The 144,179-nt window shown below is 37.1% G+C and overlaps 3 protein-coding genes across 5 annotated transcripts; all 3 read right to left on the bottom strand.

Annotated features, from left to right (window-relative positions):
• Positions 1-41,264: 41,264 nt before the first annotated feature.
• On the bottom strand, positions 41,265-42,714 carry LOC132797466 (uncharacterized). Its single transcript, XM_060809235.1, has one exon. The coding sequence runs from the start codon at positions 42,536-42,538 to the stop codon at positions 41,411-41,413; it is 1,128 nt and encodes a 375-aa protein (XP_060665218.1). The 5' UTR covers positions 42,539-42,714; the 3' UTR covers positions 41,265-41,410.
• A 5,038-nt stretch (positions 42,715-47,752) lies between these two features.
• Positions 47,753-52,018, bottom strand: LOC132798364 (uncharacterized). 2 transcript variants are annotated; one of them, XM_060810184.1, is made up of 7 exons: positions 50,555-52,017; positions 49,431-49,879; positions 49,035-49,366; positions 48,467-48,983; positions 48,142-48,414; positions 47,939-48,088; positions 47,753-47,888 (listed from the first exon to the last, which is right to left on the bottom strand). In XM_060810184.1, the coding sequence occupies exons 1-7, from the start codon at positions 51,972-51,974 to the stop codon at positions 47,787-47,789; spliced, it is 3,243 nt and encodes a 1,080-aa protein (XP_060666167.1). In that variant the 5' UTR covers positions 51,975-52,017; the 3' UTR covers positions 47,753-47,786. The 2 variants fall into 2 exon arrangements, with proteins under 2 accessions (XP_060666167.1, XP_060666168.1); XM_060810185.1 differs by lacking the exons at positions 47,753-47,888; positions 47,939-48,088 and having other exon boundaries at positions 48,195-48,414; positions 48,471-48,983; positions 50,555-52,018.
• A 24,864-nt stretch (positions 52,019-76,882) lies between these two features.
• LOC132794279 (uncharacterized) lies at positions 76,883-128,976 on the bottom strand. 2 transcript variants are annotated; one of them, XM_060804601.1, is made up of 4 exons: positions 127,749-128,976; positions 117,491-117,552; positions 96,969-96,993; positions 76,883-81,201 (listed from the first exon to the last, which is right to left on the bottom strand). In XM_060804601.1, the coding sequence occupies exon 4, from the start codon at positions 80,410-80,412 to the stop codon at positions 77,539-77,541; it is 2,874 nt and encodes a 957-aa protein (XP_060660584.1). In that variant the 5' UTR covers positions 80,413-81,201; positions 96,969-96,993; positions 117,491-117,552; positions 127,749-128,976; the 3' UTR covers positions 76,883-77,538. The 2 variants fall into 2 exon arrangements, with proteins under 2 accessions (XP_060660584.1, XP_060660595.1); XM_060804612.1 differs by lacking the exon at positions 96,969-96,993.
• Positions 128,977-144,179: the final 15,203 nt, after the last annotated feature.

Here is a 144,179-nt window from a genome sequence, read left to right as displayed (position 1 = left end):
TCACGCCAAATTGGCAATTATGCATCGACAGATGCCAACGTCAGCAAATGTCTGAATCAAGAAAAAAATGAGAAACCAAAAATAAGGGAGTATGGCCAAGCATATTTGATAAATTATCAAACTTTTAATAATGCTAAGCACTCGGGTTCGTTGAAACTTTTTAATTTGTCCCTCTGACCGAATAGCAAAGAGCAACACAAAAATGTTGCCAAGCATGAAATTGCCAGACTACGAGGACTCACTGACCAGCTAAAGTAAGGAATACGGAAACTGATATTACAAATCAGATATGCGGCGGGCAGTGAGAGAAGGACGAGCAACTGTCAGCAGATTGCTGATTTCTTCGTCGGTGACTTATTTGCTGACATAATATACTGAAAATAGACCTAACAAAATGCCAGCCAGCGAGTGCTTCCCCAGTCGAATTAAGTCGCATTTAATGAGGAGCACACATACACACACACACACATACACACAAGAGGTGACTTTGCATTAGGCCGGCAAAAAAAGGAAAAGGAAAATGGCTGAGAAAACGACCTTCAAGCTTGGCTTGAGTAAGCGCGACAACAGACACTCTATCTACTTCTCTCTCTGCCTCTCTTACACTTTCTCTATCTGTGACATGCGAGAACTGCAAAATGTTATAAATTATTTCCAGGCTATTGGGTAAATTGAAGGTGCCTTTTAGCACTTTTGCTCTTTGTTTTAGCATATAGATTGGATTCCAGCCAACACAGTTCTACTGCAATGTCATTAAAATCGAACGTTCTGTGCGCTCTGAGTGCATTTTGCTGCTGGTATAAATCAAAATGTTAACTGCTTCACACAGTCTTGTCTCTGCTGCATTTTACAAAAGAAACGGAGGCGAGGCAACAAAATTGTTGCAATTACGGTCTATAAATTGCAAGAGCATCTCGACACATACACACACACATGGACAGTTGTGTGTGTTTTATAAGGAGGACACGGAGGACACGCCCAGATAGTAACCGCAGGTGCTATGCATCATTAACTTTGACTCGCAGTTGTTGGTGTTGTTGCTGGTGGTGGCTGAGACAAAGTAAACATTTCAGCACCTTGGCTAACCACACAACTAACACATAAACCTATGGTCGATGGGCACACCACAATAACCACGTGTGCAGCTGGTCAATCTGCTGCTGTTTGGCTGCTTGGCTGCTAAATAAATAATTATGATTGTCTTCTACTGGCCACTTGACCGGAAATTAATGACCGCATCTCGCAGCTCTCGCACATCTTCAAAATCCGCCTTGACAATTAATATCAAACATGCTCGTTGAATAGTTTCGGTGGTTCTCGCTTCTTCGCTTTGTGTGTTGTGCACACACTTGAGTGCGCTGTTGTCTTTGAGTTATTTATGGGCCACATGAATAAATGGGTTTACTTTCACCCTCGTTCCATGCAATAATAAGCAAGACATTCGGAATTAACTTAAATAGAATTCTGCTTAATTGTGGCATTCATTTCATGCTTATTTTTAGACTTCGGTCATTCATTTGCGTATGAAATTGGACACATTAAAACTGATATTCTTATGTTAAATTAAACAATTTATTGTTTCTATGTTTTATACATTTTAAGTAGTCAATTCAAAGTCAAAACAAACAACTATTGCCAAGCCTAACTAATTCAAAAACCAAACGAATGTTGGGTCATTTATTTGGCTAACGAAATACACGAAAGGTTCTGTTCTGTTCTGTTTTGTTGTAGTGTCAACCATTTCTCAGAATGTCATAGTCTTACTGCCGCTCATAAATAATAAATGTAAAATGAGACAAGGACTGGTAGGGAGGTAGGGCAACCCTTGACACTCGCTCACATCAAGTTCATCAATTCTAATCAAGTTGGCCAAAAGAAAATCTCCGCTGAAAATTAGCCACACTAAACAGCTAAGTTGGGGGTGCGAGGTATTTGTTTGCCTCATTCCCCAGGAGACGAGAGAGAAAGCCAAGGCCAAAGCTCACAATTACAATGTCATTCCAAGACACACATACGCATGGCTACATTTGTAACTCCTTTTGGGACACACACGCAAACCAAATTTATCCTGGGCACGCATGGCCAAGAAGTGGCAAAGCTTGGGACCTAGTCTAGGTTGGTCGCACCCAAGGAGCCTAACACGCATATGTATAATTCATAATGAATCCTTTCTATTAGTCAAACGTAAAATGAAATGGTTTTTACGTATTAGTAACGCATATTGGCTGTAAAGCCACAGGCAAAACCTACACACAAACACACACACACACAAGCCCACACATTCTGAGCCCAAGCTGAAGAAACTCTTAAGCTCAGCGTCAAACTTTTGTGGCATTGTTGTGTGCCCTTGGAGAATTATGCTGACAAGCCAACGAACAGTAGCAACAACAGCAATAAGGACAACTGAGATGGAACTACACACAAACTGAGTTGAGATGCTAGTTGTGTTCCAAGGATCAGCAACAGTAGCAAGTAGAAAAGCTGGAAATCAAAGATATGCAAATTGAAACAGATACTTTTTGTTGTGTGCTGCTGCTGTGTGTTACGTATTTTATATTGGAGCAGCAGGCGCTATTACGACATTTCCCAGACGTGGCCACATTGCTGCAGACCAACGAAACCAACAACAACATCAACAACAGACCAACAGCTTCTGCAAAATACTTGGCAAATACAATAAAAAATATGGCATTTTTTTTTGCTTGTGCTGTGCTTCTTCTTTTGATTCTCTAAATAACATAAATGCTTTGGGGAAATGATTTATGTGCGGCAAAAACTTTGGCTTTTTACGATTGCAAATAGTTAAAGTACTTCCGATGCCGACCATCCCTTCTCATCCCTTTTCCCTGTCTGGTTTCGGTTGGGCCTTTAAAATGTTTGATGCCGTGGCTTAAGAAATTATGTTCTGGCTCAGGGTGACCCATAAATTCACACGCATGAGAAATGTCATTGAATGAGCTGCCTCCAACTCCAGCGGAGAAAGAGCAAACTAGGGAGAAAGAGAAGCGTGCAGATTCTGTGCTATATTGTTATGGACGCAGCTGCCATTTCGAAATTGCCACGCATGACTTGGCTTATATTTGGCATCGCCTTTTCCCGCTACCTCTCGCCCGCCCCACCCACTCTTGCTGCCCATCAACACTTTTGCAGTGCTGGCAGTGTTAGCCCCGCCATTGCTACCATTTGACCCAGTCTCCCGTTATTTTTGGGTTAATTATACCAAGAAACCCATTAAGACTCGCTACCCCAACAGCCCAGCAGCCAGCAGGCTGGCATTGACTTTATTCTGCTCTTTCTCATTGCTCTGATGTTAGAGTACCTTAAATGCGATGTAGAGAAAGAAATTTTACTACGAGATTATTAATAATATAACAGAATAATATAAATTTGAATTGTGTAAGGTTAGTGAAGTAAGATAGATTAACTTTGAATGGAAATATAACTGTAATAATATAAGAAAACAATATTAATTTAAATTTAATAAGAGTAACAAATTTTTATAATATAAAATTAGAGTTTGAATTGAAATAAAGGTGTTATATTATAGAATTCAAATATGAATCGAAGTCTTTTTTGAAAGTTGTATTATATAAATAAGAATTTTAATCTATATTTTCACATTCAAAATTTCATAGCATACTTTTAAGGGCCGTTTAAATATGTTATGAAATAAAGTCAGTTTACAATACTGATATTTAAGAATTCAATTTTACACGCTTATATTACAATAATACAAAAAGTAAAGAGTGTAATTTGTTATTTCATAATTTAATTTATCTTCCTCTTTTGCGAATACATAATGCAAAGAGTATCTACTATTTGCCTATCGGATTTGTGCTGTTAATCAGTTTGCTTTCGTTTTTGGTCTTTTTCTACCTTCCTTTTACGCATGTGTGCATTTTCAGCTTTCTATTTTTTTGTTTGTTTGAATTCTATAAACATTTTGTGGTTGCTTTTTGTTTACTTTTTCTTATATTTTTGCCTGAACTTGCAGTTTGCTTCTTGCTGTTTTGTTGCCCGCTTTCTTAAGCTTTTTGTACACGTTTTTGTTGCTGCTCAAAAAATATTTGCCTCTCTTTTTGCTGTTTCTTTTGTTGCCGTTTGACATTTGGAAGTTTTGCATTGCAGTCAGAACTCTAACTCATACTCACCTGACTTGCAATTGCCACTGCTGAACTTTTACGCATACAATATAAGAAGTGTGTGCATATATTTTGTGCTACATTTTTGGTAGCAAGACAACATTTGCTTAGCGAAATTAATGTCAGAGTTGGTTGCGACCCGGCAATATGGAGAATCTTGCTTTAGGGGAAGACGAAACGCACATTAATAAACATAAATTAGAACTCTGCTCAAAATTAGTAATTCAATTACGCTAAACAGCTACTTATGATTGCCATGACTTTGACTTTGAGCAGAGTTGGAATGGTATTAACAGTGGTAGCAGCAAATAGCAAACAGCAACACAGAAGTCAGCTACAAATAGCAGCTCAATTGGCCAATCAGGCATATCAGAGGCCACAGACGTTGGCTCAAGGCGCATGCATAATTCGCACTGCCAATGAACGTCAGCTGGTCATAATGACGCCAATGAACTGACCGCCATAACTAGATTGCCCCCAAATACACCTCGATCGTCACTCCCCCTTCTTTCTCTCTCTACTTCATCACAGAAACAGCAACTATGTGGGGGCAGCATCAGCGTGTTAGCAGCTTCAATTGAGCACCGCCAGCTGCTTCCACGTTAATATTGCATAATCCAAGGCGAGGCTAAGTCAATGCCGGGCAGGGAAGGGCGAAGCGTGAGTGTGGGCGTGGGCGGCGCACATAATTAAGCCCGTAAACGTTGAAAATACGCAATTCTGATTAGCCTCAAAGTGCAGCAGCGCGTTATGGCTACACTGGCCAACCCTTTAGTATCCACATCTCCATCATCATCATTGTGTGTGGGAACAGCTCAGTTGAACATGGCTACGTGTTAAGCAGTAACAAAATGATGCAGTACACTAGCGAACAAAATAAAATCATTGATAAGGAATGGAAAGATAGAAAATTTAATGAGAAAATAGCTAAGAGAATAGCGAAAAGAGAAACAAGTAAGAAAGCTACAGTCGAGTGTACTCGACTGTGAGATACCCGCTACCCATTTTAATTAAAAGCAATATATTTTGCGTTAATATTTTCAAAATATACCAAATATACTGCAAAATACTAAAAATATACCAAATGGTATATGTGGAATATCGGTGTAGTGCCGCATTCAAAATATACCATAGACGGCACAATATACCAGATTGTCAGCCGTTATTTGGCGTTTTTGCCCATACAAAAGTATTTCTTTAATAACTTCCAAATAGTTATTATTGTACATAATAAAATTCACAACTCTAGCTTTAAAATTACGCTTGTTATTGGATTTTTTTGATTTGCGGGGGCGGAAGGGGGCGTGGCAAAAATTTGAATCAAACTTGATCTGCGTGCAAACATAACAAATGCTGTCGACAAAAAAGTATACCTCTATCTCTTATAGTCTCTGAGATCTAGGTGTTCATACGGACAGACGGACAGACGGATCGTCTCGGCTGTTGACGCTGATCAAGAATATATATACTTTATAGGGTCGGAGATGCCTCCTTCTACCTGTTACATACATTTCCTGTCGGCACAAAGTTATAATACCCTTCTACCCTATGGGTAGCGGGTATAAAAATAACAAGTAAGAAAGCTACTGGCGAGTGAGATACAGTGAGTGAGTGATACCGCAAAAATACTAAAATATACCAAATATATATTTGATATATTGATATAGTACATTTAAAATAATAATACCTTTCCAGCCGAACGGTAGATTTAATATTGATGTTAAATTAGAGTTTTCTAATGCAACATAAATTATTGATTATACTAGTACTTGTTGTTTATTAGAATATAGTTTGTACAACATAAAGTTAAAGTCACATTATTTAATACCAAACAAAATTGTAGACTTTCTAAAGGTCGAGTTATTAACAAAAATTATTTTGGAAATATTTTACGAGTGAATAAGTGAGGAGGTGAAATATTAAAAATTGCTTATAAAATTAGTTAAGAATAGGTGGGGCATAGAAAATAATTCAAGTATAATATATAAATGTATGAAGCATTTTCAGCACTTTAAATTGACTTTGTTTGAGATAAGACTAAGTATACGCATACATAATTTACTACATTTAACTTTGTTCAATTTTTTCTTTACACTCAGTGTCTGTATTTTATTCTCTTTCTCCTTATCTCTTTTATTCCTTTACAATTACACTAGAATTGCTTTGTACGCAGTTTTGCTTATTAGTGTAAGCAGATTGTCAGCCAATGAAGATAACTGTGAGTGTTGTGTTAATGAAGCGAACAATCAGAAAATCCGAGCAATACTCAAAGCAGTTGCAATTAAAAAATCATCAGCTGGAACAAAGACAAGCCGGGGAAAGTTGTAAAAGTTGCATGAAGAAGCAGCAACGCAGCAGCACAGCAACAGCAGACACAGTCAAAGTTGGTTGTCAACTGATGGCAGACATCCGCAATGACAGTGGCAAAAAGGCAGAAGCAGTCGTAGTCGCAGTCGCAGCAGTAGACTGTGGTGATGGTGGTCTTCGTGTTGGTTGCACAACTCCAAATGGAGAGCGAGCGAGAGAGAGAGAGAGAGATACGGAGGAGCAGCATTGCCAAAAAAGGAATTGCAAGTAACAAACGGAAGCCACAAAACGGACCGCAATTGACGTACAGTTGCCACCGCAGCCAAAAAGAGAAAATCCTGTTGTCTGTTTCGCCTGAAGGCGAGGCGAAGCGAGTTGAGGCGACCTCCAAGCAAAGTCATATGCACAAACAAAAGCAAAATCAGAAGCTAAACAAAACAATGTCCCAGCGACAAGGACAACAATTTTGCATAGTTATGCGAATGTCGGGGTGCCAAAATGAGCGCTGGCAAAAGGATGTGCGGCCATTTTGTTTTATATACCACAGACCAAAAAGCAAGCAAAGGCGCTCACTGCTTTCGCTTCTGTTGTTGTTCTTGTTGTTGTTGTTGTTGATGTTGCTGCCGTAGCTGCTGGTGTTTGTTTGTTTGTTGTTGTAGTTTTCATAATAACAATAAAAACTTTGCTTTTTTTGTTTTTTTACAATTTGCGGAAAACTTGAAATGATTGTTATGCAATTGTTGGTAACGCAATTTTGTCATCGTTTTTCTTAACACAACCACAACGACAGCGACAGCCAGCAGCAGCAGCCAGTGTCCTTTTCACTTGTGTCCTCCCACTCATCTCCTCCCACATTGAGTGTTATTGTGATTGTGTGTGATTGTATGTGTGCATGTTTACACTATAAATTCGCATTAAGTAGCACGAAAGTTTTATTGACTTCGTGTTCAGTGCGCTTGATTTTCATGCCATAGAGAGCTGGCAGCAGGCAGCAGCCAAACAACGAACAGCAAAACAGATAAACAAACAGCAAACTTTAATTGCAAAAATTTGTGGTAAAATTAATGAATGTACCAACATACAAAGTGAAGAGAGTGTGAAGAAGGGACGGAAGGGAGCGTGTCTCTAACAATCTATCGCCTTGCATGTCTGCTCATAGAATCTGTGCTGTGTGTGTTTGTGTTTGCTGCTGTTGACACTGCTGACCAAAAGTCAAATTGCCAAAGTGTTTGCTTGCTGCCAGCAGCTGCAATTGAAGCTCAAGCTCCGATTGCCCAGCGGAAGGGTGCAACCAATTGATGACCCCAAGTGTGGGGCGTTCAGCTCTCTAAATGACTTGTTAAATGTGTTTGATTTTCGGCAACGATGCTCTGTGTTGCCCTTACATGGAGTACATTCACTTTACAAATCATAGCAAATATAACAATACAAAAATTGAGTATGCTGTTTGTTGTAATTAGGAAACCTTTGATAATAAAAGTTTCTAATGAGAAAGCATTAAGTATGTAAAACTTCAAAATAAATAAATAATAAACAGTAAGTATGGTATTTTTCTTACAGTATACCAATTTAATATACTGAATATACAAAAATATAACGAAAATTATATACCAAGTAAAATCTGTTATATTAGAAATATAGCATAGAGTGAAAAATATACAAGATTTTTAGCCGACGAATATACAAAAGACAAAATACTAAATTGTTACGTATATAATATTTGGCATATCGATATATATACGAAATATTCCATAGAAAAAGGATATACATATATACTTTCTGTGGTCTGAGTTTTGTTATACCCTTTTGTATATAGTCATATGTATACAATAAAAGTTATACGCTTAAGTGAAATTTATCGTGCATTTTTTTTTAAATTATTTTACCTAATTTAGATATTTAATATAATTTAAAGTACACCACTGTATATTATTCACATATTTAATAGGAAACTAGTTTGCGAGTACTCGTACTTCTTCAAACTCGACAGTAATTTCTTCATTTAATTAACTTCTTCAAAACCTTTGAGAACTTGTTAAAGATTATTCAAATGCAAATGAAATTTCTCATTTGAAGTGTTTAATTAAAACAACAGTCAAGCATGTCGAATGCAATTTCGGACAGTATGAATTGAATAAGAACTGAACTCATTGATTATTAAGTTGGTACTCAGCAAGTAAATATACGTATGATTTATAAATGGCAGAAGAATAACGCAATAATTAAGGTAAATTCCATGTAATTATTTTTAAGTCTCAATCAATTTAACTTATTTACCAACATCAATTTGTTTTTGCTCTCCCTGTAGTTTAATACTGTAATTACTGAAGCCATTTGCAAATACACGAACGAGATTTTTGATCTGCCTTCGGCAATATATAAAATTGAATCCTTTGTGTGGTGTTGTGTGCACATGGAAAAGATGCAATTTTGTTGCAAATACTCATTTATAAAATGTGCCTTGTAACAATTTTCGCTGTTTGCTTTGCAGCTTGAAATTTCAATTAATTATTTGTTAGCAGAAGTCGTAGTTGTTATTGTCACTGGTTGTTTTCAATGGAATTAATTTTGCTAGTGCCAGGTGCACCTGTTTTCTCTGCAGCTGATGAACTAAAAACTTAACATTTTGTTAGACTTTGGGAGGTATGGTAAATGCGAAAAATTCACAATATTGTCAACTTTGCTGTGCTTCAATTAAACTTGTAAACAAAAGTCGCGGCAAGCGCCAACAACAAGATGCCATATGCAACATCATCAACATGTGAGTGCTCACGACTTGTGGCGCCCAAAATTTAACTAGATCCGTTTTTAATTAAACTCAACAACAAAAATACAGGCATTCAAATGTCGCGCCAGCTTGACACACACGCACCTTTCTCCATTTTGGGGGGAAAACTAAACAGCAGCCAGACCAAGATCCCAGACGAAAATCTTAGCTGCAGCTGAGAGCTGTCTCAAACTTGTTTGCACCTACTGATATGGCAACCACTTGCTTTCATTCTCCGCACACACACACACACACTTCCATCCATCCCTTGACGCTGCCCTTTCATGTGGCATTCATGTCGTGTAGCTGCCTGTTATCCTGCCAGGCGGCTGTCTGCCAAGGTTCAGCGTTGCGTTTGGGATTATGCCAAAATGCAATTTGCATTTGCAAAGACGCTCTCGAGTCGAGTCTAGAGCCCAAGACAGCTCAAGCGACATGCGCGTATTAATTTTAAATTGACTGTGAAATTACAATGCAGAAATTTTGTCGCTCCACCCACGCCTGCTTTAGTTATTATAATGAGTGCATTTGACCTTTGCTGATTTATATGAAATTAATTATGTTCTTTCTCGCTTGTTATCGTTGAGTGATAGCCAATTGAGTTGCGTGCCATTAAGTTATTCAACAATTTAATAACCATTATTGTAATTAAATCTACTTGGCTAATATTCACTGCCTCTCCAAAGGCCACTTTGAAGAAAAGTTTCAATTCAAAGTCAGCGTAGCTTTAAAGAGTGGAAAGTTGTCGCCAGGAGTCGGAGCCAGGCATCACAGCACGCTCGCCACATTTCGCATTCATACAAAGACATTTAAAGCAATTACACCCCGGGGTATTATTCAACTGCAACTTGCTGACAGACACATATTTCGCTTCAGCTTCAGCTTGAGCTTCGGCTTTGAATACGGAAAAGTGAGTCAAACTCCAGTTGCAGGCAGTCAAGTAGATTCAACAGTCAGCAGTCAGGAGTCAGAGAGAAAGAGACTGCTGAGACTCTGAGTCAGCAGAAAGCATGGGGCATGCCACAGAAGCACCAAAGTAGAAATAACTTGCGGCAGAGCACAAAGACAATAACATTTAAATGATTTTAATGGCAGCTGTTCGATTTTATTGACTAGCTCTGCTGCCGCTGCTTCTGTTTCTGCTCTTCATGCTTCTCCTCCTTCTGCTTCTGTCACACTCCAGACACATTCCTGGTGTCCTTGTTCTGGGTCCCGGCCATTGTGTGAAAATGTTATTTGCTAACTGAGAGTCATCAGTGGTGAGGCACGAAGGCAGGACAAGCCAGAAAGGCAGCTCATCTAGCAGCTCTGTGACTGCTGAAGGTGGTCTCATAATAATAAAAAATTATTGTTACTAGCGGCTAAATGTATGTCATTGGGTTATTCTTATTACTGTTGTTGCTGCCACACCCAGCGGCAATTGAAATGCGCAGCGAAGCGAAACTTGCTCAAGTGAATGCAATGAAAATATCTCTCTAAAGGAAAAAAGCACAAATGCTTGTGGCACACAGCCATAATCAAGATTTCGCTGTGCCACTGTGCAGCTGAAGCTGTCGCCAAACGGCGAGATAGAGAAATAGAGAGAGGGAGAAAGAGATAGAGAAAGAGGGAGACAGCGACTGATGTAGTGTAAGAGAGAGATGCTTGAATTCAAGGCTTCATAAGTATCGAATTTTCATTGATAAAAATATAAATGTAATCGTTTTCGTGCAGAGAAAAACTGGAAATCATTTGAAGAAGTTGGCGCAAGTTAAATGTTACATAAAAGCAGAAGGTATAAAACTTGACGCATTCAATTGTCTGTGAAATATTGAAGAGGTTGCAATACAGATTTTTTCTTACTGAAATTTATTGTCATCTGCAATCGTAATTTATTCGTTTATATGTTTAATCCTATCTGCACGCAATCAGCAATCAACTGCAATTTGGGTGTTGACTTTTTCAAGACACACACACATAAAGAAGTGGATGCTGTCTCTTGTTTACATTCCAGACGACATTCGCAATAATAATCAAACATATTTGATTTAAATGTATTTTTCCCATAAATATATAAATACACGTCACCATCACCACCGAACAAAAAACCAAGCCAATTTTTTACTTCATAAAAATCACAGATATAAAATCTGCGAAAAATTATTTGTGATATATGTGGGTTGGTGTACAAACGAAAAACGCAAAAAAAAATTGTTGAGTTTACCTGCGGGGTCATCGCTCGCCATTAGGTTGTTTGCCCGAGGCAAATAGCGTGGGGAAAACCTAACAAACGACATGCCATAAAAACCACAACCCAACGATGAATTAACTCAGAGTCTGGTTGCAGCAGGCAGGCAGGCGCACATGTTTGTTTAATAAATTCAGATTTGCGTAAGGCATAAAAATTGAAAAACCATAGAGCACAAAAATATATGATAGCAAAGCCATTTATAAATTGCACTAAAAGAAAATTTATCCTCTACTTTCAGTATGTGCTAAAAATGCTGAGATTCAAATCGGTGGATTACTGAAAATTTAATCACAGCTAAGCAACAACCATATCAAAGGGGTAAGTAAGGATTTTCACAAGATTATTATTTTAATTTTTTGCGTTATTCAAGTTGATTGCACAAAAACTTGTGAGTTTCACACATTTTATTAACACGAAAGCCAAGCAAAAATTAACAAAAACAAGAAAAATATAAAGTACTGCTGCATGTTTTTTTAATGACAGCGAAACCTGGCGCAAAACAATTCGCATAAATAATTCACCAAGTTTTGAGTTTTGAGTTCGAGGAAGGGAATCGTGGGCGGGGCGGGGCGGTACGGGTCGGTTGTGTGATGAAGAAACGTTGCAACTTTAGGACAAAGCACAAAGCGAGGCAACTGCGACATGCACATGTTCAAATGGGCTTAAGGCTAAAACACAAGCAAGATAATCCAACACATGAGCCGGAGCCTTGCTTGTTAATTAAGAATGTGAAACAAAGTCATAAAGGAGACAACAGCAGTGGCAGCAACTGTTGGAGCGGCAGCTTCAGGTACAAGCAACATAAAAGGAAACGTGCACAATAAGAGACACATGCATAAATACTTAAATATACAGACACGGTTGTGTCTGTGTGTGTGTGTTTGTGTGAGCTGAGGTTTGTGGAGAGTCTGTTTGGTTTATTAAAATAAGTATGTGCTTACAAATGGGGAACAGCAGCAGAAGCAAAAGCAAAAGCAGAAGTAAAATCATATTCTTATTCATTTGCGACGTCTGCTTAAAGGCTCAATATCTCTCATGAATTTCGTATATTTTTGTTGGTACCACGTGGCGGGTACGCGATGTCTTTGACATGGCATTGACTCGGCAACTGTCCCATTTTAATGAGCAAATTCGATTTCATTGTCACGCAGCTACGCAAAGGGGAGACGGCGACCGCATTCGCAAAAATTACGCATACGCCGCGTGTGCGCGCCGCACCAACCAAACGTGTCTGGGAATCCGCTTTTTGCAGGGCAACTCTTCTCATAGCATGAACAGCACTCACTATATATATGTACGTATATATCCATAAACAGGCGAGCCCATCACAGTCTCGCAGGCGCGATTCTGCCAGAATTTATTAATATATGCGTGACGCGTTGCGTTGTGTGACCAGTGGACCACGGACTCTCTGACACGCTGCCACAAAAGTTGCCTGCTGTAATTATTTATTTGTGCTGACAGAAATAGTACTTCCATGCAAAATTGAATAGAATTCACATTCGCCATTGACAAGCAACATTCATGCTTCCCACTTTAATGCAGGCGAGAATCCAACTAAACTGTTTTATATTGAGAGAGGTTGTGTCGCAAGTTTGTTATACTATTCTTTTCTTATACATAAGTTAGCTATTTATGTTGATACAAGAATGTATGAAAAGCAGAAAACTAATCAGCATATCTGGGTCGAGATGTTAATCTCGTTTAAGCGCTAAACTAAAGTGCAAGCAAGTTTCTGCAAAAGGCTGACAAAGGACTTGTAAAACATTCCATACACTTTGTGTGTATGTGTGTGTGAAAGTTGTCTGTTGTTGTCTGCAGTCGCTAACATACACACAGGCAAACAACAACAACAACATGCATATGCAAATTTAATTTTTTTTCAATGCAGCACATACGAGTATTTGCATGCTTCTCTCTCCCTCGCTCTCTCTCTCTCTCTCACCCACTGCGAATAGAAGGCGTGGGTGCCCCTCCCCTTTGTACCCCCCCTTTGCCAACCAAGCCAGCTGACTGTAAACAGCTTCTTTATCTAACCCGTTTTGCTCGCCGACTCGGCTGCAATTTTCAGTTTTAAGTAGAGCGGAAAATTAAAAACAAATTTTGCCGCACGTTTCAAGCATTTTCACATTGTGTGTGTTTGTGTGCGTGTGTTCAATACAATTCTTTTCTTATTCTACGTATATTTTCATACCTGTAAATTGGATTTTGTATTTCTTGGTTCTTTATTTTTTAAGATGCATTCCATGCTTGTATGCAAAAATGGCACGAGAATAAATAAAAGTGTGTGAAAGCTTATAAATGTTTGACGAAGCTTCAACACGTTAGTTGATGGTGCCAGCTGCTGTTGTTTATTATAATCTAAACATGAAATAAACTCTTCTCGTTTTATACCCGCTATTCATAGTGTAGAAGGGTATTATAACTTTGTGGTTGCGATCAGATAAAAATTGTAGATGTTATTAAAGAATTACTTGTAGTAAGGGCAAAAACGACATTGCGGGTGTAAGTTAATTTTGCATACAATCTGGCATATTTGGCAAAATTATACCAAATTCCATTTAATATATTTTTAATATTTGTGTGGTATATTGATTTGGTATATTTTAAACCTAATACCTATGTATTGCATGTATTATTAATCTATAATACTAAAAATAACCTTTGGTATATTTTTAATATTTTGCGGACTATTAATTCTGAACATTTTATAACCAATACCGCACTGTTATATGATATATTTTGGTATATTTTGCACTCGGTGGTATATTTTAATTGCAGTGCCAACAATATACCTAAAATATTTGGTAGATCTTTAAATTAATACCCCAATATTTTGTTCCTATTCAAAATGAGTAGCGGGTATCGCACAGTCGAGCACACTCGACTGTTGGTTTCTCACTTGATTCTTTATTCAACAATATTAAATTAAAGTTTTATCTGCAATCTATTCAATATTGTATTTTTGGAGTACATGCATTAGAAGTAATTGAACTATATTGTAATTTGGCACAATTTTCTTCTAGGCCTATAAGAAAATGGCAGCTCTTTTGTGTGTGTGTGTGAGTGTCGTATAATGAAAGTTTACTCGTCGAGCAGTTAGCAAATTGTCTATTGGTTCGCCGCTCGTTCGTGTTCAATGACAGCTCAAAGGCAATAGCATGTGTCCGTCTGAGAGCCTGGCCCAGATGCACATTTTGGCCGAGCGTGCAACCAATTTTGTGTGCTTGCTGCTGCTGATGCTGCTGCTGCTGTGCGCTGTGCCTGCTGATATCGAATTTTTATTTGGCTTCTCTTCGGTCAGGCCAATACACCTTAATTACAAGCAATTATGCGCTCAAAAGCATAAATGATGGGCGGAGTCTGCCTCCTCATCCGCCTTCACTCTGCTTCTGTGCTAACTGCTGCCAAAACTGTTATGACTTTGAGCATGAGCTGACCAAATTGCAGCACATTTGGCCTGGCAGTTTAGTTTGTGCCAATCAGGGTTTCGTTTCGTTTAGGCCTTTTGCTGCTGCCACGCTTTTCGACTATGCGAAAAACTTTTACGGCCTGACTCTGCACTTTTTCCGATGTGTGTGTGTGTGTGCGATGAACTTTTATTTTATTTGCACAAGACTCTCGTAATTAAGTTAAGCAAGTGCAGATTTGCCAATGTCGTCAGGGATTGCTTTGGGTACGTAATTGTGCCTGCAGCAGCGTTAAGTGGAATACCAAGTTTGAACTTGAGTTTGAGTCGCTTGGAGACTGCGACTGCTTAGAGACTGTGACTGTGACTGCGACTGTGACTCTTGAGGCTTGAAGGCAATACAAGTGGAATGGCTGGCACTCAAATAGTCGTTGTCTGTAATTTCTGTAAGCTGATTTACGCAAAATTGCCAAGCAAAGCGGATAAGTTGTCTACAAAAGTTTTTGTCGTGCAAAAAGCAATATGCAAATAGAGCGATTTTGACGGCTGTCTCACTGAATGACTGACTGGAGACTCGACTGTGATGCGATGCGATGCGACTAAGCTGCAATCAATATTCAAATCCACTTAGCATTCGAATTTGACGTAATCAAATTTGAGATTTTTGACTTCAAGTTTTTCGGCCAGCATCAATCTGTTTAAGCAGCCATTTTGCAGCCTTTCTCCTTGACTTGTACTATTTTCTATTTCTGTTTATTCTAATCTAGCAGTTTTAATTTGCAGCATCAGTCAATGTCCATTTGAGGGGTGGGCAACGTTTTAGATTCGTTCCGTTTCCCGTTCTCATCCACTTGAAATGAAATGCAAATCCTCTTCACAAAAGTCGAGGCTGGCCAGCAAAACGCACACCTAAAAGGTTAGTTCGTTCTTTACTCTCTTTCCTTCTTCATTATTATGCCAGGATATAACCTTTGTCTCGAATTAATTAAAATGGATTTACATGAGCTCAAAATGTCGCAAGCACCACAGCATCTCTAACAAAGGCACCTTTACACCGCAGCCTCAACCTCAGAGAGAGAGAAAGAGGTCTTCACTCCCCTCTTTTGAGAGTTCTCCCACTCCAAAGCTGCTATTCTCCACTTCGTTTGACACTTGGTCCTGGGTCCAGGATCTGGCTGGCACTATTTTGCATGCATAACTCCTGGACAGCTTTGCCTCACTGACAGATTGACTGACTGACTGACTGACTGCGAGACTGCCAGACTGTCAACGTCAACCCGCACCGCAGATAAATATTTATATTTCGCTTTTTAATCTTTTGTAATTTAAGTCGCGTCATACTCTATCCCATTCAGCTTCCTTTCTCTATCTAACTTAGACTGCAGTACTGTCGTTTTTTCTCTTTCTGGTACGCCCTCAATCCCTGGCATTCGTTCTATTCTGTCTGTTGTTTTGTGCGCTCAACTTTTGCTATTTGCTGTTTTCGCTATTTGGCTATGCTTTCTGTGTTGACTTTTCAATTTGAAAGTTGAAAGCACTTAGGGTTATTAGAATGAGAAGCATGGAGTTTTACTTCAAGTGGCTTTTCCGCCAAGTGCAAGTAAAATGCTGGATTTTCTATGATATTTGACTGGATTTGATAATTTACACTCATTTCGTTTCAAATAGAACGGTTCAATCTTTCCGTATTTTCATGCAGCAATTTGAAAGTGAAATTTATATATTTGTTTTTTTAATAATTAACAAATCGCTTAAGTTGAAAATACTTTTAAGCAAACTTTTTTATAATTTTTCTTACCTGTTTATTAATATTAAATAAGCTAACAATTTCAAAAACTGCTCAAAAGCAAACGTTTATGAGGCGGGCAAACAATTTAAAATACATGTACGTTGTGTGCATGTAAAGTGACTGTCAAAGATGTCAAAATCATCAATTTGCATGAGAACTGACAATGGAGAGCCGGCTGACTACTTTTGGGACCACTTCAAAGGCTGAACAATAACAGGGCACATTACCCACATCAAACCAACCGCCACAGCCACCGACGTCGCCACGTCATGCCACGCTGGCCATGGCCATTTTGTGCCTTTGCTCAAGCAGAATTAATTTCAATTTACATTTAAATGCAGTCCGCCTGTCGACTGCCGACTGTCGCTTGTCCAACTGGCGACAGGCGAGGAACGAACATTCTTCTGTCCTGACCTGACCTTCTTTGCTGCGCCTCAAGTCGCCGTTTGGTGCAGCATTTTCTCCTTCATTTTTTATGCCTTCAACTTTACGTTTTTTAATACCATAATTGGCTTACTGATGAAGGTTAGCGGGCGAGCGAACAGGAAAAAATACATACAAGTCAAGCAAAAAAGCAAAAAAAACAAGTAAGAAAGCTACAGTCGAGTGCACTCGACTGTGAGATACCCGCTACCCATTTTGAATAAAAGAAATATATTTTGCGATAATTTTCTCAAAATATACCGAATATACTGCAAAAATACTAAAAATATGCCAAATAGTATATTTGGTATATTCATATAGTACCGCATTCAAAATATACCATAGACGGCACAATATACCAGATTGTCATCTAAAGCAACAACCCTAGTAAGTAGACGTGTTTGCCCATACAAAAGTATTTCTTTAATAACTTCCACAATTTTCATCTGATCGCAACCAAATTTTCAGGAATCATAACTACTATAGTTATTATTATATATACCAAAATTCGCTACTCTAACTTTAAAATTACGCTTGTTATTCGATTTTCGGGGGCGGAAGTGGGCGTGGCAAAAATTTGAAACAAACTTGATCTGCGTGCAAACATAACAAATGCTGTCGAAAAAAAATTATAGCTCTATCTCTTATAGTCTCTGAGATCTAGGTGTTCATACGGACGGACGGACAGACACACAGACACACAGACACACAGACGGACAGACGGACAGACGGACATGGCTAGATCGTCTCGGCTGTTAACGCTGATCAAGAATATATATACTTTATAGGGTCGGAGATGCCTCCTTCTACCTGTTACATACATTTCCTGCCGGCACAAAGTTATAATACCCTTCTACCCTATGGGTAGCGGGTATAAAAAAAAAAAAAAAAAAAAATACACCGTGAAGCAGGACACAAATTATTCAAGAAATATTTTTGACAGCACTCTCGCGTTTCTTGGCACTTGAAAGGACAACCTTGAAATGAATTTGCGCCATTGCAAAAAAAAAGAAACTAAGAATAAAACAGAAAAATACAAAAAGGTTCGCGCAATATTAAAGATTTATTAGCTAAGTGCACTTTGCCAACTGTAAGCTGAACTACTGTGTGCATTGAGCCGCCAACTCTTAGCCAACTCTTATATAGTATAAATTACAGTCAACATTCAGATAAATATAAATACACAGAGCATCATATTTCAGCTCGACGAACTTATCGCAAATACTTTCAATTAAATGTGAGAAATGTGTACGTGGATGGCGACATGGCGTATGCTTGATATATTTATTTAATGTCACCATTTGCCTGCTTTGCATTTATCGTCAGTCGGTTCAACGGCAGCGTCTTGTGCTTAAAATAACGATGATGATGATGATGGGGGATGGGAATAGGGTTGGCTTTGGCCTAATGTGCTTTTGCATAGCATTGCATTGCGAGAATTGCCATCAAACTATTTCCATTTTGTCATCAAGTTCATTTGCCATTCCAGCTCCCTTTCATCGCAAGCGCCTTGCTGCTGTATGCTACATCAATTTTATTGACTTTTCCCATCGTTCCACTCGATTGAATGCACAATTTCATTAGCAGGCGTGCCACATGCAGCTGTCTGTATATCTGCCAGAGACGAACCCAAGACCCCAAAATTTCAGATCACCAAATATTGTAGCTGAAGCCATGACTGACTGACTGACTGACTGCATTGCATTGTATTGCATAGCATTGTTCTGGCATTGAATTGCTTGGTAATCCACTGTCAACGACTGGCAACTGTGTTGAGAGAACTGAGTTAAATTCAATTCAGTTGTCCAATCGATAGTCAAGTCAAAACCATAGATAATCTTATTACCTAGCCTTCCGGCCTGACACCAACAGCAGCAACAACAACACAGCGGAGCTAAACTTTTAATTTAATAAAGCAAAGTACGAGGAACAAAGGCAATTGTTGAGAGTACAACATCTTAATGAACTCGATAGGAAGAGCGCGAGCAACGTCATGATTATGACTCGACTCTTGGCCCCGAAAAAAACTTTTAATTAGTAAGTGTGGTAGGCTGAAGCAAAGTTTTTCAATTATTGCCACCTGGAACTGGGGCTAGAGCTTTTCGCTATTGTAGCCTTACCCCCTTTAACTTTTGTGCCCTAATGACCACAAATAATACACACAAGTACGCTGAACATTTAGAGGCAATTTGATTTTAAATCAACTGCCAATACCAAAAGGCCAAAAGCAGCAGGCAGGCATCAGGCTAATGATTCGCTTGGGGCCAAGACGAAAAGCCCTTTAAGACCATAGGTTAATTAGCCGAGGCGAGGCACGGATGCAAATAATGTTGGAATATCTCGTGACTGCTTCAGCGGAATTTACCACAGTCAGAGGTGATCTGCATAATAGACTACAAGGCTTGACTTCAATGCTCCCAGAGCTTTATAAATAATTATATGTATGTACTTGCCTTCGTATCCCTTTCCTCTAAGGGTCGGGACGGGCCAAAACAAATGTATCTCTGGCTGCATGACAAATGCCGTCTAGACGCCAGCAGCGAGCGAAGCTTAGCTAAGCCCAGGACTTGGCTCCAGCTCCAGCTCCAGCTCCAGCTCTTCATTTCTATTTGATAACTGCAGTCTGCAGGCGGTTAGACTGTTATCCAGAGACTTCTACTCTCTATCCTGCCCCTTCTATTTGGCCACTGCCGCTGACATTCGATTTCGCCGTTTGGCAACTAAATCCGTTTCAGTTTTTGACTGCCACCAGCGAATAGCGAGCATTGACAATGACAATACCATGGCACCCTGCTAGGTGGCCATTTTTTATGGTCCCGTCCTTTAACTTTTCTCCCTTTTTTGTCTCTTCTACTCGCTGTGTGATACCAAAACCGATGGAGACCTGTCTATGTATAAATGGTTGACTGGTTAACTGCTCGTGGCATGAATTCCGTTTGCCAAATATCATCAAAGTTGTATTTATACTGTGAATTGTGCAAACTTTTGCTTTATCCATTTATGTTCTCTTAAACTATTCAGTTGGCAATCTAAAGAAATAAAGAAAAGTTGGGCCTTAATTATGTTTATAACTAAAGAACCATATTTAGATAAATTCTTAAAGTTCAAGCACTATTATTATTGTATTATTTAGTTTTATTTATTTCTGTAGACGTTATTTAAGAACTTCTTTTGCATGGCAAATATCGTCTATTGCTATTGAGCTGTTTTGTCTGATATTCTGGTATATCTTAATCTCGTTGGTATATTTCGAATGCAGTACTGCATCGATATACCAAATATGGCCTGATGATATATTATTCGGTATATTTTAAGAATAATACGAGCACTCGACACTTTAGCATTTATACTTCCTTGTTATCAAAATGATGGCCTAAATTTAAGAAATTTTGCATGCATATTGAATTACTTCTCATGTATAGCATATAATATAAATTCACCATAAATTTATATAGATAAACTCTTATTCTTGTAGCAAATTTTGTTTGAATTTAGAACCACTTAATATGTGTACAAAATACTATAAATACACAAATTTAACTTAAAATATACTGCATCAATTTCCCAGCAAAATATTCTTTATTAATTATGCTCTGCATTACTCAGAATTTTTGTTAAAGTTAAAAATGGAATGTGCAGCATGATTACTTGTGATGATTGTGTGAAATTTACATAACGCACACAAATAATTACTTGAAAATAATTTAGCTGTGTGTCTGCGACACACACGCCCACAATCTGATTCGTTTGCATTTGGTCGTGCTACTTTCTCGTATATTATTAACTTTTCTTGATGTTGTTGCAGAAGCAGCAGCTCTTTGTGCTCTCGGTGCACACACAAGTGCATATTTATATATGATGGGCACAGCAGCTTGCCACATAATGAGCTACCATGACAACACCAAAAGCCATCAGAAGCAACGGCAACTGCAAGAGCAAGTGCTGAGCACAGTTGAAGCAAAAGCAAGAGCAGAACGTCTACTTTGCAAATTACTTTCACGCTTTCACATCTCCATATCCACATGCAACACGCCATCAGCCGGAAGAAGCGCCTCGAGGTTGATATGTGAGTTGAGGAGAGAGAAGTTGTTGGGAAACCTCAGCTCGTTGGGCGTTCAATATGACACACACACACACATATGTATGTATGTAGAGAGCGAGGAAAACTGTCGCATGCGGGACTACTAAGCACTTGTGACATGTCGTGTCGCATGCATATGCAACATTTGTTTTCGCTGCGCCGACATAATTTGCGCCAAAGTGCTCTGGCAAGTGCTGTGCAGTAGCAAGAGAAGAGGAAAGAGCAGAAGCGAAGCAAAAAAAAGGCGAAATAATAACGGAATTCCTTTAATTTTCACGCCATGCCACTAGCAAACCAGGTAGCCAACATCTCGTCACAGTTTCACAGTTCCACAGCCAAAAGTAACAGCAACAGCAACAGCAAAGGCAACGAGAACAGCAGTAACTGGCGAGACATTGACGACAGTAGCCCAGAGGCAAAAAACTGGAGGTAAGCTCAAGTCCCAGACCGGCAACTTGAACGGTTAAGTACTGCGCACTCCCACAGCAGTCAAGTCAACTGAAAACGTGACAGGATATCCTGCTGCTGCTGTTGCTACTACTGTTCGTTCTTCGTCCTTCTGCTGGCTTCTTCTACTTCAACTACTACGTTGGGTGGGTGGATGATGATTACTCCTCCTTCCAGGCCCCTCAAGCTACCGCCATCATTGCCGACACCATGCAAAATGATAAAGCAAATGAGAACGTGCCACTTAATGTGCGTCACATTATAATTTGGCAGTTGAGTGAGTGGCTCCAGCAGCAGCACCAGCATCAATATTTCATTTCATTTACTTATTTGCGATTCAAATGAGATCTAATACACACAAACTATATAGTAGTACAACAAATCTCTTTAATACACTCAATTAAGTTTATCGTTTATTTATAGCCGTGCTTTCACTTCTGCTGCTGCTTCTCAGCAAGAAAATATATAAAATCAAGTTAAAACTCATTAAAAGAGCTGCCAGAAAATGACACAATCCTTTTCTGCAGACAAAGTTTTTTGTTATTTTTCTTCATTTTTTATAAAAAATATTTGTCTGCATTTTGTGTGCAATTTATAAGTCAACATTTGCATAAAAGTTGTGACAAGCTAAAATGCAAAATAATTTACGTGAAATGACAGTGACATATTTTTGTTGTTGGGCCAGTTCTCCGCTGACAACTTTCCAAAAGTTGTCAACATATATTTTTTTTGTTGAGTTTACTATCGCAAATTGGGCGTCGAGAAGAGATATAAAATATTTTCGAAAATAAATTATGATAACAAAAATAGAGTAATAATAAGCATAATAAATATGAAAGCTAAATGTTATGCTGTTCTATTTGGTTTTGCGGTGGGAGAAACTGTCAGAGAATGGAATTTATGTGCAACTGTGGTAACCGCCTGCAATCCTTGTGGTTCACAGCAACAACACCAAAACATCAGGCCTAAAAAAGCCGGTGTGAAAACAGTAAACGTTGCTCAACTGTGAGATACTTTATAGTTAGACGTTTGTGCTACATAAATGGTGCAATTGATGCAAAAACTCATTGAAAAGTGTGCGAATTGCAATACTTAAAAATAATCAAAATGCTTAGATAGAACTTTTAATGTACTTATTCTATGATTAAAAATAGTTAATTTTTAATATGTTTTATTTAGTTTGTTACAAAATGCTTTATAAAATGTTTACACTCATTCACATAAATTTACACTAAGCATCTCCTAACACTAACAATTTTCAAGCTGTGGCATCGTCTGTATTGACTTAAATTGTTATTCAAATATTTGCATAAATAAAATGCATTTTCTTTTAAATTTGTATTTAAATTCATTTCATTTGCCTTGAACATAACATTTATTTTTTCTTGCTCATAAAAACGCATGATAAATCAATTTATCTTTATGCAAATAGTAAATTGTTCCCATTGATATTTATCGTCATTTATAAATATTTTTACCTGATTTACCTTGCCTGCAGTTGTAGTGTACAATTTATTTATTTGTGTTTCTTAATTAGAAATGCAAATTGTGAAATTTGTACATTTAATTGCTTGCTAAAATAAATATATCACATGAATGAGAATTTCAATTTTGAAAAAATTACTTTAAAATATATATTTTAGTCTGCATTTCACACATCCAGTAGGCAAACGAATTGAAATAAACAATATTCAATTGCTAAACTGATTATAAACTGCGGTTTTGCCATTCATTAAAAAAGTATTATTCAAGCCCTGCCCATGACTAACTGTTGTTATCGATTGGAACTGTGTGATGAGCTAACGTTTACAGGCATACAATAATTATGTTAATATTTCGCTGGGCTGCAATTCAGAAAATTGAAGGCCCTTGGAGCATGAATTGAATTTGAAAACGAAAACAATTATAATTATTAATATAATTTGTGTTGTGTTTATTTAAGCATAAATTATGCGAACGCTGAATTATGTTTGAAAGCAGAAACAACTCGCTCATCCACAAAGTCAGCCCCCGCAGCAAACAAATATACTAGCATATCAATTAAATCAAATATTGCAGTTTCAGTAACCAAATTGAATGTAATTCGAAATGGAATGGGAATTGTATTTATTTTTTTATATATCATATATTTTGCTGGCTATAGTTGATCTTTGATATTTATCGTATAGTTTTGGCCTATTCTGAAGTATGGTTAAAATTTATGTTACATTTTTTGGCTAAAGCACCCGAAATGCCCTTGACACACAATATTTATTGCACATGGCGTATACGTAATATCGAATTTTATCTTAGTAGTAGAGTCGAGTGAGTAGCCATTGGCCGTGTCCTTTTTTGCAGTTATTGTTTGTGTATGTGAGTGTGTGTGCGAGTGTGTTTGTTGTCCATTTGTTTTCATTTACAAGTATTTCACTTTGAAATTTATTTGCCCTACACATTTTTATGGCTTGCCCTGACTTTGTCGTGTGTCGTGTGTGTATATGTGTGTGTCGCCCGATATTCGGGTCCTTTAAATTATGTATATGCGGCAGCCAAAATTAAAATTTATCTGCCATTTGTGTGTGAGTTGTTTTATAGTTGAAGCCATAAAATAAAATCAAATAAAAAAATGAACCAAAAAGAAAATCCAAGTAAAAATAGAAATAAAATCCAGCATATGTTTTGCTTTGCATTTTACAATGTGAGAGACGAGCATCAAGCATTCGATTTTGGAGTCGCTACGTGATTTCCGTTATCTAGCAAGCAATGACAAGTGACGGCATACTTCCGCTTCCGCTTCCGGCTGCGCTGTGGTACCGTTCCCATTTTAATTGGCAATTCTCTTGAGCTCAACGATGGCTCAAAGAGTTAATAAAATGAATACCGATTTCATTGTTTCCGCTATGCGAAACGAGCGAACTTACCTTTTTCTTCTTAAAAACAAAAAAAAAAGTTTCACTTGCCCGCGCGCGCTTTTAATTTCATTCCAAGCTTTCTATTTTTGCATTGTTTTTTTTTTTTTGGGGGCAACAGTTTGGCGTGCAATAAAAACATCAATGGCATGGCAGCAGCTGCAGAACGACGACGAACGACGTCGACTGTGAGGCGGTGCGTGAGCTGGCATTTTTAAACGTAGTCTTAAGGCGCAGAGCCATTATGGCAAAGCAAACCCAGGCAGCGGCAGCGGCTGCCAGTTTGCCAGTTGTTTTTGGGATATTTTCCTGAACTGTCGTTCGCTTTTAGTAAAATGGCAATGTCGTCGTCGTCGGCGTCGGCGTCGACAAAAACCTTTTCCCAGCCGCTGTAGCTACTCTTAAATCCTTTCGCTTAAGCTTCCTTTTGCATTCGTACTCGTTTGTGTCTTCCCTTCCCCCCGCCCGCTCTATGTAGCTACTACTGTATGTATGTGTATTTTTGTGTGTCTGCCACTGTGTATATTTTATTGTGCAATTGTATTTGGTGCTCATGAGAAATTGTATGCGTTGCAAAGACGCTTAAAACTTTTGCCTCACTTTATTTCTTCATGATAAGAGCTTTGCCGCTGCTCTGCTCTCTTACTGCACTTGAGCCTCAAGTTGCTTTTGCATTGTTTGTTGTCTGTTGAATGCTGGCTTAAAACTTACTTGTATTTTCGATTTGAATTTTAATGCATTTTACAGCTTTATTTTTATATATCACAAAGTACGATTTTGCGAAAGTGTTTTAAACGCTTTTCCAACAGCATTAAAGTGCAAGCTCAAAGTCAATTGAAACAATTGCATTTTGTATTGCAAGCAATAGTCGGAAAAAGTAGCGCAATAAATTCATAATGCATTAAAGTACAATCGAAATCAACTTTGATATAATTGGTTGTTATTAGCAAAAAAAATGAGATTATGTAAAAGCACATGTAATGTTTTTTTAAAAACTATTTTGTATATTCTTGAAAGTCTTGCATTTATGTTTAAAATCCTCTTTGTTTTCATTAGGTTTCTAGAGTGCTGTTTGAATTATATTTTTAACTCTGTTTTCTTTTAATTTGAGTTATTCAAAATTCCTCAAAATAAATTGAAGAATTTAGTGGTAAGTAATATTTAAATTTGTGCTAGTTACCATACATTCATATTATATTAAATAGATAGTCAAGTTGTTGTAATTCTTAGAGGCAACTTTGAGGCATTTCGCAGATTGTGTATTGTGTCCCAAAAATGTCAAGTTCAAAGCACAGCTTCAAATTCACCCAAAATGAAATTCAAGTTGTCAACGAAGTGGGCTTCACATTGTACTTATTCCTGTTTCCATTTAAATGTCAAATTTAATAAGCAGACAGCGAAATTTGAAACTTAGTCCCCGTTGCCAGGCAAAACAAGGGATAGAGAGAGAGAGACAGAGAGAGTAAGAGAGTTCTCTCTGGACAGTAAGTGAGTTAATTACCTTGTTGCAAATTGAGTGATATAAATGCTGGCTCGATGTGCCGCAAATTAGTTGCGATTTCGTGGGGAATGTGCATTTGTAGCTGGCAATTTTAGCGCCTCGCCGCTGCCTGTGTAGGAAACAATAAATAAAACGTCTGGACTGACATTTTGCATGAACTGACAGTGTTTCCGTTGTTAACTTGTAACAGCAGTAGCAAGAGCAGCAGCAACAGCAACAGCAACATCATTATAAAACGCTGTTGACATTTGCCAAACCGTAAAAATGTCCAACATTTGCCTGTGAGAAATACAGCAACAACAGCAAAAAGAAAGCTATTTACAGGGATTGCCGTTGTTGTGGTTTTCTGCTGCTGCTGCTTTCGTTTCGTTTGGCTTGTCGTTGTAGTTGTCGTTGTCGTTGCTGCTTTGCACTTCCGTTTCCGCTTTTGCTGCCAGCCACATGGCAATGGCAACTACAACAACAGCCAAAGCAAAAGCAATGGCAGCGGCGTCGCGTCGTCTAGTGTCTGTCCGTCAGCGACAGCAGGTCTAGTCAGTGTGCCTTTTGTGCTTTTACCAACATTAAATCAATATTTCATACCCATATCATTCGCAGACTTAATCTCACGCTACTACCACTACCATTAGCCCACTTCAATCCACGACACACACACACACACAAAAGTCAGCTGGCAAATATTAACTAAGCAAAAGTCAAAAGCAGACAAACCCATTCAGCAGTTGCAACTTGCCACACGCATACAGAAGTGGCAACCTCTCGTTGCACCAACGATTGCACTCGCGAACTCTTCTTTGCGAACTTTTACTTTGGCGTTCTCAACTCTTGTACACACACAAAACTCCACTCATTAACAGCTGTTGTCTTTAGTTTCTGACTCCCTACGAAGGATTCTATTTACTTTTTAGAAAGTTAATTATATCTGAGAATGTTGCGCTAACCCTTCTGATTTTTGCAGCTTTCTTTTCACTGACTTTGCACGCAGCAATTGGTTTTTACTATTTATTTTGCAATTAGTTTGCTGCCCGCTTGAGTTTGCTTTAGCCAAAAATTATTAATTTTATTCTACGAAAGCAAACTTCAAATAGTTTGCTATATATGGAAATGTGAATGAACTGCCAAACTTACTTTGTATTCGCATTGCAAATTAGTTTTCAAGCGAGTGTGAAAACTTTTGAAATAAACTAGACTTTTGAATGGCAACGGGAAAAGCTGCAGCTTAAGCTAGCATAAGTAACTCAAAATTAATGATCCAACTGTGAGATGTACAAACAACTTTGGCGCGTAACAAATGTACTGTAAAAATTGCTTAAACATGTAATTAATTGTGCTCACATATTTCATTTGTTTTTGCTGCTAACTCATATTAGTAAATAACTATTTTGTTTATGAGTCAAGGTCAAAGTTCAACGACTTTCTCTTTACGTAATTGTATTTACCATTTATGTGCCTCGAGGTCAAACTCGTTTATTTACCCAAGACAGATGCATGTAATTCTGTTATTTTAATAATTTCATTTCAATTATCCAATTAACATTTAAGCATAATGCAATTATTATTTTTCAACTCTCATAGTTTAGTTCTTTTTCCCAATTATACAAAAAATATTATATATGCACATTACGTATACGTCCGTCGCACATTTTGTTGGTCATTATTATTTCCATTTCATTACACTTCTCACGTTTCATTGTTTGCTGCACATAATAAGTAGTAGAAGTGGAAATTTTTAATTAACAAAGTAAGCAGCAAAAGAAAAGCATGCAACCAACCCGTGCCAAAGTCTTCGATAAAGTAGCCGGGCCAAGAAATATGCATATAGACTACATTATACTATGCATACTTAAAGTGTACGAGCATGGTCGAAACTTTTGCAACGACCCTCAGTCTCCCCCTTTTGGTTATTGTAAACTTTTTGCTACAAACTTTTGTTTATGTTTAAAGCTCATTAAGCGCATTTGCACGCTGCAATGAGCCGATTAAAAACTGGGTCCGGCATTAAGCAACATTATGTGAATTAATCGGCAAATGCATTTTCATTGAATTAATATTGGATTTAGTTGGCAAACTATTGGGGCTTCAATTTCATATTTTTTTGTACTAAATGCAACAATGTTGTTGACTGCTTTGCAAAGCAGTGACAGAAGTCTGCGGGGGAGAAATGATTAAGTCATAAGTCACGACAAGCTGAATTGTTAACATGATATAATTCAGAGAATTTCACTCAAATTGAAAACAAACATATTAAGATTGTACTCCTACGTCGAATCAACATTTTCCTAGAAATTTCTAATACTTTTAATGAAGAATATATTTAACAGATTTCTGAGAACGTTAAAGCTGCCTTCTTACGCAATTTTTTTTTGGCATAATGAAAAACATTTCCTCTTGAAAAAGTGCACAGCTGCGCCTATGTGTAATTCACAATTATTGGAGCAGAGTTAAACAATAGCATACAAATGATTAATTTAATCAAGGCATAGCAGGGCTTGCGCTTCAACGCTTTTGCTGGATTAAAACATCAGACTTATTGTTCGATAATAAATACCATAAATAATTATTGAATGGAAATTGCAAAAGCAAATATTACACATATATATTTACGTATATAGTGGGTATAGGTCAGAGCGACAAAGTTTACCTTTTACAACAGATTAATTTATGCAATTGAATTGTAACATACGAGTGTAAAGGAAACAATATCAAATACGCAAGTTGACTTTGTGTTGTTTTTTAACACATATGTACATGCAAAAATTAATTGCTTAACCGCAACAAAGTTAAAGTAAAGTTTTCCATCATTGTTCAATATTAATAATATTGTGAGAGTTTTGTAAAATATTAAAATTGTGTAAATATTGCAAGTATAACATTTAAATTGAATATTTGTATTGCATTGTACTGCTTCGAACAATAGATCTTTTTCACTTTATTGTTAAACTTGGCTTATTATACGCCAATATTGTCAATTCAGTCTGAGCCTGATATTATTCTATTTTACAATTGGCATTGTTATGCTACTGCACATTTTACATTGCACAATTGTCGTCGGCAAATTTAAATTGAGTAAATGGCAAATTGCACACAAAGGTAAATAAGTGTGCAGAGTGTAATACAAAAGCAGCTCACGTGTCTGCTGTTATTTGCAAATGCTTTTCCTTTTTGCTGCAAGCAACACACCATCTTCAAGTGACAGTGTAAACCAGATCTTTCTCAACCAAGTGTTGGAGTAATACTCCCACTGCTGCCAGACTGCCTCCATTGTCGCTGTGCGTCACATAGTACATCTTGTGCTTATATTCAGTGTATTATTTCGTTGCTTTTCTCTCTCTCGCAACGAGCATCGAGCAAACGTGTGAGAGCATAAATGAAAGGATATCTGATATATGTAACAGCAGCCGTTGCAAACTCATTCAAGTGGCATTATAATAAACTAAGTTAAGGCGACAATTCCCACGTACCTTATTGCTTGTTTGTTTGCATACGTTGTCGTGGAAAATCGAAGCAGTTGCAGTTGCAGTCGCAGTTTGTTTGCCAGTTGCAGCTGTAGTTTTGCAAATACTACTCACCCAACAAAGTACACATTGCCAAGTCTCTCTGTCGAGTACAAGCAGCATATTCCCACTTAGTGTTTAATGGCCATGCATCGTGCATATCCATAAAAAGAAGTTTCTCTATTTACCATCTTCAAGCGAAGCAATTATTAAAGTATGACGCATGCAACAACCTACATAAGCCGCTTAGGTGGGGTCTTAACTATGTTAATCTACCATTTAATTTGCGCTTAAAGTCCTGCATTTTTTCACATATTTTTTTTGCTTTTGCAAATTGTGTCAAGTCTCTGCGTCGTCTTTGGCTTCGGTTTCACTTTACCGTGCAGCTAATTAACCAAGCAGCTGCAACTTATAAGTACTTAGTTGTCGTCTTGGTATGGTCATAATGACAGTTTTTTAATACCCACAAAGCAAAAGGCTTGTAAAGTTGTTGAGGCAAGTATTCAATAAAGAAAAAGAATTTCAAATTCAATGGGCTTAAAATCGTTTGCAGTACGTTAATTAATTGCTGAAGAAAAGCATTTGGCAAAATGCACACATTTGCCACAAAAATGCTTGACTAATTGGCCATTGTCTCTCTGAGAAAAATCCTGGTATTTTATAGCGTCTGAGTGGAAGCGATTAAAATGCATTAATCATACGTCACGAGGTACGAGACGGATTGAATCAGTCTCTCCCGCGACTTGTTTGCTGTTTCAGCTCGTCGTTTTTCTTTGTCTTTACATTATCCTAATTATGATGTGTTTACTTCGACGCTGTTCAGATTGGCACGTGTACATCAAACGCTATACACATGCGCGACCATTTTCGAAGTGGTGCAGCTAATGAGGATACTGCCAAAATGATTGATCGGGTTCATGTGGCGTGGCTTTCAGCACAAATCACCTAATGGCTAGCGATACAAGGATTAAGGCGCCTACATCAAAAGCTCCCGAAAAAGTTGAGCTATATTCGTGCTATGATGAATGGGGTTGAATGACTGCCGAGTATCTCTTAACAACTTATTACTTATAAAGAGTATTTTTCGCTTAAAGTAGAGACAAGATTTCAATAAATTTCTGTTTTAAGTACAAATTAAAAACTGCTATAATTCCAAATTAGAAATTGTTAATCTCGTTTGTGAAAGCAAAGTTCGAGAAAGCTGAGATTTGATTGAATTATGACGACGAGGCAACCAGAAGCACAACAATTGCAATTATGTACAACAAAAGGCAATGATGTGATTATGCAATTATGATGAGGCAACAGAGAGACAGCAGGCTATTTACATATTTGCTGAGGAGAACCAAGAGAACACATGAAACACATGAATGTGCTGCTGATGTCGCTGCTGTTGTTGTTGCTGGATTCGATATTGGAGACTGGCAAATTTCGTATGCAAGGCACATCATTACATTGTCCACTCACACAAAGGCTGACAAAGAGTATAGTCGACTGCTAACTGACTGCAGGACAACACCATCGAGAGAGTGTCTGACTGAATGACAGACTTCGGCCGACTGACCGACTGACAGCCAATAAATGTCACTTTATCAACGCTGAAGATAGCATCCACTCAGTATTAATCCCACCCAAAGTCCACCCTCACATGATTTTCCATTCACATCAGCGCCACTTCCCAGAAGGCTCTGAGAACCTGTCTCTGTCTCTACGTCTGTGTCTGTGTCTCTAAAGTGCCAGTTTATAAAGTCGAACTGCCTTGTCACAAATAATTGACAACGATGAGCTGATGAAATTGAAACAGACAGTTGGATAGTAGATACTGGGTTACACATACACACATGAATACATACACTCATACATATGCACAGCAGATAGCACTTGGTAGTTGTTAACTGCGAACACTTGAGCCAAGGCAGGTGGCAGCATATATGTATATTTAAAGTGAAAGTGCGAATGCGAATATTCGATTATACGACTATTGACAGCATCTTTAATGGGCTGGGAATTTTGTAATAAGATGTTTTCTGAAAAGTACTCGCAGTTCCCTTCAATATATTCGGCATATTATTGATGATATGTGCCACACAAAGAGCCAACTGAAAATGATTTACCGACATGGGAATAAAACCATTTAGTACATATTGACGTTGCGCCTATATTGAGCAAGTAAGAAAACTCGAGTGGGCTCGACTGTGAGGTACCCGAAACTTATTTTCAATAAATGCAAAATAGTTCTGCATTATTCTTTAAATACTGCTTAATCAATATACCAAAATAATACTAAAATATTCACAAGTCATTGTTTGCTATATTGACATTCATTAAATATACCGAAAAATACTAAACGTGTACATTGGCGCTTGCTTAGCATATTAATATTCTTTAAATGTACCCAATCAATACCCCAAAAAATACTGAAACATACGAAAGACTATATTGGTATTCCTTAAAAATACCGGCAAAATACTAAAGACGGCAAAGTTATTGTTTGGTATATTTTTATACGTTGATAATATACCGCAGAATACAAAACATACCACAGTGTCAAGCGATCTACTAAGATCCTAAAGTCGGACATGGCTATATCGTCCGCTGTTGTTATTGATCAGGAATATATATTTCCAGTAGGCACAAATATATAATACCCTTTTACCGTATGGGTACCCGGTATAAAAAGCAATATTACAAATTATTAGCTGGTTCCTCGTTCCCGTTGTCGAGTCGTTGTGTCGAGTGCAAAGTCTAGACACTTGACATGTCAACTGGTGCTCGACTTGGTCAAATGAGTCCATTAAACGGCCATCAGTTGGACGTTGATAGTTGAAATGGGATTTTAAGCGAGTTTGCTTTTAAAAATAAAAGAAAAATTGAAAACGCGTGATGTATGTATAAGAATTGCGAGTGCGTTTCGGTAATCAATGAAAATAAATAAAACAAAAAACGAGCATGTCGGCAATTCATTTGGCATGCAACATTTCCATGACACGTGAAAGCGTTAAAGTATCGACATGAAACATGGATGTAAAGCTGTAAGATGGATGGGAATGTGGGTGTGTGTGTGTGGTACGTGGTATTGACTGCAGCGTGGAGCGTGGGAGAAAGCCAAATATTAGCTCTGCAGCTGGCAGCGTTTTCAATTAATTTCACCGAATGCATCTTCAATCGTGCATTAAAATGAAAATGTAATCAAGGCAGCGACAAGCGGGCGAGCAAGCAAGCTGCTAGCCACAAGAAACGATACGAAAACCACGTTGCGTATACGTAACATTTTGACCAAGAAATATGCAATTAAATTCTTACTTGCTTGCTTACGCGAGCAAAGGCGATGACAGCAAGCGCAACAGAAACATCAACAAGATGTCGAGCAGACGAACGAACGACGAGGATGAAGTTGAAGTTGACCCGGTTGAGCATTTTTTCATTATTGTAAAATGTGAACCACAAGCGATGCAAGGATATGCTCAACTTTGTATATATATATTTGCCAGTCAAGTCCGAGGAAAGTGTGCCATGCGAATGAAAATGAATGAATGAAATATTCACTTACGACAACAGTCCAGTTCAGTTCAGTTCAGCGTTGTTTCTTATCTGACTTGGTTGCCCGATTTCTGCCTCTCTGCATTTATATGTATTATTTAAATGTATTTAAACGACCGACAATTTGGGCAGCATATCATCGTTGAGCATTGTGTCAGTGGCAGCCAACAGTTGCATGCACATTTATTGTCTTGCTTGCCACCAACTCTCTTACCACCTCCCCCTTCCCCTCTCCCTCCTCTTAATGTGCCTTTAGTGGATCGTTTCCCCATGCTGCCCCTAACAAAAGAGAGCGACCAACAAAACCCATTTGTTTGTGCGTATTTGGCTTTGGCTGCTTGCGCTGAGATAAAAGTAAATATGTGGCGTTGGTTTTTGGGTGAAAGTTGATGCAGTTCTTTTCTGCTCAGTCCCCTCTTTCCTTTGTATATATTAATTTTTTAATGGCTCAAGCGCATTCTTGCATAATTTTCATTTATTCTTTGGCGTTTATATTGAATTTTATCATGAACACTAAAACCAGTATTCCAGTATTAAATTATTTAAATTCCTTTGTTTAGTTTGAGCAGCTAAATAAATAAAAGGTTCGCATATGCTGACCATCAATCACTTTGCACTTTTATTTCTGTCTATTAGGTTATAATACAAAAGTATCCATCAAAGCCAATGTGCCATGCTCGGATCGATTGGCAAAAATAACAAAAAAACATAGCAAAATAAAATGTCATTTCTATTTTTGTTGAGTTCATTCTAAATGTCAATAAATTGCGCTTCAGTTTTGAACAGGTTTCAGCGTATCGAATAACGAATACTCTATGACTGTTGCAATTCATAATTCAACAATGTGTTGTTAAGAGATTACTTTGCGAGCAGAGTGTGTGGCAAAAACAAATGCCAAATGTATTATTCTGGCTTTTAAGTTTGCTACTTCCCATCATTCTCGCATCATTCATTTGCACTTCAGTGCACACAGCTAGCTTTTAGAGTTATTCATTTCGAGAAATATTTTAACACACATTTTAATGAATGGGGAGTAATGCTTTCTCGATTTGTCGAGCGTTACAATAGTGCAATATTCCTGGAGCACTGACCCCATTTTTCCATCGGCTGGGGGATGGCGAAAGTTTGCAGTTGCACGGCTGATTTGCAACGACGCCTTCTGCCACACACCAATTGCTTGCATTTGCGTTAACACTTACTTCATTTAGCAGCGTGCCACAGAGCAGAAGTTGCACAAAGCGCCCTGCACATGAGTTGCAAGTGCAATTGCCGCTGGCTGCAGGTTAAGGACCTTCTTTTGAACTTTAAAATATTTACTTACTTATGTGGTCATGTGGGTGACAGCGCCACGAGCCGCAGTCATATTTGCAACAGCAGACGCGCTCTGAATACCCTATAAACTAATATGAGAATGCAGGGTATTTGCAACTTAGAAATTAGAAATACATAATTTGTAATTCTTGCTAGCTTTTTGCTTCCTGGCTTTCATTGAGTTGCGGAAATACAAAGGATATATATAGGAAATATATACATATAGGGTATCATTTAGTCTGGCTCATCCCTTACGCAACACAATGTATATTTATTTTGCTGCCCTCTTTGTCTCTGCTGTTGTCGCAGCAGTGCTTGTGTTTATGTTTGCTTTGTGGGTTTAACATAGTCTCCAAGCCCATGCGCTGCTTTTAATCTTAAGCGCATTTCATTTACCACAATGGCCATTAAAATTGTCTAGGCTGGCAGCAAACACACACACACACTTGCACTCACACATACACACTCATATTCATTTACTAACTCACACACTTACTTGCGCATTGCACACTGCATATTGCTCTCGTCTCTGGCCAAGTCTTTTTCTGTGTGTCACTTGCCCATTGCCAACTTTATTATTTCGTTGCCAGTTTTTTTTGCGCCTGTATTTTCCTGTGCAGTTTTTACCTTAGCTCACTCGACTTATGGATGGCTTATGCGCTTGCAAACCAATTAAAATGGCCAAGCGAGACAGAGAAAGAGTTGCAATAGCAAGGCATTGGCTACAAATTACTTTTAACGGATTATGTTCGAGCTTGACAATCAGATGCGATTTCATATTCTGTTGTTTATTAAAAAATAAGACTAACTTGCTACGCAGATATATCTTATCTTGTAATTCTTTTATTTAGTCTTTAAGGCAATTATGAATTGATTGATAAATAGATAGCTAGAAAAGCACTTACCGACATGATTGATGAACTGATTGATAGATGCGTTAAGTAAAAACAACTGCCGTATTGATTGATAAACTAATTAATTGTAACAAGTACCATGTTAAGTGTTTGATGCACTGATTAACCAAGTTAAGTATCAGCAGAATGGACAGTAAAATAGCACCCCTTAAATTCAAAGCAAGGAATGTATATTTTGCGGCAGCTTCTATTGTTCATCGCTTAGCTTATAGTTTATGTTGGAGAAGGATTCAGGCATCCAATATTTTGATACTGGTATTATTGTGTTTCGATTGAAACTGCGTGAGCTGCTGTCGCTCAACACTTTGGATGGGGATTAAAGCGTCTAAACGCTTGACAAGGATCTGTACGATGATGTGGCGCCTTCTTCTCTTCCTGTTGTTGTGGTTATGTTGGTCGATTTCCTTGCTTGCGAAGTTCTCGCTCAGTTTTGGCCAGCTGCTGCCATTGACTTTGTCAATACACTCTCAGCAAATCATGCAGCGTCTCTTGATTGCAATCAATAGAAGTCCAAGGCGCGTGCAATGCCATCGGAAATGATTTGCAATAAATAACGCAGCATTATTGACACATTGGAAACGAACATTTTTTAATTGTTCATCTTTAAACTGCAATATTTATTTAAGTTTATATAAACTATTCATAATAGAATGCAACAAGAAATTGAATTCTTTTAATAGTAAGTAAGTACACAGAGCCTGTTATGCTTTTGAATGGCAAGAGCAAAATTTATTGCTTAGTATTTTTATGTTCTATAGAAAGTAAAGTAGATAAATCGCAGTATTTCACTGACTGAACTCTCCAGTGCTTGAGAAAACAAAAAACGACAGCCACAGACAGGCAGCTGGCTGCAGTAGTAAGGAAGCAAAAGGAAGCAGCCAGTTGAGTGAATTGTGCCTTGGGAGAGGGCAACAGAGACTGAGACGGAGACTGAGACTGAGAGAAAGGGAAAGAGAAACTGCTTGACCGTATCTCAAGGGTTCAAAAAGGCTCTTAACCCGCTGCTTGAGGCTGTGGCTAAAATTGCAGCTAAAGCTAAACAAATACATGCAGCAGCAAAGTGACATGAAAATAAATTAAAAATGTGTGAAGCTTAGCCCGGCGCACACACACACGCACACACACACTCACACACACGTAGACACACAGACATATTAAGAAACGTGACTTGCCAGCCTCGAGTCGTAAGTACATTTGGACAACAGAGAGAGCGAGAGAGAGAGTGAGACGAGTACTCTTTCGTGTGTCTATCTTCATATTTAGCATGTTATGAAAAATGTATACACAAACGGCTCGCCAGGGTCTCGACTCTGCCAACGCCTTTGTCTGCTCAGTCACGTCTCAACAGAGACAGAGAGAAAGAGGATGAGGCGCAAGCGAATCTTCTATCAGGCATCATCAGCCAAAGCAGCCAAGGCAGCCATCCAGCTAGGCTAACGTTTAATGACAAAAGTTATGACGACAAATGACTCAGTTGACTTTCACTATGAAATCAGAGCTTTGCCTCGCCTCACAATGGGACTATGAATCATTTCTCATTTCTCTTTCTACCCATTCCCATTCACATTTTATATATTTTTGCCATTTCGCTGATTTTGTAGCGTTAAGCCAAACGCTCATTTATCATTATGCAAATTGTTAATTAATTTTATATAATTGCATATAATGTGGTTCGCTTTTATGCGTAACATTTCGCCTAAGCTATGTGAAATTGTTTATGTAAATTAAATTTTTGTTAATCAACTGGTATTTCATGTAGTATCGTATCTTAATTTTTGTATTTATTTTGTTTAATTAAATATATGTTAATATATGCAAATTGTTTTGGCTGATGCAAACTTTCGAATGTTATCATAAACAATATATGTTTAAAACTGCTAATTTTGTTGTACAATTTATAATAAACCAGAGCTGTGCCGTAATATTTACAATATATGAACAATTTGGGTAATTTTGCATTGTTGAAATTTTGCACATTTGCAATTTGCAATTCATTTTTATCTAATTGATTAATTTAATTAAATAAGCTTCAGCTGCATATGCTAGATTGAAAATTGTAGGCTGAAGATTAAATCAAATTATTGCATTTAAATTAAATTAGGCTTCGAATTTATGGCATGATATATTCGCCTCAGATTATGGCTTAATAACCAAATCAGCTCTTCCAAAGCCAAAGCAAATAAACTGTGCTTAGAGTGTTCAGTTTAGTTTGGTTTTGCGTCATAAATTAAGATAATATTACGCCACTTGCCGCTAAACAAACGCCTGTCAATATTTGTGAATACTGTCTGCCATGCCTTACGATTGATGTCCTTTGGCTCCTCTCTGCTTGCAAATCATATTTTGTATATCTGGTCAATAATAAATTGACCTCAAACTCAAAATTAAACTAATAATAATTACAAAAGTAAATCAACAGACATAACTCGACAACATCGCTTCAGGGCTGTGTTTATTCGTTTTACATGTGCGTGTGTGGTGACTCTTGTCTCAAATTTATGATTTCATTTATAGGCAATAAAGGCACATACATACTAACACACACTCGCACACGCATTGTGGAAGTATTATTTACTGTCACACAAGCCGTAGGCGAAAATGTGCCCGAAAATGGGCCCAACGGCCTAGCGTTAATTCAATTTTATTACGCATACGCAGCGTGTGCCGTGCGCACAAGGACATGCAGTAAGTAAATTTCAAGTGCACATTCAGCCTTAACTTGAGTGCCTTCTCTCTCTCTCTCTGTGTGTGTGTGTGTGTGTGTGTGTGTGTGTGTGTGTCTGTAAATCTGCATTGCGGCAGCTTTAAGTGTGTATATTGCCTGTGGACACACCTCCTTTGCTTACTACAAGCTTTCAAGCAAACAAATTCACACAGAACATACACTTATGTACATTACGCACACACACACTGACACACATGTGTCTTTTGCTGCAGCCATTAATTAGTTGACTCTTGATTACTGATCTATTGAATGTGCACTTAAGCTGGCTCACGCACAATAAACCAGGTTAAAACAGCACCCCGACCATGAAAATTTCCAACTACTGACCAACTATGTATGGTATAATTTGGAATTGCTTAATGGGTAGAAGAAGATGCAGCTGTGAGTTTAATTGAACTAACACTCATTTAGAATATTTTGCAGTTTAATTTAATGTTGTTTTTTTTTGACCTTATTGACTTTGAATAAACGTTGAGTGAAATTTAAATTTTAATTATAAATACCATTTGTTTTTTATTAATTTACCTAATTAATTTGATGTATAGTATTCTCATTTTCTAATTAATTGTATTGTTTTGAATTTATATAAATATTAACATATGAATTCCATTACATGTATATTCACTTTATCAAATTGCTACTTCAAACTCATAAAAAAATATTTAATTCTAATAGCATTACAAGATGATTTGTTTTTAATTAATGTGAAACAGCCAACGAAATATTTTTGATTTTTATTTCATTATTTTCTTACCCATATTATGTTCTATTTAGATTTTCAAATTTATATCTATATCTTATTTTTATTCTATTTATTAATTTCATTTTCTTTAATTTGCATTTGCTAATTATGTATTGTGAGTTTAAGTGATGTGGTTAATATGTGAATAGAATATTTAAAGCTTTCATTTCATAGGATATTCATTCGATTTATCAATTTACTACATCAAACTATGCAACATAATTCCTTAATCAGCATTCGCTAGTTATTGGTTTTTAAGAAATGTGAAGTGTTCAATAAGTGAATAGAATAATTTTTATTTTATTTCTATTTATTAATGCACTTCATATAATTGTGCTCAGTTTGTGCTATTCATATTTGTGAATATATTATAAAATTTTGAATTAATGTGAAGAGGTCAACAAGTGAATAGAATATTTTACATTTTGATTCAAGTCCATTTTTATTTTATTTATTACGTTTAACATGTTTCATTTTTATTAACATTCTTATATACATTTTTCATTTTTAATTTATTAGCAGACTCTCTCAGTGCAACACTTTTTGCTCTGAAAACATATTTCATTCTAAATTACACAGAATATTTTCTCGAAAATAAATATTTTTGTAGGCTGCCGCAAAAGTATTTATTTTCGAGAATGTATTAAGAGGGCATTGATTGCGTTCATAAATACACTCGACTGCATTACGTATCTCTGGCAATTGAAATGCATATTTTTCGGTTTTTTAATATTTTACAGCCAAGCAGTTCTTACAAGCTTCAGGCAGAACGAAGAGGAGAGCGATGAAATGATAGGGAAGGAGGGAGGAGGAGGTTTGGGAGGCTGTTGCCACTTTGCTTTGTGCAATTGCTTTTGCCGGATATTGTTGTTAGTTTTTTACTTTTGAGTTTGCATTGTGGGGCTCTTTTGTTTTACACGGCCTGCATTGTGATTGCTTTCGCTCTTGTTGTTGTTAGTGTTGTTGCTGGTGTTGTTTGTGTTGATGGCGCTCGACTGCTGCTGCTGCCGTGTCCTATTTGTATCCTGTCGGCAACGGCACCTCGCACACATTTATGTCTATTGGCGCGCGTCCATTTCCATTTCATTTCCGTTATTGCAAAACTTTTCGTATTAAATATATTTTTCTCTGGTTTCGTTTCGTTTCGCTCTCCCTTTGCTCGCTCGCAAAAAGCCGCGGCTACGATTGTTTCATTTCGATGGCTTTGTCGTTGTTGTTGTTGTTGTTGTTCTTGGTGGTTTTTGCACTTTGGCAAAGTTGTTTGTTGCTATTATTTCTGGTACTTTATGCGGCCATCGCCATTATTGCACTTGTTTCCTTTATTGTACTACTAGGCATAAAAATGTTTGCATTTCCCATGTAAATATAAACAAATATATATTGTACGCTCTATATACGGTGTACTATATTATATAGTTGTATATAATTGCATTTTGAGCACTCATAATGTGACCTACTTATGATATGAGTGCGGGACGAAGAGATGCAACAAATTGACATGCAATTTGTTATAATTGCTGCGTTTTCCAACTGCTGCGAGTTGCCAAACAACTTGTTCGTCCGCTGAGCTGAGGGGAGACTCAGACCAAAAACCTGACCCTGATTAGGCAGCAGACCAGCCACCAATTTGTTGCTGTTGTGTTGTAGTTGTAGCTGTGGTTGTTGTTGTTGCAATTAGCATGTTGCGCTGCCATAAATAAAATTAACCACAATGCTCCAAACAACATGGTCAACAATTTTGCCCCAAATAACTGCAGTTGCTCGCGTCAAGAGCTCCGCTACCATTGTTAAATACACTGCCATGGATTAGGTTCGTAAGGATCTTTAAAAAGCTTCATCAAGATTGCAAGAAATGATTATTTTGCGAAGCCATAGGAATCCATCTTATTCCTCCTTTCATTAGCTTGAATAATTTTTCAGCAATTTCAGAATTTAAAAATCCTTTAGTTGAGCAAATCTTTATTAAAGATTTTGCAAAAATTTGCTTATTTGAAACTTTGTTTTTATATAAATCGTAAAAGTTTTAAACCAAAACCACACATGGAAGTCTTCTATTAAAGTATACAAAGTATACAAGAAATATATATTTTGCCAAGCCATTAAAACCCAATTTCTTTCTCGTATGAGTTTCACCAGAAACTTCGAATTAAAAAAATTATTTAGTTAAAAAAAAAGTCTAAACTAAATTTTTAAATCCAGCCATTCTTAAAATATATTGTAAAATTTTTGAACCCAAAAGGAACAACACATAATTATTTTCTAATTTATAAAATGTATCATCTATTTAAGATTGGCCAATATATTAGCCACTTTGCATTGACAAATTTTCGGTATTATTGTCATTTTCAACGAGGCTGAAAGCACATTTAAACTTTGCCAATACCCCACAGAATACTGGTGATTTTTAGCGAATTTTTGTGCAAATTAAACAAATGTTTCTGCATATTTTATGAGGCGAGGCGAGGCGACGCTGCACAATCCGCAGCTGACCGCAAAATTTAGCGCATTTAAATTAATGATACGAAATGTCAGCAAAATACTGAACCGCAAATCATTCTACATTATTCCATTTCTTGTTTTTATTTTATTTTCGGGAATATGGGGGAATCAAGCGCCGTTGCATTTAATTATTGTGAATCCACTGCTTGGCGTAAATAATTAAATGAGCAAAGAAATAACTGAATTAGTCGGGAATATAGTTTAAGAAAGAACCGAATCCTTGTACCAGAGTGCCATGCGATTCTCCCGGCAGCGTTTCAATGGTTCGCTTTGAACACATTGCCGAGCGAGAGTATTGAATCGATTGTGCTTGAACTCATTGCCAGCCTTGAGACGTTCATTTAACTCAGCTGCCTTGATGGACAACGATCGCGTAGTCTCCATTGATTTGGCCAGTTCCTTTTGAATGGATTCGGCAACCTCTTGGATCGATGGTCTTGATTTGCTAACACTATGCGATTTCGACATGAAAGTTATGTTGTCTGTTCTATTTTCATCCCCCGCGAAGGTAATGCGAGAAACATTTTCTGTCTGACGTTCAGTTGTTTTGGATTTTAACGAAACACGAGATAGTTTTGTGTCTGCATGTACTTTGGGCCTAGAAACAACAGAGGCTTTAGATTTAGCAGACACACGTGATATGTTATCAACACTATGATCTTCTCGCCGCGTTGAACGCATCGAATGATGCGATGTATTGTCAGCTTCCCGTTTACTTGAACGCACAGTAACATGTGAAACATTTTCGTATAAATCAGTGTCCACATCTTTGTGTAGCGACTTCTTTTGTGCTGCCTTCAATGTCACATTTGAATCTGTGTTTTTATTGGCTTGCGAACGCAAGCTTAACTTAGAAGTCTTCCCAGTGGTCGATTTAACTGCACTTATTTCAGAGGGCGTTGTACTGACTTCAGACGCTGATCGCTTTGATCTAACGGGCATTAACGTTCTCACCGAATCGGCTTCAAATAGCGTTTTACTCGTTTTCGATGCTCGACCAGCATAAATGCGTTCATGATCATCGTTCAATCCGTTGGCCAATTGCTTGGCAGCGACCATATCTTTTTTGATAGCTTTAGAGAAACATATTTCACCCAGTTGTGATCTGGACGTGTTGATATTTCCCTCCTTTTCCTGTTTGACAAAGAATGAACCCTTTGAGACGGACTTGTTGGTGTGCGCTTTGGGCAATGTGGCATAAGGCGGCGGATAAGTGACATAAGCGGGCTGCTTGTATTCATTGCGTTGCGAACATTCAGCGGGACCAATCATAAACGGGTTAAAGAAGACACCATCATCATCAGGCATCATTTTGAGCAGTTTGTACATTAAAAGTTAATTATAGAGGTTTATATAACTGTGGTATAAAATTGTATAATATTTGCTTGTTTATTGCGTATATGGAATCTTGTGTATTGTTCAACATTCAAAGAATTTTCATGGTCCTGGAAACTGACAAAATTTTACAATACTCAAATGAAAATCCAAAACGAACTAAACACAAAACAAATTAGTATCGAATAAAGTCAACTAGAAGTCGAAGGTTGCTAGAGAGTTTTCTTGAACGAAAGTTTATGCCGAAATTATTGCAGCCCTTTATTCATTGTCTTTTACTTTTCAAAATTATTGTGCAAATTTAATTAAACCACTTTATCTGGTTTTGCAACATTTTGTTGAGTTTTGCGCCCTCTTTTGTTTGTGCAAATCCTGTTGTATCTACTCCACAGCATTAGCAGCTCATGAATGCTTAGGGATCTGACTTTCAGCTGAGGTTCAGTATTATTTTAATTAAAAGGCCTCGAACACCACGCAAGAGTGTGTGTGGCATGCAACAACACAATGTTTCGCCGAGCCTCCGACGAGTGAGTGTACGTGCTGATAAGGAAGCAGCTGCTTAACAAAAAGGCTGTGCGACAACTTCAAGCATGCCTGTATAGGGCAAATTAATGAATATCTTCTACGGCATTTTTGGTATGTCTCGGCAACTCGAGTACACTTTGAAAAGGGGTGGAACTTTATCAAGTATACGTCAGCGTTGCCTTGAAAATCTGTTCGATTTGGTTGAAGCTGCTTAAAACTCAGAAGCTGCTTCAGTTATGTAACATTCATCTAACATTCATTATTTACATAAACCAGAAAACACCTAAACATTTTTTTTAAATGCCAAATTTTTAAGTTTTTTTTTTTTAAATTTCGGTGAAATAATCCAAAAAAATAAAATAATGGCTGCATATCAGGGAAGCACAAATCGTACTTCAAGAGCAGCTCCAACAGTCCAACAGCAACAACAACAACCCCAACAGTTTGCAATGCCCAGGCTGGAGGACAAGCTGATCATTTATGGCGATGGTCTTGTCTTTGGTGGTGGTCCTCACGCTGATCCCTTCCGCAGCATGCCACAGGCACAGACAGCAGCACCGTTTGCTCAACAGCTGCCCACACAGGGAAACAATTCCTTCACTGGCCTACACAACAGTTCGATGAACAATCTGGTTCCGCCACAGCGGATGCAACAGCAACAGCCTTGGCAACAACAACAGCAGCAGCAACAGCAGCAGCAGCTACAACAGCAGCGACAACAGCCATATACACCGACAAATGGAGCCCGCATTTCACGCAACGGATTGAATCAACTGCCGCAGCAACAACAGCTGCAACAGCAACAACGTCCTCTTCAGCAACAGCCGCTGCAACATTCTATGCAGCAGCAACAGCCACAGCAATTGATGCAGCAACGGCAGCAGCAACAACAGCCGCAGCAACAGCAACTGCAGCAGGCTTATAACCATTGGCCTTTTGGTGGCATTGCTCAGACCAACAATCCGAATGGATTTGGCTATAACCAAAATCACGCTTGGCCTGGATATACAGTTATGAATCCCATCAATCCCAATTGGACATACACATTTGGCTAATAGTTCAGAGATTTTTAGGTGCTAATTGCAAAGCAATCTTCAGGTCGAGTAATGAATTAATTGCAGAGATTATTAAGCGTATTTGGTTATCAGATTTTTAAATTAAATTCTATCAATTATATTGCGGCATTATAATATAAGTTTCTTTATTACAATCAACTATAATATTTACTTTTTATTAATATAGTTTCGTTAGGCAATTTCCATCTCTGATCGTGAGAATTCACTATAGCTATAATTCTTTTTTCTCACTGGTTATAAAAAGTCTTCTTTACTGAGCTATTATTAATATTGCATGAGCAGTCGGCAGCCGCAATTAGATATATTTGCTACAGCCACTTGGATGTCTGAATTTTTTCTTGCTCTTATTTCTACTCGGTTTCTCATTAGAAAGCTCCGATAAGCGGGTATCTAAGTTGGCAGTCGATTTAGTATATAGTTGATAACTTCAATAGTCATTGCACTCACTTTCTTTAAGAGAAAATGTTAGCTTTTAGTTTGTTTCCTAAACTTCAACTATTGTCATCCTCTATTTTATCCTATTCTTCTCATAAAAGCTTAGGGTATCTTTAAGCTCAACACTTTTTTTTTGAAATCCTTAGTTTCCTTTTTGCTTGCATTTTTCCTTTGGCTGGTGCTGCTCGAAGCAAACTTTGCCATAATTTACTGTAACTTGTCTGCCTTGCGTTTTACACTTCAACGAGAGCGAGCAGCGGTGGTATGGGGGACAGTGTGGGGATGGTGTGGCGTGGCAAGTGGTTGGCGGATGGCGTGTGTACTTGGTGTGGCATGCAACCAGAGCGTCATTTAGTGGTAAATTTCCGTCTTAGTTGCCAACGAATGTCATACGTGACATTTTGTGAATTCCGTTTTTAGCATTTTCTGTAATCGGGTCGCGTACATGTGTGATTGTCTGTGTGTGCGTGGGTGTGCATGAGTATGAGTGTGTGTAACAGTCTCAGTCTCTGTCTGTGTACCTTTGAGATGATAGTCATAGTTGGTTACCATTTGCTGTACCTGTTCGTTCTTCTAGTGGTTTTCGATTTCAACCCAACCCAAGCCAATCTTCGACTGAACATTCTGTGGAGTTTTCTAATTATTTTCTATCTTTAGCAACTGCAAGACTAACATAGCATGATAGCATGTAATATGTGTATTATCTCTTGCCCACTGGCCATGCAGCTGTAATCACGTTGTCATAATATTTATTATAGTTTTTGCAATTAGAAATACATATATTTATTTTTCTTATACGCTGTTAATTTAAATTATAAAAATGTGTATGAGGATATGCTCTGATAACTCATGTAAGCTGTTGTAGTTTCACTTGCAGCTCCTTCAAGTGCTGCACATTATCTATTAATTAATATTATGCGCAGTTTTAAACATCACAGATTTTCTTAGACAAGACTCGAGTGTGCTCAGCATGAAAGACTAAAGTCGCAAGTTGCAGTAGCGTTTCCACACACACACTCGACGTCATCTAATGATGATCCCTAAAGTCAACTTGCTAAAGTAACAAGAACACATACACAAGCAGACAAAGTCAGAGAAGAGAGAGAGAGAGAGAGAGAGAGGAAGAATGAGAGAAAGGGATAGTTGCCTCCACGCTCATAAGCACACAATGGTATTAACGCCATAATTCGTAAGTTACAACACACACAACGAGACACACATTCACATATTTTCCATACACTCTACCACACAAGGATTAAGTTATATTAAAGATGTGAACGTTGCATTTTAAGCATAGTTTTGTCTATCTAGTGACTATGTGTGTGTGTGGCAGCTTTGGCGCCTTTGACACTTTTGGCTTATGGTGGGAAGTAAAGTAACGCCAATGAATGCGTTGCATCTTATTTAAAGCAGCCCAAAAGTATGCTATGCAAATTTCACTAATGCTGACCCACATTATGATAATAACGAAAAAATACGCCCTTGGTGAATAGTGTATACTCTACGCTCTTATTATATTAGCTAGAGTTCCCTATAATGTATTATTATGGTAATAAATAAATCTTTAAATCTATAAAAAAAAAAGTGATAACTATAAAACTGCTTAACTGCAATTTAACCTTTGATAGTGTTAAATGTATATTATTCCATAGAAGTACATTTCTTTTAGGAACATAAAATGAAGTTTTAAAAAAATTAGTTTCATGTTTGCTTTTCCATTATAAACAGCAACTTTATTACTACTAAATATTTGGAATGTTGATGGGTATTTAAAGTAATTCTTACATATTAATTTCTTCTTAGTAAAAATTGCGCCGGACATATTAATTAATATTAGCTTGAATGTATTTTAAAAGCTTAAAGTAATTTCTGCCCACTTTAATATATGTCAAATTGAATCTCATTATACCAATGCTCTAGAAAGTGTATTTCCATACTCTTAATAATTTTCGCGTGTTTGCTTTGTGTGGCATAATTTAAAGTCTTGCAAGTTTCAAGCCAGGGCTCAACGCAAAAGTAAAAGTATCTGCTGCGATGGTCGAGCACTTTCATTTCCAATGTTTATAGTTTGCAGCTTATAAATTTACAATATATTTTTATATAGTCACCGCTGATGCAGCCGAATGGGAGAGCAACAGGGAGCAACAGCAGTTGGCTGACCCCGGTTTGTGCCACTTTGCGCACTTTGCGTAAAGTTCAGGTCAAGTGTTAATTTTTTTTGGTTTTCCTTTTTGGTGCCTCTTTTGCAAACTCTTGCTGCTTCATTTGTGCGGTGCACTTTCGTCTACGTGGCGTATACGTAGTGCGCATATTTATGTGAAAACTTTCCTGCAAGTTTCATTTAAAAAAACAAAACAAAAAAATGGTTTGACGCTGACTTTGGTCAGAGTGTATTTTAATCAAATGAATGGACTTTCTTTTGCCTCGCAGTTTTGCCAAATGCCATTCAATTTATAACCATTTATACTATACTTGGTCCAGCGAGTTGTCTGCATTTAATTGCTCGCGGCACATTTAAAAATCGATTTTAATCGTTTTGTTTTTTTCAACATTTGCATGCTGAATGCTTTCGGCTTGAACTCTAAAATTAGCCACAATGCTTCGTTATGATTATGATGCACTAGATCGTAAACATTTGAATGTTTTTCATCTTGAAACTGTGTATCATATAATATTGAAGATGCTCAGTTTGAGCATTTTTTTAGAGCACGCTTTTTAGCACTTGTGTAAAATATGAAGAGAGAGTACGAGAGCACTTCATGGCTCTACCGTGTCTAATAAAACATGGATGCGTGTGTCTGCTTGTATGTTTGGGAGTCGTAAAAAATGCCACGCCAACGCCAACGCAAAAATATGCAACACTTGCGAGCACATAAATGTGGACTTTGCAACGACTTTGCTTACCCCCAAAAGAGTCAACTTGTTGAAGTGTTTATTGTTCAAAAATCCCGCCCACTTACCAACAGAACACATAAAACATTTACTAAATAAACAACGCACTGTAAACAGTGTCTCAAATGGCGGTAAACTTATCCTAAAACAGTCAAGATGCGATCGACCATAACTGAAAGTCTTGAACGCGAAGAGTTGGGTGAACAAGTTTCTTAAAGTTTCAAATGTACGACAACTAAACTATAAAGAAGAAAACATATTAAAATTATTAATTATTCTCTTTTATTTCTAGAATGTTACGCTGCTCAACAATTTTAAATCATCATGCAATCATCTTCCACCAGCAAACAGACATCGGAGTATTTAATTTTCTCCAGCTCCTCATAGATGCGATTATTTAAAGGCATTTCCGGATGCTGCAATTAAAGTAAGTGAATCAACTTTAATTATTGGGTATTTCACATACCATTTTGGCCACTTTCCAGCAGTCCAAAGCGGACTTGTTGCGATTTAAACGCAGATTAATGACTGCTAAATAGCCCCATGGATCAGGTACAAAGATATCATTATCCGTACTCCTCGACAGATATTCAATGGCATCTTCCAATTTATTTTGCTATAGATAAAATTAATGATAATTTATGTTAATTAATGTAGAACAAAACTTACATAGTACAGAGCCAATCCTCTGCCATAGTTAGCCACAAAGTTCTTATCCCTTTTGCTGTATGGAGTGCACATTTCATAAGCCTGTGCGGCAAGTTCGTAGTCTTCTCTTTCGAAACTCAGGCGAGCCAAGCGCATGAGACTCGTGTAGAATATGAAACGCGTTTCGTCTTCTGTCAGATTAATGCTCAATAGATCCTTGTAATGTTTGATTGCTTCGTCATAGCGTCGCCGTGAATACTCGACACTCCCATTGATATGTGCTTGGTAATAACCCTAAATAGAAAATGTATAAATTGTATGCAAAGTTTTCTCCTCTCAAACTCACCAACATTTTACCGAACACAGTGTTGTCCGTGGTGATGCGTTTAACCACAAAGTTCTTGTCAATTTCACCCTGTAAAATCTTCAAAGTTGTCGTTATCAAATATGCCTCGATTGTGGTGAATTCACTGGCAATTTCGGCAAAGATAATTTCAGCAAATCCATAAGCGCCCAAGCAAGCAAATGTCTTGAAGACTTCGTAGAACCTATGAGCATGCATCAGCTGGCCACGCATCTGAAAGTCAACGGGTATAAAGGACTGATAGAGTGATCGTGGTATAAGCGGCATAATCTTGCGTGGCACATCGTAGAGATTCTCGTACTGCCAGCGTGTGAACTCCATGCCTGGCAAATAGTTCTTTTGCTTGTAATAGCAATACAACAACACATAGACTTCACGATCCAAGTTGTTTTGTATGCTGAAAATGCGCAACTGTTCCAATAGATTGCTATATGCCTCACCCTCATTTTCCTCTACCTTCAAATGCATTTTGTAATTGACGTATAACTCCAAAAGGCAGCTTCAAATAAAGATAGTTAATAAAAGAAGTATTTAATGCATTAAAACTTACACAAAGTACTCGCCACTCCAGTTGCTCTCTTTTTGATGACGTAAGTAGTTGGTCGCCTGTTCGAAGTTGAGATTTTCAACCGATGTGAGAAACACATAGAAATTCAAGAGTATTTTCGCATTGCAACTCGACTTGAGTTCGTTGAATATCTGTTTGGCCATCGCACATTCACCCATGATGCACATGTTGCGATATTCCTCCATGAGGCGAATGGTTCGTGTGCACTCATTATCATAGTTGAGCACACAGTTGCTCAGACTCTCCCAGCTGCAGGCAATCAGCAGTCCTTCAATGCGTTCCATTAGCTCCTTGTGCATATGCGTCAGCATTTCCTGTCGATACAAATGCAGACAGTTTGGCAAATACACTCACTCACTCACTCACTTAGGAACTTACGCGAAACTCCAAATTCGTTTTGGTTGGCATGCGAACATTGAAATCGGAACCGCAAATGTCGACAAGCAAATTCCTGAGGTTATTCAAATGACAACAGAAATTATGAGGCTTATCTTCAATGCTGGTCACATCATTCTTCACCATGAAACTTATCAGCTCTTTGATCAGTTCGTCGAAATTGCGATACAACTCTTTGATAATATCGCGACTCTTTAAGCTCTCATTCGGAAATTCTGGACCCATGCAGAGTCGCAACTTGGCGCACTTCATTTGATTTTCATTGAACACATCTAAGCGTTCGTTGCGCTTGGTTAGAGGCTGGAAAAAGCATATCTTTATAATCGAAAACATGATCGATTCCGGTTCGGATGATTCTGTTAAACGATTTGTCTTTCGTTCCGTCCTTCGCACGACGGGGGAAAGCACACTGGCAAAGCGACAGGAGGTGACTGTGGGTAGAACAAGAAATTAAAAACAAGATTATTAAAGAAAAAAATGAGAATGTCTAAGTTGAAGCAAATGAATTGTACACTCTCTCATTTTTTGTTAATAAACTAATTTGAATTGGTGAAGACTACAAAACAAGTATTAAGTAAGAATGAAATGTTTTTTGTAAAGTAAGTGAGAAGCCAACAATCTTTTGAGCAAGAAGTTAATTCCTCTAATGTACAACTAGAAAAACTCGTTAGGAAATGAGGAAGTCTGTAAATGCAATATTAAATAGGAATTAAGATTATCTGTACTTGAAAGAGCTAACGTTCTCTTAGTCAAGGAATTATATCCATGAATTATTACCTCTCATCATTCGTATAATTTATGTCTCGAATTATAAATTGTTATAAAAAGAATCTTTTTCAATGTTAAAGTAAGACTTAAAGTAGGATTATAACAGGATGAATTGAAATTGAAGATAAATAAAAATTTGATTTCTAATTCACTTTGTTTACTTTCTTGTTAAATGATAAGTGAGCCTCTTTTTGTCGTTTTTTCGATATCTTTTTTATTTGTTTATCAATCAACAAATACTAGCAATATTTCGAAAGTGGATATACTGCTCTCCGACTATAAAGCATAATTTTCATTTATTCTCTATGCTTTGCATTTCAATTATACCCTATACTCACCCTCTGGATAACCAAAGACACTCGGGTTAATGACGCCCTCGTAGAGCACATTGTCCGGCGTCTCATCGTAGAGCTGCAGCAGCAGTACATACTGATTGTGCAGCACAGCAGACTCGAGCACCTCACGCATGTCTGTGGTCATCACATAGCGATGCAGCGAGTTGTTGATGAGTGCATAGTCTGCAAATTGATTGATCTCATCGATCTTCATATCCACACCCGGTGTCGTCAACAGATCGCGCAATAAGCGTGGCAATTTAATGTATGCACTCGTTTCCATTTGATTGTTGCTCGACTTGCAGCGCGAATCATTTAGCAAATCTCGCTTGATACTCTCCCACACAATGATGGTGTTTTGATAGCCAATAATCTGTGAGATGAAGCCATAGAAAGTGCAGAATGGAATAACGTGATATTCCATATCTAGATCGGGGTCCGGCTCAGTGGAACGTATCGATATATTTATGCCCAAATGTCCGGCACGTTGATGTAGTTCCTCGGGTGCATTGTAAATCGACTCGAGAGTGACGAATACGAGATTGGTAAAGTGGAATTTCTTGAGTATCGGCAGTATGGAGTACATATGCCATTCGCTAGTAGTGGTGATTTTCTGGCTAGTCGTTGTCTCCAGCATGCGATCGTATTCGGCATACAGCATGATGGGAATGTTGGCAATAAACCGTTTGCATTGAAACAGTTGCAAAAGATCGCAATGGCCGCGTGATAAGAATTCTAGCCTCTCCTCAACAAAATCATCATCGTCTTCTTCATCACATGCCTCTCCCAATATGGCAACACCATCTCCCGATGCATTTCCCCAAGCTTCGGCTGCCATGTCCACAATATGTGTAGAGTGTTGTCCCTCAGACGAAACGTAATGATCAGGATCTGAAGACATTTTAACTTTTTGTTTCGTTTTCGTGGACACTCGCATTATCGAAGTTTCGGTTCGCACTTCCGTCACGGTTTTCAGTTCCTTGCGACGATGACGCGGAATGCGTTGATACAGAGAGACAACCAATGGATTGTCGCTGAACACATTCAGATCATCAATGCTGTCCTGTATGATGCCCATGGCGAATGCGGGTCGCTCCATCTCGAATTCATGGGAGTAGATAATGGTTTCGGTCGTGTAGTGTTCGGACATCTTTTGCAGCGTTTGCTGCACATGATAGAGATGCAGTTCTAGTGGATATGGTGCCACCGGCAGATTGACAATGCTGTTCAATTTCATATAGAGGAATACTCGTTGTGGCGTCTCTTTGGGTAGGGGAACATCGGGCGATACCTTTGAGGCGCGTTTGCTGTAGCATATGGATTTCTTGCGTCGCGTGTTTCGTGGTAGGCGTATCAGAGTTGATCCTCTTTTGCCATTCGCAGAGTCCATTTTGTCTTTGTTTTTATTTACTATATGTGTCATGAATCTAAAGTTTTGGCTACTACTTGTGACAGTTGTGTCAATGTTTGTCAATAACAAATTGTAGGACAAACTCAAGCTTGGGATTTTGTTCGTCAGTTGAGCGCGTGTTTCATTAGGCCAAGTGGCTACAATTTCAAGTTTTGTGTTAATGAAAATTAAATATGTATTCATGTTTACACCTAGGTGTGTGTGTGGTATTACATAAGGTCTCCGCTTGTTGTTCTGCTGTCGTCGTTGTGTCGAGCACGCACTTGTCAAAAATGTAACCACAAAACAGCAGTAGCAACAGCAACATCAACAGCAGCACGTACAGCCAGCAACAGTAACACGACAGCAACAATGCATTTTGGCCAAGGCCAAACCAACAGCAGTAAAACCAACAACGACAACAACAACAGCAAACAGCAGCAACAAAAACAGCAAACGAGACACGTACTTGAACCCTTTTGCCCAACACTCAACTTACGACAGGTGTTTGTAGTTGTAGTTTTCATCACGGCAATATACGAGGTATCATAGCTCGCTGTTGATGTTTGTGACACTCTCGCCGCAAAACGGTACATCAGCGTGCAAATGCAAATTTACGGCAATATTTAGGTATCAGTTCATAAAATATTATAGGAACAAACTCTTAGCATACTTTTTGGGCCAATTTTCTTTTGGCTAGATACATAGAAATTTTAGATTAAGTATACGCAATTTTAGAAATGTTAAATCATAATAATTTGTTCAATTATTTATTTTACCATCTTTTTTAATAGTGGAAAAAATAAAGTTATTGAAAAAGATGGTTGAAAACATAAAAATCATTGTAATGTAGTGAATGGAATAAAGTTAATGAATAACTTCATTAAAGAATAACCTTATACTTCATTAACTTTATTTCTTATTATTGCATTGATAGATTAACTCAAATGTATTTTTCAACTTTATTTTTTTTTTTTTATTTTTAATAAATAAGTTTATTTGTTATTTTCAAGGTAATGATCTCTTAAAAGCATTTTTATACACTTCCACCTTTAATTCAAGTGTTTTGTCCACAATTATTTTCAACATGTCATTGGCTACACTAAAGTTAGAGTATGCAGCATTCGAGCTGAATGCGTTGATTATGTTGTTTGTTTTTGTATGTTTTTGTTTGCCTGGCAGCGAGTGCTCTAAAATCCGCTTTGACAGCTCGCCTGTCAGCTGAGCCCCAAACCGAAACGCCCGCCTGCGGTGCGATGGCGTTTGAGGTGGGGTGGGCGGCCGTGTTGGCCTGTCTTGTAGGTTGTTTACTATTTTGTTGGAACTCCAACAACATATGCTAATGATTGGGCGAGCGGGAGGTGGCAGATGGCAACGAGAGTGTAAAAGAGAGCGAAAGAGGCTGGGAAGAGGTGGGGGCAACGGAACAGGCCACTCAGCTGGTGGCTTTTAGCTCGTTTAAGGCCAAGTTTGCCTCACACACGCACACATACGCTCATACACACACACATTGGCTTCATCAAAATGAAATTTGCTGGCAAACATATAACGTAAAACTACTTGGCAGGTAACTGGAACGCATGTTCGTTATGCTCAAAGGCTTTTCAAATGCGCTTTAGTTGCACAACTTGTTTGCTCTGGCTCATATGCAAATCAATGCTCTGGGCACAGCTGCAAACCAGCAACAACAGCTCTAGCTTCGGTCCACTCCAGTCCAGGTTGTGACCAGACTGCTATCTGGCTTTTGAGTCATGTCGCACTCAATGGTGGGACGCCATCTGTGTGTGTGTGTGTCGAAGCGTAGCCCAGCTTTATGCGCCTGACGCAACAAAATCAATTAGACACTTGCATTCAAGTACATGCACATACAGAGAAGTGCTTTGGCGCACTCCAAGAGCAACAATTGCAATTTAATGTGCTAGCATTGCCTACTAATGATAATGTTGTTATGTGCCTATTATGCTTGTTGCTCGCCTGCTGACTGAATAGCAGCTGCATGTGGAGTTGAAGCTACGTCTGCCGCTGCTACTCCTGCTGAAATCATTTGCATTTCAATGCAGCCAGACAAAGCTGCCAAATGATGGCTATGGGGACTGTCTTTTTATACCCTGTGCAGACTGATTGACAGGCTATTATAAACTATGATTGATAGTTGTCTAGCTGTATGATAACTTCAAATAAATAAATACAATAATATAAAGTGTTATTTGTTACGCCAATTAATTTCGTTTTGCTCGCTAAAAGAGCGCCTTGTATTTTAATGCTTTAATTTCAAAACTACTTTATAAACTGTGATTGATACTTGTCTAGCTGCATGATGATTTAAAATAAGCTAATACATTCATATAATGTGACATTTGACATTCGAAATAATTCGCTAGAATCTTCTGTGGTCTATTATTTCCGACTTTTGCTAGGGAATAAAATGCCTTTTCCTCTTTTGTTTGATTTAAAAATTACTTTATACTCTGTGATTGATATTTGAATGGTTGTTTGATAACTACACATACGTATATTATAGTATAGTATAGTATTATTTCCATCTTTTGCTTGTTAATAAGTGTCAGATTGTTGATTTAAAAATTTATTTAAGAGTGGAGTGCAATTACACAACCTTTATAAGCCGAACTTTGCTTTACTTTCATTCAATAAACAATTTGAAGAATTAAACATGTTAAAAAGATATAAATATTTATTGTGTCACACATTCCGGTAATTAGTTTTGCATTACACTTGCAATATAAAAGCTAATTAAGCAACTGTCAAAGACTGCACAAGACTTGAGGCTAATTAAATGTGTAGGTGTGTAGGTGTGTATTGTTTTCTGAGGCAAAACAAATCAACACGCTGCTTAGTTAATTTCCCTGACATGCCTTGACCCAAATTTACCAAATAAACTATAAACTATAATCCCAGAACAGACAGGAAGGCAGCTGGGCATCCTGACTCTCTCTGTCTCTCTCTCTCTCTCTCGCCCTCTCTGGGCAAAGGAAACAATCAACCACAGCAATCAACCTCAAGCTATTTCTTAGTCAAATCGCTTGGCCTAAACCAAAAGCTATATAGCGCAGATGCAGTAGAGCTAGCTCAGACGAATATATGCGAAAATACCAAATATTCTGTAGCTCACAAAGCAGCTTCAAGTTAATACCAAAATAGCTGAGCTCAGCGCAAAACACAAAGCCACAAAAACCGCACATAACTCCACGCTACAAGCTAAACACACACAACATGCATATAAACCTGGCATCTATACGAAAAAATACCCCAACGACAAAATACGTAAAAAAAATAAAGGAAAATTGTTAAATAATATCTGAAAAATGGGTAAAAACTAGCTGAAAGTATGCAAAAGATTTCGCATGCCAAACTGAGAATGAATTTAACAAAGCTAACATGAAATTTACACCGTTGGCAGAGGGGATACAGATTTTCCGACATGAAAATTTCATTTGAAATTGAATATGAAAAAAAGGCGTCGTCGGCCAGAGAGCGAGAGAGGGAGAAAGAAAGAGAGAGCGTCACAACAACGACAACAACAAGAACGCGACACGGCGATGTGCGACAGCTGCTGCAATTGACAATTATTATTATTGTCAGTGCGAATGAAAAGCCAGGCATGCCACGCATATCCCATGCAGCAGCAGCATTCAACATTCAGTTGGCAGCTGGCAACAGACAGGCCAAAAGGAAGGCAGGCAGCAGCAGGCATATTGTTGTGATCCAAGCCAAGCTGAGCTGCTGGCTTGGTATTCATATGATGGCCATGTAGCTCATAACAAAACTCCAAACTGCCTCTCGTCGTCGTTGGCTTCAATAAAATCCAATGTACGCATTAAAATCATTTAAATTCTATTGTTTTTCCTTCGTTTCGTTTCGTTTCGCATTTGCATGTGTTCTTCTTATTGTTGTTGTTGTTTTTTTTTCTCTGCTCTTCTGTGTTGGTGTGTCACTGACAACGCCGCACACTCAGCCACACACACAGACGCAGTTCAACAAATGCCACGTAAGCTGTTTTCGTAACGGCTTTGGTGATATCAGCAAATGCATATTTAATGGCTTACGCTGCGTATGAGCAATGCGATATGTTCCTGCTCCGGCTGCTGCTGCTGATTTTGTTGTAAATTGAAATACTTCGCAAAATGCCATAACTCAAACTGCAAAAAGTGTTAACACACAACGTGTAATAAGCAGGTAATTGTTTCGCTTTAATGTGACAGCTGAAATCACTATTAAATTGCAGTTAATATTCGTTAATCAATGAAGTCAATCAAAAGCAACGCTATATACTACAATAAGTTAGTTTGCGTTAAGATGTTTAGGGGTTAATAAACAAAATGATTATTAACTTATTAAGGCTTTAAAATTCAATTAATATAATTATTTTAAATACCTTAATGTTTAAAGCACATTGGGAATAAAATAAAAGAGTGCGGTATTAATTTTAAAATATAATATATTAATATAATAAATTTATATTACTACAATGAAAATATACCATACAGTGCAAAATATACCAGATAGTCAGCTAAAGCAACTAAGACCCCAAGTATGTCGTCAAAGCTAATAATAAGCTTGCTCTTTAACAGCATTTTAAATCAATTGCTGTATTCGCTTTGATGCCAACACTTATCTTTAAGCTATTGCCCCACTTGCTGTCTGTGCTGTGCCAATGCTCAACGTCAGAGTTCCGCTGACGTCTCTCTCTCTTTCTCTGTCTGACGGCGGGTGGCAAGAGTTAAGCTTGAGGTGCAAGTCTCGCTTGTTTGCATAATGCCAGGCAGTCAACACAACACCTTCTGCTCTTCACTTTTTCTGTCCCCCCCAACTCACTTTTCGCTCTGCACAATCGCATAAAAATGCTGCGGTTTTTATTTTACAATTCCATATGTGTGTACTTTACATAGCCGAAGAATTTTATGCTGACAGCAACCAAATCGTTTCGTAAGCAAAAAGGAAAAATAAGAAAGGATTTTCCACAGTTGTCATGACTTTTTTGCGTTGATTTGTTTTGTTGATTTGTGTGAAGGCAGCTTGCTCTTTTTCTCTCTTTCGCTCTCTCTTCGGTTACGACCTCGAAGGCAAAAGCCAAGTTAAACAAAAGAGTAAGGCGCAAATCCTTTTGAATGCCGTTTCGCAACTTTATGGCCAAGTTTTTCATTTGACGCATTTATAAATTATTTAAAGTGTCGCCCCTTGATGTATGTGTATGTGCCCGTGTGTTCACTCGCTGTCTTCTCTACGTGTGTGTGTGCGCCAGTTGATGTATGAATGTGTATCATTGACCTCGTGACCTCAAAAGTGCTCACTCACACTCGCATACATTCAACATTTATAGTAGACAAGCTGGTCCAGTGACATGACAAAACCATAAACAGTGGCTAAACAAGGTGCTTAAATTATGCCACAAGATCTCAAAACTGGCTGTAAATAACATGCTGCAGCAGCAGTTTCCTCTCCTCCCCTCTTGCTCTCCGTTGGCCATTCATATTTATGGGTATAGATGAGTGTACTCACATTGGGATGTGGAGGGGAAACTATGGCCATGCGTCGCCTGCCACAAAATGTAGCCACTCTGGTGTCCTCATGCAGCTTGCGTTACCGTTGTTCCCTTTGCTCCCTTTGCTCTGCCCATCCTTGGCTTGTTGCTAGTTGTTGGTCTCACGCTTGGCTGACTTTGGTTTTGAGCAATCAACGCGCATACTACGACAGTATGGGTGTGTGTGTATGAGAGTGAATATGTGTTTGGGGGGGAAGGACTTTGGCTTGTAGTTGTGTATGTTTACTTAGCGCTATTCAGCTGCCAGCTGTTTATTCACATATATGAATATCAATGACTTACGCTTGCCATTCTTTAAACAACAAAAAACGTTCTTCATTTAACTTCCAACTCTATGAATCGGTTTACTACAAAATTGATGGCTTTAAATACTCGGTTAACTAACAGCTTTGAGGTTGAGACCAGACCAAAGCAAGCCTCACTTCGTTAGAGCTGCGGAAAGGTTCAATAAATTGTCTATGCCAACAGGCAATCCATGTTCGAAGAGCCCCAAAAGCCAGAGAGCTGCAGGGCGAGGTAAGCGAGGAGAGGCGAATCTGTCATCCGCTCTCTCTCTCTCTCTCTCGCTAGCTCTGTGATTGCCGGTCTGTGTTTGTTTACCTGGCTGGGCCAACATGTTTCCTTCCTGTCAATGACATGCCACATAGACACAACACAAGCGATTTTAATTAAAATCGGATTTGGCATCGACGATTTCCGAGAATTTAATTGCATGTGGTATGACATTTGTTTACTCTATGACGTTGACGAGAGCGAGCCAAAACCAAAAATGTTTTTGCTTTTCATTTCGCTTCTTCTTCTTCTTCTTCTTTTTTTTTGTTGGTGTAAGAGGGAGGTGGGAGGAACACGTCTTTGATCTTAAGCTACAACTTGCAGTAGAAGCAGCAGCAATAGTTGTCAGCTTTTCACACAATAACAAAAGCGTAAGAGCAGATAAAGACTTGCCAAAGACGGATGCGGAGGCAAAGGCGGCAGCAGTAAAAATAAATAAAATAATAAAAATTCATAAATGAATGCTTGAGCGCTTCTTGACACACGGATGTTAGCTACCGGAAGTGGAAGTGAATGTTTTAGATGTCATTGTATGCATATGAATACAAGTGAGTGTCTTTCTTTCTGTCTGTCTGTGTCTGTGTCTGTGCCTCTGTATTGCTTTATAGGCACTTCAATGGCATTGCTATCCATCAGTGTATAAGCGAGTGAATAAGTGAGCGTAAACGAATGCTCTGCTAAGCTGTCATTGTGTTTAGCTTAAGGTGTTGATACACAGTTTAATATCTGGCAATGCATAAACAATTTTACGAAACTTTAAATAAATGCTGAAATACTTTTTACTTTTTGCTTTCATAAATTAATCTTACAACTTAGAAAGAGCTATTTTTCTTTATAAACTATTTGTTAAATTTACACACTATTTTCTTAAGATTATTCTCCTAGCCAAACTTTAAATGAAAATGTAAAATATTTCAAATAAATATAATTTAAAATCTTTCCCTTCAAAACCATATAAATGATAGAGCAGCATGCAGAATAGAGTTGCTATTGAAATTGAGAATAAATTGAGGCAGGGCGTCTTCTGGGTATCCGTCGCCTCACGTGGGGCTGCTTCTGTCAGTTTCACACATCCGCATCCTTTTCCGTTTGAAGCAATAATAAACAGTTTCCGTCAGTTGTTTGACATATCTACAAGCCGAAATCAGTTTGTGTTGTGTTGTATGTCTGTGCTTAATGATATGTATAAACCTTGCTCAAATAGCAGCAACCCTTTGCCCAAACTTCCCCTATAAATGCGTTGGTAAATGTATGTGTGTGTGTGTGCTTGTATGCTGGGGAAAAGACAATGGCTGACTCACTGGTCAAATATAAAACGTTGCTGCGGTTATTGCTTGATTAATTTCCGGTCAAATGGCTAGAGACACTAATGACTATTTAATGTTACAATTTACACTTTATTGATTTGTAAATGTGTGTGTGTATGTGTGTGTCAACATGAAAGGGGTATTATGTCAAGTTGTCAGACACAGGTCTTAAATCGCCACGTTAGGCCACTTAGTGTAAAACGTTTTATACAAATATCAGCTCAAACTTGATACGCTTAAACTATTTTAAAACTTAAATCCAAAATGCTGTCAAGCAAGTATAAGAATCTTTTGCGTTAATTCGCAATTAATCTTGCGAAACGTAAAATCATAAAAGAGAAATAGCTAAAACATTTCAACATCATATTCCCACTAGCAATGTGTGCAATTAATCAAATGTGCAAGCTGAGAAAAGCTGCTTAAAATCAATCCGTTATGAGAGATTTCTTTTAATCAGCAACTCAAATTAATCTCTCATGCAAATGCCCTTTTTATAAAGAATTCTAATTTAAATTAATGTCTTGTGTTAATAGTTGAATATTGCTTTAGTTTGCTTAGCACTTCAATAAAACTGTCAACTATTTTAGATCCAAATGACAGCACAAAACAAACACAGCAAACTAATTTGATTAAAGTGCTTAACAGCTGAGGCAAGCGATATTTGCTGCGAGCATAGAAATCATAAAATGTCTCGCTGCCATTTCAAGTTCCACCATAAAATTGCAGTCGGAAAATACAAATTTCGAGTTGAGTTTTGCATGTTTTCCGCTGGCCTAAGCGCTCTACGCTTTCCTCTATCTAGGTTTTGATGGTGGTCAGTGTGGTTCAGTGGTCCAGCAGCAGCTGATTTCCTTGCGAATCGAGAGTCAGACCTAGTTGATAGCACAGCATAATCTCATCACATTTTGAGACTGCAATTGCCATTGCAATTGCGTAGGCCAACAAGAATGTGGTCTAAGAAGTGAGGCATAATCATGCAAATAAACGGCCGCAGGACACACAGATAACAACTCACATTGAGCTAGACTTCTAGCTGCCTGCTAATTCCAAAGAAATGTTATGGAATTATGTAAGTGGAAGGCAACAGCAGGGTTCAAACATGGGTTCAACATGCGGCCCGAAAAAACTTTGCTGCCTTCTGCCATAGTTCATCATGTGAGGCATTTGAGTTTCATATCACGTATTTTATTACATCGTTATTCATGGCATTGAGGGCTCTGCTAGAAGTGAGAGCGAGAGCGAAAGCAAGAGAGCTGTATGAATTTCAGTAAGTGGCAAGTTGTATATTTTTTTCTCTTTTCGCAACGCAAAACGATGGCACTTGGCATATATTCAAAATGCAGTTCAATAGATTTCGCTGCCATAAAATAAACATTAAGTTGCTTAAGCAGTCATAAGGCAAAATCCCAACCAACTCTGCCGCCCTCTTTCTCTCTTCCTGTGGCACATAATTAAATTGATTTCCACGGGTTTATGCATCAGATTTATGAGCACATAGCCCAAAGTGATATTTGCAAATTGAAAAAGGGCTCGCGGCGTGTGTGTGTGAATTGAAATGTTGCAGAAATGGCAGCATAAATTGTCCATGCATAAATGATATGGAAAAATTGAAAGACCAACTTAAGAATAACCATTTTAAGCATTTACATTGAAGACCCGCATAGGAACACGTATAAAAGTAGTTCTGTATATATGTATTTGGCATAGCTGAGCATAAACTTATGAACTATGCGCTTTCAGTATGCTTGGCGGCGACTTTGCTGGCCTCAAAGCTCGCTGAAAGCATAAAACTTCTTCATGCCAAAATACCAAAGCAAATATTTACATATAATCCATGTGTGTGTGCGAAACGGAAACTCAACTAGAACTCAACTTAAGTCAGGACACACCTCAAAAACAAAAGTACAACAACTGAAGCAACAACAATAAAAGCTGCAAAGAAATTCTAATAGAAATTATTTCTGGCATTTTAATAAACAACAAGAGCCACAAAAATATGCTGCAAAATATTCTAATAGGTTTTGTTTTATATAAATTTCCAAGTGCTTCACATACTTATGATACCTCTCAATGAAATTTTTTGAAATAGGGTGTGTTGAAATATAAATTTGATTTCAGTTTAAGAGAGAAGCTCGTCATACATCGCGTATACGCAATGCAGTCAGCTTGATATTACGTATACGCAAGAAAGTAGTATATCACATCGCAATGAAATTTTTTGAAATAGGGCTTGTTGAAACATTAATTTCATTTCAGTTTTACAGATAAGTTCGTTATACATTGCGTATACGCAATGCTGTCGGCTTGATTACGTATACGCCGTGGTATATTTTAGTCAGTCATCGTTTGCATAGTCTTGAAGTTTTTCTCGTCAGGTAGCAAAGTTGAAGGCAGGGGCTATGTGGTTTTGGTTGGCTTGATGCAAACATGACAATTAGTTTACATTTTAAAGGCATGAAAATGAGCAAGCAAAGGAAACAACGATTAACACATTTTAATTAAAAATCTCGTTCACAGTAGTTTGCAAAAATTGTGCACAAGTAAAAGTTTAAAGTGCTTAAAATAATGAAATCAAATTGACCACAATATGTATTTCCATAAGGAAAGTTGAGAGCGCATTTTAGTGCTCGCAATAGTAATAGATTTGCCACAAATTGTCGCTGCCAATAAAATACGAGCCTTGCAATTTGGTGGCGATTATTTTTGAGCCGTCATTTGAAATAAACTCCCAGAACTAAAGTGGCTTTAATTCCGGCAACAACAGCTAATTACAAGGCGACCTAATTTTATGGTAGAGTGTGAAAAAAAATTCGGGCTGCAAGAGAGAGAGAGAGAGAGAGAGAGAGAGAAAGCGAGCGAGCGAAAAAAAGAGCACAAAACGAAATTGTAGCAAGTTTTGTGGATGGGGTGTCAATAAATGGCAACGAGGCCAAGCACCTCGAAAGCAAACAAACACCACGAACCACAGGGAAATGTAACGCGCTCTAACTATAGTTGTATGTGTATGTGTGTGTCTGTGTGTGTGCTTGTTTTTTGCTAATTAGCGAATAACCGTGTTTAGATTGCAAACACTCATGCCAGGGAAAGAAATAACAGACGACGGCAAATTAATTGCCAAACAAGTGAGTGCAGAGTTGGCAAGTGGAAATTGCCGTCGCAGTCAGCAGCTGTAGTGAGGGAGACAGAAATAGGTCTAATATCCACACACACAGCTGCAACACGCATTTTTGCAGCAGCGCGGAAAAAATCCTGACCCTCAGTAATGGTCTGGACAGAACGGTAAGAGAGAGAAAGAGCGAGAGTTGCGCTTAGTTAATTAGTTTAGCAGCATGTTGAGAGTGTTTCAGCCAGCACAAGTGTGCGTGTGTGCTTGTGTGTCTGCCTGCGTCTGTCATTTGACATCCTCGGTTTTTTGGTAGAGGTAAATAGAGAGAGAGAGAGAGAGAGAGCTGCCTATGCTTTTGGTGTTGCCGCGTTGCGTGTGTTTGCTGTCAGCAACGCATCAACTTGGCTCTTTGCTCGCATTTTTGGACACTGCTCTTGGTAAATGCGAGCTTCAATTACAGCTGAACAAATGCCCAAAAGCAGCAACACACAGCGCACACAGCACATAGCAAAGCACAGCACAGTGAACACAACAACAATTGCGTGGATTGCTGCGCCTACTCGACGCTGACGACAACGACTATCTCTGAACCATTATTTGCCATTGGACTTTGCACATCGGATTGGCAACTTTAAAGCCGCTTAGGCGCTCAGGCGCCGTTGCACAAAGCCACCGAATAGATTTGCTTCCAGAGTGTCAGACAACAACGCTAATTAGGATAGACCAACATCTGGCTAACAGCCGCAGCGCCAAGGCACCACGTCGACGTATTCCCAATGGGGGCAGCTCAGTTCCAAAGCACATCTCTTACTTTGCAGCTGCAGGAACACGACGAGACAGACGGAATTCTAATCAGACCTTGCCCCGAAATGAGAGCAAATGGCCACAGACAGTATAGCCAATTATAAGCTCTTTTCTTATTTGTTTAAAATGGATAAATGAATGAATGAATATCTGTTTAAAATGCAATCAAATTCTTCTGCGAAAAATGGAATTAAATATTTTGATTAAAAGTCAGTCAAAGTTAATCTCAAATATTATATTTGATACATTTTTTGCAATCTTCAAAAATTTGTGAGTTTGAACTATAAATTATGCATATTGATAAGTCAAAAAACGGGTCGAAATTTATGCGGATTTTTTCATACTTTCTTTTAGACTCAGAAAATTCTGCTCTATGATAACTATTTACAATCTAAAAAAATACTTTAACATACGTCCCGTCATTTATTTCATTGTATATATTATATTTTTATATTTATTTAATTGCAGGTTATTATCGAACGACTTCAGCCATCTCCAAAGGTAAGTTTATAACAGTCATGAGTGCTTTTAATTTCGAATTTATATTTTAATATCATTATAAGATATAAAGCAAATAAATTTAAGAAAGGAATCAGAAATCCTCTTCCGATTTATATTAGCAATTACTCTTCAGCTTCCAGAAACATTTAATTGAGCATATCCGTTATTAATGTGTATTTTAGTTGCGTATCTAGAGTCGCACTGAACGACGAGTTTCCTAAAATTATTTGTACCTAAAATTGGAGCTTGATGGACAATAATTAAGTATTATATTTATATTCGACAAACATTAATTTCTTAAGTGTTTTAAATTGTTAACGACATTGAAAGTTAAATCAACAAAATTTCACCCCATCTTCATGAACTCATGAGCGAGTGATATAGAGAAAATCCGTAATTATGAGAAATTGCTGAATATTCTTATAAAAATCAAACTAAAAATGCAAACTTACGCCACTTTTTTATGTCCTCATAAATCTTATTATTTGTATAAACTGACTTTAGGAACAAGCTTGATTATGTAATGTCAGAATAGCTATAAGCTATAATCTACTTATAGATTTAAGTTGTATCTCTTAATTCTACTGAGATTAAGCTAAGAGAATAGTGATATGAAGTGAACACTTTTCCATTATACACAGTTAACAGGCTTCCAAAAACCTTCTCATATTTAAAAGACAATAAAAATCGAATCAGAATCAATTCATCGAACTTTCAAGATATTAATAATGCACATTGCAAGAAGTTAAAGTTTAATTTTATTATTATGCAATTGTCGGGTCATACTATTAGCAGATGCGACAAAAAATTGCTTTTAAATATTTGAACGTGTTTACGACAATTTTCAATTTAATTTTTCAAGTTAGTGTTAGTGTTACCCAACAACGGACGATGGCTGAGCAACTTGAACGAACACCCGCCCACAATAAACACAATAAACACAACAAGAAGGAACAACAAAAAACAACAACAACGTTGCGTTGTAGAAACAACATCAAGAGCGGATCATAGTGTGAAACTTTTATGTTTTGCGAAAACATTACCTAAAGCCCATTGGCAACCACCTACCAGCTACCAGATGCCATCTACCGCCGCCCACCTACCACGCCCACAAAACCAACACTGGACCCAACGGACGGGCCGACGAGGGACCAGAGGGAGAGAGAGGGAGAGAGAGAGGTAGGACTAAGCAATTCCCTGGGGTGTATTTTGAAGAGGAACCCAGCATGGAAGTGGACGAATTGCACGGAACCGGGACATCATCGAGTACCGGGAAGTGAAACGAGGAAGTGGCAAGTGGAAAGCGGTCCCAAGCCCAAAGAAAACTCAACTCCTCAGCAGTGGCTAGGCAGCTCGGCCTTCAACTGAGCGAGCATTAAAAATTGATGAGTTCTTAATTTGTGTTGCGCTGCTGCCGCTGAGATGCTGCTGAGCAGCTGCCTTCGCTCTGGCATATTGAAAATAGATTAAGTTCTATTATTTGCAGTCATGATGTGGATTAGCACGGACACTTGAGGAAAAGGACGAAACTTTTCGTTCGCGCACTGCCTTTATAAACGTCATCATTAATCATGCTGACAAGGGGAAACCGTACGGATTGGATTTTCATTTTATGTTGGCCAACAAAAGCCCAATTTCTACGTTCGGCGTTTGCTTCTATAATTTATGTGTGTGTCCCAAAAAACTTACGCACAACAACAACAACAAAGAAAACAACTGGCCAATGGCCAGCAGCAACGAAACAATTTTTAAGTTATTTATGCACCAACGTGGATCTAATTGCAATTTCCGCGCAGTCGCAAAAATATTGCAACATTTATTTCTCTTTCGCACAAAAATGTTTTCTGCTGGCCCGTTGTTTCTCCATACGCGTAACTCAATCAAATTTTCCACGTTGACAAATTTTACACCTACATTCCCCACTCACCGAACGAGCAAAATTCATCACCAAACATTGTATGATTCAGCTAGTCAGCTTACGAAAATTTATTTATGGTAATTTCTGTCAACAGAATGCGACCGCTCATCGAATTTTCCGGAGAGGGGAAACGTTGGCATTTTATCGAAATTTGCACATGGTAAATTAAACAGATCGTCCTTGATTTGCATGTGTGTGCGTGTGTATATTTGGATTATCCGCATAATCCAAAAGTTCATTTTTGTCCACCCGTTCTACCAAGTTTAATTAAGAATTTCATTTTGCTTTTATTGACTTCGCATCTCTCCGCAGCTAATTATACAATTTCTCTTATTTTGCCCCTTTTCACTGCCATTTTTTTCTTGTTTTGCTCACATTTTTATTCAATAATATTTTTGTAATTAGCTTGGCACGCATTTAATTTTGAAATTTAATTAGTGTAAACAACAATGCGGTTTGTTTATGAATTCGTAATGCTGCGGGACATTGTCAATGTTTTTGTTTTTTGCAGTTGTTGTTTTGTTTTGTTGCTAATTATGAGCGACATAATGCGCTTGTCATGCCGCTTATTATTAGTCTGTTATTTTTTATGTTCTTTATTGATTTTATGCATAAAAGTACAATATCTGCATTATTTATTTGTCACTTCCAGCGCTATTTGTCAACTTAGTTGCTGACTATTAAATTGCAAAAATAGTGCAAAAAAAAAGGAACTAAATTGTGATTTCAATGACGAAGTCTTGATGCTCTTTGCCTGAAATCGTATAGCAAACTCTTCAGCTTCAAATGTGGTCTGCTCTTGGCGGCATTTTGTCAGTTGATTGACCGATTGCCAATCTACGCACTGCCCCAAAAATGAGTGCTAGTTTGTCAAGTTGAGACTTCAATTGAAAGGAGAAGAAATTGGAAATTGATTGAAGTTGCAGCTGAATGTATTTTGTGTGCTGTGTTGCTTCTCAAACGCATTTTCAGAATTTGTTTTGAATTTAAGTATTGCAGATTTAATTATTTTTTTGATTTAAGAAATGTGGAGAAATATAAGTATACTTTATGCTATGTAATATTTATAATATTTTGTAAATAAAACTTTAAGAAGAGTCGAAAAGTGTATTTGACTTTGTGCATAATTTTTGAAAAGTAATATTTTTGATATTTTTAATATGTAAATTTAATAAGTGCCGAAAAATGTTTTAGACTTTATGCGAAGTAATATTTATATTATTTTGTAAGTGTATTTCTTACATGACATATTCAATAAAATATTGAAAAAGGTCTTGCGACTGGATTAAAGCTAATGGCATATCAATATTCTAGAATTATATTTAGTTGTTCATACATAAATTTTTCAATATCTATACAATGTCAATGCTAATAACATGACATTTAGCTCATTGCTCGAGTCAATTAAAGGCAAGACAAGCTATGAAAATACAGAAAATATTTTGACAAATTCATGGTGGATGTTAATTAAATTATTTCAATCATTTATTTCCTGGAAAATATTTGTTAATTAGTCAACGCTTTTAGCCAGAAGACAGAAGATGTTTGTTCTGTTGCCTTGGCGGCGTTTTGCGTTTGTTGCCTTTGAGGCGGGCGCAGACTTTTCGCACACCGAGAATACAATAAATGTCGAAAACTTTCAACGCCACAATGAGGCATTGCGTGTGGTATAAGCCTTATTTATTTGCCGGCCATAAATAACGCTTAACGCATCTAAATCTTTAACTTTGTGCGAATGTGCTGGCTGACTGGCTACACACAACACAACACAACACACAACATAACATAGCACACAGCATAGAGCTCTTTTTGTGCAATCGCTTTGAGTTGTTTACCCCGGCTAAGGATAACTCGACAAGGCTTAAATTGTGGACACGAGTGCCTTTCTGCTGCTGCTGGCTGCCTTCACTTCACTTCAATTCGAAAGTTAAAAGTTAGAAAACAATACAAAAATTATTCTGCTTACGCAGCCTCTGATTCTGATTTGGATTTTTTTTCTCGTTGCGCACAATTTTATTTTTATTTTATTTATTTTTGTGCGAGATTTATGAGCTGCCGTTTTTGTGTGCTCCTTTGAAACGGCAACGTTTTAGTAAACGCTTTAAAATTGCTCATTTTTTTACTTTCAGTTAGTTAGTCTTCAAATTTGAGAGCAAAAAGTTTTGTTGCAGCATTTAATACTGCGTAAAACGAAAAACGACAAAGGGTTGCTGCGTTTAAATTTATATATGGGTAATATTCTGGCAAAAATGTTACGTGCGACATTTTTTAAAGTGAAAAGAACATATACCAAAACTTTTTTTTTATATTGAGTAAAGATGAATCTGGTAGCTTTTGATTAGTACTTTAATTAGATCTGATAATGTTTTAGGAATTATTATTCTGATTGATAAGATAAGATAATTGCAAAAATTAACAAATTCTGACGTCTAACCAAAAAATGAACGAATTTATATATTTTATCGCAAAACAGAAAAAGTTCCAAAAATTAGTCTTACCTCTAAACATAGTACTAATACATAGCTATAAGAATAACCTTTACTTATTTTCCAAATTCTTTTTTCACGATAATTTTTAACATTAACTCAATTTTGATGTTCTTTTTTCTTTCTGCAACGTCTTCAGTTCACTTAGTATCTTCTGCCATTTTTATTTGTTTCAAAGTTCCATTCTTATCTAATCTATTAATAGACATTATTGCTACTTTGTTTAATTATGTACTTCATATTTTTTCAATTATTCTTAGTTAAATTAAATAATCATCAAAAATTGTTAATTTAATTCCTTTTTTGATTCTATATTGTTTCTTCTTCGTTAAAGTTTTTAAGTAACCGAAAGAAATATATAGAATAAACAGGGTATCTTGCTTGTCTGATGGCTTTCCGCTTCAGTAGTATTTTGTTGATCTTTCACGTCTGTTTGGCCGCAGCTGCCGATTGTTTTTCGTAGTACTAGTTGTGGTGTTTTTTTTGGGTGTGGCTTGTGAGCGCGGTTGTTTGCTGCAAGAATGCACACACTTCACAACTAAACACATACACTCACACGTACATATCCCTATGTATGTATATATGCGTAACTACGTTTGGCTGAATCAGACGCCTTTCATTGCTGTCATGTTGTTTTTGGTAGCTGAAGGCTGCCAGCTGCCAGCTAAAAACTTGTTCCGACTCCTACACACAGTGTGCTACATATTCAAGATACACACACGCACACAAACTCACACACTGATAAATGCAAACAGAACACAACCACACACACGCACACACACATTGCCTTAACCTTAGCCAATGTCAGTTTTGGCACCTACAACGTTTTTGTTTTTTGGGCCTTTCGCATATTTTTGTTTGGCAACCCAAAACGCCAGAGTGCCTCTCTATGCGTGTGTGCGTGAGTGTGTGTGTGTAAGTGTAAGTGTGTTAGTGTGGCGGCCAGTTTTGACACGCCCTGTGTATGTGCGTTTGTGTTTCTGGCTCACAAATTAACATATAAATTGATTTTGCAAGAGCAAAGTGTTGAGCTGCTGCTGTGGATTGTCAATGCTCCAACAAAAATTCGATGGTGTCAAAGTGGTGCAGTCTTAAATTGCACACAAAAACTTCAAAATGCGTGCGACTTTCTTTTATTGGGGGTCAATTAAAGTGGAAACAAATTGCAATTGTCATAAGATAAAACTCATTCTTTGGACCAAATGTTGACGAAGCTTAAAATAAGCAAAAAAAGAAAAAAATGTGGATAGTTGCAATTTATTGCTGAGTAATTTAATTATTTTTTAGCAACGTTTATAGTTTCATGATTGGATTTCATTTAACCCACGTCTCGGCCTCCTTGGTAGCTTATGTCTAGTGGTGCGCTGCAAGGCATTTGGCAAATTGTTTAGCCAGTAAATCCTTTATGCGCCTGCCTCGCCTCGCATCGCCTGGCTTCTTCCTTAGGCTGTCTAGTTAGTTGTGGCCGGTAACTAGGTCAAGTGGAAATTGTATCCATGTAGAAAACGGTATTCGTATACTATATATACCGGAAAAACAAGGAAGCCAGCAGCAGCAGCAGCTTAGACTTATTATTGTTGAGATAAGGCTGCAATAGTTATCTTTAAAATAACCACAAAATCCATTTGAATTATACAACAAAAGCAGGAAACAGAGCTTTGCTTGCGTTGTGCGTTTGCGTTTGCCAATGGGTTCTTCTGCTAGCCGAAGCCTTGGTCAAGTTAATTACACTTAATACGTTAGGTAAAGCGGCCAGCTTTGTGTATTTGTATGTGTGTACATATTTATACACCTGCGTTTGTGTATGTGTGTGTGTGTCCTGGTCTCTTTGCTTTCGACCAGAAAACTGTTTGGGCATTTGTGTGCAGCTGGCTCCAAGAAACTGACAGCTTGTTTATTTGTGGATTTTATGCAGCAGGTGTCGTTTTCCCCAACTAAACTAAGTCTAAGTGTGTGTGAGTGTGTGTGTGTATTACTGTTAAATACCTTGCCAAATATTTAAGAGTAATCATTGGTCAGTCGCACGTGAAAGTGTGTGACAGCAACAAAGAACAGCCGGACTGGACTTGCTGTAAATTATTTTAATAGCGAGCAGCAGAAGTTCTTCAACCATACCAGAAGAAACAAATTGAAAATTCTATCAATTTGCTGTTGTGAAAATAGTGCGAAAGGCGGCAATCTAAATCCAATCAAAATATACACTAGCTTCATCTCTTAGTATGCTCAACTCTCGTATAAGTTTGGCCTTTTGTTGCCCGTTTGCCGTTGCCCGGCAAATTGATTTATCAAACAGTCACATTAAAAATTGACAACCAAACAAATTGAAGCTGGCAGAACACGTGTATATAGAGGAGATATGTTCAACTGGGGACAAACAGCCCCATGACATTATCCCTTACTCCCACACTCTCTTTCTCTATCTCTCTCTTTGTGTATCTCGCTGGCCTGACTTTATTATCAATATTTTATGAGTCTGAATTAATTTAAAAAGATTTCGACAGCTGGCACGAGCCAAGGAACGTCTCTAGTTCCCTTTCCCTTTCCCCCTCGAAAATCTAACTTTTGTTTGCCATTTACAGTTTTCTAGTTTGTGACATATTTTCGCATTCCTCTTGTTCGTGACCCTCCCAAAAGTTTTCCATTTTTTTTTTTTTTTGTGTAGTTTGGGACCTTTCAACTTCTTCTATTCGCAGTTTCTGTTTTTTGGCAATTTTATTAGTTATGCAAATTAATGTGCGGCCATGCGTAAATATACGTGTGTGCATGTTTAAATTTTTAATATCTTTTACTTTATCTCGTTGATCTGTTCTATAGTTCTCTAGTGTCTCTAGCCAAACAACACACAAATTGGCCCTTAACTTGGCATTATTGCATGTTTTGGTTAATTGGATAAGTTTTTAATGCTTATTAAGAGTAGCTCAACTTCAATGATTATTAACATCATATTTTTAATTATTTACAAACAGCATTTCGCAAGTGTTTGTAATATTTTGAAGTAATTTCATTGTATTAATTATATTTTTAAATTTTTTAATTACAGACTATAATCTAAAGGGTAAGTTTAAAACCTTTATTAAAGTTTTTAAATTTTGAATTTATATTATCAGGTCAGTAACTTTTTATACACGCTACCCAAAAAGGCAGAAGGAGGCATCTCGGCGAATATAAAGTATCGCGGTCTTAGCGGCTGTGTATATTCTAGTATATTTTATACACTATGGTATATTTTTAATGTATATACCAACTATAGGCTGCGGTATTTGATTAGTATATTGATTAGTATATTGATATGGTATAATTTAGAATAATACCGCTCTGTTTTACTTTTCTTAAAAATGCGTAGCGGCGACAATCTGGTATTATGTATTCAATGGTATATTTTGAATGTAATAGTATATCTATATACCAACTATAGTAATAGTATTTTTTTACACTGTTATGCTTTTCTTCAAAATGGGTAGCAGGTATTTGACAGTCGAGCACACTGAACTGTATATTTCTTACTTGCTATATATAAATATAGTGGAGTTGTTCAGTTAATTTCTCTCTTCCTATTGCCATTAGCAACTACTCTTCAAAACTACACAAGTAACTTTTAATTCTTCTCATCCGTTAGTCCAATCCATAGAATTGGGGGCATTAATTAAAGGCCAAGCAAAGTCTTGAAGTTTTAATTTAATGCACAGTCACTTCCTAAATACATACGAAAATTTTATAACAAGCATTAATTTTGGTTAATAACTTTATAAGGGAAACTAATGCATGACCTAGGCCAGAGAGCTTAGGCACACACACACGCACACTCTTTGGCTTACCATTTTTCACACAATGTTTGAGGGGGGCATGAACAAGCGCCTAAGACCAGAGACTAGGCGCCTAAGACAGTCGGGGGACCCAAAGGGCCGTGTGTGTGAGGCCGTTAGGCATAAAATAGAATTGAAATAACCATACGATAAGCTCAATTTGTGCGCAGCTTTAGTGGCGCATTAGCCATACATAAAGCAAAGATAGACCTAGCCCATATAAACAGACTGCAAGCATATATATGTATGTGTGTGATTGTGTGAATGTGTGCATGATTGTGCGTTGATGTGTGCGTCACTTCCGCTTGTAATTGTAGTTACAATGTCACAATCACCAGACCATATAAACGCAGGCAAACATACCGAGGGGAGGAGGCAAAGACGGACCAGTAAAGACAAGACATCGTCAGCATCCACACACACACACACACAGACACATAAACAATTCACACACACACACACATGCAGAGCTTGCTGTTGGCTTTTGTGTGCGCTTTTAAGTGGCACAACTCGCCCACTTGGGCGCTTTATTAGCAAAGTGAAACTTAGACAATGCCACACACAGCAGCGCCCAGTCCTCAGTGCTCAGTCCTCCTCATCCTTGTTTGCCACTCGCACTTGCCACTTTGTAAGTAGCCTTAGACACACACACGCACACACACACACACAGTCTCTCAGCCACAGCCACAGACAAAAGCCATTGCCTTGGTAATATTTACAAGTCACTTGTTTTTATGCCTACATTAATTATGCGCGCTTTTGCCTCTTCTGACTTTGGTTTTTTGGGTAACTTTGCGCTTGTCTTTGATTTTGATGCCGTCGCCACAATTCGTGGAAGGCTTTGGTTTTTGGTTACGCTGTCAAGTCTCAGTCTCTTTTCTCTCTTCTCTCTGTTTGTGGGCTGTCAACGCAGCAGCAGCTTTCCATATTATGCTCATATTTTTCTTGTTTTGTAAGCCCTTGGCTTGTGGGTGCTTCAATAAATTTTGACACTCCGTATGTGGCAGCTGCTCCTCTTTTAAAGCAAAACTCTGAACTTAATTGGATGGTGTGTGCTAGCTTTGTCACTGCACTGCACTGCTGCCGCACTCTCTGGGTGTGCTCATAAATGTCAGCCAGGTCGACCTGCATTAACTGACCCAGTTGAGCTTTTGCCTCTGAGCTTCAGTTTCAGCTTCGACTCCAGCACGCACTCTTTAATGGGATTATTGAGCACTGAAGCGTGTAATGCGTCAGTCCTGACACTTTTGGTCAGAGTTTTGCCGACACCCAGTGCATACACAGTGCGTATACGTGATATGTGAAAGTGCAATCCCTTCAGTTGCTGCACTTGTAAATTATAAGACCTTAGCTTTTAGTTTCAATTTCAATTTTAAATCATCAAATTTTTGCTCTCTCATTGTTATTTTTGCCATCAATATTTCTGCAGTTTTAGTTCCTGAAATTTATGCAAGAATTTCCAACTTAAATTTGCCCACTAATTTTGACTGCTTTTCTCTTATTTTTGCATGTTCTTTTCTTCTACTTTTTTTGATAGTTTTCACAAATCACTCTCCGCTGGTTATATTCTTAGCTTTTTCTATGCTTCACTTCGCAATCAACTGCCCTACTTAAGAATGCATTTGCATTTTCCACCGTCATGGTTCATTAAAATCTTTTTTCACTACATTTTCAGCGGTTTCGTCTTTTTATTTTTTTTTTTTTTGTTGAGTGGAGAAATGCAATGCTATTATATTCTATTGAATAGTTGAAGTAATTAACATATTAAAAATGCATAATTTAATTTTTATTAAATTCTTCAGTTTAATGCAGTTTTATTTGGTTTTTTTCTTATGCTTTTTACAATTTACTCGTTTTTATTATCAATATGAATTTTTGGGTTTTTAACTTAACATATAATTTACATCTAAATTGTGTTTTTTTGTATATCCGTTTTTACTGTGTTTTGTGTGTGTTTTCTTTCAATTATTAATGCTCATTGTTGTTTAAATGTTTTGTTGCCATTAATGCGTTTTTCGTATATGTATTTAAGTTATATTTATTTATATTCATATTTATTCATAAACGTTTTATTACCTAGGGCTAACTTAAATGCCTAATATTTGTTTATATTACATCTAAAATAGTTTTTTGTTTTTGTTAAGTTATGCGCAGTATTTTTGTTAAAATTTATTTCTTTTGCAAATTCATTGTTTTGAGTATTTTTGTTTTGTATATTGGATGCAATTTTCCATTTGCTATGCTAAAATGTTTAAATCTTTCCATGTTCATGTTGTGTTTATCTTTTTTGCGGTGCATTTTGCCAACTAACTCACTTGGTGAATTTAAAACTAAATAATTTGCTATATGCGCAAGTGTGTTGTGTGTGTGTATATGTATATGTATATGTAATTGTATGCCATACTTGTATTAGTGTGTGTGTGTGTTTTTGTGTACATTTTTACAACTAATGATTTATTTATTCCAATTTACAGTACCTCGGTAGTGTGCTTAAATGATTGCTTCTGCATTTTCCACACATTTTCTCTCCTTCGTCTATTGCTACTTTTAGTTCTTAGTTCTTACAACATTTGAAATTTGCTTTCCATTCCACTTTTTTGTTCTCTTTCTTTTAGCTCAACTTTTCACCTTCATCGTTATACGTTATTCTTGTTATATTTACATAAAAAGTGTTTTTTGTGAAGAAACGTCATTTGTAAAAATAAAAGTTTTGATCAAAACGGCGGAGAATTCAAGAAATGGTAAGAATACATAATCCTAAATGGTAAACCGAATTGTTGAAGTAAATATTGTAAAAACATATTTAAAGAAAATGTTGAAAAAATTTCTTTAATGAAATTCAATGAAAATGTAGAATTTCTAGAAGCCTTTCCATTCGCTTTGCTCAACATTTTTTCTATAACTACATTTACATACAATATTTTCAATGCTTGTTTTATGTTTATGTTTTTAATTTTAAAATTAAGCGATTAGTTCTTACAGTTTTAAATACTTTTAATTTCGGTGACTACTTATTTTATGATAGCTACTGTTCGTTTTTGTTGTTGTTGTTACCCGGAAACACTTGTGCCATGTGTGTGTACTCGTATTTTTTTCTGTGTGTATTTTAGAAATTTGTTGGCTCTTTATTTTTTTGGATATACTTTTTAGATGTAAAGTGGATGATTGTGTTTGGAAAAAGGAAATGCAGAGATGTTTGTTTCTTGCTGTTGTTGTTGAAAATAAATACAATAAATTATTTAAATGGCAGCAGCTCGTGCTGAAATTAAAATTGCATAAACTAGAGCACAATACACAAAAGGAAACCCTTAATGCCACTCGCGATTTCGGGGAAGGAACACAATTTCAACCCATGTGAGCTGGGCTGAGCTTGAGCTGCCTTCTAGCTAAGATTCAACAAGCGTGTGTATGGCACTTGAACCCATTCCCAGAGTTGTGCTCGGCCCAGGTCCAAATCCTTTGTGTCAGCGAGAAGCAGGTGTTGTCGTGGCAACAACACACGAGACACTTGAGCCTAGAGAGCAGCAGCGATGACTTTGTATGTAGTGTGGTAAGAGGTAAAGAAGAGGTAAATTTGGGAGTGGGAGAAATGGCAAGTGTAAAGTGGGAAGTAGAAAGTGAGCGTCGTATGTAAGCACCGGCGAGTCAATTGTCAACTTACAACAACGCCGCTGAAAGCAACTCAATCGACAGCGACTGAGACTGAGACTAAGACTAGGCATAGGCCTGACATTTCTTTTGCTTTGTCGCCGCCGACGTTGCTTCCCTTTTCACTTTTTTTTTTGGGGCCTTCTTTTATGGCTTGAGAGCACTGGCAAGACGCTGAAAAGTTTATATTAAATGAAAAACTTTTTCAATTACATCAACGGAAATAAAATGCTGCCAGCTTGCCACTCGAGGCACGCATAGGCATGACTGGGCTGGCCTCTGCCTATGCTTCTTCTAAGGGGTCGGGATTGGGTCTTGGCCGGGTTAGCACACTGTATAGAAGAAGAGGAAGTTGTTGTAACAGCAACAGCAACAACGACAAAAACAATAGCAACGATGCCAAAGATGGAGTCACACAGCGCCGTCGTGCTTTTGTTTAGCATCGCTTCTTTGTTTTTCGGCTTTATTAGGTTAGGTCGCCTCTGCCCTTTTTGTGGCATACTCTTTTTTTTTTTTCTTTTTGCCATCGTGGGCTCAATCAACTTGCATGAAAAGTTTGAGGCGGCAACAACACATCAACATAATATTGGCTCAATATCATTTTAGCATTTGCATTTAAATTAGGTTAGCACGAAGCGTGTTTTTCATATTGAAAACAAATATGCGAGTGACAAATATTTTAAATAAATTACAAATTTGTAGAAACTTGAAAGTTACCAGTGTTAGTTTTATCAAGAGAAAATATGCGATTCTGATTAGATTTAAGTAGAGAATATAACATTCCAAATGCTTTTAATTACTGCTAAAATTGCTGCGAGAAATTTAAAATTCATTATTAAAAACTGCAATTTTTGAATTACGTAAAGAAAATTCGAAGAAAGTTTAAATTAATCTTCAACGCTAGTTTTATCAAGAGAAAATAGTCGAAATTATAAATAAATAAATACTTTTACTTTTATACATATTAGAGTAACAAAAATATCATATAAATTTGCTCAGACAAATTTAATATTAATAATAAAATAACGCTTATTAGTAACTTTCGGTGTGGCGAAAGAAAAATCGTAGAAAGATTTAACTAAAAACAAATCTTTGATGCTTTGAAGAGAAAATAGTTGAAATTATAATGAATTGCTTTTTACTTCTAAGCATACGTATTAAAGTATCAAAAATATCTGCTAATATTCCTGGCAAAAATATAACTTTAATAACAAGTTATTTTCGATTTTTTTTAAGAAAATTCGTCGAAGGAAACAAATCAAAATAAAATTCATTGCTAGTTTTTAAAAGAGAAAATAATCTAAATTATAAATTTAAAATAACTTCTTATCAAATTTATTTATGCTAGGGTATCAAAAATATCTGCCAAAATTGCTGACAAAAATTTAACTTTAATAATGACAGCAAGCAGCTTATTATGTAACTTTTCAAATTGCTAAAGATAAACTCGCAGACTTAGATGATGAGATGAAATTGAAAATAAATCTTAAACAAATATGGCTAATGATTAAAAATTTCTTCTAAAATTAGATTTAGCAAACAACTTATTAATAATTATGAAATTGAAAAATAAATTCAAGGGCATTCCTTATTCGTTGACTTGAACTTTGTTTGCTGGGACTTCGAATCTAGTTGAGAGTTTGGGGTTTGCGTTCCTTTCTTTTGTTTGACTGTTTTTCGTGTTTTGTTTTCCTTTTTTTTTTTGTGCTTTCTTATTTTTTTGTGTTGTTGTTGCCACTTCTTTTTTGTGTGTTGTGGGCAACTGAAACAAAAGATATCAAACTGAAAGTATACATATATTTACGAGTATGTGTTGAGTGTGTTTGGTGAGTGTGTGTGTCATCAGCTTGGCTATTTACAGAGCCACTGAATCATCTAAGGCAGCGTCCTGGCTGGCGGCGACGCCGCGTTGTCAAATATCGCTCGTCTCGGGCGCCTCGCCCACATATCCCTCATCGGGACTATCGGCTAGCGGTCCATTCAGCTGCTTCAGCTTGGACGTGTCGCTGGACTCGTTGGTGTTCGAGTTGCTGTTGTTGCTGCTGACAGCTGCTTGCTCATCTGCCATCGCCGCATTCGAGCCACTTGGCGATGCTTCGCTCTCATCGAGCTCGGGTATTGTGGCGTTGTTGTTGCTGTTACTGTTGCTGTTGCTATTCTGATTGCTGCTGCTGTTGTTCTCTATCAGCGTGGGTGCTGGTGGCGTTGCTGTGGCACTTGCTGCCTGCTGCGTCGACTGCGGCTGCGGCGACTGCGCGATGCCGTAGCGCAGAGGCTGCGCGTGATAACCGGGCAGACAGCTGGGCCACTGCTGGAAGGCTGGCATTGGCATTGGATCGCTGCTTTTGTAGCCCTCCGGTGGCGATGGGAATTGCTGCTGCAGCTGCAACTGTTGCTGTTGCTGCTGCTGTTGTTGCTGCTGTTGTTGTGGATATCCCTCGGCTGTGAAACGCACATTGGGCAACTGATATTTCTCATAGCCAACGACAGGTGCGCGCTGTATGAACTCCGCCTCGAGGCTGTAGCGTAGACTGGCATTTTGTGCCGCCGCCGCAGCAGCCGCAAATTGTTGCTGCTGCTGTTGCTTGTGGGCGCGATTATGTGGCAGGGTGCGATAGAAATTCTGTTGTTGTTGCTGCTGCTGTTGCTGGTGCTGTGGATGTTGCTGCTGCTGCGGCGTGGTTGCCACTTGCTGCACTAGATGCGCACTGCTGTAGTCGTAGGCATAACCATCCTGTCCCAAAAAGCAAACCGGATTCAAATGCACATCCACCTGATGCGGTGATGTGGCTGCCGCTGCCTGCGATGCTGCTGACGCCGCACTCAACACCGACTTCAGTTGCATGCCACGCGGAAGCGTTGTCATCGCTGCGGCAAAGCGCGAACCCATGCCCAGCATTGTGTGTGCATGCGACGATGGCGCCGGGGTCAACTGATAGCAACCCTCGTACTGCCCGCAATCGCTGGCGGTCTCATAGTCAGCGGCTCCATCCAACGAGACGGCCGTCTTCAGCTTGTGCTTGACACTCTCCGCATCGTTGACCAAATCCGGATTCTTCTCCGCATAGTTGCGCAACGATGCCGGCGGCGAACAATACGCCGCGGCCAGTCCGTTGCTCAGCAGCAAGGGTGGCGATGCTGCCGCCGCCGCTGCAGCTGCATTCATCATGTTCACATTCAGCTGCAGCTGCTGGGCATGCGGATGCGCGTGATGGGCGTGTGGATGCGAGTGCGCATTGGGCGTGGCATACAGCAACAGATTCTGTTTCATTTGGCCACCCAAGATGAGGCCACCGCCAGCGCCAACACCTGCCACAGCAGCACCAGCCACACCGCCTGAAGCATTACCATTACCGTTGCCATTGCTGCCCTTCGTTGGTGTCAGGTTTTCGCTGAGCAGCAACCCAGCGCCGCCGTTTAAGCTGTCACCATCGTTGAGTATGGAAGCGCACTTCATCATTCCCGTATCCTGACCGTTGCCATGATGACTGCCCGCATCGGTGGCCCCCGCAATGCTTGTGACCTGTTCGCATTTCTTTCGCTTCGCTGGCTCTGAGCTGCGTTTGCACTTGACCACAATGGTGCAGAGGAGCACCACAAAGATGATGCCACCGCCAGCGCTGCTCGCCACAATGTAGTTCATATAATCCCGAGGAAATGACACTTCGTTCACCACCGGCGGCTCCTTGATGATCACACGCAACGTGTAATTGCTGAACGTCTTGCCGGCAATGTTTTGTCCCACACACGAGAACGTCCCATTATCCTCGGCGCCCACATTATAGATGAAGATCTCGCTGCGTTTCTCCTCAGCACCGCTGCCGCCGCTCTCATCGATGTAATAGTACATGTGCAGATTGTCGAGCAAACTGTCGTTGCTCATCACCTGACCATTGAAGAGCCACAACACCTTCGGTTCCGGGATCGCACGCACCAGACACGTGATGGACATGTTGCGACCCTCGCTCACCTCTGTGTAGCTGGACTGTGGACTCACCTCGGGCAGACAGGCGAACTGTGTGCGCTGCAGTCCCTTGATCGCCTGGCTCTTGAGCCGTGCGGGTTCCATGCACTTGGGCTCCTCGGCTAGCGGTATGTTGTGACTCACCAGCCAGCTGTAGACATCGAGAAGCCGACAATCGCAATTCCAGCGATTGCTGTGTAAACTGATGCCGTGCAGCGACTTCGGGAGTATGTGTGCTCCCTGGATGAAGGCAATGCGATTGCCATCGAGTCGCAGCCACTCGAGGTTATCCATGCCCACGAAAGCCTCGTTCTCGATGCGTTCCACCTGGCAGTTGGACAGCTCGAGTGTGGTTAGAAATGAGAGATGCCGAAAGGCGGACGTTTTCAGCTCCCTTATCGGATTGCCGCTAAGCGAGAGACGCATCAGCGAACTGTAGTCCTGAAACGTTTCGCTCGGCACCAGGCTCAGTGAATTCTCGCTGAGATCGAGCTCCACGAGATTGGTGAGTCCCCGAAAGGCCTTTTCGTGTATGCGCATTAGTTGATTGCGCGACAAGTAGATTTTCTGCAAATTGAGCAGATCCATGCGCAGAAAGCGTTCGCTCTGCAGCACCTGCAACCCATTGCCGCTAAAGTTGAGCACTTGGGTGCCCGGATCCATGCCCTCGGGCAGCGCGGCCAACTGTTGGCCACCACATTCGACCGTCTGCTTGCCGCCCTTCCACTTGCAGACACACACCTCGGGCGGACAGGCGAACAGTTGTTGCAGCTGCAGCAACAGCAAAGCAGTTGCTACGATTAATTCCAATGGGCGTGGCATTTTTACCTCTTTACTTTATATTTTGTTTTTTTTTTTTGTATTTTGTTAAAAGATTTGTTAGACACTTGGTCACGTTTGCATGTCAAATTAGTGAGTGAAGGTGACGTCTTTAGCGTGTCTTAGCAGCTGCTTCTTCCGCGTCACGCAAATAGCATTAGCGACATCTATGCGCGAGTAGACGAAGTAGTCACTGTATTATGACGTTGTTACTTCCCCCTTTCCTTTTCTTCTGTCGTCTACTCAAGTGTCAGGCAATAAAAGCCCTGCCATGCCCGCTTCAGCTGGGCCATCATTATTATCAGTGAGCAAGAGTGAGAGCAAGTGCTCATCATTGTGTCCACGTCGACGCTGTCATTGCTCTTCTCTCTCCCCTTGTACTTGTCTTGCTCTTCTCCTTGCCTTTGGCTTTTGTATTAATTTCATAAAAATGTCAGTCGCTTGATTTTTGCTTGGCAGCAACGTAGGCAATGCTTTTGTTATTGTCGCTGGCTGCTTTGGGCTGCGCTGCGGCTTTACTTTACTTTACTTCACTTTTTTCTCTCTGCTTCCTTTTTTTCGTTCTTGTTTGCTTCTTAGTTCCACGTTGTTGTCATTCTTAGTAAAGGCTTTTGTCCTTAATGAAATTATAACGCAATTCATTTGTTGTTGTCGCTGCTTCTTCCTTCTGCTTCTGATTTTATTTTCGCTGCTCCTTCGTAGTCTTTGCTCAGTCGCATCTTTAACATTGCGTATACGACACGTGTACAGATTTTTTGTGCTTATTGCTTCGTATTATAGTTGGAGTAAAGGCTGCAAGTAAATGAAGCAGAGCAACGTGAACAATTAGTAGTCATCAATTTGATTTGAATGAAGTAAATGGAATTTAATCTACTAAAATAAGAATTGTCTTGAAATTATTCATTATTTGTCTCTTGAATTCATTTATCAACTTTTGATTTGGAGTAATGGAATTTACTGTAATATATTTACTACTTCAATTTCATTATCATAATTTAATTTTCATAATTTTTTTTAGAAGTTATTTATTTTTTTTTAGTTATTCATTGCATTTAATTGTTAATTAAATAAATTAGCTTAAATTCTATTTTATATTTGTAATTTAGCTGTTTTTATATATTTATTTTAATTATTCAATACATATATTTTATATTATATCTTTCTATTCAATATTAATAATTTAACTGTCTTTATTTGTGTTGAAAACTTTATTTATTTTATTTAGAATTTTCATTGCATTCATAATGTGCATATTTTCATAGAGTTCAGTTTAACATCCAGCCTGTATATTTTTTTAATTTATCTACAAGCATTGCTGACTTTAATTTTAAATTTATTTTGTCAATAAACAAGCTGCCATATGAAAATATAATACATATATACATACATATATATACCCAGATATATGTGCTCAAATAAGCATACTCATTTGTACGGAGGTGATTTATTTTTAATAACTTTTTTTGTCAGGCAGTTGGCAAATATTTCAACGCCTCCACTTGATTATTAATGTACTTTCATTTCGCTGCGTCGCGTTGCGTTGTGTTGTGTTCAGCTCTGTTGTCTCGTGTCGTGTCGCATATTAATGCATAATGAATATGTCGGATCGATTTCGGCTTAAAAGTGAAATCGGAAGCATCAGCAAGCAAATTATTTTTATATCCTATCGCCAATATGCAAATGAATATGCGAATGAAAATGAAAATGAAAATACGTGCGTGAGCATTGTTTTCTTTAATTGCATTTGCGTTTGTTTTGCGTTAATGCTGAAAATGAAGAAATACTCGGAAAATTTGTTTGCCAATGGACAGCGAGGAGTCTTGGCTTCTTATTTCACATCCGTGCTCATTACTCGCTCATTATGTCCCTTATTTAATTTGATATATGTGTGTGAATGTCGGTGAAGTGGTCATCGCGACAGAGGTCAGTTGAGGCGACGCGAGGCGAGGCGTGGCCACAGCTGTAAGGTTTGACAATGACAATTACCTTGAACAGAGTCAAGGCTGACATTTATATTTGTCCAAATTAATCAAAGGACATTAAAATGCCGAAAAGACAAAGGAAATGACAGCAAAGTAAACCAAAATGTAAATAAGCAACACAGGCAAAGGACAATCGAATGAAGATGGCTGCGATAAATCATGCAACATATTGTTGCACTGTCTTGTTGCCTGCCACTTGCCACTTGCCACAGTTGGCACTTTGGGTAAATAACATATAAATTACAGGGAAATTGAGCCAAGTGCAAGTTCGCTGAGATCACAATGAAATTGGTCGAAAAACAAGCAGAAAACAGCAGCAGCAGTAGCAATTGAGTAATTCGATCCGGCGAATAAATGAGAAGAGGCGACTTGCTTCATTAGCTCCACACGCCAAGAGGCTGAGTCTGAGTTCCCTCATTCACTAAATGACAGACTGGCTGACAAACTAGACGACAAACCAGCAGCTGACAGACTCACTGACTGACAAACTGTCTGACATTTTGCCTTGTTTGAAGTGTGCCGGCTGCTGGCGCCAATGCAAATGCGTAATGGATACTTGGCTATGCGATCATTTTGCTGGCTAACAAATTGACTTGATTTGCTTTTACCATGGCAGCCAAATCTGTGGATCCTTCCTTCCCCGTCTCTACGCTTACCTGCCTCTTGTTGTCCTTGGCTATCCACCTGAGCTGAACTGAATTTTCGACATTATTAATAACCAAACATTAATCTTGGCAATGTCTTGTCTTGTCTTGCGTCTATGCCGCAGCTGCTTTGGCCTTTTAGCCAAATGTTTAGCGCTTAGCTTGTAATTGTAGCTGAGATTCTTGTCTTGTCTTGTCTTGTGTTGTCTTCTCTTGTCTAACGCTGAACAGGTAAACGTGGCTTGCCAGAAAACTTTCTGCTCAAAACTCATGAACTGCATAATTAATGGCGCATTCATCTAAGTATATTAAATTTCCCTTATCTACGATAATTATGCGTAACTATTTAAAAGCCAATATTCTACGAATTTGCGTTGTCAGCAAAAATTCAAAGCAGTTATTAAGGAAATTGATTTTTCGAGATTCATTAGAAATGAGAAAAGATTGCAAGGAATTCTCGTGATTGTTTGTTGTAAAATTGAGAAATTATTAAAATCACAGAAGCTATTTTATGTTCATATGTATCTTAATTTCGTATTTATTTGTTGTGAAATTGAGAAATTATTGTAAAATCACAGAGCTTGGTTTATGTATCTAGTTTATGGTTCCGAAAACTAGAAGTTACTATTGCAAATAAGTAAGTTTATTGCATGCAACTGGAAATGTAGTATTATATTTATAATTGGAAAACATTTTATGGGACAGACTCGTATATTCTTTACAGCATAGCAATGAAATCTATTTTCGAAATTGACAAAACTTTGTTGGACTTGGAAATTGTTTTGCTGCTGCTGCTGCTGCTGCTGCTTCAGCTTTGGCAGCAAGTTGCAGATTTTTCAATTGTTGAATGAAATTCTAATTTAATTTGTGCTCATACAAATAAAAGACATTTCTCATTTGGCTGCCTTGGCAGCAGCAACAACAGCAGCAGCACTTTGTATACATTTTTGACATTTTCATTTGTCGTCAGTTATGAAGAGGAGGCGTCCTTCGTTTCCATGTTTCTCCCCATATGCACAGACAGGATTCAGGACATTAGACACGGAAGTGTGTGTCTGTATGTGTGCGTGCATGCTTGTGTGCCATGTAGAGTAGAAAGCATCCTTATCACAAAATGATTTGACAGTCGAGAGCAACTGGCAGTTGAACTTGCCAGGCACAAGGCTGTATTTATATATATGTGTATATATCTACAACATTTGCAGCCAGTATTTTAGTTACGATTTAAGAGAATGTGCTGTCGGAAGCCTGGGGCAAATCGTTGCGATTTGAGCCAAAAAGAAAGACACACAAAAGTGTCACACAGGCAAAGTGGCAATTTTGAGTTTCCTTCTTCTCTCTAATAATAAATAAACATTTATTTTATTTAGCACATGACCCATGTCCTGTGTGTGTGTGTGTGTGCAATGGGCACGTCTTCTAAACTGCTGTCATTGAAAATAATTTCAATTTCATTTGAATGGCGCTCAGCTCGGCAAATCAATAGACGAACGACATTTACACCAAATTGGCATTGCCATAATCAAGTGCTGCTTTTGCGTTTTATATTTTTATACCCGATACCCATAGGGTAGAAGGGTATTAAAGCTTTGTGGCTCCAGCAAATGTATGCTGACAATCTGGTTTCGAACATTATGGTATAATTGTTTCCCATTATGTTATATTTTGAATGTGATACTATATCGATATTTTAGTATCTATTAGTATCTTAATTTGTTATACTTTAAGTATAATACCGCACTTTTTCGCTTTTATTTCGGGTATCTAACAGTCGAGCACATCCGACTATAAAATACTTACTTTTTTGCTTTGCTTGCTTTATTTTTTCCGAATTTTTATTTCGTTTTATTGAGCGTTAATAGACGACGCGGCGTATGCTTAATGCATGAAAAGTGCGCATATTAAAAGCAGTGACACGTGGCGCGACTTTGCGTTCTTTCTGACTGTGCTTAATTTCCTTCTTTTTCTTTCTTTTTTGTGTGGATTTTATTTTATTTTATTTTTTATTTGAAAATTGCACCCGAGGCTGTTCGTTGGCGAGGCTGCCACAGCTTCCCACAGTTAAGCATTTAATTTGCGTCGCATTCTTACATTTCGGTGTAAGTGCCGCGTAAGAAATGCCGAGCTCTTGTGGCTTTCAAGGCGAGCCCGAGTTCGAGTTCGAGTTGGTTCTCTCCTGCTTGGGCTAAAGTGCCTGCTAATACGCTTAAACTTAATTAAAAACTTATCAACAGCTGCGGCAAACAATTTGACTATCGTCGCGTCTTCCAGTTGCCTTTGGCAACTCAATCACCGCAAGAAGCGCAACCACAACGACAACGACAACGAATCAACTGACACAGCTTAGCAGCAGCTGCAATAGTTATAGCTCAGTGAATAGTAGTTGTTAATACCAAAAACAAAGTTAAGCACTTCAATTCAGTATACCAAATTAAAATTAAGCAACAAAACAATCATTTGCAAAGTTGCTGCCTGGCGTGGACAGTGCAAACATATCATAACATGTACATGGTGCAAATTAAAATGTACATGACAACTTAAACGGCAAAGAGGCAGACCTGAGGTTTCACTCTGCCTGACAAAACAGAAGGAGCACTTAATTTGGCATGTTGCCTACTGCTTTGGCCCTGGCCAAGGTAGCGTGACAAACAAAGCAACAACAACAACTGCTGCTGCTGTTGCTGCTGCTGAGAGCAACACAAACAACCGCAGGTGCAGCCACAGTGGCGTCAGGACAACTGGCAACTGGATAACCACAACGCAACACAACAACAACAACAACAACAACACCAACGAATGCCAGCCGCCATTCCGCAGTGTGGCACATACATTTTTTACTACAGTTGAAAAAGCGCAACGATGGCCATAAAACTTATACTACCTGCCAACCCAACTAGCAAAAGCAAAAGCAACAAAAATGAAGAGCGAGGCGGCAAATAAAATTACGCATGCAATGGCAAAATAAAATATGCATAAAAAATAAGCTGCAGCAAAATCTGGCTCAAAAGAAAACAAAACACAAATAAGCGAAAAAAAGGACGAAAAAATATATATGTCAGGCATGACGGACTGCGAAATGCGCTGTAAATGATTTATGGCTCGAACACTGTAAACCTCAATAACAATAATTGTTTACGTCAACATAAATCTATCTGGCAATTTTATTGCAAAATATTTTATGTTGTCTATGCGTCGTATACGTGATATATTTCTGGGTTAGCTTACTTACTTACTACAGGGTATTTGCAAGTTTTGTTCGTATAATGGACAAGCTAAAACGCAAATAAAATGCCGACATCGCGCCGCCGCGTCTCGCATTCGCATTTTATGTTAATTTCTGCACACTGCTGCACACAAATATGAATTTGAATGCGTTGCGCGCAGCAAACATTTCTACAAAGTGCAAACACGGTGTGAGAGTTTCACTTAAAATGATGTTTACAATGCTTTGGCAGCAGCAGCAGCTGCTAAAAGCTTTAAGAGCGACGAGTCGTATTGCGATGCGATGCGACGCACATCTGCTCAAAAGAAATCAGCTAATTTTCATTTTACGCTGTGCGAAAAAAAAATTACAAAAAATAACACACAACGGCATAAAAGCTTTGCCAATGTTTCTTACAGCTGACTGACGCCGACCAAAAATATACCCTTTACATATTTTTTTTTGATTAATTTTATTTGACTGGGCCAGCAAAGTATTGAGGAGATAGTTGTTATTGAATTAATAATTTATTTTGTTGGGTATTACAAACACTTTTGTGTATGTGTTTTTATATTTTTAATATTTTATTCTAATTATAATTTAATATTAATATTATTACTTTGATTTGAATTATTAACAGGGGAAACAATTTTGTATCTGTTTTTTTAATTTTTAAATTTTGCATTATTTTAATTAATAAAATACTAATAATTCTTTCATTTATTAATGATTAAATACAATTTCTAAGTTTTATATTGATTTACTTATTTTTATTTGAAATACATATAGATTAATTAATTAAATAATATTTTATTAATGTTTAAATACAATTTTAAACACTTTTAACTACAATATTTGTATTTGTTAACTTTAAATGATTTTAAAAAGATTAGATTTCAATAATATTGAATATATGATGCTCTTTTTATTTTATCAACGTTTAAATACAATTGTATTTTCAATATTTATTTTATATTAAATTCTTATGTTATCAATGACTAAAATATGGAGCCCAAACAAAATAATTCTCAAATAACATTTCAATCTTTGCGTTACAAAATTCGTAAGAAAATTGAAACATTCTGTGCAAACGCATTAAAATGCAGAAAAGAATTTATACACATACTATATATATTTTGTTCGAGTGTTGAAAACTCACAGACGGAGTCGCTTTCAGTTACTCACCGACACACGCTTACAGAAAGAGCCTCTAAAATTTTAATAGCTCACACATTATAAACGCAAATAAACGCCAAACGCCTCGACGACTCAGCAGCCATTTTGTTCTCTCTCTCTCTTTCTCTGTCTCTCTCGCTCTGTCAAAGGCACTTTTGACTTGCTTTCAACAAGCAGACTTTTGATGTATATATAAACTGTGTGTGTGTAAGTTTTAGTAAATAACTGAATGTGTGTGCATGTATTTTTTTCTGCTCATTTGTTTGCCTAGCAGCTCAAGTTGTTAGAGAATGCCGCACTTAAAGGAAAAAACTTCTTCTTCCAAGTCCAGCTAGGTACACATTTGCTGCTTAGGTTAGGTTTGTTGCTGGTGGGGATTGTGTTTAGCCCTGCAACTTAAAGGCACTAAAGTTGCACAATATTAAGCATACTTTTAGGCACTCACCGACATATTATGAGCTTGATTATCATTACCACAAGCAACAGCAGCGAAGGCAGCCAAAGCATGATCTTAAGTATATATACTATATGCATAGAATATGTAGTATATAAAAGCCCTAATGCTGTTATGCATTTGTGCGGTTGCTGCTGCTGTGCACCTGCTACCTGCTGCTCAAATTGTGTTTAGCCCAAGGTAGAAAGTTTTTTCTTGTTTGTTTCATAGAGCCAAAAATCGAGGGAGAAAAAATCAGCAAAATCATGGCAATGCTTAAAACTTTTTAATTGCTTTATAAGTTTGTCGTTTGTACAGGATACAAGCTGGACTCATATTTTGTTTAGTTAGCTCACTTTGCTCGCATTAAACAAAACAGCACGATTATATATTGGCTTTGTCATACAAAAATAGCAAAATGTGCTAAGTGAGTGTAGCTGAAGAGTCTGATTTGATATAACAAAATTATTTTCACTTTAAAATTTCACTAAATTTTTGAATTTTCTATACATTTTTGAACCTAATACCTTACATTATTTTTATTCTTTTCGGATAAAATGTTAATTAACATTTTCTATTATATTTGAAAACACAAATATCACAAAAACAAAAAATTCTAAAAATCCGATTCCGCTTTTTATCTCAATTCTTTGCCTATAAAATATTTTTTATAATTTTTAAAAATATAAAAAATACGAAAAATTAAGAAATAATATAGTAAATTATCTTTCTTTTTTTGCTTTGCTTCAAAGTAAATAATCTACGAATACAAATTAGTTAATATTATAAATATCCTTTTACTTTTAATTTTAATTCGCATTTCTTTATTTAAATTTCTACTTTTAGAAAGATGAAAATAAGACTTGTATCTGGTAAGTGAAATTAAATTTATATATTCCTTAAGAAACTCTTCAAACAAACATTACTTAACTTAAGCCATTACTTCATCAACATCGTCATTATCCTCGTCGATAATGACGACGTCATCAAGTATTGAGCGCTCAGAGCATTGCTGTTCAATGGCTCCCATTTTATTACCATCGTCTAATGTTTAATTATACGCAAGCTGATGACGTCTGATGGGTTTTTCCTTTGACGCATAAACATAACGCAGTTTATATTTTATTTATTTTGTGTGTTGTTTTCTTTCTCTCTTCTCCTTCCCCTCGTTTTTTTGCTCCTTCAACTTTTTTCTGTTGCCCCTTTTTTTGTGCTCCAAAACCAATCATAAAACCCTCTGGAAACGCAGCAGGCTTGCAAACATTTTTATTACATGACAACGCCCACACACACACACACACACATATAGAGATACTCACCCTCATACATAGATACTCATATGCGGCTATGTAATTTGCCATAAAAAAGTGGAGCACAGGCTCGTAAGTATTTGTGCAATTTCAGAGAAATTGTCAATTTGCGCCCCAAGCTCGTAAGTCTAAGCCAAACGACACTCGCTCCCTCGCCCCCTCTATAGATAAGAACGGGGGGAAAAGGAAGGTGTAGGCGAAGCCGGATGCAGGAGAGAGGAGAGCTCTTTGGAAGCACGCAAATACGCGTTGATATTTTTATGGGTTGATGTTTGAGTTGCAAAATCGACTGTTAACATTTAACGCTGCAAATTTAACCGCATTTATGTATTTGGGTTTCGCTCTCTAAAGGCGGAGAGGCGAGGCGGCTTTATTTGATTTTCATTTAATTTGGCAAGCAGGCGGCGCCTTAAAAATTGGCATAACAATTACGACGGAAACGGACAACGGAATGAGACCCGGACACGGAAACAAAGAGTGGACTAGAGGGGCATGGGGCTCAGGGACCACCGAGGACAGGAACAGGAACCAAGAGTCTAGCAGCTGCAATCTGCAATGCTGACAATGAAACTTCAATAGCACATAATTGCTATACACACAGAGGAGGAGTGTGCACACACTCAAGGGGGATAGCAGAATTGTGAATGGATGGATGAATTGTGAATGGGAATGGGAATGGGCGACTATTGTGTATGCGTTGACTGTGTAGTGCAACATATCCTTGCAACTAACGCTTCCGTTTCCGCGACGTCAAGGCAACGATGACTCTTTGGTGAGTCCTTGTTACAGTTGTTGTTGTTGTTAGCGTCCACTTTGAAGCGTCGTCGTCGGCAGCTTTTGTGCTCGTCCGTGTGAATGAGTGCAATTAACAGTGCCCAGTTACCATCATCGTCAGTTGCATTCATTTGTTTGTTTTGTTGCAACATGCAACGCGAGTTCAATGTTGAGCTGGCTTACGAACAACCGTACGGTATTAACAATTAATAGCTCTTTGTCTTGACCTCTTTTGGGTAAATTGTGAATTGTGTGCTTGGACCCTTACAACAATACAAGAATATTGCCTTCTTTTGTTACGGTTCAATTCACGCTTGACATTAACCTTTCTTGCGGGTCACTGGCGCAATCCTAAGTGACTTTTCGTGTATACTCAAAAATTTGCGGAAATTCAAGAATTGTCAAAACAACTTTACAGAACTTTTTACAGAAAAAGGAGACTTTTTTCAATTTAATTTAAAAGCATTCAAATGTCAAAAACTAAGCATCTTAAGAAGCATACTTTTATCTTGACTGTATTTAGTATTTCTCTGAAATTATTATGCAGAATTTCTCGTGTGTTTCCCATTGATATATTTGAACATTGAACATTGAATGATTCTTTGCTGCGCATGGTGAATTTTTGATTAATATTATACATATATATATGTATATATATTTGCTGTATCGAATTGAGTGCGTTGGCCTTTGAAGTATCTTCGTGCCTTCATCTTACAGCCTGCCTGCCTAATTTCTCTGCCAATCATATTTTTTTTGGCCAGCAGGTAGCCTAAGCTCTAAAGCAAAAAAAAAAACGTAGAAATAGCTTTGGTATAAATTTGTAAATGTCTCGTTTGTGTCATGTTATTGAACATCCGCTTGTTGGCTTTGTGCCACGTTTGTAACGAAATTTTTCGGCTCCTTTTTTTGGCATTTTTCTCTCGTCTTTTACCTTTTTCTCTGTTGCAAATTTTGGCCTTCGGCCTTTTGCAAAATTCTAGACTTGATGGATTGTTCAGCTAATTAACATTTTTGCGAATTATTAAATTCTCTAATGCGTCTCGTAGGGCCAAAGGTCAGCGACGTTCTTTTGTCTGCTTAGCATTTAGAGTGCTTTTAGTATGGATTTTCCTTTAATGCAATTAGGCTGCTCACCGGTTAAGCATCCACTCTTGGCTCTAGTTTTTATTGCCTCTTTCTGTTGGGCATGATAAATTTGCGCTCAATTATTTAGCTGTCGATAATTAGTGCTGAGTCTGTCTCTCTGAGTATTGCCTCTTTTTGCATTTGAATGCAAAAACTGCTTTGCTGTCCATTTAATGGGCAATGCCATTGAGCCCATCTGCAAATGCCAATTTCAATACCGATTTTCTTTGCCAATCGAATTATCCTTTGACTCAAGTTTGTGCTATGCTTTGGCCGTGTGCCAGATAACATAGCTAACTTAAGTGCAATCGCAAGAGAATGATAACAAATTTACAGCAAGCAACTTGAAAGTGATTAAGGCAAAAGAAAGAAAAATAAATGCTGAGAGTGAAGAAAGAATTTCGAGGCCTTGTTAAAGCAGATTTAAATACAAATTTAAGTCGAAAACTCTGTGAATTTATTTCAGTGCTATAAATTGACTTAGATCTGATATTTATTTTGTTTTCGCTAGAAAATAAGATTGCATAATTATAAGGGGAACCTTGAACTGTTTCTAAATTGCTCTGTCTGAGAAGCAGGTGCAAAATAAAACTCGCTTTAAACGTGCTGCTATTAAATTGATGTCCTTAGTCCTTTGGCCATTGTGCTATGCACAATTTCCGGCAGTAAGGGAGTTATCTTCTCACGTGTCACACATTTGAGTTCCACCCTCCCTTCTCCCACTCTGCCAACGAGTTTTTGTGTGTTCCATTGCCGTAACAAATCCATTTTACCTGTCAGCTTTAACGCGTAAGCAAATGTCAAAACGGTAGAGCTGCTAACAAAGATGCCAACAACATATCTAAGTACACATTTCTATGAGTCACTCGGAGTGTGTGTGTAAGAGTGTGTGTGTATATGTTTATCTATCTATGTATGTATGTGTGTGTGTGCTGATATATTGCCAAGTCGCAATTAGAGCGCAGACCGCAGAATGGAACTCTGACTGTCGTGTAAACAAGCCAGGACGAGAAACGGAAAACGTGGAAATGTCGCAAAACAGAAATCCTAAAAAAAAAGGAAAAAAAAAATGGAAGGGAAATAAAATTTGAAGCAAACAAAATCAAGCACAGGAAGCAGTCAGGAACCAGGAGAAACCAGCGAAAATTGCGACTCTTATGTAACGAAATGACAACATAAGAAGTAGGAGAAGGAGTTGGAGTCACAGTCGGAGTTGGAGAAGCAGCTGGGATAGCAGCTGGGAGTTGGAGTCTCGCAATTTACTCCAATCAAATCGTTTGAAACAGTTTCGTTGCCTTATTTGCCTTTTGCCCTGCGCCACAAAACTGCAATATGTAATTCATGTAATGCCGTCATTCTCGATTGCTGTCAAGCTGCTCTCCGATTCAGTTCGGTTCCTTTGCCGTTCGCTCGCTCAATGAATCCCCTCGAGTTGTGGCGCTAATTAAACGCATGTGCATTGCATTCCCCAGTCGTGACAGTCGGCTGGGTTTGTTTTTTAATTTTTTATACGCGCTATCCATAGGGTAGAAGGGTATTATAACTTTATACATCCAGAATATGTATGTAGTAATCTGGTATATTTAAGAGTCTCTGGTATATTTTGAATGTGGTACTTTATCAATATACCAAGTATAACATTTGGTATATTTTTAATACACTATGGTATATTTTTAATGAGTCAATATATTAATATAGCATTTGATATATTTATAGTATTTTGGTATATTAATTTGTTATATTTTAATATCCATACCGCACTCTTTTGCTTTTATTCAAAATTGGTAGCGGGTATCTCACAGTCGAGCACACTTCACTGTAGCTTTCTTTCTTGTTTTATACTCTATTCATTCCCTGTCGCTGTCGTTAATTAATCTCTATGTGTCCAGGTCGACATGCGTGACAATCGCCTTGGGGGCAGATCAAACGTTTAACTTTTGAATTCGTTTACTTTTTTTTTAATACTTTTTCAAAGGGATGTCGTTGAGTTGCTTCAACTTCTTTGAGCTGCTGTGCGCACACTTTGAGATCAAAGCTGTTTCTGCGGCGTATCGCTTGAAATTAAAACAATTTGTCTGTTTCGTTTAATTGTATTTCATGGCATAGACATTACAATGTCATGCATCACAATCAAATTAGTTCGAGAGAAGCTGAAAAGTATTCGCGCAGTGATTTTTTTGTTTTCCATCAGAGAGTTGCAATGAAGTTTCTGTGTAAAGAAGTTGGCTATGTTTTTTTGGCACTGATTTCTTTTGCAAGTGCGAAAAAACCTTTAGTAATCCATTGTCCACCATGGCCATTCTGTCACATGTTGGAGCTTTGTTGCCAATGAAAATTGCATAAGTTATGATACTTCAAGAATATTAAATAAACTTCTCCATGATTCTTCGCAGTTTGTTTTCTTAAGAGTATTTATTAACATTTACTTCTACTTAAAGTTTACTTTATATTGCAGTCCACAAAATTTCTAGTGTTACTTTTCTAAAGTTGATATTCAATTTAGATTAATTAAATGCAGCTAATTCTTTGATCAACATTTTTATTTACTTCTCTGTGTTTGTGTGCAAAAATATCTTAAAGTATAAGCAAACAAAAATTCAGGTGAAAGTGTATCGGCAATATTATCTATTCTATTAAAATACAAATTAATATAAATATAATTTAATTTATTCAATGCAACAAATTCCTTGAGTTTCTGCATTGCATCAGCGTAACTTTCCTTCAGTACTCGTAAATGTAACTTTATTTTATTTACCAAGTGCCACAACATTTCAGTATTTTCTTTCTCATATATTATATTTATGCAAAAATGTAAGCAAACCAAATAGTAGCTATTGCATAATTAATGCCAGTGTTTTTGTTGGGATTTATCTGTGAAGATAGCTTTGCCTCTTTGTGGCACTTTGTAGACAATTCAAATACGGAAAGTGTGGGTTGGGGATACTAGTATTGGTATGTGTGTGTGTATTTTGGTACAATAAAACCCCAACACACATTTGAATAATGAGCGTCGAGCTGTGCAATTTTATGGCTGAGCTTTTGTTGCAGCTGCTGCATGTTGCAGTTGAAGTTGCAGCTGCTGCTGTTGCTGTTGCTTCTGTGTCTGTTGCTGACTTTGTCCCTTGGCAGTCAGCATGCTGCTGCTGTTTTGTCTTTCTTTACTCTCTACCCCCTTACTATATCACCTCATACAGACATTTTGGGGGTTTTGTGTGCAAATTTGAGTTTTAGTTTATGTATGCAGAGTTGAGTCAAACACAGCAACCACAAGCATAATAAAAGTGTGCGCAGCTGTTAAGTCAGCTAAGCTGCAGTTGAGCCAAAACTTTCTCAACTCCAAATGCTAATTATACCGCCCGGACTGGACGCGAGACCAAGACCGAGACCGAGACCGAAACCAATACAATACACACAAAATACAATTTGCCAGCCAGACTGACAAATAGAAGATGAGAGTAGTTTATGTCTCGCCTGGCAGCTCATTTTTGGCAGCTGTCGGCAGTGCATTCATAAATCTCTCAAAGTCAACAGCATTTCACCCAAGTGGCACATCAATTCGCGTGCTTGTCAGCTACACAAAACCCGCTCTGAGTAGCAGATGGAAAGATACGAAAAAAGATGATGCAGTGGAGCAGCACACACATCATATTGCAATCGTCAGTTGTGTCACCGCATGCAACATCGCTTATCGCTCAGCTCTGTAATGATTTGGGGCAGGCAGCAAACAGCATGAGCATGCAGCAGCATCAGCAGACCCCAATCTCATGTCTGTTATGCATTTTTCATAATGCAATACCATGTTATTCACGCAGTTCTTTGCCACCCTCAATTCACACAAAGATTGACTGCGTTGCACAGTGGTTAAAACTATCGAGAAATATGATCTATTCTCTTAAATCAAATAAACAAAAGTTTTCATTTTTGTTTGCAACTTTTGCATACATAGAAAACTTTAGTTTTGTAATTTATTTCAAAGAAGTTTTCACTAGCTTTCGAGTTGTTAATGGATAGCAACAAAAACTACAAGTTGAGATGGATTAGTAGCAAAGTTTAGAAAAGCATTTATTTAGATAACATATTTTGTAAAAGAAAAAGGGACTAGCAAAAATCTAAGCGAATTGTGAATTTTTAGATGATTGGCAACTTCAACACCGCAATTATTAAAATAAATTATTAAAATATTAACTGTTCCCAAAGGATGTTTAAGAAAATGTTAAAAAAAAGGGTTAATTTTCTTTATTTTTGAATTAAAAATTACGACACATCTATTTCTTATGATTTTCATTTTAGAAAAATTTAAGATAATTCTTTACTTTTTGTTAATTATATACCTATATATAACTAGCTATTTGTTGTTTGTTCTTTAACTCTCTTATTATAGCAATAGTAAGTTAGACTCGCTGCCTTCCTATTTAATATTTAATAAATTGTAGCTTGGTAGTAAAAATGTTGCTGTGGGTATTAAAGGGAGTATGTAAATAACTGCTGCTGTTTTAATATTCTCTTAGCTTTTCACGTTACAGATTTTTATCTTAAGATATCTATGACTTTCTTTTTGAAATTTAATTGAATATTAAATATAACTATTTACATTATTTTTGTATTGTTTTGTTAAACGTTTTCTGTAAAAATGATGCCAAAATCATGGGCGATAAAAAGAGTCACCAGGTTATAGTAAGGCCAAAGAATATAAAAAGACAACACAATTTATTATCACAAAAAAAAACCGTTGTACTAATTTTCGCTCAATTTCCGCGCTATCTCTGCACACTGTGCCGCAGTGTAAAAATTGTCTCATTAATCATCACACCACATGCCTTTTTTTCTGTGTTGTGTGTTATTTTTGTATTCTTGCGTAGCTGCTGCTGCTGCAGGAAATACGAACTTAGTGTGAAAATCCGAAAATCCACACGGCGCAATTAAATTGGCTGTGCGCATCAATGCAGCCAACACGAAAAATTTCCCCTCGCAACTAAAAACAAGTGCAGACCGCATAAATCAAAAGGCAGAGGACCCAACAGCATGCGACGCAGACCATTAGGCAATGTCTCACGCGCCACCCCCTAAAGAAGAAAATAAAATAAAATTATAATATATGCCGCCAATGGGGGAGAGAGACCCCTTCGACAGGCATTCAGTCAGTCAGTGAGTCGTGGGGCATGTTAAATTGTCTGCGTCGTGTTTAAAATAGCAACAAATTAATTAATTTTTTCACGCCGCTCGCTCGCTGGCTGGAAGAAGAGTGCGCATTAATAAACAATTAAGTGTGTTTAATTGCAGTTTTGCTCGTCAGCCAGCAATGCAATTACAAAAAGAAAAAGCAAAAAAGAGTTGTGGAGAATAAACTCTGGCATTTTCGGGATAAAACCCCCATTCGAAGCTCAGACAGTTTCAGCCACTGTCTCCCCTGAGAGAGAGTCTCGTATTTATGTGTCACAGCTCGTTGGCACTTCAAGCGAACGGCATAAGCCGCTTATCTTCGGTACTGACTGCGGGAGGATGCTAAAGCCGCTTGCCAACTCCTGGAATTATGCCATGGATAGGCGTGCAAATTAGCTTCTCTTTGTATCAAAAAAAAAGAAAAGTATGAAAATGTTTCATTTTCGTCTAAGCAAAAAGGGGATATAAATTATGTATGATCTGCTCTTAGCCTTTGAGGAACTTTGCCTTTAATAATCTCAGAACGTATGCTAAGCTTTATGCTCAATAAGCCGGCTCCGCATAGTTCTAATAGTTTAATGAGGATTTGTGTTTAATCCGTACATAATTATAGGCAGTTTTCTCCGTGCTTGATTAGGCAACAAATTTAGCATTACATGGCATGTATTTTATAGGCAATTTTATGAGGGGCCTATAGATAGATTTATGAACTAAAGAAATTTCCAAATTTATTGCTCTCATTTATTAACATACCTCTGGAAGATTTTTTTTTGGCTGTCTGAAAAGAAAAAGAATAAAATGGAAAGATTTATATCGAATTTGTCAAAACATTTATAAATAAACTGTAGAGAAAAGTTGCCTGCTGTAATATTATTTTTAGCTATTTGTAACACTATATTAGAACGAAGTGGAAGTAGCTTTGTGCAATTCGAGAGCAAAAGAGAGAAATACGTAGTTCATTGGAACGGGCAATAAAATAAGCTCATCAATTGATAGAAGAAAGTTGATAAAAGAATGCCACATTAAGCAGACTTGAGCGATGTGGATGCGCATGAAGGACGACAACTGTCTTGATAAATACATAACACAGAAAGCAGCAAACAACATAGTACAACTGAACACTGAGTGAGTGAGAAAGGAAAACGGAGACTATAGTAGGATGGCAATGACAAGAGCCAGTGAGACAGTGAACACGAAAAAGGAAACTGGAGCGAAGACGACATTAGCCTGAAATGACAGCGACACGATGCAAGGCAGATACTCTCGGCTTATAGCTCCATTTTCCGACTGTATAAGCACTAAAAAAAGCGAGTAGAGAAAAAAAGCAAGTAAACAACAAAGAACAACAACAGTCTGTGTAAAAGTATGCAAACGGCAGCTGACGATTGCAGGCAGAAGCAATGAGTGTGAAGAAGTTTGGAGGCTAACATTGGCAGCATGTTGTCAGTGCTCTACGATTGGAAATCAGTTTCTTAGTCCAAGGACAGATGTTCCACATCCTCATGCACTCATCACTCACTCACTCACTCACATACACACACATACACTCACTCATTCATTCACTCACTCACTCAGCTATTCGTTCGACATCTGGCAGATTTTGAGCTAAGAATCTTAGATGATGGCCCAAATTCTAGAGACATTCGTTCCTTCCTCATGGCCTCTGCCAGCTGGCATGGCTTTTATTTTCCATCTCGCTGAGAGCCGAGACTCGGTCTTGGCCAAATGCTTTTCATGCCAAATGCCTCAGTTTAAATATTTATGTAAGCGCGGCATTTGATGAGAAATATTTTGCAATTGCTGCACAAGAAGTATTATGCTTTTATTATTATTGAAATAGGCCAAGCAAACGAGCCAAGCTTATGCTAAAAACATTCTCTCTACTTTTGCTCTGTCCATGAGAAAGCCCCAGAGAAAATATGAGAAACAGTGAAACAGAATGAACGGTCTGCCAAGGAATTTATGAGTTTGTTTAGTAGTTGTGGAATTGACGATAATGAAACTGTTAGTTAGAAATGAACGACAATGCACAGGAATGTTGCAAATTAAATAAATCAAATTCAGCAAGAAAGGAAAATAAAAAAAAACCAAATTTGAAATGAGTGTGAAATTTAATATTAAACAAGTAAGAAAGCGACAGTCACGTCTGCTCCTCTGTGAGATACCCGCTACTTTTTCTAAATTAAGACAAAACAGTGCGGCATTAAATTTAAAATGTACTAAATTAATATACCGCAAAAATTAAGATAATATAGCAAAGGATATAATCGGTATATCGATAAATTGCCAAAGGTTTGTAAAATTCGGTACGGTAATATTATTATTAAAATATACCGAATTACAAAACATAAAAATACTAAAATATATAAACTATATATATAGTATACTATATTAAAAATATACAAAAGAATGCAAACTATACCAAATTGTCAGCCAAAGGGCGATTTTGCCCATACAAAACCATTTGTTAAATGAATTTAAATTTTCAGGAATCATAAATACTACAGGTATTATTGCATTTAGCAAAAATCGCTTTAAAAATACGCTTGGTAAATTAAGGCTTAGTTTCCTTATAGTAAAAGGATTTAAAAATAAATTTCTGATACTTAGAACTAACATTTAACTATAATGTTAAATCTGCACCAAGTTATCCAAGCTGTTTAAGCTCTTTGTAATTTAAATTTAAACCCTTTTTGGCTGGGTTTCCAGTGGCCAGCCAATTTACTTGTTTGATTCAGCCAAGCACAGAGTGGGTTCGTCGTAATGCGAAAGTGTTCAGGGTCATAAGTCAGGACAAATGTGCACATATATGCAGGAAGGAAGGAAGGAAGGCAGAAAGAGGGTGGCAGACGTGGTATACGCCCAAAAAGTCAATTGCGCATGCAATGGCTCAAAGGGCTTAAATGCGTATAACATTCAATTTGCGTTAATGACATTAAATAAAGACACGCACACGAACATATGTATATACATATATACATACATACATATATATAGAGTATTATACACACAACTATCGCCCGGGGTTCAAAAGAGCTTTATATGACTTGGTTACACCTTTTGAAAACATTTTCATTGGCTGGCCACTTACTACAACACCAACAAAATAAAAAAGGTTGCCACAGCCACACTTAAGCCTCGCTTTCTACGTATATAAAATAAACTACAAACGAGAGAATGTAAAAACACAAACAGCAAAAACGTTGCTTGCAATGGGCCTTTTCAGTGTGATATTCTTAAATCGCATTAAAAATCATTGGCACATGTTCCAAGCCAGCAATGGTGGGAAGGAAGGAAGAAAAAAACTATAGCCAGCATCATTGTATAAACAAAAACAGTTTCATTTTCTGTTTAAAAGCGGGTAAAAACTTGCCAAAACACAACACAAATTTACAGAGGCCAGAGTTGAGAGTCGAGGCGAGGCGAGCGGTGTGTGTGTGTTGTGCATTGACGCCCTCCCCCAGGGGGAGGTGTGGCAACAAATCAGGCAAAAAAATGTATAAAAACAGGAAACCGCTTTTGCTGTTGTCGGAATTGGAAAGCGTAGCCCAGGAGAGATGCAGGAGCAGAGAGTTGGCAAAAAGTTGTACTTTAGATAAAGTTGCTGCTGCTGGTAGGTGTTTTTTTGCCAACCATTCGACATGCAATGCACGTAGCCCACACACACACCTGCACACACACATTGACATACATCGCAGCTACACTTGGAGAAAGTTTAGCTCGTGCTCTCGACGTTGACGTCGCAATGAATGCGCTTGTTTCTTGCTTTCTTAATATTACTTGGCCTGATTTCTTGAGCTCGCACTTTGAGCGATTCGTTTTTTGTAGCAAAACTTATACACAACAAAACGACAACAACGGCAACAGCAACGATAAAAATACTTATATGCTGGCAGCATTTTCGAGGACAAGTTTTCTGCTTGCACAAGTCCCTTGAGAGATTCGTAGCATCGAAAAGTGTGGCATACTTTTAGGCAAGGCCAACGTATTGAACACGATATTTGTGTATTTAACTTGCATTTGTTGTTGTAAATTACATGCATACATATATATGTGTATGTATTTCTATTTGTGCATGTGTTTGTCTTCGACTCCCTCAAACACTTTCTGGCAGACGACGCACAGTTACAATAAAAATAAAACACAAAAACTTAGGCACTTGGCACAATAAGGATCTCGACTCGAGTTCTTGTTCTTGTTCTTGTTTCTGTTCCCGTCTGTCTGTTTTCCCATCCTCGTCTAATGCTCAGTTCATGTCTTAGTCTCACTGCAGTAATAATAATAAAGGGAATTGTTATTGTTTTCTATTAATTTGCTTTTGTTCGTTGCTGTTGCTGCTGTTTGTTTCACTTTACTGCTGTTCTCTGTATTTGATTTGTGTTTCGACGTCGTGTGTGCTGCGCCCCCAAACAATTTTTGCTTGCTTAAAAATTGTTCAAAATTTCTGTGTATTTTAGATATTTAATAACAGATTTGAATGGGGTAAAAAAGGGTTAAATAAAATACTTTATTGAGTGATTTTTAATTAATAATTCATTCAGATATTTTAAAAATGTGGCAATTAATATTTCGTATTTATTACAATGCGAGAATTTAAACTTGAAATTTTGTTTTATATCAAACTCTATTTGAGTTTACACTCAGTATAACGTTTTTTTTTTGTCAATGACCCGCTCGAAGTTTTGTGGCTCATGGATTTGGCTTGGCCAAAAAACTAATTAAACCGCCGGTCAACTTTTGATGAAGATTAATTTCAATTTAATATTAGCAAAGAAAAAAGAACAAAAGTTTACATGGCAACAGCTGGCAACTTGAATAAATTTTAAAGCAAAAATTTTGTGAAGTGGGAAAAAAAAACAAATTTATGCGCAAAACTGAGAAAATTGTGGTACAAGTAGCATAAAAGTAACCGCGTGATGCGATGTCCGATGCCAGATGCCAGATGCAAGTCGGCGAACTATGGCAAACTAAACTTTTAATGAGGGCAACGACTTGCCAATACTTTTCGAATCAACTGTGGAAAGTTGTTTCTGAGAGAAAGCCGCACTTTCTTTCACCATTCAATTTCATTTTTTCTGCTTTATGAGTATACCCTTTAATATCCATTAAAGTAGCATAAAAGACTTCACAGGTAGCGTTATTTCAATAGAGCAAAGTGCTTGGTACTTTGTTAGCGTTTTTATGTTGGCTCGCTCACTCACTCAGTTTAAGCAGCTGCGAATTCATCTCACACATATCTACTTAAATGTAAGCCCAGCACGCAACTACAAATGGTTCATTCTGTGATCCAAATAAGCTGCACATTAAATGCAAGCCCATGAGATTGCAAATGCGTGAAAGTAAGCCAAGACCAAATGTACTTCTCATTCTTCCGATGTAGTTGGATATATGAGCATAATGAAAACTAGCTCACACACACAGACACACTCGTAGTCACTCAACTCATTCACATTTTGTCTATGCTTGGCTGTATGGGCCACTCTTGGCTATAGACAAAACTCGTCGCGTATTTTTGTCTTGCAGCCAAGGACGAGATGCGAAGCGAAGCTAAGCCAAGTTAGTTGCCTTCATTGCCAACACCTTGTCGCATTGGGGGCTAACCATAACCACACACCACACCTCCCCCTGCATCTTCATCCTACTACACACAACACATTCCACCCAAAAGCCCATTACAACTACTTAAGGTATGTAAATAACGCGATGAACGCGCGGGCGCTAGAAATAAGCCAAGGCAAATCATAAGAAGGCGCCAGTATCAGCAACAGCAGCATCACAAGCAGCTAACCCCATTACCACCCCCTTACTTACCTCGTTGCCACCCAGAGGGGAGCAGAGCATTAGCATAATCGTTATGGTTATGCGCGACGTGTGCATAATGGTTAAGCTTGAGAATGAGGAGCTCAAAACCAGTGACACGCACATATAAACTATGTTAAGTGCGCTGACATTCTGATATATAGTGTATTTTACACTTACGATAAACGGGGTAGCACGAATGTGTTGGCAATGTTGAGAGTACGCATGTTCAGGGTTTTAGCTATGGAAATTTATGACTTGCAAGAAAGAAACTATATTTAGATTAAAAACTAGTGTGGAAGTGGAAGCCTTTAATGACTAAATAATATCTATTTGGAAATTTAGTTAATAAGTTTCTTTGGAGCCCAAGTAAAATACAATTTCATATTTAAAGTCAAGATAAAATTCAATAATTTCTTCATAACTAAATAATAGATTATTGTTACTTTAGTTAAAAAGTTTCTCATAAGACTGTCTAAAATAAAAATTCATATTTAAAGTTAACATGAAATGCAATGATTTCTTTATAACCAAATAAGAAATAACATATTTGAATTTTAGTTAGTAGTTTCTACAGAGCCTAACAAAAATATATGATATAATATTTAGAGTTCAGATAAAATTCATAATTTTAAAAAGAATCAGATTGTTTCTCACATTAAATAGACTTGATTGCGAAGTTATTGCTTTAGTTAACCACTCTCTAAGTAATTTAATAAGAAAAGAATATAAAATATATTATAGTGAAGAACAATGTCATCGGCATGTATTGCTATAATATCATTTATTTCATTTTTGTTTCTTTAAAAAATTATATACTCAATTCATTATTATATTTAATTTTGTCATATTCCATTTTTAAAAGATTTAAAAAAGATTTTATATTATGTTTATAATTCCAGCTACTAAAAGCGACTTCGTTAGTACTTGAATAGTAGTAAGAGTATTAATAGTTCTGTTTAAGCCTCTGCTAGTCAGAGTATTTCTTGTGTTGTTGTGGTTGGTGTTGGTTTCGCAGTGCACCTCAAGTGCGTGGAAGGCCTTAAAGCTTGGACGTGGTGTTGTGTTTGCTCAGGTGCGCGCATATTAAGTAGCGGCCACATGTGTGTGTAACTCGTGTGTAGCCTACCTTTTGGGGCATGCTATTAGCAAGCAGCACAAGTAAAAAATAAGAAGCAAAGCCACCAACACACGCGTCGGAACATAATAAATTACCGGCAATAGAAACAGCGAAATCAAGAGCAAAGCCATGCCAACTTTGTGTGTGTACGTGTGTGTGTGTGTGTGTGTGTGTGGGAAGTCAAAGTCATTCGAAGGGACAGCTAGAGTTTTGGCGTTGGAGTTGGAGCTTTTAGATGGAGCTGGCAAGCGTTAGATCTTAATGTGGCATGTTTAAGATTCAGCACGCATAACTTATAAAATAAAAATTAAAATTCCAATTGCAAACCTCAATAATAAAACACTTTTAAGTGCTCCACAGACAGAGGACTTCCAGTAATAGTCACCTTACTCGCTCCCTCCAGCTGTCTCTCTCTCTCTCTCTCTCTCTCTTTCTCTCCGTCTTTCTTTCTCCTTCTTGCTTAGTCTAAAAAGCAAAAAGGTAACGGAAGGACGTCGAAGGACGTCTCGGTTTCGCTATGTGGGCGTTTCAGCCTTTTTCTTCATTTTGCTGCCACAGACCTTCTAGCTGTCTATATATATAGAATATATATCAGTGTATGTGTGTGTGTGTGTTGGTGAATCTCAAGGAGCCACACAAGTTTATTAAAAATTTCGCCAAAAGGCATCTATCAGTTATGAGGGGCGGCCGCGTCGACAGTGCGCGACTCATTTCAATGAGTTTCATGCTGTTTTCTTTTCTTTTTCTCTCGGTTTTTTTAGTCGACTCGCTCTGAATGCTTCTAAGCCAGCGGATCTGCCTACGTCTCTCTTTCTCACTGTCTGGTTGTCTTTCTCTCTCTGTCTCTTTTGTTGTTTCTCGGTGGTCGCCACATCTTGTAATTGGCATTCCGCACGCTGACCGAAATGAAAATGCTACGTGCTTTCATTTCACGTTACGACGGCATCGGCATCGACATCGACAACGCGACCACCGCCAACGTTGGAGTTGGATAAGTCAGCTCCAAAACGGTCCATTGACCACCGAAGGGAGCTGAAAAAAACTGGAACTGACTGCTGGCTACTGCCAAACTGGGAGCTGGCCAACAAAATGATGCTTATTTATAGCGTTGGGCATTTTAATTTTTTACGTTTCGGGCATACAATTTACTTGCTGCTCTGTTCTTAAAGTCAATCACATCACAGCAAGTCAAAGTTAGAGCGTCACGAGGAACAATCTCCTCAAGACTTTTACGTTCCTCAAGGCATTCTTCGTATTTTCCATTTGCCATCCTTCAGGATGTCTCCTCAACAACAAAGCAAACCAACAAAAAACGAAAAAAAGGGTGCGGTCCGTTGGCGTCGCGAAAATCGATAGCTTCGCATATTGAACTCCTGTCAGCCTTCATCTTTTACTCCACCTTAGTCTCCATCTTTAGCTGTCGCTGTCGTCGTCTCTGTCGCTGAATTGCGTAATGCATATTCAACGAATTTATATATATATGTATGTATTTTTATTTTTTGGAATGCCTGAAATTGACAGCCAGCAAATTTCGTTGTCAGCCTCATATACGTCTTTCGATTGTTTGCATTGTGCTGCGGTTTTCTTTTTTCTTTCCCCTTTCTTTTCTTTTCATTTTTTGATGTGTCTGCCATAGGTGGGAATTTGTTTGAAATGTGTTAAGGCAAGAAATTGTATTTCTGAATGATTTTTACACACTTTTTACGCTTCAGCTATGGCATATGTCAGACAGCTCTTGTCGCAACTTGCCAAATAAATGTGTGGGAAAATAAAATGCAATTTGCCCATCATCAGCTTTTAAATGCATATCGAATTGCTAACAATTGAAAGAGAATGAAATTTTTTATTCATTTCAAATATTCAAAATGAGTTATATGTTAATTATGTGCAATTTGTAATGAATTAAAATGGAATTTAATTTGGTATTAGATTTTCTGCAATTAACTTGATATGAAATTGAATGTAATCGATATATCACTCTACATAAATATTTCGAATTTTTATTTTCATATTATTGAAGTATAATATTTAATTAGTTTTAAATTTGGTCTCTTTATTTCTTTCACATAATTTCAAGCAAAAGTATTCATTACATTCATGTTAAATATTTGACTTTTATTTTAATTACTTTTTAAATAAAATAAACCTTTTTCAATCCATTTATCAATTGTAAAAATAAGGCAGATATTTAGAGCATTCTTTACTTCAAACTTTTGCATCATTCAGTTAGTCTTCTATCCATCAGTTTGATCCTTCAAACAAACCTTTCATGCGCCCAAAAAGATGCTTGTAAATTTTGTGAAGCATTTTGTGTTGATGCTCAAACATGTGTGGGACTTGTACTCGTACTTGTATTCGTACTCGTGTTCATATATGGGTACTCATACTCTTCACTCTCCACTCAGTAGTCATCAAATTTATGAGCACTCGTCGCACTAACTCTTAAAAATGGCATCTATAAAGCAGAAGCAGCATTTTTTTTTGGGAGAAAACACGAGGCGACACTTTGCATATGAAAGGGCTTTAGGCATTTATGCAGTGTGAAGAATAGGGGAGCAGGATAGGGATATGGAAGGGGGCGTGGCATATTGTATGCCTAGCGGAGGTTGCTTAAGTCGGCTTGCTAGCGAAGCTGCTGCCAAATCCAACCACGCACTTAAGCGCCGTTCTTCCGGATGCCTACACAAACAGAAAGGGAAACAAAGCAAGGAGAAATCGGGAAAGAGAGCGAGTGAGAGAGAGAGGGGGAGTGTGTGCGACAGAGAGCGCTGCTATTTACTCGACTTAGAACGCAATAATATATCATCTACAGTTTATCATCGCTATGACGCCAGACTGAAATTATTATCCAGCAAATTTATTGCCAAACAATAAACGCGAAGCACACATATATGTGTGTGTGTGTGAGTCTATCTCTGTCTCTCCCTCTGTGTGTGTGTTTGTGGCAAGGCTTGACAATGTACCAACAGGCAAAGTAACAACAAACAACACAACAACAACAACTGCGTTCACATTCAACAACAACATTTAGAATGACAGCCATTTTGACAAGTCTCAATAGCAACAAACAAAAACCAAACAAACAAATGCGAAAACACAGAAGAAAACAAAAGTGGAGAGAGGGACAGAGAGACAGAATTTCTAATAAAATAACCGACATTAAAATACCCTGTAAAGGATATAAAATGCAGATATATCGAACAATAAATTTGAAATTAAATTGAAAAGTTTAATGGCTGAAAATTGAGTAGAAAATTATTTAAAATATCTATTAAAATAGTCAACGATCTCTTCGTTCGAAAGAGTCTCTCATTTTTAAATTTAATTTGGCTCTAGGAAATTTTTTATATTTTTAAGTATCAATTTACAATTCAAAAACAATACTTAATAGAGTGAATATAAATCTTTGTAGAAGTTCTATCATAATAATAAACGATCTCTTCTCTAATGAGGTTCTCTCATTTTTAAATTTGAAATTTAAAATGTATATAAATGTTTCAAGCAGTGAATATATTACTAACAATTTTAAAATTATCTTTAATTTATAATTGGAATATAAAGACATTTTAATTTAAAATGCCACCATGTAACAAATTTTTAATTGAAAATGAAATGTCTTATACTCAAAGAGTATCATTAGACAACCTTGGACTTTTTACAGGATATTCTCCAACGAAGCGACAACTTTTGTAATATTTTTAGCTACTTTTGTCGCCAACAGACACAATACACAGGCTCGCATTTATGTATAATATCTATGTATGTGTATGTGCCGTTTATATATTCATAACAATCTCGAGAGCTGTCACAGACTGCGTCGAAGTTGACGCGTTCGCTCACACTCGACACTCGGAATGTTTTTTACAATTGACCAAGGCAATAGCAAAAGTACAAAAATATGTCCAGAGCCAGTTCGTTCGCTTTGGATCTAAAGCCAAAATCAAATTGGGCTTCTGTTTGCTGCGTAACGAATTCTATTTTTTATTTTATATTCTGCATGTGGAGGAGACAAATAACACAAGTTTTGCTAAATTGTCAGCTGCTGTTGCTGTTCTCATTCACCAGGCATATTCATCTAGAATATTCCATACACATACATATATGTTTTTACCCCTTTGCCTATGGTTTTTATGACAAGCTAGCTTCTTGTCCATTCGCCCTCTTTCACATCATCATCTGATGCCCTCAAACGTTCCGCACATAGTTTGTTTGCCTTGTTAAAAGGGAGAAAGGGGACGGAAAAAGTGTAGTTTGTTGGGCAAAATTGCCAAACATTTTGCGCATAAATGACAAATGCCTCTGATGGCATAAAATATGACTTTGGAAATTGTTTTGCAGCATATAAAAAGAAGGAATGAAAGTAGAGTGCAGCTATTTTTGCAAAATGTGTTGATGGATGTGAAATAGTTGTGATTGCTGAGCATCTGCACGTGCTCTCGCAACGTCAAGTCTTTCACAAGTAATGATTTAAATATCAAATTACACACCATTTGACTTTTCGTTTAATTGCAAAGCAAGTCAATTTACTCAGCCCTCAAAATTGGCTTTGACTTTCCGAGTTTTAGAGTACTCTCATACCAATCAATTTGCTGACAATTGACTTGTCAAGACATCAATTATAATTGACAGCAGCAGCTCATTCTCGGAATCAGAAACACCAAAAGCCATTTATTTCAGTTTTCCGCTACCCGTAAAACCCATTTAATGTGAGTGTGTGCATATTGAATTCTGTGCGAAAACATTGTCAATAAATGGAGAGGCAAACGCATTAAATATTCAATGGCATAATGCTAATCATTTATTGGGCGCAAAATTCATTTGGAGTAAGTACGCGTTGGCAAGGCAACTCTGCTGTCACAAGCTGCTTCAAAACCCCAAACCTCACCCCAACAAAATCCAGGCACAAATGAAAACTAAAACACACTCTCTACAACCTGCCACGTGCTTTCCACCCACCTTGCCACACCGCATTACATGGGGCTGGTAAGCAAACATTACACAATTTTGATTGTATTTCCGTTTCGTATGCGAACAACGATGGCAACACAAAAACAGCAGCGACAGCAACAGGAAGTTGCGCTTATTTCCGTTTGTTTACCTTTACGCTGTACCTTGATTAAATGTCAGCCTCATGACAGGAGGCAGGGGCAACAACAGGCACATGAACAGCTCTCTGGATATTTCTTTTGGCTTCGACTAGGCCTCAGCTGTGGGGTAATTTAATGTACAAAATGATGAGAAGGTGGAGGAGGGAACAGCGACAAAAAAAACGCTGTGTGGAAGTAAAATAATTTACGCTTTCATCTTTCGTTTCGAGCATCTGCAAAGTGCGCACACATTACGCTAATCATTATCGGGGAGTTTGAGTTTGAATCGATTAAACGCGCGCAGCACTTAATATAATAAAGTATATAGAATATAGTAGAAGGGGCCGATTACTCCACCAGCAAATACTGCTTAATTGCAGATTAATGAGTTTCGAAGTTGGGGTTAAGTAATTATACACAAATTGTTATTCAGACAAAGGCTTGCATAATAAACGAATTTCATTTTCTGTTGTATTAAAGCATTAGTTGCAACTCTCATATTCATTATTAGTATTTTAAATTTATAAATGCCAAATAAATTTATTTTAATGTCATTTTGTGTTGATAGGCAACAAATCCAATTAGATTTTGTTGAAAGTAAAGGATTAGCTAAGGAGACTAGCAAATAGTCTAAGCCAATTATCATTTAAAATAGTTGATCAGCTTAGCCATCGAAATGAAAGCAAATAAAAAAAGCAGAAAGCCTGTCAAATTGTGTTTAAACAGAACACTGTCAATGCCAGACATTGCGAGTTAAGAGAGAAAACTGTATATATATAGTAAAACAATAAAACCACAGTGTCCACGACCTTGCATATGAAATATAAATACAACACTTGGTCAACAGAGAGACAGACAAACATGACATGCGTGTAATTCACACATTTATTTAATTTATTATTAACAAATTTAACGCTTTTGTGCTGTGAATTCTTAAAGCGACTTTAAATAGCATTACTGGTAAACAACAACAACTTTGTGCAGCGACCGCGTGCCGCTAATTAATGGCCAGCAATTTGCATGGGGCGCGCCCAGAAAAGTATGCTATGGAAAATGTGCAAAATGTTTGCCAGAGTCATTTGTAGGTCACCAAGGATATGCGCCTGTTTGTTGATTGTGCCGGCGCATGCTTTGGCATAATTTATGTCGCCAAATTCTGCTCTTTCTTTTTTTTTTGCTAGCATTTTTTCCATTATTTCAAGTTGTAATGCTTTTGTTTTAGCAAAAAAATGTTGCCTTGCATAGAAAATGTTTTATTTGTCAGGCTGTATTTACATGTCTACCAATTGCTAACACACATTTGCATAATTGCCACACACACACAAACATACATACTATGACAGCTATACATTATTTGCCAGGCCATTGGCTTTCAATTTTTGGCATTAGCAGCTAACTGAAAATGTGTTCGTTTTGGCCATGTTTTATTTATGGCATTTCTCGCAGCCTAGTAGTGTTTTCATCTTTTTTTTTTTTTTTTGCTTTAATAATTTATGACTGAAAATATGGTGTCCAATTGCCGGGGCATGCATGTGTTCATTCATTATTTATACATTTTTGAACAGTGCAAAATCACGCCAATATTATTGTAGATTCGAGCCAGAAAAATGTCAAAGTAATCAATATTTGAATGCATTTGCAATATACATAACTCTAAAAGCCTTTCAAATCAATTTAAGCCACTTTGAATAACAATATTGTGAAGCCTTTTGACGCCTGCCAAAATGGCGTTAAAAAAAAGTACGAAAATTTACATTTGTGAACAGTTTAAGCGTTAAAGTAGACATTCGATAAAGAAAGAGATAGAGAAATACATAGTTACGCACACACAGATACATGAACATAAATGCTCATTCAAGCGTTTCATAATGGAAAAATATAGTATGTATATATGCTTTTGTATAGTATGTATCTGGCAACACATTTGCCTCGGCATCTCAACTCATTTTCACATTAATGGACGCCAACGTGGCGCACTGGCAAAATGCCAAAAATGAGCCCAGTTATGTACGAAAACACACACAGTTTAGTTGTGTGTGTGCACATATGTGTGTATTTGTGTATGTTGTGGAGTATTCCATATGAAGCCATTGCTCTCTAGCTGTACTAAGAAATATATGTGCTACTAGAGCACAACCAAGAGACCAACTAAATTATCACTAATATGGCGACCCAGGATAACAGTTCACAGCTGTCTGTGTGTGTGTACGAGTGTGTGTGAGTGTATGTGTATGTGCTGGGCGTGGCAAATAAACACATCAGCTAAAATGCTTTTTACTTAAATTAACAACACCGAGAGCAGCTTGCTTCGATTTTAGGCTAAGCGGCGACCTCCTCCAACTAACGGCAAGTCATTAACTTTAAGTGTATGTGTAGCTGTATGTATCTGTGTGTGTAGCTGTCAATGTATTTGTGCAGCATCTTTTCGGGCGCATTGAAAAAGAAGCACACGTATCGACTGACAAAACGCCAGAGCACAAAATCAATGAAATCCCAAGCAAGTAAATAAACCAGATCGAGCCGAAGTCGAAATTGATATGCTCTTTGCCGATTTGCTTAATGGCAGTAGATAGCAAAACATATCAATGGGTATTTAAAAACAGCATTAATTTCTCATAGCAACAAAAGAAGGAAAAATAATTTTAAATTTTGTATATAATAAAGTTCGAAATTGTTATTAGATTACATTTTATTCTTTTTTTGTTTTGCTAGCATTAAATTATGAATTTATGAGTTGACAATTCTTCTATATTTTCTAATATATATTATTTATTTTCAATTTTTTTAAAGGTTTGTATATATATATCTTTGCTTATAGTATTTTTGGGATTTATTTAATTTATGTATTTTATTTTTTTTTCAGTAAACATATAATATATTAATTAGCAATATGTCTAGGTAAAATGAACAATTTCATTATATACATACATAGTTTACCTGCTTCTGAAAATCTTTCGCATAAATTTTGATTGACCTGAACTTCAATTTAAATTATATACCTTAAAGTCAATGCTGTAAAAACTTGTTACATATATATACAATGTGTTTATAAGTTTCTCTTATTTCTTGAATCTTCTATTTGACTTTGCCATAACAACAAGTGATCAAATCTTCGAAATTAACATTAATTTCATTTAAATGCTCTTGATGAAATATTTCTTTGTCGAATAGAAACTTAAACTTGTATTTTCCCCCTCTTAGCTGCTGCTATTGCAATATTTCAACATTCTTATCACTCACAGCGTGTTTAAATGGAAAACTCCACAGAATAGTATAATTCAAAGCATGGCTGCTTGTTGGGCAAATAAAGTAAATTCTATTTGCTTATTGCTCTGGCTGATAGAAACATTACCATGGAAAGCGAGTACCCTTTTGTGTGCCAGGGTATAAAGCTGAAAGCTGTTTGGCTTGCTTGCTATGGCATACTTAAGCAATCGGAGCAAATGTTTTATCGTCACTTTGCCACACATTTACACACACACACATACACGGAGAGATAAATACATACACACACATACAGACATATGTATGTGTGCTGTTGGCATACAAAGTAGCGGCAGTTTCCTTTCGTTTGCCTCAGCATCTTTTTTTCGCCTCAATCTCAATCGTCTTGAATGCCGCCTATCAATGGCAAAAGGAAGTCTTAGATGGTAGGGGAATGTTTGCCAGGAAGAAGGGAAGCAGGGGAGCCAGAGAGGGAAAATAGAGAAAACATGCGTATCATGCTGATGAGTAAACGTGTGTACAACACTTTTGTATTGCAAAATTTAATAAAGACCGTCTGCAGGCAAATCAAAAATCTAGCAATTTTGATGGTTGCATAATTACCGCAGCCTAGCAACCAGTTCCCCCTCAGCTACCTCCCCCCCCCGCGGACGTGGCAAATAATTCGCTTGAGGCTGGCAAAAACAAACAAATAAATTCAATGCAAAAGAGCAAAAACTTTTCGACACAAAACACAAACAGAAAATGTCGAAAGTTTACAATACGCAACTGAAGCCGCTGGCTAAACGAAATTGAGGGCGTCTTTTTTGCGCCCCTCAGGGGTGTCCTGAAACTAAGCGAACGAGCGGGAAGATAGGGGCGATAGGGCTTAGGGGGGCTATACGTCTTGGCGCGGTCGGAGAATAGTCAAAGTCAAAGCAGCCTCGACAAAAGGCAACAAAGGACTCAAAGGCAACGGCACTGGAGCAACGCCGTCGTCTTCCAAATTGCCACAAAATTTATTATTATTGTTTTATATAAACAGCAAATGCGCGAAAATAAAACAGACTTCAGAGTGAGGAGAGTGTAGAGAGGAATAGAGAGGAGGGAGCCTAACTGGATGGATGATGATGGTTCCCATTCTTGCAATTGAGTAAATGCTAAAGCTGTGCTCTTATTTATTTTCGCCTTTTGTTGAGTGTTTATATAAAGCAGCATGGCCCGAAAATCAGCCATCATTATACAAAAGTTATGCCCCAACCACGCCTCTTTTCGCCCCGTTTATCCTCTCGGTTGAGCTTCACTTTAAAGAGCAGCAGCAAACGAAACCTTTACATCAAAATGAACATTTCACAGCTGTGCCACAAATATTTTCTGCGTGTTTTTTTGATCCAATGAAAATCCTTTTTATTTATTTTGGTTTTTTTTTTACTCTGTCTATTTGAAGTTGTGCTTTTTCATTAGAAAAGAGCGCACTCGATTATTTGATTTATTTTATTTCATTTTCGCGGTTTGCTTTGTGTATTCAAAATAGAATTGCAATTCCCCGTTTTTTTTATTTTCGCCGATTTCTCGATGCCGATTTCGATTTAGTTGTAAAACGAAAGTTTTGTGGCAGCAGGTAAAAATTCTCTACTGCTCTTCTGTTATTTAAATTAAATACAGTGCAGAATATATTGATAGTTGAGAGAAAGAAAATACTACAATAAATATGCAAAATATTGTTTTGCATTTTCACAAATTTGAATGTAATTCAAGTTGTACAATAACACATTTAGGGTGCATTCGGTTGTTAGTTATATGGTTGACAATCTGGTATATTCACTCTATGGTATATTTTTAATGTAATAGTATATCCATATACCGAATCTGGTATATTTTCGCCAGTATATAAATGGGAATACTTTAAGACTAATACTGCATTGTTTTTCTTTTATTAAAAATGAGTAACGGGTATCTCTCAGTCGAGCACACTCAACTGTAGCTTCCTTACTTGCTTTTTTGTTTTGTGATGTTGAAATGCTTACTGGCACTCAAATTTATGCATTGAATTGCAGCAGCATTTATTTATTAATTTTTATCAAATGTATCCAAAAGCAAACACTACGATGCATTCATAAACACACTCGAATCAATTTATATACTATATATATTTACATATTGTTTCCGACTGACATCAGCTGAGTGAATGCAATAAAAGCAGGGCACGTCTGGTGGCGGCTGTCCATCAAAATGAAAATGTGAATAAAATAAGTAACGAATTGCATTTCACATTAAATCAATTCAGTTTGACTTGTCCAGAGACCACAGACGCAAAAAAAAAGAAGGAAAATACCCGGACAGCAATCGATCAAACAGGACACGCTTATGGACTCACGCATATGGATTTATACATACATGAATTTATATTTAATTAAAATAAATACAGATTGGTTTTTGCGGCACAGCGGCAACGGCTTAGTGAACTTAAGCAAATTAAATGTCGAGGGAAAATGTCGATAGGAGTTGCCGCAAACGATATAAATGCTCTTTAAACTGGCGAAAAGCAATAAATGCCGAGGGTGTTCAGCTTGTGTTCCTCTCAGTCTGTCTGTCTGTGAAGGAGGAGGAGCGTGTCGACTATGAGCTACAAGAAATTTGCATATTTTAAATAACTTGTGGGACACACTAGAGAGATGCCAACCAAGAAGCAACAGCAGAAGCAGCAGCAGCGGAGGGTTGACAATGGCGACGGCAAGACAACTCCAATTTATTTGCAATTTGTTTGAAATTTATATCAAAGCCGTACGAACACATACACTCGCACACTTGACGACACGCCCCCTTGCACACACATACACACACACCCCAATATGCCATAATTGAACTCATAAAATGCGAGTAGAGAGTGAGAGCGAGAGCTCAACGTTCAGCCGATATTTATGCATATCTAGAATAGAAAGAAAGTCTAACTGAACACACACACACACACACATACAGACAAACAAACAAATTATGTGCTCATTTGAATACACATTCTAATGCGAATCACGTTGACGAAAATTCATTGAACCGTGTGTCAGCAGCTCCCCTTCAACTCCCCCCCACCCGCTGCCCTTCTTGGCAGTTCCAGTGTCTGGTCGCTACCTTGACTTTTGAGCTGTGTGTGTCTCGAAGTCATCCAATCAGCCAGCACATGTCAAATGTGTAAGTGTGACAAGGACACAACTTATTTCGGAACACATACATACACACATACAAATATATGTATGTACATATATGCAGCCGATACGCAGTTAATCTATCAGGACATGGCACAATGTGTAGAAAATTAAATGTGCGTCCCTCCACAGTTGCGAAGCAAGCAAGCTATGAGCTCCCAAGCGCCAGGCGGCAGTCATGTGTGCAGATGTCCTTGCGCCAGCTCCCTCCTCTCTGCACATGTGTGTGTGTGAGTGTGTGTGAGAGTAGGGAATGTGTGTGTGTAAGAGTGTAAGTTGGGGATGTGTAATGTAAATGCAAACTAAATACACAACAGGCTGAGCATTAAGTCGATTGCTTCAAGGACCTTAGCGTGTTCCAACTGAGCTGCCAGCCACAGTTCTACGAGTTCCAACTCCTCCTCTTCCTCCTGCTCCTCGCTTCTTCTTTAGCTACTCCTGTTACAGTCTGGCGCTTTGTCATTACCTCTAACTGAAGCGAGCTTCGCCTCCATCTCCATCTCATGTGTTGTCTGCGGCATCTACTCACTTAATTTTCGCTTTTGCTGCCACTTGAAGTGAAAATGAGTGGCTCACACCACATCTACACCATTTACTTCCCCCCTTCGACTCCCTTGCTTCGCTTGCTTAACATTTGCTCGTCCATGTGTCTATCTATCCATGGCTCTGGCTTGATGTCAATGTGTTTGTCTATGTGTGCGTGTGTAAACGCTGAGGCTGCTTTTTAATAAGCAATTTACTTTTAGCTTAACAACGCTCAAGTGCTGTCGCCTGTAATGAAATACGCGAGGCTCTAAGCAGGCGGCTTACACACAAAAATACGCTTCTAAAGGCGAACTTGCAATGATTTTCCTTCCCCTTTTTTGATACCCTTTTTGGCACAAGATCTAATCAATTTGCTAACAAGATAGAGAGAGAAAGAGAATGTGGTTTTATTTCACAGCGAGACAGAATGTGTGGCAACTCTTAACTACACTCCAGCTTTCACTTTGTAGATGAGATATACTACAAAAATACTACAAAATATTATTGGAAAGAGTAGATTAACACTTTGTAAAATACATTTGAAGATTTGAAAAATATATAGCTCATATTAATTAATTTTTTATTTTCTTTTTGTAGTTTCGAAGTAGAAAAAGTAGAATAAGAATTTTGTAAAATACCATTGAAAAAAAGTAGCCGTAATCTTCTGATATTTAACTATGAATTAAGTATCAGGAAAAGGTATTTAAAAATACTAAAGATTATAATTAGAAAAAGTAGGATTAGTATTTTGTAAAATACATTTAAGTTAGTATAAAAAGCATCCCAAAAATTCGTTTGTTTAAATATGAATTAAGTACTAGACAATATTTTCTTCATTTAAAAGATTACAATTAAATATACAAAATAGATATTCCTCAACCCTATTCCTTAAACTCTCTCATCAAAAATAAATTATTTTAAGTTTTCGCAAATTTCTCAGAGTATCGCTAATTCGTTGGCTTGCATCATAAAATTTCCTTACCGCTTTTCTTCTACAAATTTATTTTTTGCCTTTGCTGTTTGCCAACGATAATTAATTTTTTGGCCCCAGCCTGTGACAAAGTTAAGATCTTGAGTTTGAATGCATTAAAAATAAATTACAATGTTTCTATTTATTTACATATTATGCGTGAATGAGTGTGTGCTTGTACTTTATATACTTTTTTAGACTTTTTATATACATATATGTTGTAACCTTGACGTCGCAAAGAGAGTTAACAGAGAGAGAGAGAGAGTTGACAAATTAATTTGATTATGATAAACTGAAGTTGCCAAGTTGTGGTAATTGTCAATTGCATAGCTAATGAATTGCCATTTAATTAATTGTTATTTAATTAATGACAAACTGATATAATGCGTTGCACAATTTAATTGCACATTTTCGGTGAGTGTGTTTTCTCTGCTGACTTTAGTTGAGTGAAGCAATTTGGCCGCAAATCATTTCAAGTTGCTCTTTTATTGCGTTCAGTGTCCTGTCGCAAGGACAACAGGACAACGAAATGCGGGCAGCAATTTAAGCACCTGCTGAGCGGCACGCACCTGAGAGCTGGGATTCCTGCCCAGCCCATGCTTTGCTCTTTTTCCTGGCACTTGTCAAGCGCGTTGACAAAAAAAAAACTCGGGAGTGTGTCTATGTGTGTGTTTTTGGCTACCATTTTGATAGCGGCCACAATGGCGGCGTTAACATGGCAGAAATGTTAAGGCTGGACATAAATCAAATTGGGTTTTTATTGCCCATCTGGGCCATTTGTCAGTGCACCTTTTTACATGGTCAACGCTTTCAGTTAATAAACCAAAATCGAAATTCCGTTTGTACATAAATATTATTTTTAAATCTCTCAATGAAATATGGCTGACTACTATATTTTTGACGAATTGCTATCGTTCTCTCTTTCTCTTTCTCTCTCTGTCTCTCTCTGTCCACTCTTATGCATAATATTCATAAATAAATAAATTGAATGGACAAATACAAAGAACAGTTACCGACGGCTGCTGGGCAGGATACGGATATGAACACGGTTAAAAACAAAACAGAGCGACAACCATTTATGTCAAAAAAAGGTAAAAAAAAAACAGACAAGAGCAAAAAAATTAAAAGTTACTTCAAAGCTGCCACGTTACTCCTTGATTTGCATATTTAATGCTATTTGCATAAAACAGCACAACAAATGCGCTTCGTTTTACCTTTTGGCCCTTAATAATATGGACAACAGATTTCTGATTTTGTAGCTATCCAAAAAAATAGATGCCTTCAGGCATTCTCCAGCAAATAATTTATAATTTAATGGGTATCTGCTGGTTGTGCATTTGCATATTTGTTCATTTTTCCCATACACATACCTTTATCGTTTTAATCAACAGTCGTCATGTCTCTCTCTTATGCAATGCGGCTGTTGTTTTTTCTGTAAAATGCAAAACAGAAAGAAAAAGGGTTTCATTAGAATTGTTTATAACTTTTTGGTTTTTATTTCATTTTCTCTGCTTCAGTGGAACAAATGACTGCGTAGAGTCGACCAGCGAACTACCTTGTCAACTTTTAATTTATAATTGTTTGCAAAAATTTCATTTCATAAATGTAATTCAAATGCTATTTGTAGTTCCTTTACTTCAACTTTAATTAGCATATCTTAAGTTAAGAAAATTTCGTTAACGATTTTACCTAGCTTTAGAATATCTTTTATAGAGTTTTATAGTTATCTAATTTCAACTTTGATTTATATTCCCCATATTTAGCTAATTCTTCATAAATTGGTTTATGCTGTAAAGATTTTTTCGTATTTATTTGACTCCTTGTAAAATTAATATTACTCATCAGTAATAATTTATATTTATACTTATTGCTTAATAAATATTTCGTACTTCTTGCTTAAATAGTCCTTATTAATAAATACTTATCAAACAGGAAGTAGAAAAAATACGAATAATATTTACAGCATTTTTTTTTAAATTTTTAAAGATATAGCAAAATATTATTGCTTATTTTTTTAAGATTTTAGAATTTTTTAAATGCAGAAAGTTTATTTCATAAATGCAACTAAAATGCTGTTGAAATAAAAACACTTCTCATATTTTATGTTAGTTTGCTTTACTTAAAAGTAAATCTTTTAACTTTTTACCAAATTTTTGAGCACAAAAGTCTACTCATCATAAATGTAATTAATATTAAAATTCATATATGATTTTATTTCCGTCTGCTGCATATTAAAATACCTTTTAGTGCACACATAATTTTTACAGGGTGCTCGGGATGCAAAAAAAGATATGAAGAGAATTTGTCGTTTTGCTTAAATTTTTGTTTTTTTTTTGGCAAGTAAAATGAACAATATGCAAATATGTCCTCGGGATGCTTTCGGAATTTAAATTTGAAGCTAAGCCTCGAAATATGCCGCTTCGCTGAAGCTCTTGCAAGCTTTGAGGCTCCTAAAGGCTCGCAGGCTTTTTAGGCACTCAAGCCTCGATGCTGACCCTTTGCGTGACGTATTTGGCAAGGACACGGCGACAACAATAAAATTAAATATTCTATTTAATGGCGTCGTAGTATGCCAGACGCGTGGGCAACTAAAATTTTGAAGTGAAGCGCGTCGGACAGGAGTCAACGAACAGGACATCTCTCATGTGTATGAGTGTGTGTGTGTGTGTGTGTGTGAAATATTAGAAGGTCCTTTTTTGAAAGCGAAACAGCACAAGTTAATCCCCGCCAAGTCTTGAGGTTCGACAGCCCGTCGAGAGAGAGAGTCTGTATCAAGCTTTAAATTTGAAATATCTGAGTTCCGGCAAATTGCATTCACATTATATCAATTTTATTGCCAGCAGAGAAAACACAAACACAACATCCTGGGGTCCAATAATACGCGTAACCTCGCCAAGAGCATGTAAATAAAATACGTATATATTTTGTGTGTAGATATTTTGTGCGTTCTACACATAAAAAAGATTTTATTGAGGGTCTCATGGTTTTTTTTTTTTGGTATCCTTTTTATTCTAATTTTTGTCTCGCATTGCTTTGGGTACTTTTTTTTTTTTTTGTTGTCCAAGCTTATCTCTTGGGCCTTCCCAAGCCGAGGTAACAATCCACATTTCCTTTTTTCGTTTTTGTCTCACTCTGCGCCTTTTGTTTCGCACAAATTAAGCAGATTATATAAATTGGATAAGATTGTGCGAATGCGTATGTGTGGAGAGTAGGGAAAATGGAAAGCCAGATTGTAGATTGTAAAAGTATCTGGCCAAACAACTTGAACACCAAAAAAAAAAGCAATCGATGACACAAATAATACCTCAATTAAGCTGCGAGCTATTCAAAAAATTTGTGTAATGAAAAACAAGCAACATTTTACCCAGCGTGCTTCAAATTTATGCCACAATATTCTCTACTCAATAGATATTTAATACTCAGCAATTTTTCGTCAACTTGTCCGCTCCCTTTCCCTTTGCCCTCTCAAAAAAAAATAAAAAATGCCCCCAAAAAAAGAAAAGTAAAAAAATGGCGAAGAGGCAACCGCAGCGCAGCGACCGCGATGGTAAACAACGTCGAACTTTTCCTCGCTTTCTCTCTTTGCTTTGTTCCCTTCGGTTTTTCAAAGCGTCGTCGAAGCTCATAATGAGTGGCTAGGGGGATGCAAGAGGAAGAACAGGAGGAGCATGGGGAGGGAAGGCATCCCCCTCTGCATTTGTTTACATAATATTTTCATGTATATTTTGCAGCTTGTACATATTTTTTAATGATTTTTTGTCGGACTTGCTTTGGAAAGTTTTTAAAGGCGCGCCCTTACAACTCACTCTCTGGCCACAATCCGTGGAATGAGGATGTGTTTTGTGGGAGAGGGGAAGAGGGGAAAGGGAAAGGGAAAGCGAGGGGTACTTGCCACAGCAGCATAATTGCGCAGAGGCAAATGAAAAACGCCTGGCAATATTGAAGGCAGCGCGCGAACTTTTCAAGTGTAAGAAATTTAATTTCGAAATGTAGGTTTAACGAACGGAAATTGCTTTCGCCTTCGCCTCAAAATGGCATAAGCCCTTGTATACAAATACAAATTCAAATACAAATACAAATATATATTTTGCGTGTGCTCTCTATACAGTTCTTCCTCCTTAAGCTATTCGCTTTCGCTTTTTCACTTTACTCGCTCATTGTTGTCCAACAACACGGGAAACAAAAAAAAATTGTTTTTGAAAACAAAAGAAAAAGCGAATTCAGCTTTTTGCTGTTGTTGTGTTTTCATTTTGCAATTTGTTTGCTTAACTTTCTGATTGAGCCTGGTGCCGACGCCATCGCCGCATTACGAATTTGCCAGCAAATGAAATTATTTAATGTTTTACATTTGTTCGATGAACCAACCAACCAACCAACCAACCAACGAACTTCCCCCCGTCGACGATCTTTGCCCTTGGCCCCCTTTTACTACCTCTGCTTTGGCACTCAGCACAGCGCGTAATTGCGACTGATTTGTTTGGCATTTTGCACGGCCATTTATTTTCGTCATGGTCAGCTTGAGGCTGGCCAAAAGAAGGATGTGGGAAACGCATTGCATTGATTGGGCCCATTGGGAGCATGTTCATTTCTTCGCTTACTTTATGTTTTACTAATGAAAAATGGATGCAAAACAAAGTTTAACAAGCGGCTTAATATTGTGTGAAGAAAGCGATTAATACATCACGGAGAATAAAAAAATAAATATTAATACAATAATAATAATATAATTTATTATAAAAATATAAAGAATATAACATTTATGCATTTATTGCATAATGCAATAAAAATAATAATCTTCAAATTAAAATCCATTATACAAAAGACAATAAAATTGTCCATTTTGAATACAGGCAAAACAGTGCGGTATTAATTTTAAAACATACCATATTAATATACCGTCAAATACTATAAATATTAAATTTTCAGGTATCCTAATGATCATAGTTATTATTGTTTGTATGTGTCTCTAGCTTCAAAAAAGAAAGAACAAATTAATTCATGGTTATGTGAATTACAAAAAAGATTAAGATCCCTGCAAAAAATATTATAAAATTCGATGCTAATATTAATCAATAAAATTAAACGTTATCGTATAATTGCATAAACAATTTTCACTTTTCAAAACTACTCAAAATTGAAAAAATAAATGATAGAATTTATGAATTTTATTCAGTTTAATGCATATTCAAATTGTGCACCACATTTACCACTATTTTGTATGCCATTTAAAATGTTAACTACATTTCTTCATTAATAATATGCAATCCATAATTGTGATGAAAATATGTCAAAGTTGTCCAATTGGTTTAAGGAAACAATCGAATTAAACTCAAACTGCAACAGTTCAATTTAAAATTTAATGACCTTTGTACGAAGTTGTGTTCTTTTTTTTCTCGGCATTTTCTGCATTTAATTTGCATACTTTTGTAGCTGTAAAATGTGTTTTAATTTATTGGAAAGTCGAAATTGCGAAAAGTATTAACAGTTGGCATTTAAGTATGTGTTTAAAGCTGTCCAATCTGTGTGCTGGCCACAATGTTAACGAGGCTAAAACGCGTGTAATTATCGGCGCACTTTTGCCATTTCACATTTCACAATTTCACAATTTGCCAAGCGATGCGTTGTGCTTTTGGCCAAGGTTAAACCCCGTGCACTTTCGTCCCACTTTTGACTTATTAAGCGCGGTCAGCAGACGCCCTCAATCTGTTGACCCAACGTTCAGCTTTTTTGCTCGTTCACTTTTCCACATTTCAAATGCAAAGGCCAAAAGCAGCAGCAGCAGCCTGCTTTTGCTTCCATTACCAGCTTTTCGAGCATGTACTTTACTTACACACACACACGCGCACACACACACACCTACACACGGTTATGGCCAACTCGAAAGTTTGTGGCAAGCAGAAACTTTGACTGAAAATAGAATCACCATTGACAGCAGCGATTGGCCGCTTGGCTTCGATAAGCCAACAAGCTTATAGAAAAACATTAATAACATTATCCTCCACATCAAACACACATGCAAAACAAACTAATCAAACTTTGGGCAGCTCCAAAATGCGCAAAACAAATTGCTTTATTTTCCAATGTTGCTTTCTTGATATTTTAGAATATTAACCCAGCATTCGTGTGGCGCCACAAGCAGCAAGTAGTTCTCTCCTCCTTTATTCGGCTCTTCTTCAAGTTGAAAGAAGGAAAAAAATCGAAAATCAATTTTGGTTAATGTGCCCGGGCAAGTTGTGTCTGCCTTTTGGGCACTGCCAAACAGAAGCACGCACACATGTGCCTCGACTTGCCACTTACCCCCCTTTTACCACCCCTCTTGTTGCCTGTTTAGCACAGACGTTGCGTTGCCTGCCTGGCTGCCTGCTCTCCACTGCCGCCGGTGTCCATAGCATATTTTTGCATAGTATACGTAGTTTATGCAAACATTTCTACTCAAAGCCCGCATAAATTATGGCCCTCAACACTTGGCAGCAGCAGCAACAGTGGAGGGCAACGAAACTGTCTCGACCATAAAATTAGACCGTATCCAAAAGGGTGTGCACACCCCAAACACCCAACACACACACACACACACACACAGCAAGTGGTCCTGGCAATCGCTGTTTACTCTGCATGTCATTTCCGAGAGTGCGCCAAGCATGATGATGCCCAGGAGAAGCTGCTATTTCTGTGTGTGCTACGTGATTGGCCATAGTATACTATATGTATATATGGCACATCTAATCTACTTTCCAATGCAGTCTAAACACTGATTCAACTCGCACTCGCACGTTGACAGACTTTTACCTCACATTATAACAACTTTGATTTGCTGACCCTTGCAATTGTGTATTCCAATATTGACAATTGCCACAAATTTGCTATAAGCTAGAGGCAAAGGTTGAGTTTGAGTAAAAGATGCCTTTGACTTTTCGTACATTAGAGTTGAAATATGGAAAATATGGAAACTGAATTATAAACAGCAAATATTACATGTATTATTTGATATAAGCTAGAAACATTTCTATGCAGCATTAACTATTGAACAAAGGTTGAAGTTGTAAAGGTAAAAGGTGCATTTGACGTTTCGTACATTAGAGTTCAAATATGGAAGCTGAATTCTAAAAACAAAATATTACAAATTTGACATAAGTTAGAGACATTTCAATGCAGCATAAATTATTGAACAAAGCTTGAGCTTGTAAAATGTGAACTTATGAAAATATGGAAGCTGAATTCTTAAAAGCATATATTAAAAAATTCAAAAAATTTGTCAGAAAAAAGGTTATTGAAAATAAAGGAATGTTGTACAGAAAGAAATTTAATTCTTAGATCTTATGCACTTTCAAAAATAGTCTTATTATAAAGTTACTGATTGTGTTACTGTCTTTATTTAAGGTATTAATTTATTTGTCTATAAGGTAAAGTTACGGAGTTATCACTGTTCTTTCATTTAGTTCATATTACGACTACTTATCTCATGAACATATTAGATTTCATATTCTTTAAATTCTATATATAATATATTCAAAAACATTGGTATTCATTTGAGTTTTTCATATTGAAGATTAACATGTTGATATGCTAAAAGAATTTAGGGGAAAGATTTAAGAATTCATTTCGTCTGATTCTTAAAAAATAATAATTCTTAACAAAACAGTTGATAAAACAAACAGGAAAATAGATTTATAGTTGTCAAACTATCTACTATAAATTTATCGAAAATAGTTGTTTCACTATGTTATGTAATTGTTTCACTTCTAGCCATTCCATTCTTCATCCAAAATCCCCTTAATTAAATGCTTGTTGAAGAAACATAACGAAGAGTGCTTCAAACTGAACCACAACTGAAATGAAATGAACGTTGCTGCTAAGCCAGCTGCTAACTACAGTTGTGAATTGCAAAATGTTTTGTTATTCCTCAGTTGGTTAACCATACAGCGAGTTAAGGGGAGAAACAGAGGAAGAGAAAGTGTGGGAGAGAGTCAGTTACTCTGTGCTTAGAGCAAAGCTGAGCTTCCGTTTCCGGCATAGTTTTCGTGTGGTATTTCAACATCTTTGGCAAACACACATTGCAGAATTTCCGTTGCTGCCTCAACTGCTGCTTCAACTGCTGCTGTTGCTGCTGCCACGCACATCATCAGCTTTCAGTGGCTCGGTTGCCACTCACAACAACCTTGACACACCTTGGGGGCCTCTCCAACACACACACACACACACACACACACACAGACATACTGTGTGTGGAGAGTGTTTATTTTATTGTATGAGATACATTTGCTACTGAACCGTGAATGGCGTGTCATCAGCATCATCAACATGATCATCAACATCAACAGCAACATTCGCAGCCACCTCAACACAAACGTCATTATCGCCATCATTATCACCGGTGTCCGCCCCATCATCATCATCATCAACATCGTTGTGTGTGTGTGTGTGTGTTTTTATACCCTCTCTCCAAAGGGTAGAAGGGTATGAAAGCTTTGTGCCAGAAGGAAGTTTATATAACAGGCAAAAGGAGGCAACTTCTATCTCATAAAACATGTTTTCTTGATCATTATTTAATCTTAATTTTATATAGCAAAAAACAAGGCTGGTGCGGTCAGACCTTGGTATATTTCGAACGTAATAGTATCGATATAGTCTTTGGTGTAATTTGGTATTTTTTCTCTCCACTCGCACACTTGCTGCTTGGTTCCTCTATAACATAATAGTAATAGAACGTAATTACGTCAATTATTACGTTAATATACCAAATATAGTCTTTGATATAATTCAGTATTTTTATAGTATTTTTTAACCATTTAAAAGTACTAGTATATCGATAAACCAAATGAGGTAAATTGCAGTATTTCTTCAATATATTTTTAGTAAGAGACAGCACTGATTTGCTTTGATTGAATCTGGATGAAGGGTACCTTAAAGTCGAGCACACTTGACTATAGCTTTCGTTCTTGTTTCATATATAAAAAGTGAAATTTCTACTCGAACCCCATAGACAGCAAGACGAGGCGCCATTTTTGGCTGTATTATTGTTGTTGTTGTTGTTGCTTTTGCCTTTTTAACGTGCGCCTCTCATGTTATTTACTTAACAATTTACTGAATAATTTAAACAGCATGCTTTCTCCGCTCAGCTGCTGCTCTCAGCTCTCGTTGTTGTTGTTGTTGTTGTTGTTGCTATTACTCGCACACTTCCTGTTTGCCTTCCTCAATGCTCAATGCTGAATTATGAACATGTTTTGTGCTCTTCCCTCGTTTTTCTCTCTCTGGCAGGTGTTTGTTTCCGGCGATAGTTATCCACCCACTAAGCAACTACTATGTGGATGTCCTCTCACTTTTGACATTTAATGCGGTTTGCCATATGTCTGTGTGTGTATGTGTGTGTGACAACCTTACTCTTACTCTCAGTCTCTCTTACTTTCTCTCTCGCTGTGTGTGTGTGTTGATAATGAGCATAATAAGCCTTAATTAATGTTAAATAATGAATTTTCTCATTTGCACGCCAACGCATTGGCTGAAAAGCCATTGCCCCGGGAAACTTTTCACCGGCGCTTTTCTTCTTATTATATAGCGCTATAAGTTTCGCACAGTTTTCAGTGGCTGCCACAGTTGTCAGAGAGTTCAGCGTTTTCCCCCCACACACTTTTTCGGGGGGTTGGGGAAGTTTTGCTGTGGCCTGCCAAATATTTGCAGGTGCGCCAGTTACCGTTAACCATTTACCCACTCAGCATTTACACCGGTTACGGGTAACGGGGTTCAAGAAGGGACTCCACTTGAGAGGACCGCATCCTTTTGGCCCGCTTTTGTTGTGGTTGATTCTTGGGTGCTCCACTTTTAAATTGAACGCCAGCCGCAACACAAAAAAAACACGTTGAACGAAAAACACATTTAAAACTCCACAAGTTTTTGCAGCAGGTTTGTGTGTTTGGCTTGTTGTTAATTAAATTTTGTATGAGTAGGGTTTGTTTGCTTTTAATTGCGGCACACGAACTGAGAACGAGAACGAAATGGAGTCAGAGCGAGAGAGAGAGAGAGAGAGAGAGAGAAAACTGACACTAATTTCCAGAGATAGAGCATATAATTTCAACTCTATGCTGAGGTAGTTGCAAAATATTTGTCTAACGAACTTTTGATTAGACTACCAATTAGAGATAAACGCCTGGACCAAGGCCAAAACAAACATGGCCTGCAATAATCAAGCATCAAATTTAATGTGCACAAACCGAGTTTACACTGAATTAAATACCAAAGCTTTTAGATCATGCCTTCACAATCGATACCATTAAATACAGTCTAGATTATGGTACTTTAGTAATCGTCTTTTGCTTATACAAAACTAACTGTCATAAACAAAACTAAACCAATTTATATTTAGTAGCAATAAAAACTTTATTTATTGCTTAGCAAGAATTATATCATCTTAACTCTCTGAATATATATTTATTCCACATCAACATCAACTAATAAAAGAAATGTTCATACTATATTATGTTTGCAGTGGTATTTGAGTAAGGCTCAAGTTAAAAGAAGAAGAATAACAAAATGGAACAGCAAAAGGCATATAAAAAAGGTAAGTGAAGATTTAAGTAAAATTTTAATATTGTTGTCAAAAGGGATTATATTTATATAGTAAGATTTGCAATGAAATTTCAGATTACTTTGTCAGAATTTGTATTTTTTTAAACAGAATACGACACCGATATAATATATTGAGTGTTCATTCAATATTATGTAATTACATAATTTGGCAGAAACAAAAGTTAATAAAGAATTATTTTGATTATTTTAAAGTTTCGTAATATTGAAAATTTAATTTAATTAATTTGTTTGACGAAGAGTTCAATGAAATCTACATTTTTTTATGTTAGACTTCAGTGTCTTTCAGGCTTTAATAATATAGCATTTAATTTCACAGTTGAAAAATATAATAAATTCTACATTTATTTTCATTTTTATTTGATATTCCCAAAATAATCACGTATTTCTCCTATTTTTAAAATCCATGGTATATGTTGAATGTAGTCTTATATCAACGTTGGTAAATTTTAAGTATTTTTGTGGTATAAAACTTGGTATATTTTTAAGCGAATACCTCACTTTTCCGATTTTATTCAAAATGTGTAGTGGGTATCTCACAGTCAAACACACTTAACTGTAGCTTTCTTACTTGTTTTTATTTGATGCTCCGAGCATAAGTTTAAATCACATATTTCTGTTATTTTCAACTGCAGTTTATTACTAGTTTCTGTTGACAAATTCATATCCAACAAAATCCCCCCTTTATGTGTGTTTTTATCTTCCTTATTTGAAACATTTCAAACATTATAAAGTGCACTAGAGAGTGAGTTCAATTGAAATGTGCTTTTCAATAAGCTCTAAAAATTGAGCACTCGCTGTAATTAAATAAGCCAAATGGCAAAAGGGAAACAACACAGAATCAATAGAATCGAATCGTAATACAGCCAAATATTGTCGAGGGTCAAAACTTCAAACATTATTATCGAGAAAAGGTTGCGCAGAGCATAAAAAGGAAAAAGTTTGAATAACAGTTTGGTTCAAACTACTCTGACAGCAATATTATTAAGTTTTATGTTATGTGTGCAAACAGCACACATCGAGGACTAATAGAAATTAGAAATAACATACCCAAAGGAGCGACAGAGATGGCAAGAGGAGAGATTCCAATGTCCAAATGTGCAAAAAAGTTTCTGCGATGCGTTCAACTTTTATTCGATGTGGTTTTCGCGTTCTCTTGTTGTTGTTGTGGTTGTTGTTGATCCACTTTGTTGATGCCACATTTGAGCATGGAAAAAAATCAATGCGTGTGGAATATATTTTATCCTTTTTTATATGGCACCAACGCACACACACGCACACACACGCACAGACACTAACACACGCGCACAAATACACAGACAGAAAGACGCACACACGAAGCAGAAGAGGAAAACAGACTCTGAACTCTGTATGATGTTTGGCAATGAAAAACTGAGCGACAGCAGCAATGAGGAAAATAAGAATGAAATTCAAGAAAAGTTGCTTAGCTCAACGCTTCCCTTTTATGTTTTATTATTGCAATTTTACGAGCATATATTTCTTGCTATTGCTTTCGTTTCTCATTTGTTTTTGATATATTGAAGAAAAGATTTTCCTTTCGATTGTTAATTGCAAGTATTTTGAGTACTTTGCGATTGCTTACAAAAAAAATGTTGATATTTATTTCTGTTTTCGGTTTTCGGTTTTCCGCGGAATTTTTCCGGTGCTACTTCACTTGACTGCCTTCTGGGTGGCGCTCGCTGAGTGCCATGTCAATCAAAATCAATCAAATTTCGCTTGCGTCTCTCGCTCGTTAGCATTTACACATGTTCCATCTTGTCGTCGTTGTGGAGTTGGAGACGCCTCCACGTCGCGTCGCCTCGCCTCGCCTCCTCTCGCCTCGCTTTGCGTTGCGTTGCGGCTGTTGTTAGCTCAATTTGCGGCAATGGATTTCACGTGTTAAATGCGACCGGAACGGAAGTTTCACGCACACACACGACGACGGCAAACGAAAAAGCGACGACGATAAAGAGAAATATGCAACACGCGGCAGCCGCAACTTTGCTAGCACTCTTTCTACACTTTTGTTTGTATTTGTAGTAGCTTCGTTTTCTGACCTAATGGCCGCTTTGACTTTAAGAACTTTATTTTATGGTGCACAATTGTATCGTTATATCGTTTAACGTTAACTGCATTCGATTTGCATTTAGTAAAGTAGAATAGAAGTAGAAGCGCCAACGCACGACGCCAACTCCCGACGTGTTCGACACACACACACACACACAGACTGCGTTAATTTCGTTGGGGAGGCCCGCTGTGTCTGTCGCTAACGGCGTATGCTTTGAGACTGCTTGGCCGCAACGCTCCGACGACTTTCAGCTGGCGAAAATCGTATGCGAGCCGGGCAATGCGATGCGATGCGATGCGACGCGTCGCGTCGATGCTGTCGTCATTTCGTGTTCGTGTCTCGGCTCCGCAATAAACTGTTATACGCTCCACTCTGCGCAGCTTGCACGAGAGCGCAGCGCTCTCACTTTGCCTGCTCTCTCTCACTTTTGCATGCTCTCTCTCGTTAGCTGATGTGACAAAAAGAGTTTTGTGACGCCACGCCACGCCATGCATCGCGTTTGTTTTCGTTTTCATTTTCCTTTTTGGCGTTGTGTTTCATTTCTTTTATTATTTGTATTTTTAGTGCTTTGCGGTATGTGATTTATATGTGGCCGTAAAATGCATAATAAATGCGGGTTATCAAATTAAAATTAAGCAACTATATAAACTCCAATGCAGCAGACAATAATTGCCCACCAAAATGAACACAAATTTATTGCATACTTATTTAATTACCATCGAAATATGTTCGTTTTTATTTGTGCATGAAACATAAACAAAAGTATTGCATTGCAATGTAACAAAAGAATAACTCAATACCAAAAAAATATTAAGTTTCCATAATTTTGATTAAATCTAAAAAAAATTGCTTTTGAATTTTTTATATTAATGAAAGCCGAGTACTAAAACATTTTAACAAAATTAATTAAGAAGTTTGCATTTTTATTTCATTAAATTCATATAAATATGAAGTATTAAAATCTGTAAGCAGCTTAAAAGAAAAGCACATAACACGTTTTTAGTAAAACAACTAAATTTTTAATATATTGATTTGTTATCAAAATTTTTTTTTTAAGAAATATATATTAATAACTTAAAAATTTCAAATGTATACATATGTATTATTTCAATTTGTTTAAATATTTTGTTCAAATTAATATTCAGTATTTAAACTTATTTTCACATTATACATTTTATAAACTTATATTTAAATTCAAATTTTACAAGAATTTAAATATGTTTATACATTTTATAAATTAATATTTTTGTCAAATTTTGTCATCATTTAAATTTGTTTACACATTTTACAAATTCATATTTTTGTCAAATGTTTCCATCATTTGCTGCTCCGCTAATCGAATAAGTTTTAATATTATTTTCATTGTTGTTGGCCCTTACTCCTTAAACGATATAAATCGCAGTACATTATGCTTAACTCTCTGAAATGTCGATTCATTACTCAAGTGTCTGCGCTCGTCTTCATCTTATACAACGAAAACCAGCAGCTAACACCCAGTTATCACTAACTTCTCACTTCCACTCAACGGCTCTTGTTCGATGGTGTTGTGTGTGTGTCTCTGTGTATGTGTGTGTGTGCGTTTCCTTCTTTTTTACAGCTGCTGCTTGATAAGCACTATCAATGGCTTTTTGTTTACATATTTTGATTCCGCTTCCCCGCACACACTCACACAAACACATATACAAAGCAGCAGTCACGTTGTAATTGAAGTATAAGAGTATCGAAACTGTTCCCAGTATGACAGCGGGAAATATGCTAGGAAGTAGGAGTATAACACTTTTAAGGAAAAACTTTGCTAACGTTGCGCTCTCACGCAACGAGTCGGCGCTTTTCTCTTCTTGTGTGCAGAAATTCAACACGCAGCTGACTAAAAACTTCACCTCGAGACAAAAGTGCAGGCCAGGACATGCCAGGACACGGTGAGCTCAAGGCCTGGAGAATCCAAGAAATCAAGTGGCAAGCAAAACACTGCAGGCGCCAGTCCAAAAAACGAGAAAAAACAAACTAAAATAAAAGGCGAAAAATATCGATTTGATTCGATTCGATTGGATGCGATTCGTTTCGATTGTTGCGATTCGCTTTGCTCGCTTCGTTGGTTGCCTGACTTCTGTTGCTGCTGCTGCTGCTTTTGCTCACCTTCCTCTTTTCGCCTCCTACGCTCTTAATATACAGATTGTCAATATATATATATATTGCTTTATAAGCAGCGTCTGTCTTTGCCTTGTTTTTTTGTGGCTCCCGCTCCATCCGCTTTTTGCGGTGGCTTTTTAAAATTTTCGTTCGTTGTGTTCGCTGTTCTTCAATTTGGCTGCCTGTTTTTCTTGTCTTTGGTGGGTGAAAAAGCGAGGCAAATAACCAATGAAGCAGATAGTAATGTTTATTGTTATTCTTACCAGCCGCCCCTGCGGCCATTCAAATCAATTCGCTCGGCCAAAGCCAAAGCCAAACGAACAGTGGCTGCTGCTTCTGTGCTTCTGTGTGCCAGGCTTTATTTAAATTTCTTGGACAACGGGAATAAGCCAAGCGTTGCATATTATTAATGTCAAATATGCAAAGGCCAATTCACCATCTCCTTTTGCTTCATTGTCTTTCTTAATCAGCGCCTTTTCGCTTGTGTGTCTGTGTGTCAAGTATACGCCACATAGTGCACGTTCCTTTCAGCGCCTGCATATTTCAGTCGAATTAAAACTATTTAAGTTTTTAATGCCCTAACAGCAATGATCTTGTGCACGGCATATAAATTACTGAGATGCTTTCGCTGCTGCCGCGTTTGAAAGTTGCCTTGAGTTGCGTTGAGTTGCGTTTTGCGTTCGCGTTGAGGCAACTTCAAAGGCCTCGCACGTCGTTGTCAACGACAACGACAGCAACAAGGATGAGGATAAGAACGTGCAACAGTAGCACACACACACAGTTTTGCGGTGATGCCAGAGGTGAGGAGACTGTAGTAGTAAAAAGAAGAAGAAGAACAACCGAGTATCCGCGCGCTTACCAAGGAAGACGTTGAGCACTTTGCCAAAGTTTTTACTTGGCTCGTTGGCAATTTTTTACTTTGTTGCTTTATAGGGATTTATGTTTAATCGGCCAAAGGTTGCGTACACATACATACACACACACATACTGAGCACGCAGTAATGTTAAAAGCTCTTTTGTTTCACCCACAAGCGAAAAGAGCCAAGTCACAAGCAACGTCTTTGGCATGGCCACAGGGGGGCAAAGATGGTTGGGTTAGAAGTCTTGGATAGAAGCGTTTCTCTGCATTGGTAACGCAACGCAACTTGGTTGAGATATGATTTTGACGCAAGTGCGAAACGTTGATAAACATTTAGCCGACTTAAATGGATTGCTCAACAGCTCCATGGCAGACATGTGGAATGCCAATGCCAAGCACACAAAGCAGAGCAGCTATCAGCAGATCGACAGAGTTGAAACAAACTTGAACAGAAAATAGAAGTAGAATTACAGCAATTTAATTTTCTATTTTATTGCATTCACAGAACCACAGAGTTAAATATTTCCCTTGAAAACGATTCAACTAATATTAGTGGCATTTCATTATGTAAGGGAATTGATCAGTACAAAATATTTGATAAAATAAAATTCCACTTAATTTAATATTCTTGTACATATGTAGATACTTGTATCAGCAGATTGAATGTTGCACACAGCAAATTTAAACAGAAAATATAAGTAAAGAATAAGAATTTAACGCTTTTTTTTTGTATTAACAGAAAAACAGAGTCGAATATTTCCCTAAAAATAACTTTACAGTAAATGGAAGCATTTAATAATTCTACAATAGAATTTATCAACAGAGTTGGAAGTATTCAACAAAAAATTTAAGATATATATAAAAGCGATTAGTAAAAGTAATTAATATATTTTTTTAATTAAATTTACATGTCCACAGAGTTTAACATTTAAATAAAATTGATTAAACTTAAAACAGTAGAATTTTATTTGAAAGGGAATTTGTCAAAAAAAATATATACATTCCATCAAAAAATTAACGAAATATATCTTTGCGTAATAAGAGAATTTAATATATATAATATAATGTAATATATACTTAAGTGTATTAGCAGATTCACAGAATACAGTATTCTGTACAAAATATCTTAACGAAAAATAGTAGCATTTATTCCTATAAGGAAAAAAATGTTAAATTAAGCAGTAAAATTGAATTTTCTATGTCTTTATCGCACTTCATCTCCAGTTGTTGTAGCCACCAAGAATATTTGAATATTTGCCCGCAAACAAAATGAATTTGGAACTGAATATTTCGTTAAAGTCATTGAATGTCTGAAGCGGATGTTAATTCCGCTCAATAGATCTGAACAAGAGAGGTCAAGTAATGATAACCTAGAGTCTCGGCTTAGATTCTCTGTCGGCAGAAGAGATTTCAATGTCGGATGAGAAGACATTTCAATGTCGGATGATCGTTTGTAATTTTTTTTAAATTCGAAGAAATAAAATAATATAAGCTCGGAGCATAAAATCATGGCTTATCATTAGGAGTAGCAATAGGTTCTGTTCTGTTTACTCCAAGCAGCTTCTTCTTGAAGCCCATCGACAACAACATTGTTTTCAATTTCTTTCAGTCGTGTGTTGACAGTGGGGTCAATCTCCGAAGTACTCGAAATTATGCTCGAATACTTTCAAAACGACAATGGGACTGAGTTTTTATTACTATATATGCTGACAACTATTTGGTTAGCAAATTTAAAAACAACTTGATTAAGTTAATAAGAGTATAATTATAACTTATAACTTATTATAACTTGTGCCGGCAGGAAATGTATGTAACAGGTAGAAGGAGGCATCTCCGATCCCATAAAATATATATAATATATTCTTGATCAGCGTCAACAGCCGAGACGATCTAGCCATGTCCGTCTGTCTGTCTGACAGACAATCTGGTATATTGTGCCTATGGTATATTTTTAATGCGGTACTATATCGATATACCAATTTACTGTTTGGAATATTTTTAGTATTTTTGAAGTATTTTTGGTATATTATGAAAATAATACCGCAATATTTTGGATTTATTCAAAATGGGTAGCGGGTATCTCACAGTCGAGCACACTCGACTGTAGCTTTCTTACTTGTTTTTGTATTAACAGAACGACCGAGTCGAATATTTCCCTAAAAATAACTTTACAGTAAATGGAAGCATTTAATATATCTACAATAGAATTTATCAGTTGGAAGTATTCTACAAACAATTTAACAAAATATAATATCGTTTAGTAAAAGAAATTAATATATTTTTTAAATTGAATTTACATATCCACAGAGTTTAACATTTAAATAAAATTGATTGAACTTAAAATAGTAGAATTTTTTTTAAGGGAATTTGTCAAAAAATTTATATATATTCCACCAAAAAATTAAAGAAATATCATTTTGTTTAATAAGAGAATTTAATATATTTATTCAGCAAATCAGCAAATTCGCAAAATTCAATATTTTATTCAAAATATCTTCACGAAAAATATTAGTATTTATTCCTATGAGGAAAAAAATATTAAATTAAACAGTAAAATATAATATTCTATACAATTCGATCTATGTTAACTTAAATTAAAAAAACTATAGATAGTGGAGGAGAATATACATTTTTGAATTATATTTAATTTATTTCATTCAACACTATAAAATGAAATGCAATCAAACATAAAATGTCAACAATTATTTAACCATTTAACCATATTTTCAAATACAATTTTATTTAATAAGCTATTTTCTATTAGAAGTAACTATTATATTTTCGTATACAATTTTATCTAATAAGATGTTTTCCTATTTGGTATTTTTTAAACTCTTTAGAATTTTATGGTTTCAAAAACCTTTAGCTTGCTTTTCTATTAACTTAAATAGGCATTTAAAAAAAAAAAATATTTTCTAGTTACTTTCAAAATGTTTTTGTTGTAGCTGACTCAAAGACGCTAAATATCACAATTAGTATGTTAATTGCAAATATTTGCTATTTATGTAATTTGAGCTGCTTTTAGACATAATTGTTAACAACTGTGTACTAGTTAATTTCAAATTGGCTCAAGGACAGATGTCTCAAGGCCACCAAATTGCGTAATTATTATGCTAATACAACATATTAGCTATTTATATAGTTTGAACTAGTTAGCAACTTGTCGACAGGGAATTGTGTTGCAGCCTTCGCTTGACTCAAGGTTAATTTCAATATTAAATTCTAATTTTTTTAAGAATGTGTTCCAGTTAATTTCAAATCAGTTAGACGGGCAACTGTCTCAAGGACAACCAAGTTACGCAATTATTATATAGTTTAAACCAGCTCGCGAGATTTATCCTGAGGGATTTTTCAAGGTCGCTTTTGGCATTCGAAAATATTAATTTAAAATTCATTAGACATTGCGGGGAATGTAACAAATGTTACTGTAGTTTGAGCTGAGATTGGAAGAATTTGGCAAGTTTGGCAGGGACTTTAATTAAACGATAGAGAAAACAACGAGAAGTCGAAACAGGAGCGAAATCAAAGCACGCGCCTGCAAAAAACTCAGTTAATTGAAGTCGCCTGCAGTCATGGATAGACACACACACACACACACACGCTTGCACACTCTTCTGATCAGCTATGCAACTTTAGCAATTGTGGAGAGGCAACTTTGAACCTCAAACCCAGCTTGCGAATCTACACACACACACACACACATTGATTGCGCCACGGGCTGAGAGCAATACTTTGGTGCACGTGTAACAAACTGTGCAGCATACAATTTGACGCAGTTCTTTGATTTGAGTCTAGACAATTGTTAAAGAGGAAAGCGCACAAAAACAAGAAAAACAACGAATTGGCCATGTTTATACCCGCTATCTATAGAGTAGAAGGGTATTATAACTATAACCATTTTCAATGTATTAGTATATCGATATACTGAATGTAGCCTTCAGTATAATTTAGTATTTTTAATGTAGTACTTATCGATATACCAAATATAGTTCAGTTTATATACTTTTTTGGTATATTCTTTGGTATATTTTGAATATTGTACTACTAGAGGGATATACCAAAGAGTGAATTCGGTATATTTCAGTAATTTTTGAATTCAGTACTTATTCAGTATTTTTCGGTATATGAATTTGGTATTCTCAATGGTATATTGTGATTGTAGTACATCGATATATCAAACATAGCTTTCAGTATATTTCGTATTTTTGGATTTTTGGTATATAATTATTTCATATACTTTATGGTATATTTTCATTATCTACTCTTTTGGTTCTTTTATGTATATTAACTTGGTATATTTTTAGAGCTTGGTTTTATTGAAAAGAGTTAACGGGTATCTCACAGTCGAGCACACTCTGTACCTTTCTCACTTGTTTTTTTGCGTTGGCCTGAGATCCATCTTTGTTACAATTTTTTTCCTCTTTCGGTTGTCTGGCGCCAGTTTCTTGTTGCCCTTTGACGATGATGCTAGAATTTTAATTTCCGCACGTGGTCGTGAGCTGCCGCCTTGGCAAGGAAGTTTCCCAGAACCGAGACAAAGACGGTGCCACTGCTGCTGCTGCTGATGAGTAGAAGATGAATGTGATTTCGGTATGCAAGTGTCTCACTTTGACATACCTGAGTGAGTGTTTTTTCTCTCTGTGTAGGCGTCAAGATTCAAAAGTTGCGCTGCTTGTTGTAATTACCCAAAGTCCTTTCAGCCCCCGCAATCTCTGTTCTTTTCCTCGTATTTCTCTTCTCTCTAATTGAAAAGCAGTCAAACGGCATGAGAATGAATTGTGACCTTGAGGCATCAGCATCAGCAACGGGAATTGGTATTCATTGGTATTTCGGCTACATTCGAAAAACTAATACAAAATGTATTCAATATGAGTGCATGTGAATAGTTTGAATAGCTGTTAACGCATTGTTCAATGCACTTCAGATATTTGTACAAATATTTGCCGGCATTTCACTCCATCGCCCGCTCTCACTCTTCCTTGTAAGCGTTATTGTTTTACAACTTTTCATGCAAAATATTTTACGCCCCAAACTTTTGTTGTGAAAATGTGTGCATGTGTGTGAGTGTTCGTGTGTTCGTGTGTGTGTAGGCACATCGTTCGGGAAATGACTATTGGCAGTGAGCCATGGGCGTAAAGCTGCAAACCGTTTTCCTACCCATTTATTTGAAGCTTTTGTTTCGATCTACCGCCACATCGGGGGATTCTATTACCAAACTTTCTATGCACTTCGAATGCAGTGACCAACTAAATATTTCAACAAAAAATCCAGATACTCTGAGAGTATAGGAAAATAAATATTGAATTTCATTCAAATAATGCCGAGATATTTGATTCTATTTTATTAAAACTTTTCTATTACAGAAATGTGAAAAGGATACATTTCAATAAAGTAATATATATATTTTTTTATATTTATTAATTATTTTTCATAAACTTAATCTGGTTTTACAAAGAATTGGTAATTGTATTTTGTTTTAAATTACTTATATCTGTTTTCTGATGTCATCTTAATTCCACAAACAGAGTTATCCTTATATGTCAGCTTAGAAGAACAATCAGACCAATGATAATATTGAAATATCGTCCCTCAGTTGTAAATACACATAATTATATTTTATGAAAACTCACTATACTACAATATCTTTACAAGTTTTCTTTCTCGCGTACAAATGTGTACCCTAAAAGGATGCAATGATTTTTTCATATATTATTTGAATTGCATTCCTTATATTTATATATCACTATTAAATTGAATGCAATCAAATACCAAATATGAATTTAAAGAATTATTCACTATGCACATTTTGTACAAAAATTCACATTTTATATAATTTTAAAATGTCTTTTCTGTTTTTTATTTGCTACGTTTTTTGTGCATCATTTATAGAGTATTCATTTGTCCGTTTGACTGCGAAATTTTCAGTGTTTCCTTCTTATTAATACTTAAAATGCGCTGCGTTGTCAGGCTGGGATTTGTCTGACTGCAGCCAAATGGGAAAACTGTTCGTTCAGCCGAATTTTGGCACCGTTTGTATAGCAAATGGGTGGCAAGCCTTGGGCTAGTCTCTTGAATTGAGCTGAGAATGCGAGCAGAGAGTAAACTTTGTCATTTATTGCAGTGCGCTCTTTAAGGCCATGTTAACAATGCGCATTTAAATTATTTAAATGTGTCAAGTCAGAGCTGCTTCGATTTGTCTTGTCTTTGTTGTGTAATTCTGCTTACAAATTGAATTTTCTCTTTAAAATTTTTGGCAACAACTTGGAACTTGCTTCAAATTTAATTCCACTCACGCATCCAATTCAAAGTGAATAACTCACAGACACAGACACACACACAACTTGTCTTTCGGCTGTTTAAATATTTAAGTAAAATATTTATATTTGCCGAAAGCAACAACAACAACAGTTGCAAGTCCATTCACCTAGATGCTTGTGCATAAATCTCAGTTTATTTGGAGATCTTCAAGCTGCCACTCAAAACGCAATGTTGTGCTTGAAGTGTGCAATTAGCAGAGCCCTTTTCTCGTACACACACACTCACACAGCTAAATGGTTGAGGCAAAAAATAAAATTGCAGCTAATTGCAGGCAATTGAGAAAGCGCCACAGCAAAAGTGCAACTTTATATAGCATAAACTATGTACATATATAATATATATATGTATAAATATGCATTCTCGAGTGGCAACAATGAATTGGCTACAAAACCCACATTTCAATGAGTTTCTCTTAATGTGTGCACTTTTGTGCCGTAGATATAATTTGAAGATTTTCACAAGTGGTACAAAACTGCCAAAAAGACATGAAGGTTAATTGCATTCGCTCTCGACTCTCTCTTTCTCTTCATCTAAACGTAGTATGTATCTGCATCTGCATTTGAGTATCTGTGAGTGCTTGTAGCCATCTCTTTCTCTCACTTGCTTTGGCAAATAAATTACATTTGTGTTGGCTGCCAAGAAAATTGAAAAATTCTGCATGGCTGGCAAGCATTTGGCCTGCAGTCGCAGTTGCAGTCACAGTTTGTTGTCACGTCACCGTCACAGTCACATTTATGCATTCAACACAAATAATATACTCACACATTCACATACACTCGCACTCGCATTCATTTATTCATCAGTTCCAAAATGCAACTACAATTTGCAATTGACTCTAAAAGCAATTTTTGAATAATTTCTATGGACATTTATTTGCTATATTGCACCAAAAAGTTTATGAACAAAAATTTCGACTCTACATCTGTGTGTCTGTGTGGGTATGTGTGTATCTGTCTGCTTTCTAGTTTATTTGCAGCTGGCAAAAATGGCAATTGCCAAAATGTTTATTGCTTTGTGCATAAATTAAGGCTTTGCTCAAAATGTGCATAAAACTGCAAATAATTTTTTGCCTAATTGTCAAAACTATTTTATTGGTCGATGAACCAAGATTTCTTTGCAGTTTATTTGCTCTTAAATATGAATATTTGCTCATTTAAATGGATATGAATTTGAAATATAAAACTATAATTTGCTGTAGCATTATTATGCCAATAACGCTTAGAGCAATTTTATTATTTGCTATGATCTATCAGGTTGAGGCGATAAATTTTGAGTGTTTCCATTAAATATAATGATGCTTTATATGTTTAATATGAATATTTAGAAGTACGCAAAGAATACGTTATATTTTATTTAAAATTCTTTTCTGAAATCAGCTCCTTTGCAATTTATACGATATTATATAAATATATACACAACTCAATTTACGCAAATAAGAAAATACTTGGAAATTATAGAGGCAATAGAAAATGTGTTTTAAAATTATGTTCTTTTCCAATGTTAGGAAAATTTCTTCGTAATTGTAAATACTATTTTGTCTTTCTTCTCATGAATTGTTGTCAAAATATTTGTGAGTTTTATTGCTAAACTTATCAATTAGTATCTATTAGGTTCTTTGCATTGAATTCGTTTCAAATTTTTGTTGCTTTATTTCTTATTTATTTCTAGGAAAGAGTTCAACTTCCTTCCTTTTCAAAATGATGTTCATAAGCATATCCTTTCTGCAGCGAGAATTTCCCCTCAATTGCAAATGCTTATGTCTTTTGTCAATCTTGTTAGAGTCAATGCCCGCATAAATTGGCAGCAGAACACACCGCGTATGTGGCACGTCCGCGTCTTTTGTTGATCTCTTGATGCAGCTGGGTACGAAGAACTGCGAGCTGCGAACTGTGATGCAATAATGCAGCTGCTGAAGTAGTTTTTGGGCAATGTTTTGGCCAAATGAAACGCATTGTTTTTTAAGACCCCATTCACATGTCGCACATAAATTATACTTAACAGATACTTTTTGGGGTTGTTGCCACTCAGCAATTGGCCCGAAAGAAGAGGGGAGCTTGCAGAGTGCATGTTGCACGTCGCTTTGCTGGTCATGCTGCAACAGACTGAGGGCGGAAAAGTGGAGGCGTGGCAGCTGCTGCACTTTGCACACTGCACTTTGCACTTTTGCCCTGGGCGGCAAAGTTTTATGCCATTTTTTATCTGGCAACGCGTAAATATTCGTTAAAAGTTAAAATTTAATTTTATACCCACGGGGCAAGTTGGTTGTTGCAACTCGGGCAAGTTGCAACAGCAACAGCGGCCATTTCGTCAAGTGCAGCGCCAAAAACGAAGAGAAAAGAAAGCGAGCAAAACCGAAGATAAAGATGCTGCAGCCAAATAAATTTCATGCGCACCTTGACGTGGCAAGAAGTCTAGAAAACGTAGGGCAGAGGGGAAAACGAGGTGTTGCGAACGTAACGCAGCTGCTTCTGCTTGCTTGTTAGCATTAAATTTATGTCTCAACATAAATAAAGCTTTTCTAAACAGCGTTTGCGTTTTACGTGTTACGCCTTACATATTTTTTTTTTGGCCAAAAGCGGGTAACCAACGGAATTAGCCAGGAGACGCATCTTCATTGCTTCATTTCTGTATTATACCCGGTACATATAGGGTAAAAGGTATTTTTGGTATATTCAATTATAACTACAGTCTTTATCACTTCTGCAATTTTGGTTGCAATCAGCCAAATCGAAAAATAGTTTTGTATGGCCAGTATTTTATCGATATACCAAATGAAGCTATCGGTATATTTGTATATTTCGAATATAGTACTTTATCGATATACCAAATAATTTAAAGATATACCAATTATAGCCATCAGTATATTGGTATATTTTGAATGTGGTGCTTTTTCGATATACCACGTATGTTATAGTTACCGGTATATTAATTTTATATATTTCGAATGTAGTAGAATGTGGTATAATACGAATGTAGTAGTATATCTATATACCAAATATAGTTGGTATAGTTGGTATATTTCGAATGTAGTACTTTATATCGATATACCAAAGATAGCTATAGGTATATTGGTATATTCAGAATGTGGTACGACATGTGTATACCAAATATATCAATTGGTATATTAATTCGGTATATTTTCAGAATAATACATTACTTTTATTCCAAATCAATAGCGGGTATCTAACAGTTGAGCTTTCTTACTTTTTGTTTCTCCTTTTTTGTAAAAGCGCAAGTAAAGAGTAATTTTGTGACACGCAATTGAATTAAAGATGATGTCGTTTAGATAATTTCGACCAGATAAATTCACAGCAGCTGTAATGGCATTTAATATTTATTATTATTATTAATCCGCATGCGCCGGCATTGGCATCGACATCGACATCGTATTAGGAATTCAACTTCCTTTTGTGTTTGCTCTTGGCCAAAAGTCGCCTTCTCATACGCCTCTCTCACTCTCTCTCCCTCTGTTTTCTTCCTTACTATTCTATTCTTTTCTTTGTGGGGCAGTTCAATGACTTCATTCCGCAGCCCGGACCGTGAGTTGCCTTTGTCAGTCGCCAAGCAAAATAACATTTTATTATTGATGTCTTCATGTTGTTTATGTGTCAACAACAAGCGAATTCGCATAAGCAGAAATTTCATTAAGTACATAATAAAAATTGCTTGGCAGTATAATGGCCAACTTGTCTCTCTATCTCACTCACTCTCTCTTTCTATCTCAGTCTGTTTATCCCTCTATTCGTCTATTCATCTATCTGTCCACGTCTCTTTTTCTTCCTCATCTTCGAGCAACTAACATTAATGGCCAACTTTCGCTGTGACTTTAATACTGCACGTCAAGTTGGTCAGAGAAACATCACAAGTTTCACTTGGTATTTTGTGATTTGGCCTTTAACACAGGGCCAAAACTATTTGCCAAGGCTCTGCGCATGCTGTTGGAATTTGTGGAATTAAAAGATGGACGTCTTTCAGGATTATCAAAAGCACCAGCAGCGAGAGTGGAAGGACTTTTTCTTACTCGAGAATTTATCGAAAGTTAAAGAGACTGCTGAATTTTTCTATATTAAATACTTCATTACTATATGAAAAGTTTATCAATGAATTGCTCGACTTCTTTTGAGCGGAAGTGCATTCTTAATATTAATAATATCATTTTGAAGTGGTTCTCAAACAGCTTTGTTTGTATTTAAAGAAATAGAGTGTTAGTTTGATAAAACTATTAAATTATAAATCCATCGTAAAGCCAAAGAAAATGGAAGTGTATTCGCTATTTCCATAAAATAACAATATAATAATAATAAATCATGCGTAGAATTTGTTGAATTACTCTGATAAATGTTTCTGCTATTACAAAATGTAAAAAGCAAGCATCAATAAAATGTTCTGTCAGAATTGATTAGATTTCTAAACAATCCTTACAGTATTTGTCTTAAGCTGATTATAATTATTGGGAAATTCTCCTAATTCTCAGTTTATTCGAAAGCACGAGCATAGCAACTGCTGCACAAAATTTATGCTTCCTTGAAACACTATTTTATAAACATGTAATCATAGTTTAGTTGAACTTTAAATCATACTAGTTTATATTAGAGTAGAGTAGAGTAGAGTAGTAGTTCATTCTGAGTAACACTTCTATAATAGAATAAATAGAATGAATTTCCGTTATACAACTTCATGTAAGCCGGTAAGGATTAGCAGTTGTAATTGGAACTTTTGATCATCGTTTTTTAGACAATAATTTTTGTCGTGGAAGTATTTTAGTATTTGTTTCTAAAATATTAAGAGAACTCGGAATATATTCCACTATGGGAGAGCTTTAATTCTTGTTTCTAAAATATTCTATTTCCGGGCAGAAAAATTATTTGTTCAAAACTATTGAAACTATTGAAATACCCACTTTATAACTTTTTTAAATTAGTTTATGCTGAGTATGCTTATGCCCTTTCCATTAAAAATATTTAACAAAATCCATAATAATTCTAAATAAATAATACTTTTAGAATCGAATAATAATCCGCTTTAAAATATTGCCTATTGTAATTAAAATAATGTTTTTCCATAGTATAAAAATCCACTTTCAAACATAGCATAATTTTATTAAAAGGGGAAAAGTTTCCAATACACATTTGGTATGAATGACTGGAGAAAATTGCGGATTATAATTACACGTCAGTCACTTGCATTCATTATTCATTTGTGTTATATATGTAAATGGAGAATATAATAGAATTGATGCGGTCTGGTTAATTATGCAATAACCACAAAGGGCTGTTGCAGCACAACTTAATCGAGTAAATTGTCACAGTTGATTGTCATCTCGTTTGCGATTTGAAAGCTGAGGCTGAGTTTGCTTCTCCATCATCGTTTGGCTAATTAATATTAAAAACAACTGGCAACTGTTTCAGCTGTCAAAAGTTGGGCAATTTGTATTAAATTACAATCCGAGAGGCACACGAACGGCGGCATAAGTAAAAATCAATTAGAAAATGTTTCATAATGGCGGCTGGCCGCAATATCCGACGCCTCCGATGTTCTGTTGGAGCCAAGCGTATTAATGAATGGGGCCACTGGGCGACTGAGGGCGCCAGTAGTAAATTATTTAATGCTTGCGTTCGTTCTGTAGCAAACATTTTTCTCCACAACCTTTCAGCGTCGTAACGACAGCAACAAACATTGTACACGGCAAGTACAAAAATATTTTTATAATTTACAGTTGACAGCTACAACAATGGCAACAACAACAGCGCCAAATTGTTGCAGAAGAAGAAGAAGAAGCAGTTCAGTTCAGCTCACGACGTCGAGCCAAGCTAAATAAATAGTTGTGCAGGTGGTGTTAATTGAAAAACTTTTGCAACACTAATTAAAAGTTTCTAAACAAAATTGCCATGACTATGGAAACCCCTCCCCCTCACCATCTCCCTTCAAAAAGGCCACCTCTCTTCACTCTCTTAGCAATTCCCTTTCCCTCTTCAACTTGCTGTGGTGCATCTCGCTGTCGCGGAGGCCAGCTTCCAAGTGGATCAATTACGACTTGCTGCACTTTCTTGCAACACTTTGTCAATTGACAAATAATCAACAGGATGCTGTGAATTACATTGCCGCT

This window comes from Drosophila nasuta, chromosome 2L (genome assembly GCF_023558535.2).
Source record: "Drosophila nasuta strain 15112-1781.00 chromosome 2L, ASM2355853v1, whole genome shotgun sequence".
NCBI classification, from domain to species: Eukaryota; Metazoa; Arthropoda; class Insecta; order Diptera; family Drosophilidae; genus Drosophila; species Drosophila nasuta.
This window is presented reverse-complemented; position numbering and strand designations above follow the sequence as displayed.

Excerpts from the sequence above, each read along its gene's own strand:
- LOC132797466 (XM_060809235.1), bottom strand. The coding sequence starts at position 42,538 with ATGTACAAACTGCTCAAAATGATGCCTGATGATGATGGTGTCTTCTTT.
- LOC132798364 (XM_060810184.1), bottom strand. The coding sequence starts at position 51,974 with ATGACACATATAGTAAATAAAAACAAAGACAAAATGGACTCTGCGAAT. Across the intron at positions 49,880-50,554 it reads TGTCTTTGGTTATCCAGAGG|TCACCTCCTGTCGCTTTGCC; the intron begins GTGAGTATAGGG and ends TTCTACCCACAG. Across the intron at positions 48,415-48,466 it reads CTGTGTTCGGTAAAATGTTG|GGTTATTACCAAGCACATAT; the intron begins GTGAGTTTGAGA and ends TTTTCTATTTAG.
- LOC132794279 (XM_060804601.1), bottom strand. The coding sequence starts at position 80,412 with ATGCCACGCCCATTGGAATTAATCGTAGCAACTGCTTTGCTGTTGCTG.